The sequence below is a fragment of the Silurus meridionalis genome, chromosome 14 (assembly GCF_014805685.1).
Source record: "Silurus meridionalis isolate SWU-2019-XX chromosome 14, ASM1480568v1, whole genome shotgun sequence".
In the NCBI taxonomy this organism is placed as follows: domain Eukaryota; kingdom Metazoa; phylum Chordata; class Actinopteri; order Siluriformes; family Siluridae; genus Silurus; species Silurus meridionalis.
Window position 1 is genome coordinate 11464821 of NC_060897.1, and position 124323 is coordinate 11589143.

General features: G+C 37.0%; 9 protein-coding genes and 1 long non-coding RNA gene across 17 annotated transcripts; 6 read left to right on the forward strand and 4 right to left on the reverse strand.

Moving 5' to 3' along the window:
• Window positions 1-18424: 18424 nt before the first annotated feature.
• LOC124397168 lies at window positions 18425-24593 on the reverse strand. The gene is made up of 4 exons (XM_046866687.1): window positions 24571-24593; window positions 24265-24489; window positions 22637-22711; window positions 18425-19444 (listed from the first exon to the last, which is right to left on the reverse strand). Exons 1-4 carry the CDS (start codon window positions 24591-24593, stop codon window positions 19090-19092), a joined length of 678 nt encoding a protein of 225 aa, XP_046722643.1. The 3' UTR covers window positions 18425-19089.
• A 1480-nt stretch (window positions 24594-26073) lies between these two features.
• Window positions 26074-30328, forward strand: gcat (glycine C-acetyltransferase). Its single transcript, XM_046865502.1, has 9 exons — window positions 26074-26386; window positions 27170-27300; window positions 27395-27496; window positions 28208-28354; window positions 28454-28608; window positions 28832-28914; window positions 29329-29500; window positions 29750-29871; window positions 30010-30328. The coding sequence occupies exons 1-9, from the start codon at window positions 26167-26169 to the stop codon at window positions 30159-30161; spliced, it is 1284 nt and encodes a 427-aa protein (XP_046721458.1). The 5' UTR covers window positions 26074-26166; the 3' UTR covers window positions 30162-30328.
• Window positions 30329-31132: 804 nt separating this feature from the next.
• mcm5 (minichromosome maintenance complex component 5) lies at window positions 31133-37059 on the forward strand. Its single transcript, XM_046865451.1, has 16 exons — window positions 31133-31446; window positions 31705-31831; window positions 32012-32140; window positions 32931-33103; window positions 33221-33376; window positions 33500-33669; window positions 33978-34149; window positions 34229-34340; window positions 34460-34603; window positions 34706-34771; window positions 34863-35039; window positions 35146-35258; window positions 35467-35595; window positions 35763-35905; window positions 36069-36196; window positions 36577-37059. The coding sequence occupies exons 1-16, from the start codon at window positions 31277-31279 to the stop codon at window positions 36676-36678; spliced, it is 2211 nt and encodes a 736-aa protein (XP_046721407.1). The 5' UTR covers window positions 31133-31276; the 3' UTR covers window positions 36679-37059.
• Window positions 37060-37188: 129 nt separating this feature from the next.
• On the reverse strand, window positions 37189-40569 carry hmox1a (heme oxygenase 1a). The gene is made up of 6 exons (XM_046865839.1): window positions 40401-40569; window positions 39915-40026; window positions 39500-39715; window positions 38690-38962; window positions 37546-37591; window positions 37189-37459 (listed from the first exon to the last, which is right to left on the reverse strand). Exons 1-6 carry the CDS (start codon window positions 40424-40426, stop codon window positions 37329-37331), a joined length of 804 nt encoding a protein of 267 aa, XP_046721795.1. The 5' UTR covers window positions 40427-40569; the 3' UTR covers window positions 37189-37328.
• Window positions 40570-42481: 1912 nt separating this feature from the next.
• Window positions 42482-48616, forward strand: foxred2 (FAD-dependent oxidoreductase domain containing 2). 4 transcript variants are annotated; one of them, XM_046865835.1, is made up of 10 exons: window positions 42482-42596; window positions 44064-44283; window positions 44381-44692; window positions 45188-45439; window positions 45797-46123; window positions 46584-46750; window positions 46928-47093; window positions 47201-47427; window positions 47659-47829; window positions 48121-48616. In XM_046865835.1, exons 2-10 carry the CDS (start codon window positions 44069-44071, stop codon window positions 48351-48353), a joined length of 2070 nt encoding a protein of 689 aa, XP_046721791.1. In that variant the 5' UTR covers window positions 42482-42596; window positions 44064-44068; the 3' UTR covers window positions 48354-48616. The 4 variants fall into 4 exon arrangements, with proteins under 4 accessions (XP_046721791.1, XP_046721790.1, XP_046721792.1 ...); XM_046865834.1 differs by having other exon boundaries at window positions 42542-42684; XM_046865836.1 differs by having other exon boundaries at window positions 42542-42684; window positions 44125-44283.
• A 249-nt stretch (window positions 48617-48865) lies between these two features.
• ankrd54 (ankyrin repeat domain 54) lies at window positions 48866-54662 on the forward strand. Its single transcript, XM_046865838.1, has 8 exons — window positions 48866-49491; window positions 49721-49768; window positions 49864-49962; window positions 50076-50147; window positions 50798-50845; window positions 50938-51062; window positions 53711-53818; window positions 54298-54662. Exons 1-8 carry the CDS (start codon window positions 49158-49160, stop codon window positions 54370-54372), a joined length of 909 nt encoding a protein of 302 aa, XP_046721794.1. The 5' UTR covers window positions 48866-49157; the 3' UTR covers window positions 54373-54662.
• A 69-nt stretch (window positions 54663-54731) lies between these two features.
• Window positions 54732-62390, forward strand: hmgxb4a (HMG box domain containing 4a). Of its 4 annotated transcripts, none has more exons than XM_046865840.1 (13): window positions 54732-54892; window positions 56034-56094; window positions 56199-56338; window positions 56728-56806; window positions 56982-57614; window positions 57816-58049; window positions 58159-58340; window positions 59352-59433; window positions 59648-59712; window positions 59837-59936; window positions 60049-60206; window positions 60894-61016; window positions 61784-62390. In XM_046865840.1, the coding sequence occupies exons 2-13, from the start codon at window positions 56091-56093 to the stop codon at window positions 61826-61828; spliced, it is 1845 nt and encodes a 614-aa protein (XP_046721796.1). In that variant the 5' UTR covers window positions 54732-54892; window positions 56034-56090; the 3' UTR covers window positions 61829-62390. The 4 variants fall into 4 exon arrangements, with proteins under 4 accessions (XP_046721796.1, XP_046721798.1, XP_046721799.1 ...); XM_046865842.1 differs by having other exon boundaries at window positions 56199-56308; XM_046865843.1 differs by having other exon boundaries at window positions 56199-56221.
• A 429-nt stretch (window positions 62391-62819) lies between these two features.
• si:dkeyp-69e1.8 (uncharacterized protein LOC100001340 homolog) lies at window positions 62820-69004 on the forward strand. 2 transcript variants are annotated; one of them, XM_046865793.1, is made up of 4 exons: window positions 62820-63138; window positions 63594-63681; window positions 66157-66323; window positions 67211-69004. In XM_046865793.1, the coding sequence occupies exons 2-4, from the start codon at window positions 63603-63605 to the stop codon at window positions 68039-68041; spliced, it is 1077 nt and encodes a 358-aa protein (XP_046721749.1). In that variant the 5' UTR covers window positions 62820-63138; window positions 63594-63602; the 3' UTR covers window positions 68042-69004. The 2 variants fall into 2 exon arrangements, with proteins under 2 accessions (XP_046721749.1, XP_046721748.1); XM_046865792.1 differs by having other exon boundaries at window positions 63597-63681.
• Window positions 69005-69131: 127 nt separating this feature from the next.
• On the reverse strand, window positions 69132-121600 carry LOC124396633. Its single transcript, XR_006927815.1, has 3 exons — window positions 121579-121600; window positions 85503-85561; window positions 69132-70323 (listed from the first exon to the last, which is right to left on the reverse strand). It is a non-coding gene; the product is annotated as an uncharacterized LOC124396633 (long non-coding RNA).
• Window positions 89367-90981, reverse strand: foxd7 (forkhead box D7). Its single transcript, XM_046865794.1, has one exon. The coding sequence runs from the start codon at window positions 90632-90634 to the stop codon at window positions 89681-89683; it is 954 nt and encodes a 317-aa protein (XP_046721750.1). The 5' UTR covers window positions 90635-90981; the 3' UTR covers window positions 89367-89680.
• Window positions 121601-124323: the final 2723 nt, after the last annotated feature.

A 124323-nucleotide genomic window follows, 5' to 3' on the forward strand; every position in this document is an offset into this window, starting at 1 on the left:
GACTCTTATTTTAAAGCAAACAGTTCACTGTAAGGCCCAGTTCACTGTAAGGCTAGGTAGTGGAGATCTTAACAGACATTCTTGGTTTGAGTTAAACATGCTCCTGAAGTACCAGTGAGCAGTGTTCCTGCACCTCTCCTCTTTCCATTTCATCCCAGTCTGCCTCTGGATAGTGTTCATTTCAAATGGAGGCTACTCTGTGCAGCCAGGGATGTTTTTACATCTACAGCCTGACGATAACAGGAGCTTTGAGGATGGATTTACTGTACTGTACGTCATGTCAACAGTCTGCTACACTGACTCAAGACTACAGTTTGCATTTGATCATCATCACTGCACACAACATCATTTAGCTGTAATAAATGGACATTCGGTTCCACCTAGATAAGGAAGGGTTCACTCTTAAGTCTGATTCCTCTAAGGTTTCTTCCTTATGTCATCTCAGAGAGTTTTCCTTCACCACAGTCGCCACAGGCGTCCTGTTGAGACACAAACTTACACTTATAAAGAACATCCTTATTCGTTCTTTCTTATTACATGATCTGTGTGAAGCTGCTTTGAGACGATGTCCACTGTTAAAACTGCTATACAAGTAAAATGTAATTGAATTGACTTAAATTTCATGCTCATGCTACAAAAGAACCACATCTGTTCCAACTTTAAAAAAAACATCTGTCATCTGTGTGAATGACTACCAGCATTCCACATTCATACCACATTCATGCTGAGTCATCGTACCCAAGTTTGGCCAGGAGAAAATTCACCACACATTTTTTTTTTTTTTTTTTAGAAATTTCTTTTGCATTTGAGAAAATCTGAGGTTTTACAAAAAATGTTGGTGTTTTTCAGTGTTTAAAAGAAATTAGTTGAACAGCTGCTTTTAGGCTTCAATTAAAACCGATTTTGCACCAGCAGTACAATCTTTACATAACTAACACTGTATGTTATTTTTTTTGTCAAGGGAAATTATACAAAAATATTCCAGTTATACAGTACATTTGAATGCTTACAATTATTTTTAATTCCTTATATTTAAATATAAGAATATATTAGAATATAGTGTTAACTTTTGTTATTAATGATAAAGTGTTTTTAAGTGCTACTTCAGTGCACACTGGTCCTAGGTTCATGCTGTGTTTTGACTTTTTTGTTTGTTTGTTTGTTTTTTGCTATTCCACATAAAAAAACTAACAAATAGATAAATGAATGAATAATCAATTAAGCACTTTTAAACTCCACAGAAAGTACGCGAATGACAAAGCAGTCATTTTATATTGTATTTGTATATTCTATAAACTTCAGCTTTCATTTGCTGATAGCTACATCAGAATGCATTAAGACACGCCGAATATTTCAGCTTTTTGTTTAAACCCACAAATTTAAGCCATCAAAATTATTAAAATATGTTTACTGACAGGTGTTTCTTGCCCAGTTGTGTATTATTTTTTTTAATTATTTATTTATTTATTTATTTTTAAACAATTAATGGCTTGGAATGTCTGTTTATGGTTTGCATTTTTAAAGACTGCACTTATTGTAACAAACAAACAAACAAACAAACATATTCACCATTAAGACCAGAGTGTTATTTAAATTAAGCTCATATTGAATCTCGGAAAAGAGAAAAAATAAGTCATTGCACAAGCACTTGTAAATACCCAATACAACAATTTGGGATGTTCTTAAAAAAACAAATAATAATAAAAAACAAAAACAAGAGGCATATAACAGGTAAAAAAGAAACAAAATGGGTAGAGAAACCAGCAAAAGCTGCTAAACATTGGGAGAGCTGTAAAGAAGCAGGGCAGGAATCATGGCAAGGCAAAGGTGTAAAGGTGGATTAGGAGAAAACATTAAGCGCAAGCATACTGAGCTCACACCAAAGAATCTATACCTCCTATCAGTGATATAAATCAGAAGTGGAATAAGTTGAAGGTGTTAGTCATCAAAACCACCAAACTATAAATCAACTTAAATTAAGACTATCACCTCCCTTAAAGGAAACTGCAGGCAAATGACAGTACAAGACCTAGAAAGCATCGGATAGAAATAGGAAGTCACAGTTTGGTGAAGACAAAAGACCCTTCTGCAGCTCAGATATATCAGTTACATTCAATTGCTGTACCAGCCAAGCAAAAAGTAGACCACATAACAGTCATACCATGAGGTGGGGCAACGGTTAAAGCTGTTTACAGCACTCACGCTTGACTTACTAGCATTAACTAAGACTTAGAGATACCCACACGTTTACACTAAACGTGAATCCAGAGAAAGACAAGCTTGCAGACTCTTCTTTGTTCTTGCACCAAGTTGGTTCAAACTTTCACTTGATGTCAAAACAGTGACATTTAAAGACCTACCTCTTGCAAAGGTTTTTTTTTTTATTATTACAAAAACATCACTTGCATTCTAACCACTTTCTCTCCTGACAGAGTTTAGGATGGTATTCTTAGTCTGTGTCCTAATGAACTAGTATCAGAATTTATTTATGAGAGGGACATAAAAACACTTTGTAAGTCACACTGGACAAGTCACTGTAGTACATGTAAATGGTTATGACACTTTTACACCAAACGACTGGTTAACCATTATCCAGAATTTTATACTGCTCGACTATCACTATCAGTGTTAGATGACTGCAAGGAAACAAGTTCCAAGACTTTTTTTTTAAATGGATGTCCAAAAATTTTTTGTCCTTTGTGTACAGCGTATCAAAGGCAGTCTGTAGAAACATTTTTACCGACCTCAGCATAAAGAGATACCGTAAGTGGTATTTTTTTAATCGGATGCTCCTTTAAAATGCCACACTGTATCATATACAAAACAGCCTTTTTATTTAATTTTTTGGACCCAAATCTTTAGCATTCATTTTTATTAAAAAAAAATATTTTGGCCTACCTTTTCACGAAAGCATTTAGTGTTAATTGCGGTTTTAAATGTGCAAAATTTTTGTAAAGAATTTAAACAGCTATTTGGTCACACTCATTAACAGAATTGTATGATTAGGACTGGTGTTGACAGGTGAAGCAGAATTATTAAAAACACCTCAATATATTTGTATTCTTATATTATCTAATTCAGTGATTCCCTTAATTAACTAATTCAAATTTTATTACATTTAACACAGGCATATTATTATGCATATAATCAGCATATTATTACCTCATTAGAGTTTTATAGTGAACAGGAGAAACATGATCAAAACACACACACACACACACACACACACACACATATATATTATATAATGTATACCTACACTATATTGTCAAAAGTATTGGGTCACCTAGTCATAAGTACGGTATGAGATTTTTGAACATTGCATTCCACATTTAGTGACAAATTTGCTCTTATATTTCCCTCCACTCTTCTGGGAAGATGTTTTACTAGATTTTAGAGTGTGCTTCTGGATATATGGGTTCATCAGCCACAAGTGTATTACAAAGGGCAGGTACTGATGTAAGTGAGAAGACATTTAGTAGGGATGAGCTCTATAGCAGGCCACTCAAGATCTTCCTCTCCCAAGCATGTAAACCATATCTTCAAGGATCTCACTTTGTGCACGGGGGCATTGCCATGCCGGAACATGTTTGGGTTTCCAAGTTCACGTGAATGCAAATTTTATTATAGCACATCTAAATACCTCTTATACAATTGAGTGCCTCCAGCTTTGTGGTAACAGTTTGGAAAAAAACACATATAGAAGGAAAGGTCACCTGACCTTTGCTAATGTGAGGCCTGAGAATGCATCACATTAAGTCAGTGGATATGCTGGAATGATATCTCGTGCAACAAGTGTCTATATGGCTATAAGCGGATTTCGTCACCTCAGAATTCCAGGTTTTTAGTGTGAGAATTGACAAGATCTGAAATGAACATGATGTTAGTAAGGCGAGCTGAATCCAAATGGAAAATTTGGATTGAAAAAAAAGAAAAATTAATCATGGTGATGTTCTAAAGGTCCTGAATTGAGGGGAATCTCCAGGGCTAGCTTAAAAGGCTTTTTTTTTTTTTTTTTTTAAATACACCTATACTTATATAGATGTTGTATGTATCTTTTGGCTAGAATTAGCCACGGAGTATGGTTCTTGGTTTTGAGAGTTTAATAAATTGTGCACATTGGCATGTTCATTTGATTGTGCAATAAAGGCATTTAAGGTTATATTTATACAAAAAAGGGAGCTCTCAGAAATGTATACAAATTTGTGGACTACTCTGAGAATATATCTTACTCTCCAGTGACGGTAGCTGAAGCAGAGAAACTTTTCAATGCTGAAACTAATTAAATAATACCCGAAGCCCACCATGTCACAAGAGCGCCTCATCGGCCTTAAATCAAGACTATCACCTCCCTTAAAGGAAACTGCAGGAGAATGACAGTACAAGACCTAGAAAGCATCGGATAGAAATAGGAAGTCACAGTTTGGTGAAGACAAAAGACCCTTCTGCAGCTCAGATATATCAGTTACATTCAATTGCTGTACCAGCTAAGCAAAAAGTAGACCACATAACAGTCATACCATGAGGTGGGGCAACGGTTAAAGCTGTTTACAGCACTCACGCTTGACTTACTAGCATTAACTAAGACTTAGAGATACCCACACGTTTACACTAAACGTGAATCCAGAGAAAGACAAGCTTGCAGACACTTCTTTGTTCTTGCACCAAGTTGGTTCAAACTTTCACTTGATGTCAAAACAGTGACATTTAAAGACCTACCTCTTGCAAAGGTTTTTTTTTTTTATTATTACAAAAACATCACTTGCATTCTAACCACTTTCTCTCCTGACAGAGTTTAGGATGGTATTCTTAGTCTGTGTCCTAATGAACTAGTATCAGAATTTATTTATGAGAGGGACATAAAAACACTTTGTAAGTCACACTTACAAATATTTCAGCTTTTTGCTTAAACCCACAAATTTAAGCCATCAAAATTATTAAAATATGTTTACTGACAGGTGTTTCTTGCCCAGTTGTGTATTTTTTTTATTATTTTTATTTTTTATTTTTTTATTTTTAAACAATTAATGGCTTGGAATGTCTGTTTATGGTTTGCATTTTTAAAGACTGCACTTATTGTAACAAACAAACAAACAAACAAACATATTCACCATTAAGACCAGAGTGTTATTTAAATAAAGCTCATATTGAATCTCGGAAAAGAGAAAAAATAAGTCATTGCACAAGCACTTGTAAATAACCAATACAACAATTTGGGATGTTCTTAAAAAAAACAAATAATAATAAAAAACAAAAACAAGAGGCATATAACAGGTAAAAAAGAAACAAAATGGGTAGAGAAACCAGCAAAAGCTGCTAAACATTGGGAGAGCTGTAAAGAAGCAGGGCAGGAATCATGGCAAGGCAAAGGTGTAAAGGTGGATTAGGAGAAAACATTAAGCGCAAGCATACTGAGCTCACACCAAAGAATCTATACCTCCTATCAGTGATATAAATCAGAAGTGGAATAAGTTGAAGGTGTTAGTCATCAAAACCACCAAACTATAAATCAACTTAAATCAAGACTATCACCTCCCTTAAAGGAAACTGCAGGAGAATGACAGTACAAGACCGAGAAAGCATCGGATAAAAATAGGAAGTCACAGTTTGGTGAAGACAAAAGACCCTTCTGCAGCTCAGATATATCAGTTACATTTAATTGCTGTACCAGCTAAGCAAAAAGTAGATCATGTTTGATCATGTTTTAGGCAAGTTAATTTGTAGTGAAAATATATTTAGTTTGTTGTGTAAAGTGCTAATTTATTTGTGGTGTTCCTAATTTCTTATTAAAAAATTAAGTAAGTTTAGTCAAAGTATTTTTTTTTTTTTTTTGGTGGTGGCAGGTGGGTGTGGGTCATGGCGTGGTTTACCCAGAGCGCCATTCAAGCAAAAACTGCCACTGTTGAGTGGCTATAACGGCAATCTTGAGCACAAAAGTACGCAAAATGATTCAATTAGATATCCCCGAAAAAAATAGTAAACCTACTTAAACTGCTGAAAAAGGCCACCACTGTCCTTTCTGATGTAAATACTGCCTTTGGTTTCTTAGGTTTCAGCTATCTTAATTCAAAGGTCTTGTTAAAATTCTGTTTTATTTTCCAGTGACAGGCATATTTACCTGTTAATATACCCACAGAAGGCTCAGTTTAAACCTTAAAATGTTTTTAATTCTTTAAATTGTATGTACAATGAACTCTGCATTATAATCTGAGCTCAGGATTTAATAATGGACCCTGGAGCTGTGACTGCAGCCCAGCACTTGAAATGCAATTGAACACCAATTCCATAAAAAGATCTTTTGATAGTACTGTTGAATAGATTTTTGTTCCTACCCAGAAACGCTACCATTTTCTGCTTCATCCAAATATATGCAAATGTACCATTGATTAGTACATTATATTAAATTTGAAAATAGTCAATAATTCTAAGCATTGAATATTTTTATATAATACAAAAGAAACATTTTATGCACATTGTGTTGCAAAAAGTTGGTGAAAACTATAAAATTCAAATATGTTTAAAACTATGTTGACTAGACATTAGAATTTCCAGCCAGTTGAGGCCCATAGTCATAAAGACAATAGAACAAACAAGACAAAAATAAACAATTATTTAGTATAATTATTTATTACAAATATATAAACGCTTTATATTAAAAACATCAAATAAATTATTTATTAACAGTATTTGTGACAGGTCTAACTGGGTTGTTGAATGTGGGGCAAAGTCATTCTTCCATGGTTCATAAACCAGGGCTGCACAGAGCTTTGATGAGACCACGGCTCTGATTCTTCCACTGATAACAGCACGTTATCATCTGCTGACAAAAGTGATACACTACTGTAAACATTACTGAAACCATGACAAAAATAATAAATTATATATTATATATTATACATTTCATGAAGATGTAATACATAAATTACATACATAAAATACATACATTTCCTTAAGAAATATCCAGTAATAATAACCAACAATAAGTTGGAATCCTATAGATCTACCTGAGCGATGCGAGTTGCAGCACCTCAACACTCTGCAGGCAGCAGTAAGACATCGCGTTAGGCAATTTGTTGAAACATCTGTAGTGGCAAAGAAAGAGATCTGTATCTCATGATCACATTTTATTGGTTTACTGATTTAAGTTTAATGTTTATTTATTGTGTGTGCTAAATAAAAAAAAATACAACTGTACCTTTAACACATTTCAAGATTCTAAGTAGCATTTAAGACCACTTAATAACTCATGAATTACTTATACTTCAAGACATTATTTTTGTTAATTTTAATACTACTACTACTAATGAGTGTCAACTAAAAAAAAAATGGCACAGCCAACAATAAATGATGTTTGCTATGTCCTTTTGTGCATGATCAATATTTTATATTCTTTAACTGTGTGCGCTGCAATTGAAATCACGACTTTCTTCATGCACTTTCTGAAGAGCCTCACACCTTCTATTGGTCCCTTTCCTTCACGTGATCCGCAGGTCAGAGTTCATCAAAAGCTGCGGTTACAATTAACTTTCTGTTTAAATGACTTCATTTTAGCGCACAGTGATGTTGAAGCATCCCGCTGTTAAAGAATATAAAATCAACATCATAAAGCTGTCCGTTTTGCAGTGTCACTGTGTACATGAACAGACTGTATATTTTAACATTGTCATATCAAGTTGCCAACCCAGCCATTAAGGTTGCACAAGCCAGTGCTCTCTAGTGCCGGTTCCAAGCCCGGTTAAATAAGGAGGGTTGCGTTTGGAAGGGCATCCAGCGTAAAACATCTGCCAAGTCAAATATGCGGATCACGAAAGAGAATTTCATACCGGATCGGTTGAGGCCCCGGTTAGCCAACAGGGTACCGGAAATTGGGCTACTGTTGGCCAAAGGAGGAGAAGGAGAGGAGGAAGACATCTGCAGAGACAGCAGGGAAAGGAGAAGTGGAGGAGAGTGGAGGTTCGGGTTGGTACTTTAAATGTTGGTACTATGACTGGTAAAGGGATATGTTGCTGATATAATGGAGAGGAGAAAGGTGGATATGTTGTGTGTTCAGGAGACCAAGTGTAAATGGAGTAAAGCCAGGAACATTGGAGGTGGGTTTAAACTGTTCTTTCATGGTGTGGATGGAAAGAGAAATGGTGTTGGGGTGATTGTGAAGAAAGAGTTCAGTAAGTGTGTAGTGAAGGTAAAAAAGTTTCTGATAGGGTGATGAACGTTAAGCTGGAAGATGAAGAGGCGATGATAAGTGTCATCAGTGCCTATGCTCCTCAAGTGGGTTGTTAGATGGAGAAGAAGGACATATTCTGGAGTGAGTTAGAGGAAGTGGTAAAAGAGGGGGGTACCTAGGAAAGAAAGATTGTTGATTGGGGCAGATTTCAATGGGCATGTAGGTGAAGGGAACAGAGGTGATGAGGAAGTGATGGGTAGGTATGGTTTTGAGGAGAGGAATGTGGAAGGGCGCAGTAGGAACAACAGACTGGTTCAAGGTGGGGGTTGGACTGCCTTAAGTATCAGCTCTGAGCCCTTTTCTGTTAGCAGTGGTGAAGGACAGGGGGTCGCCCAATTTCACGCAGGTATCCGAAAAAGTTGCATGCAAATGTAGGACTGAGCTCGAACACTCGTGTGCCAATTGTCAGGAGGAAATTTTGTGCAATTAGGGCTTGCCAGTCTTAGACAAAATAAACAGTCCACCTACAAATAACTGTATGTGCTTAGCTTTGTGTTGGTTAAACAGAACATATCACTTAGTGTGGCTAGATTCTTCCAGTGAACAGTCATGGCAGACCAGCAGTTTGAAGAGTCTCTTGGATAGCTGGTAAATTAAAAAACATATATATACACTCCTTGTCTACCTAGAAATGTTGGGAAATTTTCACTTTCTCACCTATTGTTAACACATGGGGAATATAGTTAACAACACAAGAGCGGTAAACAAAATGTAGACTTATTAACATTTATTAAAAATGAATAACAAATATACATTAATCACAATGATACAGGCTATGACCAACAGTTTAATAGTTTAATATACTAGCCATAAGAACAATAAACTAAAATACTGGTATTGTTAGACACCTGCAAAAGTTTATTAAACTGGTAAAGACAAAGTTTTTTTACTGGGCCTACCTGAAGGACGTGGGCAGAACGTCCGCAGTCTCCAAATAGTACCTGTAGAGACACAAATATTTTGCAGGTTGAAATAAGTACATATTTCTTTCCATTTGAAAACAGAAAAACAGGTCCCTAATGCCATCACTGTATCTGCATGTTACCCCCTGATGCAATCATGAATGTACAGAATCTCACAAAAGTGAATCTGAAAATCTCAACATACAGCCATTATTGTCAAAACAGCTGGCAACAAAAGTAAGTACACCCTAAAGGAACATGTCAAAACTGTGTCCAAAGTGTCAATATTTTGTGTGAGCACCATTGTGATATAGCAATGCCTTAATCCTCCTGGGCATAGAATTCACCAGAGCTGCACAGGTTGTTGCTGGGATCCTCTTCCTCTCCTTTAAAATGACAGCACAGAGCTGCTGGGTGTTAGACACATGTCACTTCTCCACCTTAAGTTTGAGGATGCCCCACAGATGCTTAAGTAGGGTTTAGGTCTGGAGACATACTTGGCCACTCCATCACCTTTACCAACATCTTCCTCAGCAACGTAGTTGTCATCTTGGCGGTGTGTTTGGGGTCGTTATTATCTTGGAAAACTGTGGTTCAGCCCAGTTTCTGAAGGCAGAGCATCATGTTCTGCTTCAGAAAGTCACTACATTTTGGAATCCATGTTTTCCCTCAATGAACTGCAGCTCCCCAGTACCAGCAGCACTCATGCAGCCCCAGACCATGATGCCACCACCAACGTGCATGATTATATGCAAGACACAATTTTCTTGGTATTTCTTACCAGGGCATCGGCACACATTGCTATATAAGTCGAGACATGGCCTAGCCTTCCCAGTAGAATAGTAGTCAGTATGGGGCAGTAATGGGATGTTAATAATTTAACAAATTAAAGTACAAAATGATAAAAACAGAGCAATTTACAGTAATGTAATGTATAAACTTTACAGTATATATGTATGTGGTAGCAGGCAAGTGGACAAAGTGGATACACACACCACCGATACTGATACCAATACTGATATAATAATAATAAAAAGAAGGGAGGAAATAATAAGTGTCATGAAAAAAAAGGCACAGTCAGACAGAAATTGCATTTCCCTGACTGCTGTGTCTTTTTCTAATTATCATATTTTACATTCATTAACTGTATGTAAACACCACTTGACAGGTCCGAGTTCACCAAAAGCTGCAGTCACAAATAACTTTCATTTAAATTGACTTCCATCTACAGCTACACAAGAATATAAAATCAACATAAGATCGCTTCCTGTTGTGCGGAGTTGCTGCTTACATGAACAGACTGTAGATTTTAACATTGTCATACCGGGGTGCCACCCAATTTCACACGACCCCTGGAGCATACACATTTTGTAATCTTGCCCACATCCGTCAGACTAAAGAAACTGCTCAGATAATAAGTGAAATGTTTCAATCCAAAACATTTGACATGACTCAACTGTCATAACCACACGTGGATGAATGAGAATCATCACAAACACAACGAGTTTTAACATTCTGTATAAATTGTCAGGGGGGATTTTGTGTCATGGAGATGGCACAGTCTTGTAGAAGATAAGCAGTACACCTACAAAATACTGTATGTGCATTGCAGAACATTACTATTACAGTTAATAACAAAATATTGTAAAACAAAGTACTCGTGTACAAATTATGTACTAGAATTAATAAGGTGTACAAGAAACACTTAAACTCGAAGTAGGAAAGGACTTTAACTGATGCGTGATAAATTGTAATCTGGCAACACATTTGAAAACCGTGTTGCGGGGGGAGTTTCTTGAACCCCGTGTTGCCAGAACACTTTCTTAACTCGACTGAACTTCACCGGTGCTGTTGTCTATAGCTATCCTGAATACTTTCTACAGCCAAACCCGTTACTCTGACTACTACTTATGATAATTGGGCAGTGGAAAAAATATAAATAAAACAAGATATAAAGTCAGCCGGTCATGCTAGAAAGCAGACATGAATCGCATCATCAGAGTTTCTAAACAAATCCAGAAACGTGTTTCAGAATCACGCCTTCCCACTTTTACACCCGCAGCGGCTTTGAAGAAACTTAACCCCGACCGCAGATCGAAGTCATGTCGCCAAATGCTGATATTAATCCATCGATTGTAATTCAATACGCGGTAAATCCTAATGGATGCCAGTTAGATACTCATCTTCCATAACCAACGACAGACCACAAATGCAATGATATTGGAAAGAAATAAGAATGAATGCTCCGAATCAATCAGCAAATATAGAAATAAAAAGTCTTTGAAGTACACGTGTTTAATTATCTCACCTTGTAAATTAGACATCACCGCACCCACCCCACAGCGCGAGACCGCCGGGCTACAAGATGTGCAAGTTCCTGTTTACTCGTGCTCGCGCTCACGCTTACGCTCGTGCCCCGTGTGTGACGCGTGGGCTCTTGCGTGCTGAGCAGTTTTCCCCGCTCAATATTTGGGAGGGTTTTATTATCAAAGGGAGAAGGTATATCTAGATCTGTGTATACATCATTATCATTAGATGTTCCTTGCATGATTATTTGTTTATTTTATTAGGAAAATTCCATATTCAGAAGAAAAGTTCATAATAAAAAATATTTCTTGGGTTAAAGTTTTGACATTCAACAGCTCAGTGATGTCACGAAGAGGAACCTATCTAAGCAGTACTTTGGAAATGTTGTCATGTTCACTTTAGGGTGTACTTACTTTTGTTGCCAGTTATTTTGAAAATAATGGCTATATGTTGAGTTATTTTAAGAAGACAGTAAATCTGTACTGCTATACAAGCTGCACATTGATTACTATAAAATATATCCAAGTTTAATTTCTATATTATTGTCCCTTGAGAAGATTTACTGTGTGTGTGTGTGTGTGTGTGTGTGTGTGTGTGTGTGTGTGTGTGTGTGTGTGTATATATATATATATATATTTATATATATATATATATATATATATATATATATATATATATATATATATATATATATATTTATATATATATATATATTTTAAGTATTTAAACCCTCTTCACTTTTTATCAATGGTTCAGATTTTAGATTTTTTTTCTTCTCATTATCTACACTCAATATGCCATAATCTTAAAATGAAATCAGAATACTAGAAATGTCAGAAAAACCCTGACACATCAAATGTACATTTTATGTGGCAGTCATCTCATGCGGAATAGAGCGCTTTCTTACAGCTGACAACATCTTAACATTTGTGTTGTGGTTGGAAACAAAGGTGCAATTGCAAACTGTCTATTGAAGAATAGCAGTGACAGTGAAATTTCTTGGGTGTTGATTCCTATAAAAGATTTCTTAAGCATTAAGGGTAAGATTAAAGAAGTGCTTATGAAATACCAGGTTTCTCATTGTTATAGAAAAATCTTTTTTTAATGGAGAGTACTTGTACAGTGAGTTTTGTAGAATCTGGAGCTTTCTCTTCTTAAAGTATCTCATCATGAATCGGTTTTTAATCAGACATCAATATTGAATTCCACATTGTTTGAAATGTATACAGGAAAGGGTTTTTTATTTGAGATTATACATTTTTCAGCTTTTGTGCATGTGCTATACTTTAGTTTTCCATCTATGCAAAAAAAATCTATAGTCACACACAGTCCATTTAATCTGTAGAATTCAAAACAAAATGAAATAACCAAAATGTATTACACTAAACAAAAATAAGTTTACATATTTACATATGTCTAGATATTCATAAAACACTTCTGACTAATCAAGGCCAGAACTACATATCTGATTATATATCACATTTTATAAACAGAAGTTCAAGATATTTTTCAGTATAAGTGAATAAAGCAGAGCTGCAACAACGGTAATAATCCATAATAAAATTTGTCGTTAACGAATACCGATTAGTTGGGTTGCTCAGGTTTTGGGTTAGCATGAGGCAAGATAACAGCCGCCTGCGAAATTAGCAGAAACACGTGTGCATCTCAAGTCATCCAAAGCATAAGAGCATTTTATATTAAATGCAAAAAAGAAAACTGTACCTGAAGGTTATGCAAAGCGGCGCTTGTGTGGCATGGAAGTACCACAGTGATGCACGAGCACGTGAAAAAAGAAAACACTCTGGTGTCATGAATGAAGGCCAAACATAGCATGATATATAAAAACTGAGTAATGCTCATGTGGAAATTGTACTGCTTAATAAAGCGCTATTGTGTAAACTGTTTGATTTCTAACGAAAATAAAATAGGCCAAACAACTAGACAATTTAACTATCGTGATATATTAAAACATTGGCCTATCAGTCTAAGATGTACATGTGCTCCTAATAAAGTAAACAAAGATAATTCAAACATATATAAAAATTGCATTCATATGTATTAATATAAATTTTACAATGCCTGTCAAAAATTTGAAAACACAGTCTTTTATTGTTAGAAAAGTAAAGGATTGCACGGTGGATGACTGCAAGAAAGTTCTGTGGATAGAGGAGTCCAAATTTAATATGAACTTTGTTAGGTATGCTCTAATAGAAAAACAGGAGAGAAGATGCAACCAGACTCCCTCAAACCCACAGTCAAACATGGAGGTGGGAGCTTGATAGATTGAGGTTGTTTTGGAGCAGGGAATGTTGTAGGCGTATTTGGAGTGAAAGGAATAATGAACCAACATGGCTACAATCCCATACATTAACGATATGCAATTCCATCTGGACTGCGACTAATTAGAACTAAATTCACCATATGATAAGACAAGGACAGAAGCATATGTCAAAGCTCTGTAAGCATTACAGATTTAGAGAGCAAACAGTGAAGTGAAGTGTTATCTATCATGGAATGGCCTGCCCAGTCACCAGACCGAAATCCTTTTAAACTGCTCTGGGATGAACTGGATCCCAATGTCAGAAAACAATATACAATTAATACATTTTAAAGAGTTTAAAAGAGGTATGGCAAAGTATTGCAGCTGAATTTTTAAATATGGCACTGTCCAGATGCAAAGAATGTGCAAAGCTGTTTCATGCTAAGGGAGGGTTTTTCAATGAAAACCAAGTTTAACATTTGTGTATTTATATATTTATTCAGTACCTCATACTGTTAATTTACCTAGTTTGGATGTGTATTTGGATGTGTCTCAAAGACAACAAAATACTTTGTGTTTCCAAATTTTTGACAGACAACCTACATCATCTTCAACTCGTTTCTAATCCTGTCCATCTTCGTCACTCCCAATGAAAATCTCAACATCTTCAGCTCTGCAACCTGCAGCTCCATCTCCTGTCTTTTACCCAATGCCACTGTCCATACAACATCGCAGGTCTCACCACAGTCCTATAAACTTTCCCTTTTACTCTCGCAGATACTCTTCTATCACAAATCACTCCAGCCACTCTTCTCCACCCACTCTACCCTGCCTGCACTCTTTTCTTCACTTCTCTAACACACTCTGCATTACTTTGCACTGTTGACCCCAGGTATTTACCCATCCACCTTCTCCACCTCTTCTCCCTGCAACCACACCACTCCCTCTCATTCACACACATGTACTCTGTCTTACTCCTACTGACTTTCATTCCCCTTCTCTCCAGCGTGTACCTCCAGCTCTCCAAGCTCTTCTCAACCTGCTCCCTACTCTCACCACAAATCACAATATCATCCGCAAATATCACAGTCCATGGAGGGTCAGACAGGAGTCTCCATGGACTATGATGTTTGCGGATGATACTGTGATCATCGGCACCCTGTCGTACGCTTTCTCTAAATCCTCATACACAATGCAACTCCTTCTGACCTTCTCTATACTTCTCCATCAACATCCTCAAAGCAAATAAAGCATCTGTGGTGCTCTTCTTAGCATGAAACCATACTGTTGCTCACAGATGGTCACCTCTTCTCTCAGCCTGGTTTACACTACTCTTTCCCATAACTTCATGGTGTGACTGATCAACTTCATTCCCCTGTAGTTACTGCAGATCTCCCTTATTCTTAAAGACAGGCATCTTCTCACCTTCCAAAAGCCTGTTAAACAATCTTGTTAAACACCTCACTGCCATCTCTCCTAAACATCTCCATGTTTCTACCGGTATGTCATCTGGTCCAACCGACTTTCCACTCTTTATCCTCCTATTCGCTGCTCTCACTTCCTCCTTACTAATCCTATCCACTTTCTGCTTCACCATCTCCACATCATCCAACCTTCTCTCTCTCATTTTCCTCATTCGTCAGCTGCTCAAAATATTCCCTCCATTTTTTCAACACACTCTCCTCACTAGTCAACACATTTCCATCTCCATCCTTTATTGCTCTAACATGCAGCACATCCTTCCCAGCTCGGTTCCTCTGCCTGGCCAATGGGTATAAATCCTTTTCTCCCTCCTTGGTGTCCAACTTCTCATACAGCTCCTCATACACCTTTTCTTTGGCTTTCGCCACATCCCTCTTCACCTGGTGCCCAATCTCCTTGTACTTCTGCCTACTTTTCTTTTTTTACTTTACTTTTTTTTTTAATTTGGGCTTTGCCCATTTTTTCTTTTTTGGATCATTATCTCTGATTCTAACACACATCTAAGAGTCTAAAATGTGTTAAAACTTTATGGTATGTTAAACTTTGGACATGCAATTGTTTTACTAATATTTGAAAAGCGTTATGTCTCTACCATGTTAACATTCTGTTTACACTCTGATTGCTCTATGCCTAAATCAGCAGTCATGATCCCGGGTATGATCCGAGCAGTATAAAACTAGAAAACTCAACAAATGTAATGTACACTGCGTTCAAAATGAATTAAGATCAAGGGACCTACCTTTAATCAATTCATGTCACTTTTCATTTCATTTCAGTTTCACAAGCGTCTGTGTTTCATAAGACAAACGCCAGTGAAACGTTCCGGATGAACATCTCGAAAAAAAGTAGAAAGCAAAGATCTGTTGCCCACCCCAAGTATTGCAGTCCATTTAACTTTCTGTTCGGGAAAAACATGTGACTCAGTTTTCCCGCGAAAGTGAGGCAACAGGGTCGAAGGGCAAGTGCATGCCGTGACGGAATCCGGAAATGAGCCGTATGTCAAAAATAGCGCTACTTAATGTAAACAAAAGTAGCCCGTGGCTCTTATTTTTTTGTCCCCGCCATAACAATGTTTCAGACTTACAGATGCACAGAAGCCCTGTTGAAAGTCCATGCACTGACAGCAGTGCTATGAAATGAGCAAACTTACCAAACCTGGTGTTTACACATCACTCAGAATAAACACACAAGTGCATTACATTCTTACATCATGAAAATGTATACATGTTTATTTCATTCTACAAAGCTTTGTCTGATAAGTAAATCTAATTTGAGTATGACGGTTCAAATACAGTCATGGCTTTTGAAAAGTTTGAGTTGTTTTCATCTCTGTAGGAATGTCATATTATTAACAAAACCAAGATCAAGGTAACATTAAAATGGTGTCAACTTAATTAGTTCTAGGGTCAAGTGTAAATTCAATTACATTTCAACCATAGTTTGTGCTCACAGAAAATTTGCTGTTGTTGTATTCTTCATTTTGTACACGTCTTGATGTATCTGTGTTGTGACTGACACAAAATGACAATTTATAGTAACCTTTTATTTGTTACCTAGCTGGGGGGAAAAGCTCTACATCTAATCGTATACAATGTTAAAGTTATCTTATTGTAAATGTGTTATTACAAGTTATTGTGACAGATTAAAGAACTATAGATATATAGAGTATTTTATTTATTTAGTTAGTTAGTTTATTTTTTCTTCAGTCATTTAAACATAACAACATATACAAACAGAATTTTTATAGTACAGCAATGACTGAAGGGGTTTAGGCTGAAGTGAAACACTTATTGATGCCTAACCCTATTTACAACCAATTTTAAATACCCAACATGAGGCAACAGTAATCAGAAAGCAGCAAAGTGAAAACAGATATAAGAATATTACCAGCTATATATGAACAGCTCATACAGATAAGATATTAATAAAAATATTTTTAAATATAAGCCATTACTAATAACATTACACAAATCACCTTGTCTATTATCCTCTAAACATTCCATTACCCTAATACTGCCATATATCATTACATAATACACCGGCCTTCTACTAGTTTTAATGATCTTTAAACTAAACTGAACAATATCATTCTAATGCAATATAACTACCAGTCACATTTAATTTGAATTTTTTTTTAACACCCTTATTGATATAGATTGTTTTATTTGTCCTCCAGACTATTCCATAGATTGACTCCTCTAACTGAGAAACACCTTGCTTTAGTATTGGTCCTAACTTTATTTTTTTGATAGACCCCTATTCCTTTCAAATTATATCGAGTCTCTCTTGGCTTAAACCTCTCCTGAATACAGACTGGGAGCTTAAGATTGCGAACCTTATACATCATTACAGCTGTGCTTAGATCAACCAAATCCTGTAATTTCAATGCATTCATTTTAATAAACAATGGGTTATTTGTGGCGTAATAATTAACATTGTTAACAATTCTAATAGCCTTCTTCTGCAATATGAAGATAGGTTTGATAATAGATTTATAATTATTCCCCCATATTTCCACACAATAGTTTAAGTATGGAAGAATGAGCGAATTGTATAATAAATATAATGAATTTTGATTTATCAATGATTTAATTTTACACATTATATATATATATATATATATATATATATATATATATATATATATATATATATATATATATATATATATATATATTAGTAATCTAAAGGGGAAGGGTCATGTTATAGCAGCCAGTTTATAGACATGCAACAAAGTACAACCAACAAAGAGGAATAAATATATAATTAAAAAAAAGAAAAGAAAAAGCCCACTATGATTCAGAGCTTACAATAGTGCTGTCAAGTAGGAATCTGCACATTGATGTGCATAAACAAGGTAAACCATTGCAAAATAATAATTAGCTACTACAGTTAAACCCCAGAAGCATTGTAGAAGTATTATTATCAATGATAATATTATTAATATTGTTTTTAGAATGTAGAAATATAAGTGTAAGTTTATCAGTTCTCTGTACACAATAAAGTCATCATTTCCACCATTAAACACTTTGTCAGGAAAAAAAAAAGATTAAAAATATCTATTGAATAAAAATCGTAAAGACAATTGATGTGAGAATCACTCTGTTTGGATTATAATGTATATCTGTGGAACATTAGTTTTTATTTAATTCAACACATTGAGTCAGTAAGATTTTATAATGGTTTTATTTAAACAATTCTTTTATATTCTTTATATAACAATTGATTTATTTTTTATTATTACAGTACTTTAGATTTCCAAAATGCACATAAAAATTCTTTCATCAATCTATACAAAAAAATATTTAAGAAAATAGTTACAATTGTAAGTTTTAAAGAATGTAGCAATTACAATTTCCATTAAAAGTGCTGTACATATAAAAATTGGGAAAGTTTTATATGTATAGCACTTTTAATGTAAATTTGAGTTGCTGTATTCTTTAAAACTTAATTGTAACTTATTTTATAGCTATTAAATATACCACAAACACAACATACCAATTTAAAAACATAACCAGATAAATTTACCGTAATTTTTTTTATATAAAATAAAGTTACAAGCAAATGCTGTAGCTAAAAGTGCATTAATTACCTCAAAAAGTAATAATACTAAGTGTTTGAATTAAACAGATATATATAAAAAGTTTTAAAAAAAGCAAACAGTCAGAAAAAAGTCAAACACTGCTTAGCACAAATACATATGTACAGAAAAGGGATATGATACAGTCTATAAACATTATTTTATCATGATCTTCAGTGTTTACATACTCTAATGTATTAATTTAGCCAAATTACAACATAAGACAATTTCATGTTTTTTTTTCATATTCCATAATATCTACAGTTTGGCAATAATTTTGCAGATTTCACTCAATCTTTTGCAGATATCATGCACAAGATATTTGAACATACTATTATTGTAAAATCCACATGAAAATGTACACAGAGATACAAATGCCATTTAGATGCACCCAGATATGAGAGTTAAAATTATTGACCTGGGGGGAACCAATTCTACCATTTTTATTGGTTCTGGAAGGTGACTCAAGTTCTAACAGCAAGAAGGCACAATGATTCAGACCTGCCCTGACTTGCAAGTAGAACAAGGCAAGTTGCATCTGTGTCCCCATTCTGTGATGGTTCAGTTGTAAGCAGGATGATTCCTCAGTTATAATATCCTTTAAAACCATGGCAACACAGAACTCTGGTATAAAGGTGTTTCCAATGACAGTGTTGCTTCCTGGACAGGAAGAGTAAGCTGTTCTTCCCCTGTTAACACAAATGTAAGCATTGTAGAGATTAAAAATGACAACATTAAATTACATTTGAATTCTTTGAACAGACTTTGCTTAGTTGTTTATTGAGGCTAAACTGGATGGTCTCTGATGGTCCCTAATATATAAGTAGGGCTGGATGATACATAAATCTGACACACTATCAAGTTTTGATAGTCAATTTAAAAGCATTTTAATAAAAAAAAAATATTAATAAAAAAATGGTTAGCTCATATAAAACTATATAACTCAAATTATTTACAAACAAGCTCAGCCTGTGTTGAACACAGAAAAGGCCAGTGACTGTTCTGATTAGTGCTGAATTGTACAGAAAAATCACAAGAAGGCATTATAGCCATATGGTTTTACCCATCAGGACATAATCAGCTGGACCTTAGCAATCTTAAAATGAGAAATACAACCTTAGATGAACAACATGACATTACACAGTCATTGTTTTAATAAAAAAAGGCAGATTAAAGAAACCATGTGTGAAAAATTAAGTACAAATCATAATTCAATAGATTGCAGAAACACTTTTAGCAGCAATACTTTTTTTTACAATGTTGCTTTAGTTCAATGAGATTTGTGGGCAGTTGCTCTCAAAGTCCTGCCACAGCATTTCAGTCAGATTAAAGACCAGGCCATTGAAACAATGATTTGCTGGTGCCTTGGGATCATTGTCCTGTTGCATTACCCAATTTCGACCAAGCTTTATCTGTGGGATAGTCGGCCTCACATTTGATTCCAGAATTTTTTTTTGTATATTGTGAGCTCAATAACACAAGGCACTCAGATCCTGTGGCTACAAAACATATAACAAATAAATGATGACAGTGTAATATGTCATGTAATGTTCATCAGAGGTGGAGTTTTTAAACTAATAAGGACCAGATAATTATATGCTGATATGTAAAACTGTAGAAATTAAAGTGTATAAGAGGTATACTTTCTTTTTCACGCTTTTTTCTTTCTTATTTATTTTACCTTTGTGATGTCTTGTTAATGATATTTAGCACCTCCAAAACTGTTTAAGAAAAATTGAAGACTATTTCACACAGATGACCCTAAAACCTTTTAACTAATAAAAACCTTACACAAATTAACATTAACTTAGATACGCTCAACCGCCAATTAAGAGTTGTAACAATAAGAATCTCACTGAAGAATCTCACTAAAGCTGTTTTACTGATTAAAATTGTGGACACGAAAATGTTTACACATTCGTGCACTTAGTCTACTAGACTTTTATAACATTTGCACATGAGCTTCTCTTCACTTAAAAGAAACATTTTGTGTACAACTGTAAGCAGCGTATGTTTCGTGGTCTTTCTCGATTTGGACTCTTGCAATATCAATAAACATCGAGAGCAATACAGAGAGAGTGTCATTTCTGGTTTTCAGAGACAAATGTTTAGGTCTGTTAATTAGCATAACATAACCCAGCCATTAGGGTTGCACAAACCAGTGCACTCTTAGTGCCGGTCACAAGTCTGGATAAATGGGGAGGGTTGTGTTGTGAAGGAAATCCAGCGTAAAACATGTGCCAAATCAAATATGCGGCTCACAAATCAGAAATTCATACCAGATCGGTCGAGGCCCGGGTTACCAACGACCACCACAGGTATTGTTAGCCGACAGGGTACAGATGGAAATTGGGCTACTGTTGGCTGAAGGAGGAGAAGGAGAGGAGGAAGACGTCTACAGAGACACCAGGGAAAGGAGAAGTGGAGGAGAGTGAAGGTTAGAGTTGGTGCTTTAAATGTTGTTACTATGACTGGTAAAGGGGAGAGGTAGCTGATATGATGGAGAGGAGAAAGGTAGATATGTTGTGTGTTCAGGAGACCAAGTGGAAAGGGAATAAGTCCAGGAACATTGGAGGTGGGTTTAAACTGTTCTCTCATGGTGTGGATGGAAAGAGAAATGGTGTAGGGGTGATTCTGAAGGAAGAGTGTAGTAAGAGTGTAGTGGAGGTGAAGAGAGTTTCTGATAGAGTGATGAATGTGAAGCTGGAAGGTGAAGGCATGATGATAAATGTCATCAGTGCTTATGCTCCACAAGTGGGTTGTGAGATGGAGGAGAACAGGTGCACACAGGTGGACGTTTTGAAGACAAGATGAGGGAGCCAAGATTGAGATGGTTTGGACATGTGCAGAGGAGGGACATGGGGTACATCAGTAGGAGAATGCTGAGGATGGAGCCACCAGGAAGGAGGAAAAGAGGAAGACCAAGGAGGAGGTTTATGGATGTGGTGAGAGAAGACATGCAGGTAGTTGGCTTAAAAGAGGCAGATTTAGAGGACATGTATGGAGACAGATGATCAGCTGTGGATCCCCTAATGGGAGAAGCCGAAAAAAGAAGGAGAGGAAGAAGAAAAACAAGAAGAAGAATTAGCATAACATAATATGACTAAGGGCTGAGAAAATCAGCAAGGAATCAAGCAGCTACCCAATATCAGTATAGGTTGTATTGCCTTAATACACTTTAAAGACTGCTGTGCTTGAAAATTGCAGGAGATTAGCAGTTATAAAAACATTTAAGACATTTAAAAAACATTTAAAAACATTCAGCCAAGTATGGCATGATAAAAATCACTTTGGCCAGCAGTGCCCAACTTTTTTTTGCACCATGGGCCAGTTCCAGGGTGCAAACAGATTGTGTGTGTGTGTGTGTGTATCACATGCATAACTACATACAATAACATGCATATGACATTATTATACATATTATATTATTCGATTATTACATGTATAAAGAAAATGTAACAAAACTTGCCATAATGCAGAATCAGTGGAAGCTTAATTGATGATGCATAAAAAAAATTCAGTGTGGCCCAGTACCAAATAATCCACAGCCAGGTACTGGTCCATGGTACATTGGTTGAGGACCCCTGACTTAAAAAAAATATTTCCCCATTCTGATATTTGATGTGAACATTACTCAAAGCTGCAGGTTATATATACATGATTTTATAAATTGCACTGCAGCCCCGGGACTGGATGGTTAGATAATTGCATGAGTAGGTGTACAAGTGTGCTTTATAAAGTGTCCAGTAAGTTTATTTGTCAACCATAGAAGGCCAGTTTGTGCTTGCTACACGACAGCTACTTTCTACTGTTGTGTGTAATACAATTAATTGCTGTACAACAATATTGTGTACAATATGTGAAAAAAAAAAATTTTTTACCAGGTTCCCCACTGCAACACATAAGGAATCGAAGGGCCGCTTCTAGCTTGCACCGAATCCAAGAGGACCAGTGAACTAGATCAAAAAATAAGAATTAAGCACAGCACATTTAGGAAAATCTATTTCTCTAGAATGCAAAAAAAAAGCGGTAAACAATAGTTTGTCATTAATCATATTTGTATGATTCTTAAAACAAACAACCAGTCACATTATCTCTTGTAATCTTTAAGGTTATTAATCATATCTTAAAGACCATAAATCACAGGCCTTGTACCAGGTTAAATAGTACTTTTACTAAGGTTTAAAAGACACAATAATAAAGAGATTTAAAAAAGAACCACATTTATAATGGTGGGTAATTTCTACCACTGTAACCAAAGAAGACTTATCCCACTAAAATGAACTGATTTAAAAGCTTTTATGATACCAAAACTTGTTGGACTATGTACACCATAACTTTTTAATGTTTTTACCATGCAAAGTTAAAAAAAACAAAAACAAAAACACAGCACACAGACATCCCACAGACACCGCACACAGACATCGCACAGACATCATACAGACAGCACACAGACATCATACAGACAGCACACAGACATCATACAGACATCATACAGACAGCACACAGACTTCATACAGACAGCACACAGACTTCATACAGACAGCACACAGACATCATACAGACAGCACACAGACATCATACAGACAGCACACAGACATCATACAGACAGCACAGACATCATACAGACAGCACACAGACATCATACAGACAGCACAGACATCATACAGACAGCACACAGACATCATACAGACAGCACACAGACAGCACACAGACTTCATACAGACAGCACACAGACTTCATACAGACAGCACAGACTTCATACAGACAGCACACAGACATCATACAGACAGCACACAGACATCATACAGACACACAGACATCATACAGACAGCACAGACATCATACAGACAGCACACAGACATCATACAGACAGCACACAGACATCATACAGACAGCACACAGACATCATACAGACATCATACAGACAGCACACAGACAGCACACAGACTTCATACAGACAGCACACAGACTTCATACAGACAGCACACAGACTTCATACAGACAGCACACAGACTTCATACAGACAGCACACAGACCCAGCTGCAGTGAGAATCGAGATAGAGAGAAAAGGGGAGTAAGACTTCAGTCAGGGAGGTTGGGGAAAACCCATGGTTGGATGAACAGTGTGTTCCCAAAGGGTTCCCAAAAAATTAAACTACTTGGATAAGGCACAGGTATTAGAAACATGTACGTACGTACATTACTAAACACCTCTTCACTGCCCAACTTTGCAAAACCCAGGACATAATACACAGTTAAAGCGATCCGCTATGGGTGCAGCTAAAACTAACAATAACACACGACCACAATACCGATGTCTCGTCCTTACTTTTAGTAAAAACAGAAAATATTCCGTAATGAACAGCACTAAACTCGGTGTGTTTAAATCGGGGATTTCCTGGAAGTCGATCACAGCAAACGACGACCAAAAATCGGCGGAGATTGAGGACTTCAACGCGGCTCGAGTAAAAACACGCTGAAGCACGGCGTCGTTTTTACTACTTACCGCTGCGATCTGACGGCATAATAAGCTTTTAAACGGGATCGACCAGAGAGAAGTTTCTGATGTTGTGTTTCCTCCGATACTCCGCAGGTCTCAGATTTTCGCGCGATACATTGTAATTTGACGCAGATTGCAGCTATCCAATAGTATGACAGGAGGGCGGTTCCTACAGGTTGCCATGTCAGATCTGTCCAATGTGTGTAACTCTTAATAATTGCTTTATTTTGCCTTCACAATAAAGTTACTTACAAACTGTTGTTTTTGTAATTTGTCAGTTTAGATGGTTTAGATGAATGTTAATAATTGTACATATTGTTATGTTTGTTACCCATGTTGATAGTGTGGTGTCAGCCCTGGCCCACCCACTGGTGGAAGTGGTGTGTGTGTGTAGATGATTCTCAAAATGTTGACACAAGTAAAATTAAACAAAGTAAAATGATTTCTGTTTTTTTTTTATTATTATTATTTTAGATTTACGCCTAATACTGGTCACTAAATAATTTCTTGGTCAGCTGTTTACACGGAGTTATTAATTTACATTTTTATTTATCCAGTCTAACTGGTTACATTCCCGAGCATAAATTGATAAAAAATAAACCAATTGTGAAATGCGCGATAAATTAATAAGTTGGTCAGGTGGTATCTTTTATGCTCTCTCTCTCTCTCACACACACACACACACACACACACACACACACACACACACACACACACACACTGTTCTCTCTCCCTCTCTCTCCTCTCTCTCTCTCTCTCTCACACACACACACACACACACACACACAATTTTCTCTCTCTCTCTCTCTCTCTCTCTCTCTCTCTCTCACACACACACACACACACACACACACACACAGTTCTTTCTCTCTCTCTCTCTCTCTCTCTCTCTCTCTCTCTCTCTCACACACACACACAATGTTCTCTCTCTCTCTCTCTCTCTCTCTCTCTCTGACTACTGCAAGTGCTGCAAATCAAGTGACATGTGATGTTACTTACCTTCAATTAAATTATGTACCAGCATCGTGTCATCCATTTTGGCTCTTCAAATAAATTAAACACAAAGTGTAACATCCAAAATGCGCTGCATAAACTGCATTGCATAAACGCATCGTTAGCCACAGCAACAAACAAAACTAAATCAAAATAATAAAAAAAGGAATTTGCCAAAAGGTCCAATTCTCTTAGTAAGATGCTGCGGGTTCTCCGGCACTGGGGTACAGAAGCTACTCGCCGGCAGATTTCCCGCTCAAATGACGCAATACGTTCGCGTGCAGAACTCCCGCCAAAATGACGTAATACGTAAAGGAGCATCCACGCAGCGTCCGTCTGGTTTAGTGTACGGTTAAAGGTCTTTTAAAAAAGGAGTCCCCTACCAGAAAGTAGAAACACGTTGTATGGTTGTATGGTGATTTAATCACATATTTTCCCTATACATCAATAAATTAAACTCCTACTGATTCTGCATTATGGTGAATTGAGTTCTGTTATTATTATTTATGTGATCAAATAAAAAAAAGAAATACAATTAAATAATAATAATAATGATCATCATCATAATTATTATTATTATTATTATTATTATTATTATTATTATATACACGTTATTGTGTTCAGTTATGCGCGTGACACACAAAACAATCTTGGGTTATTCGTGGTGCAAACGCGGCTTGAAGAGAGTTCATTCAGACCACGCCCACGCTTCTTTTGATTGGTGGAATTTTGTTACACCCACAAGAATGTACACGCGTACTAACGCACTAAAGTAAAGAGTATGGAGTAATAGGTGGAAACAGAGAGATACACTGGTTATGTGTACTTATTAGTAGGTTAGTGTGCAATTGCGTCATCCAGCTCCACTGTTGATTTGTGGTACTCGTTCCTCTCGGCTTTGACAGCAGAAGCGTCATGGCACTGCGGGCGATTGTTGGTCAGCTTAAATCTCCTCTAAGAGACTACCTGAAGAGCCGGAATGTAGTATCGAGTCGAGGGTACGCCGCTATCGCGCATGCGAGGTCGGTGCTGGAGGGCGAGCTGGAGACGATCCGCGCTGCCGGGACGTGGAAGGGGGAAAGAGTGATCACATCCAGTCAGGGACCGCATATCAACGTGGAGGGAAGTCGTGGCGGTGAGCGGTGGCCATTTACTGGAAAACGACTTTAATCACGAAATTAAAGTTGGTCATTGCATCTGGAACATTTGCTTAACTTTCAACTTTGATAGAAGTCTTGAAGGCACACAAGCATATGCTTTTTATGTTGAAAAATACTTTATGATCTTAAAATGTTGAGAGAACCACACAAAAATATAATAACTCTTCATATGTACATAAGGGTGACCACCCTAAATTAAGACTTTAACACCACAGATAATGACAAAAGCTTCAAATGAAACATTTATTATTGATTAGACATTGTTACCCAATTGTGCAGGAAATTGCAGGAATGTCACAACACTACCATGGAAGGTCTTTCCATTTTTTTTTCTGCCATTGCATCAGACCTGTTTTTGTTACATAATCATTTAATTTCTGCAAATGAGTTACAAATCTTATCCAAATGTCAACGAGTTTTTTCACTGTATTTAAAGCAAAACTGTTTTGACCAAGAATATATGATGTTTAATACTGTATTCTCCTGAATCTCTCATTGTGCAAGAAAATATATACCATTTTGCCCATTAGCTACACGTGCTTGGTTTGCAGGTCTGTTGTTTTCTGTTCTTGTGTTGAAAGAGCCACAATGGCATTATAAAAAATGTCAACACAACAGCTTAGTTTTCTCATTTGTTCTGTAAACACAAACTCGTTGACCTTTTTTGTCCTAATGGCTGTCTGCAATTTACCCCTATTTTTTTAATGTGTACCCCTATTAATGTGATTGTTATTTTCTTATGTCTGTACACATTTCAGATATATTAAACTTCTGTGCTAATAACTACCTGGGCCTGTCCAGTCATCCAGAGGTCATTCAGGCTGGAATTGAAGCACTACAGAAATATGGAGCTGGGCTGAGCTCAGTCAGGTTCATTTGTGGGACACAGGTGAAGAAGGAGATCATTTGGAAAACAAACTAAGTATGACTTAAGAAACTGTAACTTGTGACTTGACAAATAATATTTATTTTTTTTACACCAGGATCTTCATAAGCAGTTGGAGCAGAAGCTAGCTCAATTCCATGAAAGAGAAGACTGCATCCTGTATGCAAGCTGCTTTGATGCCAATGCTGGCCTCTTTGAGGTACTTCAACTATCCAAACATATATTTATTATAAGAGATATGCTCTATGTCTCATTCTGTTGTTAATATAATCATCTCAAGGGCTTAGCTGGGCTGATTTTGTGTCTGGGCCTTTAGATTTTTTTTATTGATAGTTGCCCAGTAGTCATATGGCCTCAAAAACAGTTTACTATATATGTAAGTTTGTAAGTATGTTTAAATGCACTATATAGTAGTGCATCACACTTCCAGAGTGTGCACTCGTTCATCCGAAACAATCGACTGCTGCATCTCACACACAATATCGAGAGGCAAGAGCTTGCTAGAAGGAGAGCAATTTTAGAACTATTGCTTAGTATGGTAGCCACAGTAATGCAGTTATCATTTGTCAAGCCTTGTCCCTGGTGGTCTAGTGGTTAGGATGTGGCGCTCTCATCGCTGCAGCCTGGGTTCGATCACCGGTCAGGGAACCAACCCCAGCCACTCAGTGCCGGTCCCAAGCCCGGATAAATAGGGAGGGTTGCATTAGGAAGGGCATCCAGCGTAAAAACATGAGCCAAATCAAACATGCGGATGTTCTTCTGTTGCGACCCCTAACGGGAGAAGCCGAAAGAAAGTTTATTTGCCAAGCTTTGAGATTTTATAATATTGTGCTATATATGCATAACCAGGCTATCTATATGTGTCAAATATTCTTAAATGTAATATGTAAATCTTTTTTGTTTGTTCTAGGTTTTGCTGGGCCCGGATGATGCTGTGTTATCTGATGAACTGAACCATGCCTCAATCATTGATGGAATTAGACTGTGTCGGGCACAAAGGTTCCGTTACAAGCACATGAACCTGGATAATTTGGAGGAAAAGCTGAAGGAGTCCCAGGTAGAAACATGTTGTTGTATTTATATTCAGAAGCAGGCACTGATTTTCAAATAAGTTCACTGTTAAATCCCTTCATACTCCTTATTTTTCCATTTGTAGTCTTGCCGCCTGAGGCTGGTAGTAACTGATGGAGTGTTCTCTATGGATGGTGATGTAGCTCCTCTGGTAGGTATTTGCGATCTTGCTGAGCAGTATGGAGCATTGGTCTTTATCGATGAATGCCATGCAACTGGATTTTTGGGGCCTCGTGGCCGGTAAGTAGAAAAAGAAGATTTTGAGACACTTGTTAAATGTATAGTATTTATTTATCTTATCAAAGACAGTGTGTACTGCACAGCTAAATTTTAGATTTGTGATTCATCAGTGTCTTAGATAATCACCCTGCTATTAAAAACAACTCTCTCACTGAAGGTCGGACAATTACTTTACATGCTGTTTAGTGTAATAATCCTAAGAACGTTTTTTTTTTTTACTTAGTGGTACTGATGAGCTGCTGGGGGTAATGGACAGAGTGCACATAGTGAATTCTACTCTGGGAAAAGCTCTTGGTGGAGCAGCAGGTACGTTTTGCTACAACTTGGTTCATCTCCAGATTAAGTGGGTCTGGTGATGTTTTGGATATTGATTTATGTGTATGTGTGTTTTTTTCCCCCTACATCTCTTTGACTTTCATCATCGACATTCACACACATAAAATGTGAATAGTTAATGTTAATTACATTGCTGTATTTGTAATTTCAGAAGATAAATTGGATTTATCATTTTAATTAATCAGTAATGTTTTTATACATCTTGTAACTGCAATTTTGTATTTAGTAGCAGGTTTACGTATAAGAATGAGAGGGCTAATAAAGTTTGCTAATGGAATGCTACCATAGTTTTGTGAGGACCAGTATTGACTTTGCAGTGTGTTTTAATATTTGTTTTTGATGTGCTATATGCTTAGTCATAAAGAAGTCCTTTCAAATTTTCAGGTGGTTACACAGTGGGACCGAAACCATTAATTGACCTACTCCGGCAGCGTTCTCGTCCTTATCTCTTTTCCAATTCTCTTCCACCGCCGGTGGTGGGCTCTGCCACTCGTGCAGTGGAATTACTGCTGGCATCTAATGAAATTGCACAGAGCATGGCTTCCAAAACCATGAGGTAGGACAAAATTAAAGGAGCTCTAAAGGGAGACTTTTACAGGCTAGGGTTTATCTCATAGTGGCAGATAGATAAGCTTTCTGTTGTTGGGCAACCAGTAAAAAATTGTCACAGAATGATCCCTATGCTAAATAAACATTTTTTTAGAATGCTCTTGTGTCAAAGTACTTAATCCAGATTTGTATGTTTTATAACACCTTGGCCAAAATAAAAACTGAATGAAAACATGTTTCCAATTACATTCACCAGGTTTAGAAACAGCATGACACAGGCAGGGTTCACCATCGCAGGCACGGCTCATCCCATTTGTCCTGTGATGCTTGGAGATGCTCGCCTGGCTTCCATCATATCTGATGACATGCTTAAACTTGGTAAGACCTCTGGTTTAACAGCATTATTAGTATTTTTTTGTAATAATAATGTCCAAGGTGATGATGATAAAAAAAGGGAATATATACAGAATGTGCCTATTTCAGCTAATATATTTCTATCATGTTTCTTTAACTCAGGAGTGTATGTAATTGGATTCTCCTATCCCGTGGTTCCCAAAGGAAAAGCTCGTATCCGAGTCCAGATCTCAGCTGCACACACTGAATCAGACATCGATCGTGCCGTAGAGGCCTTCATACAGACTGGCCGAAAGCATGGAGTTATATCATAGATTTCTACTACATTCTCTAAAATATTAGTAGAACTGGATCCCTTTACCTGCATTACTTGACAAGAAAAGTTGGGTAAACTAACTGTTACAATGAGGGACTTAATATTAGTTTGACAATTCTGCTGAGGGTGAAAACAAGTTTGCACTAATAAACGCTTTTCTCAATATTTTATTTGCAGTTTTTGCCTTTTTGTTTGTTTGTTTTAATATATGTATATAAAACACTCAAAGTAATCTGATTATTGTCCATGTCTTCTGAAACACATTCATAATTCTGTCACGTTTTACTCATTGTGTATTTGTTTAAAAAGGATGTCATTTAAATAGTTTTTGTTAACTTCTCCATACATGAAGTAAATTGCTGAATAATAAAGCATAACATTTAGCCTAATTTTTATAATAAAAATGATTTCTAGAATAATATGATGCTGACAGATAGTTACAGGGGATTTCTCAAACTCTTTTAAAACCAAGAACTCTATATGATTTTTGGCAAAATAATAATAAAAAAAAGTTTTATGGCCAATATAGTGAATTTTGATCTTAAATTGATATCACTTAAATAACATATAGAGAGGGAAAGTATGATCTATATTCGAAATTAAGCAAAAAATATTCTGTAAAGATCAGTCTCTGATGACTGCACTTGATATAGCTAAGCTTTCTACAAGCCAAAATCAAAATAAAGTCATTAAAACGTTAAAATATATATATTCAACATATGTTTCTGATTTTTAACGCCAAAAGTAATAATCCTGAGGTAAAAACATATAGTCACATTAACTCCTATAGCCACCCAGGAGGAAGCCATTTTACACATAACCCCTTTTGGCAAACGCCATTATTGTTCATAGAGCAGACTTTTTCGCGCCACGAGAGTCGCTTAGCCACGCCTTCGTTGACGCGCTCGAGTGGGCGAACCAATGAGACAATCGGTTTGTGAGCAGTGGGTGGAGTCAGGCTGCAAACCCGAGGCGGGCGCAAAAGTTTTGCCGGGAAAAATAGCAGCGTGGCAGTCATTTTGTGAGTGTGCTGGAGTTTTGTGTTATATCGTGCAACCAGCAAATAGTTGCTTAGTTATTATATTTTCAAGTTTGTGATTTAAAGAGAAGAAGATGTCTGGATTTGACGATCCCGGAGTTTACTACAGTGACAGTTTCGGTGGAGGAGAAGGCATCGGGGATGAAGGGACTGTAAAACGCAGTCAGATCAAAAAGCGCTTTCGGGAGTTTCTGAGACAGTTCAGAGTCGGTACCGATCGAACCGGCTTTACCTACAAATACAGGTACAAGAAAGAAAATAATCCGAATAAAATAAATCTTCATTTGTTGTTACTGTAAAGCATGAGATCTATCTATCTCTCCTTTGTTCCTTCCTTCTTTTTTTTTTTTTTTTTTTTTTTAAACTGTTCACCTAAGTCCCATTATACATTGTTTTTATTTATCAACACTCATTGAAAGTTTGTTTTTGTTGATTATCTGTGTTTTATATTCAATTGTGTAGTGTGCTATCCCTTTGTTTATTGTTCGGCCATTTTCTGCAGAGATGAACTCAAGAGACGTTATACTCTTGGAGAGTATTGGATCGAGGTGGAAATGGAGGATTTGGCCAGTTTTGAGGAGGATCTCTCGGATTGCCTGTACAAGCTCCCCACGGAGAACCTGCCTCTGGTGAGATCAGCCTTCACACACATGAGGGAAAACTCACACACTCGCACATGAATCTGCAACCAGCCAATGAAATGTTGCATGTTTTATAAGTTAAAAATGACATTGTTTGCAAACCTTTTCTGAATTTGGTCAGGTTTTTGTTTTAATTGAGATAAAAAATGTTTTAAAATGCTGTGATAGCTCGAAGAGGCAGCACAAGAAGTCGCTGATGAGGTCACACGCCCAAGGCCATTAGGGGAAGAGACTGTGCAGGACATACAGGTGATGCTGAAGAGCGATGCCCATCCTGCGTCTATTCGCAGCCTCAAGGTGAGAAATGTTTTACACCACTATGCAACGTAACAAAAATTTATATGTATGGAATAAAATATATATCAGGGAATATTTATATAGAAAAATGAATGACCACTTGCTACAATGCAAGTAATGACACATTTCAAAATACTTCATTCTTCTTATACAAAAGTTGTTTGCGCCAGCGCTTTAACATTATGTATAAAACGCTATTGTTCCTGCGGAAAACACGAAGCTCTGAATTTTTTTCTGTATTGAGAAAAGTTACTTCTGACAGTTACAAAGCATTGACATTTAATTCTTAATAAAAGTCTCAACTTATCGAATATAATATTTGTTTGAGAGCAATTGTGCGTGATGCTACCATAGAAAAACAGTATATTAGGACATGCAAATTTAAATAGTTTTTAAATGTTTATTAGCCATAAATGTGGTCAGGTTCCCTGGTGGTCTAGTGGTTAGGATGTGGCGCTCTCACCGCTGCGGCCCGGGTTTGATACCTGGTCAGGGAACCAACCCCAGCCATTAGGGTTGAACAAGCCCTAGTGCTGGTCCCAAGCCCGGATAAATGGGGAGGGTTGCGTTAGAAAGGGCATTCAACATGTGCCAAATCAAACATGCAGATGGTCCGCTGTGGCGACCCCCGATGGGAAAAGCCGAAGAAAGTATTAGCCATAACTGTGGTCAGAGCTGCTATTATATAAAAATTAGTCAAAGCCTTCTCATGCATCAGATTTAAGCATTGCTGTGTGTGTATACCAGTATTGTGTTTTAACTGTGGTTTTATGATTCTTCTGTCCTGCAGTCGGAACAGGTGTCCCGTCTGGTAAAGATCCCTGGTATCATCATCTCCTCCTCAGCTGTGAGGGCAAAAGCCACGAGAGTGTGCCTGCAGTGCCGGGGCTGCCGTGCTGTCATCAGTAACATTCCTCTCCCACCTGGCCTACAGGGTTACGCTTTGCCTCGCAAGTGCAACACGTGAGTCTCTTCGCGTTTCTCAATCATAAGACTTGTTTAATTTTTGTAGATGCACGTAATACATGTTTGCTGTAAGAGAATAATTCATGTGAGGTTCTACTTTCTCTTCTTCCGTAGTGAGCAAGCAGGTCGTGTGAAGTGTCCCGTCGATCCCTACTTCATCATCCCAGACCGGTGCGTGTGTGTGGACTTTCAGACCCTCCGTCTGCAGGAGTCACCCGATGCTGTGCCTCATGGAGAAATGCCACGACATATGCAGCTCTACTGTGACCGGTATGCATGTGCAGCTTCATTTGATGTATATGCTGTTACAGTCTCTTTCCAAATTTCTTCTGTGGATGTTGCAATAAATACATCTTTTTAACTTCTAAATAGTCAATCCTGATCTTTTTTTAGGTACCTGTGTGATCGTGTAGTTCCTGGGAACCGAGTGACCATCATGGGCATCTACTCCATTAAGAAAGTGGCTCAGCCCAAGGGCAAAGGTCGGGATAAAGGGGCTGGTGTGGGCATTCGCGCTGCGTACCTGCGTGTAGTGGGTATTCAAGTGGACACAGAAGGAGCAGGTGTGTACAAATAGTTCATGTTTAATCCGGTCTGCATTGTGTGCCTTTTAAAATGTAATTTTTTTTTTTTTTTAAATAGCAGGTTGCACTCGATGCACTTTATGTAGCTTGTGTTGTGTTGTAGCTTTATGTTATTGTTTAGTGTAGCACCAGGGTTCCGGAGGAACGTTGTCTCGTTTTTACTGTGTACCACTGTGTATAGTAGAAACGACAATAAAAGCCTCTTGACTTGACTTGAGCATACCTTGTTGTTTTGCGAACCATTTTTTTTTATTTATTCTTGTTTCCTATTTCCACCATTTGTCTAGGTCGTGGAGCCACAGGATCAGTATCTCCTCAGGAAGAGGAGGAGTTGCGTGCACTGGCTTCTTCCCCCTCTGTCTATGAATCCATTGCTCGCTCTCTGGCGCCCTCTATATATGGCAGTGATGATCTTAAAAAGGCCATTGCTTGCCTCCTGTTTGGAGGCTCCAGAAAGAGGTATTTATTTATTTGACTAGAACAAATACATATAGATGAACACACAAATCACAAATATACATTTTTTGTTTTTGATTAGGTTGCCAGATGGTCTTACTCGCAGAGGTGATATTAATCTGCTGATGCTTGGAGACCCGGGCACAGCTAAGTCTCAGCTGCTAAAGTTTGTGGAGAGATGTTCTCCTATTGGGGTATGCTGAATGCCAAATTAGTTTTAACTACACTTGCATTGCCCCTGAATACTCCTTATTTTTAGTACTGTTTTAAAGGTTGTGCTTTAGTTTTTAAAATCAATGCTCTTGTGTCTTAGGTTTATACTTCAGGAAAGGGCAGCAGTGCAGCTGGTCTAACAGCATCTGTGCTCAGAGACCCAAACACACGTGGCTTTATCATGGAGGGTGGCGCTATGGTGCTGGCTGATGGGGGTGTTGTGTGCATTGATGAGTTTGACAAGGTAAAGCTCAAGTGGTGCATATTTCCTATACCTATGGACTGTTAAGTTTGCTAGTGTCTTCCTGTGTTGTTTGGATTCTTACATTTTCAAGTGTTTTTCTAGATGAGGGAAGATGACAGAGTAGCTATTCATGAAGCGATGGAGCAGCAGACAATTTCTATTGCCAAGGTACATAGAGACACTTCTGTTTTGCTTTTTCTTTTGCCGTGTGACTTCTTGCATTTGATGTGTTACTGATGTTCTGTCACGCTGTCTCTAGGCGGGCATCACTACCACTCTGAACTCTCGATGTTCTGTTCTGGCGGCTGCCAACTCGGTGTTTGGCAGATGGGATGACACAAAGGGCGAGGACAATATCGATTTCATGCCCACAATCTTGTCTCGTTTTGACATGATCTTCATCATCAAAGATCAGCATGATCAGCAGAGAGACATGGTGGGTGGAAATACTGGTGCTACTAATTTAAGTAGAACTTGTGAACGGATATGCTAATTAGCCTTAACCAAATAATTTTTTTATTATACATGTTTTGTGTTCTTAGACACTGGCACGCCACGTGATGAACGTCCATCTCAGCGCTCAGACTCAGACAGAGGGGGTGGAAGGAGAGATTCCTTTGGCCTTGTTGAAGAAATACATTGCTTATGCCAGATCGTAAGTGTACTTCCCTTCCGGCTATACAGCATTAAAGATTAATGGGTGCATTTAAACATTTGTACTATAACATTCTCATCTCTGGTCTGAAGTGTAGATTATAGTTTTGATCAATTTAAATTGTGGCTAAATTATTATCTTTGAAAGATCTTTAACTTCTTACAGCACTGTATCACTTAAAATGTGTTAAATGATTGTATTTTAACAGAAAATGCGGTCCTCGTTTGTCTGCGGCTGCAGCAGAGAAGCTGAAGAATCGATATGTGGTGATGCGTAGCGGTGCGAGGGAGCATGAACGTGAGAGCGTTCGCAGAGCCTCTATCCCAATCACTGTCAGGTAACAGCATAAAGTCTCATTTGTGCATTTTAGCACAATAAGCTTGCTATGAGTCTCTGCTGTAAAATTTGACCGCAATGCTTTCCATTAAGTTAATCTGATACAATTTCTATGCTTTAAATACTTCGTAAGATGACTGTATTGTTTTTTTGCTTGCTTGCTTACAGGCAGTTGGAAGCAGTTGTACGCATTGCTGAGTCCCTGGCAAAGATGAAACTACAAGCGATAGCTGGAGAAGAGGAGGTGGATGAGTCTCTCCGACTTTTCCAGGTGTCTACACTGGATGCTGCACTGTCTGGTAGCCTTTCGGGTAAGTCTTTTTCACATGGGGTGGACTGTGGTATTGATTAAAGTAAAATATTGGAGATCACAATCTAATATTCATGAGATGTAGTGTTTGGATTAAGTATATAGTATGTGTGTGTGTACATGATATTTTCACTAATACTGTGTAATGACACTCCTGTTTTCAGGTGTGGAGGGTTTTACCACTCAGGAGGATCAGGAAATGATCTCCCGCATTGAGAAGCAGTTAAAGAGGCGTTTTGCCATTGGTTCTCAGGTTTCTGAGCACAGCATTGTACAGGACTTTGCCAAACAGGTGAGAAAACACTGAGGTTTACAAATGTTTTACCCTGGGGTATTTCTTTCTCTGTTGTTATTTTTTGTTGTAATATATAGTGGGAGCCATGTTACATTATTTGTTAGTGGACTTTAATATCAACTGAGAATGTAAAATTAATACTTTTTTAAAAAAGTTTATTCTACCTGCTTTGGTTCTTTTCCTTTGTTACTACAGAGCCCCAATTCATTATGGTAAATGTTTTATTTTACATGTCTTACTGTAAAATGCCTGTCTGTACTGAAAGATGCCACTAGGAAACTTTTCCTTGTGTGAAATGGTGGCATTTTTCATCAGCATTACTACAGCTTCAAAAGCAATACCACTCTAACAATCTTCTCTTTCTTGTCTTTGAACAGAAATACCCTGAGCATGCCATTTATAAGGTCCTTCATCTGATGCTAAGGAGAGGAGAACTGCAGCACCGCATGCAGAGGAAGGTGCTGTATAGGGTCAAGTAGATGGGGACTGTATGTTTGCTAAAAAGGCAATAAACAGATAAATATCATAAAAAAATAAGTTAAAGTCTTTGTGAATCCTTTTTCAATAGAAAGTGTGCCATCTTTTGTAAATAGTTCAGTGTCTGATGTGCACTTTTCACAATATCAGACTGTTGGATATTTTCATGCGTAAATGTTAAGACTGTTTCATTCTATCTGTAGCACATATGCACTATGTGGTTTAAAGATTGTGCTTTTTACCATCATCAGACTCATAATTATGCTATTAAACTCCATGATTGTGATGAGCTCTCAATTTGAGGGCTTTTCCACTGAGAATATTCTCATGTTTTTTTTGTTTTGTTTTGTTTAAGAAGTGTTAATAAAGCAATGTTAAATGTTCATGACCTTTGTGTGCTGTTACTTCCCCTTGTTTTTTTTGCACTCTTTGTTCATAGTAGAGACATTCATGTAAATGTTTATTTTATTATTAACATATTTAAAAAAAGTCACAATTCTGTCACAAACAAATTTAAATGGATCATTGAATGATTTTACTTTTTTAATTTAACAATTGGTCAGAAATATGCTATTTAAAGCAGTTTTAGTTTGTAATCAATGACTTATTCCAAATGCAAAGTAAAACTGTTTCTTATATTCTGTATAAATATTCAAAAAGCAGCATAGACTCCCATCGCAACAGTTGCCAGTACAACACCAAGTCCTAATGTAAACTGAATGACTGGAGAGCCTGAAATGGCTGTTAATGGTGTGGTTTGTCCATTTTGATTTCCACTGCCACCTAAACAAAAAAGGGAATTATTATTTTCCTATAGGTGATTAAATTTATATAGAAGTACATTTTAATAAGACTAATTTAATACTTACCCGAAGCCTCTGTGATGCTTAACATTTTTTGAAGGTCATCAAAAACCTAACATTAAGAGAACATGGTTAATGTTTTTTTTTTATTATTGTTCATTAGAAAAGTACAGCAAGACTACATATCAGCAAAAAATGACTGTTTTTGCTACCCCTCTGTTCAATTCAGTAGTACAGGAATGGGAAGACACTCAATGATTTTTTTTGAGGAACAGATCCCCCAAATTTTGACTTTAGTTGACTATGTTCAATGTATTTCTGTGTTTGCATCTAAATCTGGTGAATCGAATTGCTAGATCTGACTGTTGAAATCTGTGCTACCATTGATTTGTGAATGATGAAGCAAAGGAGTATTTAAAGTATTAGTTTTACATGTCCTTTGTCAGTATTCATTGATAATCACGTTTAATTGTTTATCAAGATAAGATTGTATCCTGTTTGTTTATTTCATTAGTTGTAAAATTTGTAAATCTGTCCATTGATCCAAATGATTGCTACTCTATAAATAATATACTATAAATAATAAATCAATGCTATTAGTAGGCGAATGCTGAGGAAGGAAAAGGAGGAGGTTATGGATGTGGTGAGGGAAGACATGCAGGTAGTTGGTGTGAAAGAGGCAGATGTAGAGGACAGAGGGGTATGGAGACAGATGATCCGCGGTGGCGACCCCTAACGGGAGAAGCCGAAAGAAGAAGACGACAAGTACTGTATACATTTGATCATTATGTGTTTATCCTAATAAACAAACCAGTGGTGGATATGACAAAAAGAACTCCCTCAAGAATCTAATTCAGCTTTAGATTACTACAGTATGTAAAAAGTTTTCAAAACTTATCAGATGCTTTGGCAAATAAAAACAAATTATAAACTGGTGTTTATCATGCAGAAAATCACTGTCTATGATGTGGCGACCCCTAACGGGAGAATGCTGCAACAACATTAAGTTAACATTGTTGTATGATAACTGATATCAAATTGTTTGTTTTTTTACCCTTGGGGTTTGTCATATTGTAAACGTACACCAAAAAAAGACATTATTTATGTGATATATCTTTCTGTAACTCTTTCAAGTGCATTCTACTTATATTTTACACAAATCTTAAGCCATTACAAAATCTCATGCCTGAGTTTCTCAAGTTAAGCATACCTCAATGTTAAACTCGAAGGCCCTGACAGCTTCATCCAGAACCTTCCTGTGCTCCTCCTCACTCAACTCAATGCTGTTCATTCTGCTCCTGTAAAGCTGCTTAAAGCGATGAGGACTTGTCACTCCAGGAAATGAGAAGAATGCCACACCCTCGTTGCTATTTAGTCCCAAAGTTTTCTGCGTAATTTTTCCCAGGACCTGGCCTCCTGACAAGTCTCCCAGATATCGGGTGTAAGCATGAGCGACGAGGAGATTTGGATTGCTTTTGCCAATCTGAATTACAGGAAGAATAATGAGATTAGAAAGACATGACTGTACAAGCATGATACATATTTTACAAAAGAAGGGTTTCTTGCAAGTTAAAGGGCTTGTCTAAGAAAATACGTAAAGACCGTAAAAGTATTATAACAAGGTGTATTCTATTTCGAAAAAGGCAACAAGTTCTGCTTTAGAAAGCTAAATCTGTGAGAAACCCCTATTTTCTAGTGTACTGTAGTTATGATTCATGTGGCACTTTCATATCCTTATTCACTGGAATCAGATTTTGGGTAAAAAAAAGAAATGGGAATTTCACATTGATGAACATTGTGTACTGGAGGTGGTAGTATTTTAAGTCTTTGTTAGAAAAATGCTAGGCCCTTAGTTTAGATCATTGGATTTGTGATAGAGTGACTGTTTTTTCCCCAATTTGACTTTGTCTTTTATATGTTTAGGTACAGGCACATCTCCTAAATCAGACAATAGCACCAGTCAAATGAAAACAGTTTTTTAAAATGTACTGTTTAATTTGGTAACTAATTAAAGCCATACCTCTCTGAGCCTCTCTGCGTATTTGTGTGTTGCTGCAGGTACTATAACTTGTTTTCTCCACTGTGGCCCAAAGAAATACTCAAGATCCCTTTCAAGGGGTTCCAATCTGGCCAACTCCTGAGGGAAGTAGATGGGCTCCACAGCTGGGTGACTTGAGTTCCTGTCTAGCTCCGACTCTAGTGCTCGGTAGATCTCATACAGGGAGCACAGAAGAATCTGTAAACAATACAAAAAAGGAAATCTGTGACAAATAAATATGTGAATTACAGAACTGGTTTTACTACTGATGAGTGTGAGATTTAGTGTTCACTTCTTTTGGAATTGTTAGTATATAAAAAATATTGATGATCATGTCCAATAAAGTTTACTGAACTATTTAACTGGGTAAGGTGAAGTTCTTGCTGATCATGTTCACCTTATACTGCGGCAGAGTGATCTGTCCTTTTTGGTAGTTGAGCATTAGCTGGGTGTTCTCAGCACGCACATGGTTATCTTTGGTCACCTCTTTTATCTGCTCTGACAGATCGCTGTGGACAAGCAGCAAATACAAACTTTACTGTGCTTGTTGTATTCACATCAAGTAACAACTTTAAATACATTTACAGCTATACAAAGAATTTACAAAATATCGATGGTCAATTCAATAAATAATCATTCCAATAGTTGAACATCATACATTTTTATGCACACAACAAATCTGCACAATTTTTATTATTCCTCAATGATATATAAGAGGAACAAATTGCACATAAATAGTTTAAATATTGCACTTCTTTATATGCCGAGCGTTCTTCTAAAGTTTCCTCTTTTTTAGTAATCCAACAGAATTTTTCTGTTTCCTTTATGTATTAATGAAGCATATTGTGGAACAATTTGTTAATAAAAATGATCATCTGCTTACCTTCCAATCCTGTTTGCTCCTTTCATCTTTGTGGTATTGGATTTAGAACCTGGTAATTTTTGATAATTTGATGCAACAAGGTCTTCTGCTGCTAGAGGATTGATAATTGTTGGCAAATAAACGTGCAGCCACTTCTTCCAGTCTGAGATTAACTATGATTTGTTCACCACCTCTGTCTTTTTATATCCACTTCCCTCTCGTTGGATTGTTAAATAGGAACTGAGTATGCTGACTCATATCTCACATGGTAAAATTTATCATGAGTGGACACAATGTAGATATGAATAAGCGTAGTGGCCCTGGGGTAGTACATGCTACAAGACAATTCCATAAAATGTCAATTTAGACTGTGTTTTAATCTAATAATTATTCAATTCAATTTAATTTAATACATTTTTATTTGTATAGCGCTTTGAACAATGAACATTGTCTCAAAGCAGCTTTACACAGATAATGTGGTGATAAAATTAATAAGATGTTCTTTATAAGTGTAAGTTTGTCCACAGTTTTTTTTTATACACTAACAGCACCACTTTAAACCATTGTTTATCAAATTCTGATGACTGTAGTTGGATCTGTCATTGTTCAGTTTGATGTTGTGGGAAAAAAATCAGCGTCTTAACGTGACTCAACAATGAGGAACATGAAACCATGACAATGAAAAAAAAAAAAAAGCATGCATGCTGATAAGGCAAATTTCTGTAAGATTAAGTTGGAGGATCTCCTTAACTACATTTAAACAAAAATGAGTGGTTTGCAAGAGGTATGAATAATTTTATATTAGGATTTACTGAACTGTAGTCACATAGGATTGAATGCATTTATAGAATTGTGAATGATTAGTATTTTAGATTTTGAGCATTAAAACCATTTAACATCCTGATTAGTGCAGGGGCACAAGAAAATTGTTTCCATTCATTGTTTTTGTAAACACTTTTTATTCCTAGGGTTTTCTCTGATCCCCTACATACATTGGAATCATCTTGCAGTCACATCCATCAGTGATACCCCTGTAATTCAGTGTAGGTATAAGGGAACCAGCTACCTTTGTGATTTCAATTCTGGCAGTGTGATAGTACAGTGACTGTGTGTGACTGTCTTGAGCCTCTAAAGTCCATTGTTTTATTCTGAGTGCAGGGTACAGGATTGATCTTCTGAGTAAATTTGTGTAATTTGTGTGTGCTAGATGACTTAGGTGCATGGTGGAACACACTCTAAATTCATTAAAAGTAATAATCAGCTATTGCACTTTACTAGATTACTTAAATTCAGTGAATGAAAATGTTTCGAATAATTTTGGTGATGTTGAACGCTTCATAATATTAAACATTCATAAAATGTTATGTGTATAGACTGACTATCCAACCTCACTGAGCTCGAGCTGTTTTGCAAGGAGGAATGGGCAAAAATTTCAGTCTCTCGATGTGCAAAACTGATAGAGACATACCCCAAGTGACTTACAGCTGATTGTGTCCCACTTGTTGATTCTTCACAAAAAATTACAGTTTCATATCTTTATGTCTGGAGCCTGAAATGTGGCAAAAGGTCGCAAAGTTCAAGGGGGCCGATTACTTTCGCAAGGCACTGTATCTATGAATGTAAATGTATATATATCATATTTCTCTACATATATTGCACCTTACACATCTAGGTTTAGGGTTGCCACTTTTGGATTACACAAGTCTCTCAAAAGCAAGCTATCTTCCACATACTGTAAATTCATAACCCTATCATTTAAAGTGGAACTAATGTTTTGTCAGTGTTTCTAAAAGATCAGGGACACCATGTATTATAGTATTCATAGCCTAATTCACCAGATGATGGCGCTAGAATTCGAGCATCAACTGCAGTGACTTTTTATTAATATACTTCCCATATACTGTATATATATATATATATATATATATATATATATATATATATATATATATATATATATTTTTTTACAGTATATAATTTTATATAGGTTAAACAAATCTGTAATACATATGTATTTTATAGAACGCAAAACTTAACCACTGCCAATGGCTTTTCATACTATGTAGTAGAGAAGTACAGTATCTAGTATCTAGTAAGGATAAAAAAAAACTAGTCACGCCTTTCTCTCTCCTCATTGGCTCAGAAACAAGGGCCGTGATTTAGTGACGTAATCAGTGCAGCTCTGTGTTACGGCGTGCAGGAAATATGTTGTGAAAGGTATGTGAGAAGATGCTGCTCCAATTCAGGTCGTTTCAATCCTCGTTCACAGACATTTGAGGGAAAAAGTGGTCGGTTTTGTTAAAAGGTATGTCGGTGAAAAAACGATGACATGTAGTATTTTCTGATTAATGAGATTACAGACATCCCCGGGAATTTGAACTGTGCTGTTGGATGAGAGGGTTTAGGATCAGAGCGGAAAAATAGCATTCAGGACTCTTTTGTAAAAAAAAAAAAAAAAAAAGTAGTTTGTAATTATACACAGTGTGGAAATGTCGTGGAAATTCGCGCCTGCTGTAACGAGCCATGTGAGGAACACGGAGAAGCCACATAGTAGCTGTGGTTTGTGATGGAGCTCATTAGCTTCCTTTAGCTTCACAATGTGGGTTCAGGGTGTAAATACTTTCAGGAGTCCTAGTTTCAGCTAAAAATGTTTCCTAATATTGGGAAGCCAGTAACGTGAGCCCTAAGTATTTAAGTATTCGTGTTTGTATGTTTGCTTGTAAAGTGTTTAAACGGTATAAAATAATAATTGTTATAGTATGAATATCTAGTAATTAGTACATTATTATTTATTTTTCAACGTTTGACCTCTTCAATAGACCCTAGTGTGCAGTTCTCACATTCCCATCTGACTGCACTAATGTAAACAGTGTCTCAACGGTTATCTATCTATCTATCTGTCTGTCTGTCTGTCTGTCTGTCTGGAGTACCTTTGAGACACTGTTAACATTAGTGCAGTCAGGTGGGAATCTGAGAACTGCACACTAAGGTCCATTGAAGAGGTAAAACGTTGAAAAATAAACAATAATGTACTAATATGCTGTGTATATGATGATTAGTGTCAGGTGGGAATTTAAATTGTGTGAATTTATTTAATAATATAATGATGCATCAATTGGATTTTAATAGATTAACATTATGGTTAAATACTAAATAAAAAAAGAATGAATGTGTCCCTGTTTATTAGTGATCTCAGAGGAGATTTGTTGTTTAGTCAAATTGCAGTTGGAAGGAAAGGCTTTCTATAGTGTTCTTTATAACAAGAGAGCTGAAGTAATCTGATGAAAGTTCTCCGATTAGTTAGTAGGATGTAGAAGGGATGTGAGGTGTTCTTCATGATGGTTAACAGTTTGTGTATCATCCTTCTCTGCACTACTATTAAGTAAAGCTGAAAGCAGCATTTTTGTGGGCCAAGCACCCAGATTTGTTGACTTGGCGCATTCATAGATATCTAACATTTTTGTGCAGTATGATTGGCTGCATAATGGCATTACTGTTGCTTTCAAATTCGCTTTCTTCATACTAACAGCATTCGGTCGACTTACAATTCCACAGTAACGACTGAAATCAAGCCACACACAACACTGTTATTATGGTTTTGTTATTTATTTAGTTTTTGGCAGAATACATTTATTTAGACTTAATGGTGTAATGTAGTCTGTTGTATATATTTTTTTAATCTAGTGCTCATGGGGCTGAGCCTGTCAGTCAGCTGCCTCCTGTCACTCATTTCTCTGGTTCTAAGTGTCCTTGGTGAACGCAGTGATTCCAGTATCCATCACCATGACTACTGTGTGCTTGGGGCAGGGCCTGCAGGCCTGCAGATGGGTTACTTCTTATCTCGGAGTCAGAGAGATTACATAATACTGGAGCGCAACTCTGGACCAGGAAGTTTCTTTCGGAAGTGAGCAAAATGAATTCAAGTGCACAAAAGTGTTTTATATTTTTTCTATACTAAGATTAATTATTATTAAGAAATATATCTGCATTCTTTTTCTTAGGTTTCCACGTCATCGGAAACTCATCAGCATCAATAAAATTTTCACAGGGAGGCAGAACAGGGAGTTTAACCTGCGCCATGATTGGAACTCCCTGCTGAGTCACAGGCCAGACCTGCTGTTTCAGAGATTCAGCCAGGACCTGTACCCTAAAGCTGATGTTTATCCTCACTACCTCTCTGTGTTTGCACAAGAACTGGGGCTGCAGGTTAAATATAACACAGATATAGGAAACATACAAGCTTTGCAGTTTGAAGGAAGTGGACATAAAGGCTACATGCTAACTGATCAGCATGGGGTAGATTATAAATGCAGGTATTGTGGCAGTATTTCTGTTTTATATTACCAATTATATTATTCCCTAATCAGGCTTACATTTCCTGTTGAATTTTATCCTAATTCTGTTGGTCACTGGGATACTGCTTAATAGCTTTTGGGTCATTCCAGGTCTTTTATAGGATTTTACTATATTTTCTTACCTGTTTTATTTAACTATATTAATATTAAGTTGTCAAGTAAGATATAAAACATAATGGGGCTTTAATTTGTGGGAAGCCACATTATTTACAAAAGGCAATACATTTCTTTATGGTGTTTGACACACAATTTCTATGTGAATGATCTATTAAAGATACAGTACTTTATCAAAATGAGCACATTAAAATATAATTAAGCCCCATGCATTTCTGTAAGAGCTGTACTATTAGATAATTAATTAATACCGTCTCACTAATCAGAACCGAAAATGCTGTAAAACGGTTGTAAAGGCCATACTTTCCTTCTGCCTTACATTTTTTCTATTCTTTGTAGAGTTCTGTTAGTGGCCACTGGGCTCTGGGTTCCAGAGGAGGTCAATTTTGTGGGCTCTAATTTAGTAGAAGGATATGAGTCCATCTCCACTGATCCTGAAGACTATAAAGATCAGGCTGTTCTGATCCTAGGCAAGGGAAACTCTGCTTTTGAAACAGCACAGAGCATTCTGGGAAGAGCGAGCCGGATCCACTTGTATAGCCCAAGCCCTGTACGACTAGCATGGCAGACACACTATGTCGGAGACCTAAGGTTCAGCATTTTTTTCCCCTGTAAATGGAACTTGCTTCATTATTGGTTTTAAGTGATTTTTTTTCTTGATTGTAAATAATTCATTATTGTTTTTCAAACATGATATTTTGACCAATCATCATAGCCCCTTTGTGTTACGATTTACTTGGGAATTGTGTTTTTGAGAAATGCAAAAAAAAAAGGCTATAACTATTAATATATTGGTCTTGTATATGTGCAAAATATTAGTTTGAAAATACTATACTAAAAAAAAAGAAATGTTATTGTCTAAATAGTGTATATTGGCATTGTATGAATGTCAGAATTAATGCAAGCCTGTTTTTGGAATGTCAACTTTTGCTTTTGTTTATATTGTAGGGCTGTGAACAACGAGTTATTAGACACGTACCAGCTAAAGTCTTTGGATGGTTTAGTAGAAGGAAGACTGGAGGACATCGCTATTGTTCGTGGGGTAGGAATGAAAAGGAGAGCTGGAAAAAAGACAAGGAGGAAATTTTCGGAGAAGAAGGAGCAGCTCTATCTTACTCTCTCAGAACTTTTGGACAGTCGCAATGTCAGCCAGGGCACTAATATTTCTGTCGAAAACCTGCCTGGGTACCATGATGACAACTTCTCACTAAGACAGCCGTATGACCGTGTAATCCGTTGCCTGGGATTTCGCTTCAACTTCACCATATTTAATGTGTAGGAGCTTTTTTTTTTTAAAAAAAAAAAACCCACCTTTCCAAATCAAGTTGTACTATTGTAGGGGTCTCTAGTATCTTCTGTAGTAGGTCCTATAGTTACAGGTACACAGCAACGAAATGCAGTTTAGCATTTAGCAGAACTGCAAATAGTAGCAATTGTGCAGATAAATATTTAAATGTGTACAGCATGTAATATATATGTAAATATATGTACAGCAAATAAATATAAAGACTAGCAGTGAGAAATGTATGTACATCACATACAATATAGCATGTCATTTGCAGAGCAATTATAGGAGTACAATTAACACTGTATTGCAAACCCTGTATCAGTAGTGAGCATCATTTGTAATAAGTATATTATACTGTATAATATTTGTTCCACTTATACATGTTTGGTAAGATGTTGGTCTAGATTCTGTTAGATGTGTGATATTTTTTTTCCATTGTTCCTTCAGCTCTGCCTGTCCACCACGCAGCAGTGTTGCTCGTGGCCGTATGCCAACAGTGACAGCATGGTATGAGGGCAGGGGCACACCCAATCTGTTCATCCTAGGAACTGCAGCCCACTCCAGAGACTACCGAATGTCTGCTGGAGGATTTATTCATGGATTCCGCTACACGGGTTTGCTTTTCATGTTGCTTTTCACATTCTTACTTGTATGACTTGTTATACTTGTGATAGAAAATCACATTAACCATGGCAAATTTTCACTACAAATATTTTGAACTTGACTTTATAAAGGATGAGTGACTTTTACGTGTTAATAATAGTAATAACTTTGTCACTTTGATATTGCAGTGCGTGCTGTGCATAAGGTCTTGGATCAGCGTTACCATAACAATGCTTGGCCAGTAACCAAACTGCACACCAGTCACCTGCTGCCATGGATTTTAAATAGAGTGAATGAAGCATCTGGACCTTACCAAATGTTTGGAGTTTTAGGGGACATTGTTTTACTGCAAGGGTAAGAAACAATTCTGTTTCCTTGTCAGGAATGGAATCTGTAGGAGCTTCGATCTCGTTAGTGTGTTAAAATCAAAATGATCTCTAACAGATGTCTCTGTCTGTCAGAGCTCACTGCGAGTATCTGGAGGAGTTTCCTGTGCAGGCGCTACCTCATTTTGCTGCTTTGTCTGGTCGTCATGTCTCTCAGTACGGAATTCTGGTCGTGATCATGCAATATGGAATGAATCACACAGACACTCTTGGGCCAGGCCGTGCTGAATCAGAATGGACCAATGCCTGGAAGTCTAATTTTCTCCACCCAGTTATTTACTACTACAGAAGACTGCCTACAGGTTAGTGTAAAATCGCTGAAGATAATGCTAAAAGTTTATGATGATATGTGTGATGTAATTAAGACAGGTGACAATGTACAAACCAGCATAAAGTGTAAGGTATTGGGCTACTATAAACCACTGCCCACTGCCACAGCTTCTTAGCACAGATTTGTCCACTTAACATGGATAGAAGGATAGAATTGTGCATATGCTTGTGTTTGATACTGCCTTTACCGTAAATTACCACAGAGAGAGATATGAAGCAGCGTCCAGCTGGATGGCTTCTGCCACGTCCTGATGCTGTGCATCATATGGTTGAAGACTTCCTGACTGAGTGGGACCAGCCTGTGTCTCACAGTCAGCCCTTGCGTCGCTTCCTTGAACACTGCCTTCAGACAGACCTCAGGGCATTTTATGCAGGTGTGTATATGGTCTAGAACTTTTTTTTAGTGCTTTCAGGTCATTTTGGAATAACTAGATGTAGGGCAGCTTATAGCTGGAATTATTGTTGTCTTATCTTGAAAGTGTTAAAAGAAAGGAATTGAGAGAGCTGTCCTTTATAATTAACCAAAAGTAATTAATATTTTTATATAGAACATTTGCAGTCAGATGTACAGCAAAATATGTGGATAGTTAATTTTCATCACTATGTCTAATTGTGTGTAAATCTTTACAATAAACTTGTATGATATATTTTTCTTTCCTTTTAAGAATCCTGCTTCCAGCTTTCCCTCACCAATCTCAAGCCTCCCATCTTCTGCCTTCAAGGTTACTTAAACAAAGGAGGCATTGTGGGTAACAGGCATCTGTGGCAGCATGCCCATGAGGCAGGACTCATGCCAAAACATCATAGATTAGATCTTCCTGCTAATGATGGGTCATTTTCTGAAAACCTGTCCAATGCTGGAGCTACAGTGACTTCAACAATCAACTCTGAGCTCTAAAGCAGGGCAAAAGACTTCAACATTTACCAGTACCTCTTAGTGATATTTACTTAACTAGATGCTGGATATTTTCCCAAACTTGTTACTACACTATAATATATCAAATGTTGAGATAGGAGGGTGTTGTGTTATGAGCTTGTGATGAATATTTAAGTTATTCTTCAGACTTTTACTTTTATATGTTTAACATTCACAAATATGTACTATTATTAAGTGAAACCCTGTACAAAGATGCTGGTAAAAACTGGAATTTTACCAAAATGTGTGGGGTTTTTTTGTTTTGGTTTTTACCCTTATGATTATACATATCGTTTTCCGTTGTGGTTTATGCCTGAAAACACATCGCTGCAGCTGAGAAATATGTGCGTGTGTGTGTGTGTGGTAAATATTCAAACAAGTCATAACTGTAGCGCTTCCTCAAAGACTACAGCATTGTGATTGGCTAAAATAAAACCAACGACCAATCGGATTAGTTGTTCGAACTCTGGTCTTCAACCAATCCGCTTATTTCTTACTAGAGCGAAGCACTAACACGAAACGGACGACATTTTGGCTCTGTAATACACAGACGATCGGTTGATTAATATAAGCGTTTTAAAGCACAGTTTAAATTAAGCTGATTTATCAATCTATTGACAACCTAAACAAGTAATGTAGCTCTTACGCAGGTTGTTACGGACCGAAGCCGTAATTTAATCTGCTTCACCACCAAACTAACAGCCCTGTGTGCAGACGTGCATGCGCTAATGTTAGTTTCCGTAATGCTGAAAAACAGACTTGTGTGCGGTCTATGACTCGGTAAGTATGGAGGGGTCCGACGACGAGCGGTCCGGTTGTGAAGGCGAGTACACGCTGAGTAACTCGCCACGGAAAGAAGTCAAGGGAGAAAACAGGGAGGGCGCGGCAGCCCTTGGAGCGACTTCTTCGTTTGGCTTCTCGGGTATTGACACCTTGAGCGCGCTGAAGCTCCACAGAAGCAACCAGGCGACAGAGAAAAGCATCCGCTATCTACACACTTTATGGAGTCCGGGTGCGTTATTTCAGGCCCAACCGGCTGGAGGCAAAATGACGGCGAGCAGAGTGAGGAGGCTGGGTAGAGCCCGGAGAAACATGGGACCTATAGGCAAAGACATCTACGGTAAAAATGTGGGGAGGAATTGGCTTGCATTTGTAATTTGGATTTGATCCAGATCACATTTTTGTACGTCAGGATTTTTCAGCGGAAACAGCCATAACTGTTATAACATGCAGTCCTATTAGAGAAGCCATGTTGCTTATGCAAAACCTCTTACTTCAACTTCTGATGTGTATCTCCTGCACAATAGTCCTCTTATTGTTTCCTTTAACCTCCTCTGCTCTCCTTTCAGCTGTGAAGAGGCTCAGAGAAGCAGCCAATGGCAGCGACATAGACACTGGTAAGAAGCCAGACAATGAACAGAGTCCCCTCTAATAACCTTAAAAATAAGGTTTAAAAAATACAAAGCACTATTGAATTTGGGTTTCTTTCTAGTTCGAAGGTTATTGCAGGATGGTGTTGACCCCTGCGCTGCAGACGATAAGGGAAGAACTGCTTTACATTTCTCCTCCTGCAATGGCAATGAGAGTATTGGTAAGCCACTGGTGAATCTAAACTGGTTCTTTTCTGCTGTCATTACAGCTTTCACTATGCTATTGTTTTAACGCCTTTGACTTTTTCCTGCTCCAAATTCTGCATCGATGTAGTTCAGCTGTTGCTAAGCCATGGGGCCGATCCAAACCAGCGAGACAGCCTTGGGAACACGCCTCTCCATCTTGGTAAGGAGGTGCCACATCGATGAACTGATGGGAAATCAGAAACGCACACCATATATTCTTTTCAATCATACATTTGACTGCATTTATCCGTTTGCAAAAAGAGGCCCTTTCCAATTACACATTATTGATCCTTTTGCCAGTGCTCTTTATTCGAAGTTTCAGTTTGAAATATGAACTTTGAAGCACATAAACTTTCCATCAGGGTCAATGTGGAATTTATTCATGTGAAATAAATTCTATAAATGTATGTTTGACTTGGTGAGATTTTACATCATTGAGGCTGGACTAAATTTTCATACACCAAACATGTTTGTCAGCAGTTTTTACAGCCATAAGGCTGCAGACTTTCATTTTGAATGCAAGTGTCAAAGTTTTACATCTGCAAGGTTCCTGTGAGCAGCTTGAAAATATTTAAAACTGAATTTATATGGAGAGAAAAAATCACTGAGATCAAGGAAGTTGTGATTTGGATCCAATTAAACCAAACACAAACATGACTGCCTTAGGAAAACCTTTCTTTAAAAAAAACAAAACACAAAAGATTTCAAAGTCATTAAAGTTTAATTTTAAGGTGATTCTGTAAACTTTGCATGCTGCAACAATGTATTGTATTTATTTTAAATATACTCTGGTTCAAATTGTCTTTATAGCTGCCTGTACCAACCATGTGCCTGTCATCACTACCTTGTTAAGAGGAGGTAAGATAGAATTACAATAATAAAGATTATTACAGCATAGAAAAATGATCAGCAACAATTTTCATGTACTAAACTCAAACTATTTTCCATAGGTGCTCGTGTAGACGCATTGGATCGTGCAGGAAGAACTCCTTTACATCTTGCCCGCTCGAAACTCAACATATTGCAGGAGGGAGAGTCCCGAAGCTTGGAAACCCTACGAGGGGAAGTAACTCAGGTTAATACGTTTTAATAAGATAACATACTGTTTCAGACCTCACATTTAGTTAGTCATGCCTAAGGATGAGTACTGAGAAACTGGTTTTTTTTGGACGTAATTGTGTCAATACCAGACTAGCGACAAGCTTCAGGACAAACGATACTGATACTTGTGTAGTTCTATCTCTGTGTACTTCTGTTAATAGTGAATTAGAAGCTGCTGCTTGTGATTTTCCATTCCTGAATTATGTCATCACATGGCCAATGTTTGCGGGACAAACATGTGATATCCATGTGCATGTACGATGTGTGCACACAATCAGTCATGGCAGCAATGTTGAAACGTTCGAACGTGTGGCCGTCAGATGCAAAATATATAAAGTAGTGTAATAGTGAACAAAGGAGGCAACCCTGTTGATATAATAACATTTACAAATAAAACACACAATCTTCCTCAAGCACTGCACTGTATTTACTATGTCTCCTTCATCTCCTGGTTCCAACTGTAACTCCGCTGCCTCGGCCTCAAGTGATGGTAACATTCATTATAATCAAAGTTTTTAGTTAGTAGTCTTTTGCGACACCACATTGGTTGTAAAATGTTAATCTAAATATGAATAACACCACAGGAAACACTAGGCTAGAAAAGGTTTCTCTGTCAGTGAGTAATAAGACACGGCCTCGGACACCCAGGAGCAGCCCATACACCATAGCGATGTTTGGGAAGATGACCCTGAAAAAAAGGCAGTGTGTCATAGGGCTGTCTGTAAATTTATAGTTCAGGTAGAGTAGGCCATAGAAACGCCTAATTGATAGATACACTGTTATTCTGTTGTGCTCTTTCCGAGCTGGAAAGGATGTGCTGCAAGTTATAGATAAAGGATGGACATGAAAATGTGTTGACAAGTGAGGAGAGTGTGTTGAGAAGATGGAGGGAGTACTTTGAACGAGGAAAATGAGAGCAAGAGAAGGTTGGATGGTGTGTAGATGGTGAAGCAGGAAGTGGATAGGATTAGTAAGGAAGAAGTGAGCAGCGATTAGAAGGATGAAAAGTGGAAAGTCAGTTGGACCAGATGACATACAATAGGAAACATGTATGACATGGATGACCTACAATAAGAAGCATGGAGCTGTTTAGGAGAGATGGCAGTGGAGTTTTTGATTGTTTAACAGGATTTTGGAAGGTAAGAAGATGCCTGAGGAATGGAGGAGGAGTGTGCTCATACCGATCTTTAGGCATAAGAGAGATGTGCAGACCTGCAGTAACTACAGGAAAATGAAGTTGATCAGTCACACCATGAAGTTATGGGAAAGAGTAGTGGAAGCCAGGCTGAGAGAAGAGGTGACCATCTGTGAGCAACAGTATGGTTTCATGCCGAGAAAGAGCACCACAGACGCATTATTTGCTTTGAGAATGTTGATGAAGTATAAAGAAGGTCAGAAGGAGTTGCATTGTGTGTTTGTGGATTTAGAGAAAGCGTACGACAGGGTGCCGAGAGAGGAGTTGTGGTATTGTATGAGGAAGTCAGGTGTGTCAGCGAATTATGTGAGGGTGACAGTGTAACAGCAGTGAAGTGTGCAGTAGGAATGACAGACTGGTTCAAGGTGAAGGTTGAAGGTGAAACTGCATCAAGGATCGGCTCTGAGCCCTTTCCTGTTTGCAGTGGTGATGGACAGGTTGATGGACGAGGTCAGACGAGTCTCCGTGGACTATGATGTTTGTGGATGATATCGTGATTTGTGGTGAGAGTAGGAAACAGTTTGAGAAGGGGAATGAAAGTCAGGAGTAAGACAGGGTAGATGTGTGTGAATGAGAGGGAGGGCAGTGGAGTGGTGCGGTTGCAGGGAGAAGAGATGGAGAAGGTGGAGGAGTTCAGGTACCTGGGATCAACAGTGCACAGTAATGGAGAGTGTGTTAGAGAAGTGAAGAAAAGAGTGCAGGCAGGGTGGAGTGGGTGAAGAAGAGTGACAGGAGTGATTTGTGATCGAAGAGTATCTGCAAAAGTGACAGGGAAAGTTTATAGGACTGTGGTGAGACCTGAGATGTTGTATGGTTTACAGACAGTGGCATTGGGTAAAAGACAGGAGGTGGCGCTGGAGGTAGCAGAGCCGAAGATGTTGAGGTTTTCGTTGGGAGTGACGAGGATTTACAAGATTAGAAATTAGTTTATTAGAGGGACAGTGCATGTAGGACGTTATGGAGACAAGGTGAGGGAGTCACAATTGAGATGGTTTGGAATTGTGTAGGGGAGGGACATGGGGTATATTGGGAGGAGAATTGTACGGATAGAGCCCCCAGGAAGGAAGAAAAGAGGAAGGCCAAGGAGGAAGTTTATGGATGTGGTGAGGGAAGACATGCAGGTAGTTGGGTTGAAAGAGGCAGATGTACAGGACAGAGGGGTATGGAGACGGATGATCCGCTGTGGTGACCCCTAATGGGAGAAGCCGGAAGAAGTAGTAGTAGTATCAGTAGTAGTATCATAATACCCATTCATAAACCATACCACCGAGCTAGCAACACACCCATTTGTTATGTGTACGTCACACATGATGAAATTGTGATAATGTGGAGTCAAATTTTATATAAAATTTCATTTTATAATTTTTATATTTTATTTATACTCCCACAACATCCCTTTTCACTTTTTGCTGAAATTCTCTTTTTAGATTATTCAGATGCTGCGTGAATACCTGAACGTGATGGGAGACAGTGAGGAACGAGAGAGGCTGGAACATATTTCTACCCAACTGCAACACACCCGCACTAAAGAACAGGTACTAACTACTGCTAAATATTAGAAGTATGGCACACACTTAACAGAAAATTGTGAGAAGATTTAATCTAACATGCCTTCAAGGTAATAAAAAAAAAGTCTGAAAAATATATTTGAAGAATTTAAGTTTTGTAATTGTTTAATCATGTCAGCAATGCTCATGTGCACATTTCTTAATATCATCTTCAGATTTATTGACACATTGATCACAGAAGAATGATAAAAAAAAATACAGGCTTTGAAATTGCTCATACTTATACCGCACTGGACACCTTTTAGATAGCTTCCTCATTTTCATGAAGACGGTGACTGATTTCTTTTGCATTTTTGTAGGAAATAGTTGTACATAATACATGTACTTGCAAGCAAATACACTGCATGCCAACTGGTCTCATGTGAACAATTTTTTCCCTAATCCTGTGTCCATTCCAATCTATTATTTAAATGTACAGTTTGGCCGTCTCTCTCTGTTACACACAGGTGGATGAGGTGACTGACTTACTGGCCAGCTTCACATCTCTAAGTCTACAAATGCAGAATATGGGAGACAGGTAGAGGAGAACATGGAGGCTTACAGAAAACCGAACGAGGGCTGGATGCGTGGAAAAGTACCTGAGATATTTATTTACGTGACACACAATGTATAATTTTAATGATCTGGTCAATTGTGCAAAATGTATGACAAAAATCAATGGCCTCTAAACACATCATTGAGATTTCTTTTTTAAAAGAAAGTTCTGTTTTGCATTGTCTGTATATCTGTTAATTCATTGTACATTGTGTAAACCTTTGTTTGATGTTGAACATGTATCGGACAACGACAATAAAAAAAAATGATGTCCAAATATTTGTTCCTGTTTATTTATTTATTTTATTAGAGTATTGTACAAACAGTTACAGTTTTATTGTTTAATAATAGTATAGCCTGGAGGTGAGCATGTGTGAGGCTGAGGGCTTGTTTTCCTGTCAGACTGGAGCCGCTGTACTCTGTAGACCCTCCTCTCAGCTCCCGCTTTGTTGTGGCGTCAAATCAAAGATGGCGGCTGGCACCGTGTAAATCCGAGCATCAGCGAAGGTAATTTTATCATTTATTTTCACTCGGGTCACGTTTCTGCTTCTCATAAAACGCTTGCGCTCTGCATGTTTCTTCTGGTGATGCGGTAAAGCGGTAAGATACAGCGCGCAGTTGGCGCTAATCAATCTTAACGTTTGCGCGGCCTGCACGAAGTGGAGACCGCGGACTGTCGTTGGTAAAACAAGCCGCCTGTCTGCAGCTCATCCCGGGATGTCGGATTCCGTACTCCTCAAGCAGGGGAAAGTCGGACCCCGGCGGCGCTAAGGGGGTGTGTTTGTGTATCCTTTCGAAAGGAGGCGGGAAATGGCCACTTGATTAACGACGAATATCAGCTCGCCTTTGCATTTCTTTGAGCGGAAACAGTTTCCTTGTGATCCAGGTGATTTCCACATAAATATAAACACCAAACAGCAGCATTATTACCAACCTCTCCCTCTCCCTCTCCGCCATGTCCACATCCCCCTGACAGATACAGTGGCAGCACTCTGAGTAATAATCTCGTTAATTGACCAAGTTAGAATGAAGTACAGTTAATGTACATCAGATATAAACTGGAGACATGCCGTCTTTAAATTAATAAATTATGATTTTTTCCCCGAACTTCCCTACACTCCACAAATATTGAAGATGCAAGGACTTCTGAAAACAAGTAGCAGTTATTAAAACGTCAATACCTATGTTATAACATGTTATAACATAAATTCCCACTTTTTTGTTTTTAGGTAAGAAAAGCACCTCGTGGGCACCAGCTGGCTCTCCTGCCTAGAACAAGTTTGTTCTCTGGGGCAGTTTTTATTCGTTTATTTGTTTTTTCGGCCCCCATATTTGCTTCAAGCCCTCGAAATAATTCCCAACTTTCTCATCTTTATAATATCGCAGAAAAAACCCTTGTTATTTATTGGTTATTATGGTGGGTTATGTCTGGGTCAGGGCTGAATGTTTTGTCCTTTTTCTGAATTCTCGAACGAATCGTTACTATATCTCAGTGCGATCAGCTGCAAAAATCTTAAAATAGTGCATTGAAAGAGTAATCCTGGATCCATCTTACAGTTATCGATACCCAATAAGCATAAAAAGCAGACATTAAGCTGCTTGATTGACACATGGTTGAGATCCTAACGGCACTTTTCTGTCCAAACAGACTGATTGAACCTGGTCTGTGAGTGAAGAATTTGAGGAGATAAAACGGAAAGGTGTAATGGGTAAGAAACGCTTTTTATTATCTCACCCCAGTCCTTACCATTAAAACTGATGAGACATAAATGTTTTAAAAAATTAAATTTTTTTATTTGTCTCATATTTTCAGAGATGTCCGGTATAGAGGGAGAGGTAGGTCTGGTGGCTGGTCGCAGTCAGAGGGAGAAAAGGCGCTCATACAAAGATTTATTGAGAGAAGAGGAAGAAATAGCCGCACAGGTGTGCAAAACCTCTGAGAAAAACAGTGAGGTAACAGCAGGGAGACAGAGAAAGGAACAGCATATGTTTGAATGAGGACTATTTACAGTTCTGTCAAGCAGCAGTAGTTTGAATAGGTCTCTAAAATAATCAACATTGCCTGTGATTCATTTCATTATATAAGTACATTTACAATTACAAGCTATGAATATGAGGTTCAAGCAGGGTTTTAGAAAAAAACTCTTCAATTTACATGCACCTTCATGTAAGGCTGTTTAGGTAGATATTATATTTAAAATTACTCAATCTCGGTTTCATCTTGACTTTTTCCCCTTATTCCATTTGGCATTAACAAAGTAGTGTAAATGTAGTTTGCAACTGAAGTAAAAAATTGTGTCTGTGTTATTCTATTTATTTCTGTTTATTCTGTCAATAATTAGGACTCAGAGTTAATAGTGATGGGTGGGGACTTACACAAAAAGAAGAAGAAGCACTTAAGTGACGAGTACCATTATCGAGGTAAGTGTAATAGAGTAGAGACTGAATTATAGAGATGAGTAGCCTCTAAATATGCACAGCATTTCTACTTGGTTTTTAATTTTTTTACATTTTAATAAGTGAAAAAGGGGGTTTGATAATTTAATGCAATGCTTGTATTATTGACAGTCACAATGTTTATTTTGACTTTCCTCAGAACACCATGGCTCAGGCCCTCCTCACAAGAAGAAGCGCAAGTCCTCTGAACGCTCACCCTCACGCTCATCTTCATGCTCCTCTCAGCCAGCCCACTCTACAGACACTGCTATGGGCCTCTTGCAGGCAATCACCTCCCCAACAGCCACAGGCTCTGAACCTGGCCCTAACTTTCATAAAAAACCCTCTTACCCTCCTCACTCCTCACATTCCTCCTCCAAAGATCGCAAACGTGAAGGCAGCTCCAAGAGTGGCCACTCTTTTTCTAATTCCCGTCATCCGAGTTCTTTGTTGAAGAAGCATTCTTCCTCCTCGTCTTCCTCTAAGTCATCCTTGTTTCATGCCGGAGCCGGCAGGGGTGAGCCACTTACACTGCGAGATGGTGAGGGCCTGAAAATGAAGCTAATCCTGTCACCCAAGGAAAAGAGTGATGGAGGAGAATCGACTGAAAGATTCCCTTTCCCTGCACATCCATCTTCAGGGAACAAAGGACATCATTCCTTCTCTGGCAGCAAAAAAATTGGGACGAAGAAGGAGAAGGACAGGGACCGATTGATGCCATCTAAGCTACAAAAGAAGAAACAACACAGCCGAGAACCTCTGCCCATGGTGGGCAAAGAAGTTGAAGTGGAGGGTAAGGAAAGTGTATCACATCTTAGAAATCTCTTACTGTTGTAACTACCTTCTGTCATCATTATTGTACTGACCATGGAATACATTTCTTATGATTTTTCTTCTGAAAAAGAAAAACTTCAATTATTTCAACATAATCTTTATTCACTGCATATGTAGAGTTCTGTTTTCTCAAGTCTTATTGCAACAATTTGTCTTTTAGGACTGTACGGTGGAACTAGGGCAAAGGGAGCAGATTGTTCATCCTCTGGAGGGGAGCTAGAAGCAGGTGAACTGATCATTGATGACTCCTACACACAACTTTCATCTAAAAAGAAGAAAAAAAGCAAAAAAAGCAAAAAGAAAAAGGACAAAGAGAAGGACAGAGACAAAGATAAAAGTTCAAAGGAGAAAAAGCACAACAAAGGAGGAAATGCAGAAAAGAAAGGATTTAAAGGTAACAGTTAATATCAAACAGTTACACCTTTTTTAATTATCTGGATTGTTAAATGTATAAATTCAACAAAGCTACATTTATTTTATTTACTTGTTTTTTGTTTCTATAGGGGATTCATCAAGAAGCCACTCCCATTCCCACAGCTCGTCAAATCATAGTACCTCAGTAGGAAGTTTCTCTATGGTGCCAACAATCACCTTGCATCCTCAACATCATCAGGGTGCTGACTTGATGACGGTAAAGAAGAAGAAGAAGGAGGAGAAGGAGAGAGAAAAGCATGACAAAGAAAAGGTGATGGTTCCCTACACATAAATCTCAATTAAAGAAGCATTGTGTAACTTGTGGTGGACATTGTCCAAAAGCATCTTTACAGGGATTACAAGACGGTGGCATTGACTTAAAGACAGGAGGTTAAGCTGGAGGTAGCATAGCTGAAGATGTTGAGATTTTCATTGGGAGTGACGAAAATGGAAAGGATTAGAAGCGAGTTTATTAGAGGGACAGCGCATGTAGGACGTTTTGGGGACAAGTGAGAGAGGCCCAATTGAGATGGTTTGGATATGTGCAGAGGAGGGACATGGGGTATGTCGGTAGGAGAATGCTGAGGATGAAACCACCAGGAAGGAGGAAAAGAGGAAGACCAAGGAGGAGGTTCATGGATGTGGTGAGAGAAGACATGCAGGTAGTTGGTTTGAAAGAGGCAGATGTAGAGGACAGGGGGGTATGAAGACGCTGTGGCGACCCCTAATGGGAGCAGCCGGAAGAAGAAGAAGAAGAAGAAGACAAGTACTGTATACATTTTATAATTATGTGTTTATCCATATGGCAAGGCGGATCTCCCTGACAAGCCAGTTCAGCTTCCAATTACTTCAATATCTAAAAAAGAATCCAAAAACTTTTATTTTGCTTTGGCAAATAAAAACAAATTATAAACTGGCATCTATCATGCAGAAAAATCACACCAAACTCTAGATTTCTCTAAATGTTTGTGTATATATATTTTCAGCTTGATGAATAAATCCTATTTTCAACCTTTTTGAAGGTAGCCAGACCTGTGATGATATTGTGATGATATTTGAGACCAGAAATCATGTCTTATTGTTTAAGCTTTGAAGGAAAACTCAACACAATTATTTTCTTCTGTTTCAATAGTCTTATTTAAGAATTCTTTAACCATAATTTACATTTTGTCACTGTAATTTTACTGATTGAACACCTCTTCCAGAGTGTCATATTCAAATGCAAGCAGCCATCAGTGATCCTGATCACATTGTTTAACAGCTATGTCCTTGAATCTTTTAGAAAAAGAAGAAAAGTACGACAGCTTATCAGGTGTTCTGTAAAGAGTACAGGGTCAATATAAATGCAGAACAGCCTGGACTAGGTGGGTGCTTTGTTATATCAAATACAAGCTTTTCATTACACAATTGCTAGTGTTTGTTGTAATTAATGTAATGATATAGTTAAATTGTGCCTATTATTGATATATTTTGTATACATGCTTAGTTGTGTGCATTGATGCATTATGTTACTACCACCACTTGTTACAAAATAATTACATAATGTAATCACTAATCACTATGTCCATGGTTTTGTAGTGTTTGGGGAGCTGAGTAAGAAGCTTGCAGAGGTTTGGAAGCATCTACCTGAAAAAGACAAGCAGGTCAGTAATATTTTTCTACTTTATGGTGCTAATTAAGTGTGCTTAATCATATAATTATTTCTTTAGAACTGCAATTGTAATAATGAGTGATAGTATTGGAATGATTGCTTACCTCTGCCTGCAGGTTTGGAAGCAAAAAGCTCAGTATCTGCAGCATAAACAGATTAAAGCTGAGGCTACTACAGTCAAACAGAAGACTTTATCATCAGAGAACAAAATCAAGAGTAAAATTTTCTTTTAACTGTTTCTCTTATAACCTTTTCTCAATAATGGTAAAGCAAAACGTATTTTTGTTTTATTCTGCCTTTTAAAAAGGACTATGTATTCTTTTTCAAGGCTCCAATAAAGTTGTGGGTATGGGGACAGGGTTGACCACTCCAAGTCGTGCTCTGACCATCCGGGTACCAGAGGTTGACCCCATAGATGCTGCTGCACATTTGCAGCTCCTTGGGGAGTCTCTCTCTCTCATTGGACACAGGCTGCAAGAGACAGAGGTGAGTGCCTAACAACATTAGTCATTAAGAAGCTTCTTAAACATTATTATATTTGTTGCAAAATTATGATTAAATTGTGGGGAAAATCTTTGTTCTGACAAAAATAAATTTTGATAAATGGATTCCTCATAAATATATGAGAAAATGTACACTCTATGGTCAAAGGTACGTGGACATCAGACCATCACACTCCCATATGGGTCTTTCTCATACTTTTTCCACAAAGTTGGAGAAAACACATTTGTATAAGATGTCTTTCTTTGCTGTAGCATTAAGATTTCTCGGGAACAAACCGTTACGGGAACACCAAGCAAATCAATAGTCTGCATATTTAATTTGGCACTGCATGACAATGTGAACAAAGACATGGTTTCCCAAGGTTAGAGTGAAAAAAATTGGATGCCTGTGAGGATGCAACCCTCCCGTTTTATCCAGGCTTGGGACCAACAAGGTTAATATAGCATAAAAAACACATATGAATGTGATGGTCATGTGATGGACGTGAAGCTCAAAGCAATATAGTGTTTATATATAAATTGTAAGGATTTGCTAAGTTTGAAGCCAGTATTTGTAAAACAAATGTGAAAATAAAGCTATTAATTTCCTCAATTCCTTGTATGTTTTAACTTATGGTCTACTCTTTGCCATATCCCTAAATAAACTAAGGCTTGTCAATTTATTTTGCAGGGAATGGTAGCAGTGTCTGGCAGTCTCTCTGTTCTGCTAGACTCCATTTTGTGTGCTCTTGGTCCATTAACCTGTCTCACTGCTCAGGTCCCTCAGCTTAATGGCTGTCCACGCAGTGTCTTGGTGGGACACACATACACACACACACACGTACATAAACATATCCTTAATATGGGGAATAAGGAATTATTTTAATGACTTTAACGATGCTATAGTTCTTGTTTCCAGAGGGGTTGGTTTGACTCATTTATAAATGATCTGGGATTTTCATACACAAACAATTCAACAATGCACCCAAAATAGAGTAAAAAACAAAAAGCATCCTGCAGCTTGCAGACACCTTGTTGATGAGAGATATCAGAAGATATAAGACTTGTTTAGCTATTGTAGCCCACTCACCTCAAGCTTTGATGTTTTGTGCATTCTGAGATGTGTTTTTCTTTTATCATGGTTTTAAAGATTGATTATATGAATTACTATATCCTTCGTGGCAGCTTAAAACATTCTGGCCATTTTTCTTTAACCTCTGTCATCAAAAAGTTGTTTTCATGACAGAACTGTCTCTCAGTCAAATCTTATTCTATTGTAAAATCTTGTGTAAACTATAGAGACTGTTTATGTGTGAAAATCAACAGTTTCTGAAATGCTCAAACAATCCATCCTAATTTAAAGTCACGTAGGTCATAATTTCTCTTCATTCTAATATGCACATTACTGGAATCACCTGTCTTGCATCTACATGATTTGATTTGCATCGCACTGCTTTCACATGAATGCCTGATTATACAGTTGCATGAATGTACAGCAATTATCCTCATTTACAATTAAGTTAGTGATAAGCTTTATGGCACTGGATATGAAATCTAAATATTTCTTATTTTATCTTTCAGTCGAGCACGTTGGACAACATAGCATACATCATGCCAGGACTATGAGACTGGAGAACAAATGACTTCAATTGCACTTCATTTGAAACAGGACACATTAAAAACAACATAATTTTTTTTAAAAGCATGAAAAAAAAGTGAACATTTTTGACCGTTTATTTTTGTTAGCAATGCACCAATCAGGTCTGGGACATTTGGACATCTGTAGACTTAGAACTGTTTTTAAAATGTTTAATATTTTTTAAATTGTAATTCTTTCATATTTTTTAAAAAGGGATTCAAAATCTCATTCTAGGAAACACATCTATGTCAGGTTATTAGATTTGATTGTTTGATTGTTTTAGTGAGTGTGTGCATGTGTGTATGTTTGTGAGCGTGTTGTGTGAAAATTGGCATACTTTTATTATGTAAAGAGCAATTTATTTTTTTGCAGAAGTGTACAGTTTTATGTCTGAGACCAAGGCTGTTATTGTTTTGTTTTCTTCTTATTTAAGATTAAGTTAATAGAAGCAAACATTAGTAACTGCAGTAGTAATTACTGCCAATCTGTTTTTATACTTGCAAAATGTAATATGCTATAATTTGTTTATAGTAAAATTGTATACACAAATTCTGGAAGTGTGACCAATCTTTTTGTAATGCATAATATACTTAAAAGCACAAATCTGTAAATATTATTATTACTAATATATTTTCATAAACTGGTGCATTTATTATAATAGAATTATAACAATCATAATATAACTTTTCCCCACCTGGAATAGATGTTTTATGTTTTTATGCCTGTGCAAACATTTTGTTGTTCATTAAAGGGATATAAAGGATACAGTTGCACAGCAGGTACCTGCATTAATGAATGCACAAAATGATAGATATTTAATAATGACAATAACACAATGACGCTGCTTGTGCACTTGTATTTTTTATGAGTTAGTCTGGCAGTCGAAGTCTAGCACTTCAGCTCCTGTTCACCCAAAACACTGTGCCTTATACGGAAATGAACTCTATAACAGCATAGGCAACGTGATTCAGCATTGTGTGCGGACTTCCTCTCTTCCTCCCTCCCTCTGTATGTGAGTGAGAGAGAAAGCGTGCACGCGTCCTTCCAAACTAAAGCTATTTTTCAGCCGTCTGATTGGAAACACACCAGAGAGAAAAAGGATACCAGAAGACAGAAAGGGCGTGTAAAGGGAAAACAAGACTCAAATGTCTAGGGAGAGAATCAGTGGCCTCCCTCTTGTGTGTTTGTTTTCTTTTTTTTCCGCAAAGCAGCCTTCAAGTTGCAGGAAAAGGAGGAAGTGCTGAGAGACGAAGGTCTGACTGGCACACTTCAACACAGGGGCACTGAAAGATCAAAGGTAAGCTCTAAAATATTATATAATAATAAAAAAATATGTTTACATTAGTACATTCTTTATGTAGAGTTTACTGGATGGGTAAACTGGATGGCTGTTAGCAGGAAAAATTATAATGAGGGTGAAACAAACTACATGATATGAGTACTTTGTTTCTCAGATCCCAGACCAGACAGAAAGAGCAGAAAGATGGAAGGGCTTAAACATCTAGAAACACTGTGGTTGAAGTGTTATGAATGTGACTTTTGTGTACAAATTCTCTTGTGCTGACTCATTTGAGTCATGTGAGTCAGTCCTCTATCTCCAGCTCCTCCCTTTCTCTTGCAAACACACATTCTCTCCACTCATCCCTCACCAGAAGGCTCTAGCAGTGACAGTAACAGATGATGACTAAAACAATAAAAGACTTTACTACACGATTAATAGTTCTATAATAAGCTATAGCATTTTTGTTTCAGCAGCAGATAATGGACGAGAAAACAATACAAGGGCCAACTCATGACATGGACGGAGAGCAGAAGGAATTGAGAGGCTCTGCCAAACCAGGTTGGAGTTTGTGGTTCCATACTGGGATTTAATCCACATATTTGATCAGATTTAATACTGTGGAGCAACTATCATATATGTAATGTTCAGTTAAATATATTTCTATGTTTGATAATATGGTATGAAAAGACTACATTGCCTGATATACATAGAATCCACATTATACAATGCTCTTCAAGGCACCTATTGATATTTAATTTTGTTTGCTTGTTTGGCCCTGGTTTTTGCTTTGCACAAAGAGCAGTGTAAAGGTCGCAAACATCCTTCAATACTGTAGAAGCTAAAGTAACCACTCTGCATTTTTAAACACGCCCATAAAAACCTTGAACAATTTGATTCACATTGTGCTTTTAGCCCAGAGCTAAAACCTGTCTTGTTACTTATGAGAAACTCGTGAGAATAGGTTTCATTTGGCCAGCTTTTCTTTACTTTTAAACAAACTAGGGCCTACATAACTGGGAAATTGGCCAATAAGTCTAATTTGGCAAATATTTATCTTTTAATGGTTTTAACAATAAATATTGTTAAAAGAAATGTTATTTTATAGTCGTCTTGTAAGCAAAGGTGTAGTATATTCATGAAATGATGAAAATGTTTGATGGTAAAATCTAAACTATTTGAAGCCTTTAATACTGAATGGAACTTTATAGTCATTTCTTTCTCCTCAAGGTCAAGTGAACTGAGTTATTTTTCATTTTTGCATAAATTCTGCAAATTTCCTGACCAGGGATTTAGGCCATTAGAATATTTTTTCCTAGGATTGTATTATGCAAGAGTTTTTAAAAGTGTAAAATATGTAAACAAAGCTGTCTTTAAATGACATTTGCTTGAGTTACATTTTTTAAAGTGCTTTTATTATTTAGCGATGTGCTACGTATGAGTTGCCAGTAGATGGAGCTGTTGCTTCATCATTCTCTGCTTCAAAGCCTGCGCCTAACTACGCTAAGCTGTGACAAAAATCAGTTTTTGCCTCCGTCTTATCAGTCTTTTTGTGACTTATTTGTATGTAGGTATTAGTGATATTTGTAGGCAAAACTAATCTGCATTTACAAGACTAAAACAAGTATAACTTCTTCAATGTACTTATTTTATGTCTACATACTAGCATTCTGTATGCTCATTTAGAGAAATCTGTTTCTTTAATTTTATATCCTGCAATATTTGATTAAAGAAACAAAGCAGTTTTTAAGGCAGATGAATTTTATGTTCATTATGTTGATGATTTTATATAATTCTGCTTGTAATGTTGTGAATAAAATCCTCTAAAATAAATATTCTCTCAGTTTAGCTAATTGAATGAAGAGAAGAGGGGATAACCCAAATGAGTTTATTATTTTATTTTATTATTATTGTTAGGATGATGCACGTGAATGTGAATGTATTAAATTGGGTGGTATGGGTATTATACTTTTAATTGGTTGAAAAAAATGTAAACCAGCAATGTAGATGGCTATATCTCTCAACAGCTTCACCCTTCTTTATATTGTAAAGATTGTCTATTATCAGCATATTTTAGTTTATGAGATGGATTTGATAAATCTATGTAGCATAGGGTAAATCTCAGTTGCAACAATTATTATAATATTAAATAGATACTAGTCTTTACTTTCAAATTAAGACATGCGTTGAGACCTAAAAGTAAAAACAAAAAATTAATTACAATAGACGTAGACTGGAATAACACGTTATTAAGTATTATTTTCAGCTAAAGCCCTAATTGCACACTTTACACAGTAAAAACAAAATGCACAAAACCCAAAATGACTCAATATAAAGCTTTCAATGGTCTTAACAACAAATCAAAGCTATTAAATATTATTAAACAAACAGATAAACAGATTTTCCATTTGATTTCTTATAAGTATTGTTGGTAAACTTGGGACAGCTTTTTCAGAAAGAAGGGTCGATGTTTAATTTAAAGTTGATTAGTTGAAATATTTTGTGAATTATATATCAAACAGTTTCATCTGTCATAATTATAACTATGCGTAGATGAACGCTATTCACTGCAAAAAAGTAAACAAGCAAGGAGTACATACTTTTCTGACCAATGATTTGATGTTCACCATTAAAAGCTAAATATTTTGCCTTTTTTGCTCTGGAGTTTAGTATAATACTACAAGTGTGTGTTGGTTCACACCAGTGTGATGTTTCTTTCTGTTTTTGCAGCAGTAAGAGAAAAAAGTATATAAAAAGAATGTTAGTAAAAAGCTAAAATATCAGTATATTTTTATACAGTATAATATACATGTAATGTACATGTAATATTGCTTAAAATTTAACAATAAAAATATGGTAATTTAGTACATAAACCACTAAAGGAAGTCAAATGAACAAAAGCAGTAATAATTTTAAAGTACATTTCAACTAGTTACACATACACTGCAAGTCTTAAATTTTGTTGCACAAATGAACCCAGAAAATACATAAAATACAAAATGCTTCCAAGCTCATTCTGTTTATATGCATTTACAGAGTGTGAGCTGAGGCTGGTGTTGCTGGGATGGACAGGAACGGGAAAAAGCAGCGTGGGTAACGCCATCCTCGGCAGTCCTGTGTTTGAAACTCGCTGTGGTTCTAACTCTCAGAAGCCAGTCACTATAAAGTGCGAGAAGGGGTGTGCAAGTGTGGCTGGAAGGCAGGTTCGTCTTATCTGAGATATTTTATGTTTGCAGAATTGAATGCATGTATTTTGAATGCATGTATTTTGAATAAAGTTTTAATATCATCAGCTACAGGCAGAGCTGAATCTACATAACACTACTATTAAGCTGCGAGTGTGTTAAAATGTATGAAGAAACAACCCATGTGTAATTTTTGCTGTGTTGTAGTGCATTTTTCATAGTTTTTCTTTCATTGTTTATATTCTTGTGTTATATAATTAAGATATTGTGTGTTCTGTTTACTTGCTCTTTCATGTACTTATCCAATCAGTTTTATCAAAGACTCCAAAACAGCAAGAGTGGTTAAAAAAACAAAAAAAAAAAACCCAGATGTATTCCCAGTCCAGTTTCGGTGAGCCTGTGCCCATTTCAGCCCATATTCCTGTTTTTGGCTGAGAGGATTAGAACCCATTGTGGTCTTCAGCTGTTTTAGTCTTTCCACTTCAAGGATGAAATGTTGTTCTTTGAGCTTTTTTCTTATGGTGGTTGTAAAGGGTAGTTATTTATGTAACCAATAGCTCAATTGTCTGACCATTATTTTCACCAACAAGGTATTTCCATCCACAGAACAGGTATTCACTGGACATTGTATCCACCATGGTTATAAACCTTAAAGACGGTGCTGCTAAAATCAGTTTCACAAATACTCAAGCCAGCCAGCTTAGTTTTAGCAGCCATTCTTTCCCATTCAGATGTAGGAAGCTCTTGACCTGTAATTAAATAATTATATGCACTGGACTGCAGCCACATGACCGTCTGATTGGATAATGGCATGAATGGCAGAAGTGTCTCTTCTAATGTGACCTATTTGTGTATGAATAACATGACAATAAAATTAGACATCACTAATATTGTGTTCGTTTCAGGTGGTTGTGGTGGACACTCCAGACTGGTTTTACTCAGAGAGGCCCCCAGAGGAAGTCCATCGCCAGCTGACTCTCTGCGAATCACTGGCCACTCCAGGACCCCATGCCTTCCTGCTCTGCATCTCTATCCATCGCCAACATGAAAACCTCCAGGCTTTGGATGCTTTAGAGACAGCGTTCGGTCTCGAAGCCATCACCAAACACACTATTGTGCTGTTTACTGATACAGACCAGCCGTCAGAAGATAAAACACTAAAGGCGTTTCTTAGCACTGAGCATAAGGATTTGCTAGAATTGGTGTGGAGGTGTGGAGACCGTTATCATGTCATAAGTGTAGACGGAGAAAAGGAGGTGGAGCAAGACCACAATTGTGTGCAGGAGTTGCTGAAGAAGGTGGAACAGATGGTAAAGGAGAGTGGGAAGGAATTCTACACCTGTCCTCCTCTCCTTCAAGTAGACAAGGAAGAAACAAGGATGGAAGTGAGTCATGAGGAAAGTTCCTTTAGTGAAAAAAAGAGCGAGTATAAAGACGAGGCCGACGAAGACTCGAACGTGGAGCCAGACGCAAGAGAAGAGAAAATGGAGGAGAGTGCGGATGGTCTGGATGCGGAGGAGGACATCGCTTTATCACCTCATGCACCCCCTCCCTCGTTCTTGCGCTGGATTTGGGACACGGTAGTTGGGTGGGTGTTGTGGCTGCCCGGTCTGGTGAGGGGTACCACTTTACTTGGCTCTATTGTGGGGCTGTTTTTTGGGGGTACCTTAGGGGCAACTGTAGGCTCCGTTGCCATTGAGGTGGGCAGAAGAAAAAACAAAGTCAAAACAAAATAACACTTTTAGTATGCATCAGAGCACTGCATGAAAATAAAAATGTATAGAGTTTGCTATAAAACAAATTTACTCGGGTGAGCAAAATATAAACGTCAAATAATTGCCTTTAAGCTGGTTTAAAATGAGAAATATTAATTTAGGATTAAGTTTATTAAAAAGGTTTTAAGAACAGCACAATATAAGCACCTTAAACCAAACACTGAATTGATACTTTAAAGCCTTTTTGGTTCTCGATGTTAAATTACCTCATTAGTGTGTGTTAATAATACAGTTGAATAAGAAAACATTTTTTTATAATAACAAAATGTAATAATTTATGTCATAGTCATCAGAGATTGAAGGTATTTTTACCAAAGGTAGGAAACACTGTGGTGTATCTCCATTGATAGAGAGTCAAATTACTAAGTGGAATTGTTTCCAAATGAAAGTTGTTTACCACATGGGTTTTACTCTGCTCATTTATTTACACAGCTTTGAAGCTGTACAAACATCGGAGACTTTCAGAGTCTGTTACTTTGCCTTGCCGAAAGTTTTAAGAATGATTTAATTGATCATTCATTTATCAGTTATTTGCTTGTACACTGTACCATTACACATTAAAGTTACACTAATGAATTAATTTTAGTTTTTAATTGCTAACATCATACACGTTCACAGGACAACGTTTTTTTTTTAAATCTAATTAAAGAAAATCCACGTTTGTAGGGCTCTTATTTTACATTTATATGGGTTACATGGTTTTTGTAAAGCTGTTACCAATTGCAGATAACAGTATATTATTAGGCACAGCACAAGAGCTACATTACTCATCCAACACATGCTGTTTAGACAGCTTTTTGATTCACTGAGAAGAAAAAAAAAAAACTGCTTTATTGCAAACTTGGCAGGAGATCTTTGCTGTGTAGCCTGTGCATTTTGTGTGACTGAAATGTTGAACTAAAAGTAAATAATCTGAATATGTTGTCCAAGTGATTAATGAGTCTTTTGTCCACTTTTTGGTGAACTGGATTTGAGGTGATTAAGAATAAATTGGTGATACAACACTTGAAAGGGTGGGGGGTGTGGGGGTGCAAGCGTCATAGTTGGAAAACTTGCAATCCATTTAGTAAAAAATAAAATAATAATAATTTTTTTTTTTTTTTTTTAACAAACTAATATAATAGTGGTTTTATCTACAAATGCATGAGAACTGTAGATAAGCATGTATAAGGCCTTAATGCAGTTGGAAAAAATGACAGCAGGCAGATAGAGATGTAGATTTACGTACTCCTCTTCTCACCCTTCTGCCCTCACACTTGATCATTTTTGTAAGGGTGGGTTGATGGTATGTAAGGCATAAATGATAGTCTGCAAAACCCATCAGTCAAAAGACTCATCTCTTTATTTCTGCCTTCATTACAACAAGGCATGTCCGTATGTGGGTGGTCCAGAGTGGGAAAGAGGGAGGCTTGCTCTTTTTTGAAGGGAGAGTGGAAGTGCGAGGAGAGCGAGAGGGAGAGGGAGGGAGGGGAAGAAGGCAGCTTGCTCTTGGACACACATCTGTCTTGCAGATGTGCCCTCTGCCGTTGCTTGAATCAGGAAAAAAAAAACATTTTTTCTTAAAAAAAAAAAAAAAAAAAAAAGGAAAATTGGTGCTAAACAGATCTTTATTGTCTGGGATTTCGGATGCATTACAATACGGATTATAGTCAGTCTGAAACTAGAGCCATGTTTCTCTGGATGCTCCGTTTTGAAAGAAAAGGGTTTGGGAATGATGTAGTGTGGTCCCCTACGTGTTTAAAATGGAACACCTGTCCAAATATTATTCTGTCCTTTTGGGGAGGACGTAGAGAAAGGGAGAGATGACAGAATGAAGGAGAGACATTGGATTGGGTGCAAGAGACGCTATGGAAAGTATGAAAAGAAGATTGTGTATTAATCTGGGGAAAAATTCTGAGTTGAGAAAGGAGGACAATCAAACAAAACTGAATCCAGAATTTGAAAAATGTCTATGCAGTTTCATTTTTACATACAAATCAAATCCTTACACCACAATCATTTTTAACACTGATATGTAGTGCTCATATAAAAGGTGATAAAAATGGACATGTCCAGCCAGCCTCATGGGCTAACATGGAACTGATTTGTGCTCCCATGCTCATCAGTACGCCGTCATTAAATTACAGATGCTGATTTTGCTGCTTTGGCCATCAGCTGAAATGTGGCGAAGGCCTTGTGGTGCTCATGCTGGTGAAGAACAGTCCAAGTGTGCATTCCACATATTTCTGTTATCATCACTGTCCCTGTGGGTTATAAAAAAAATGCTGAAAAGCCAAAAGGAAATAAACAGAATGACACACACTTTCCCCCTGAAGCTTCCATCCATGTTTATTTACATCCACATCCTGCATACCTTTACAAACCCCAAAAGCTCTGACACACACACAAAAGACTCATAATCATATATGTGAATCATAACACATCACAGTATTCAAATTGGACAATAAAAATTCCTTCTTTAGCAAGAAAATGGTGTCATCATAAAACTAATTTATATGTGGAAGCAAGAGTTAAGTAACTGCAAGCACTTTTGGAGCAGAAGAAAAATAACTTGGCTGAACCTATTAAGTGATGATAGATATGAAGGTAACGATCACCTGTAAATTGTAATCTACACCCGGGGAGTTTGAGGCCTCCACATGGAAAATGATTTGCATAATGTCAGGTCTGTTGGTCTCTAAGTTATATATTAAAGTGTAACCTGTCTGTGTTTTATCCACGCAACATAAATCAGTGAGTTGCTGTTACTGGCCTGTGCAACTACACATGCTCAAGCCAAAACATACTGCTGGTGATTCACTATAAACCATGTTATTCTTTTTAAACACACCAGTGTCCAGTGGCCAACTCAGTAAGAGCGAGTGAAAGTCAGAGAGAGAGAGAAAAGGAGGGAGGGATGGGTAATGCACCACCCATCTGGAGTTATGCTCCATTATTTAACTAATAATCTGCCTTTATGAAAGAGAAAAATCAGCAGCTCCGTCTCTTTTCACATAATTAATGACCAGATTTTAAACTGAAAGTAGTACATTTCAAGGAATCTAAATTATTCAATACATCAGTAACCAATTATCTCTATCTAATGTTGTCTTAATTGGTATGCGCAAGCCACAAGTTACAGTTGAGTGCAAAATGTTGTACCCCCATGATTTCTGGGTGAAGAATGGAAACTGTGGCTGTACAAACAAATTCCACATGATATCCTACAACACGACAACAATCCAAAACAGAAAGACGGGGAAAAAAAAACCAACAAAAAAAATTGTTTGGAAAGTTTTGTTACAAATCTTTCGGTCTTCAGACATGACTTGGAGAAGAAAATGTCTGGCAGGGTTGCAACAGATGTGCCAAGAAGAATAGACAAATGGTGGCCAAGCAATATGAGTTCTAACTGATATTTCCAGTTAAATGAACAATGATGGGGCAAATAAATATCTGGCACGGTTTTAATGCGTACATCAGGAAGGATTGTGGGTAAATATGACAACAGAAAGGATCCAAGAAGAACATGAAAGGGAACGGAGGCGGATATAAATGCAAAGGTCAGATGTTCACTTTACTCGTGAATATTAATCACACTGAGGAAAAAAAAATTGGAAACACTTGATAGTGACTTTTTTCACCTTGAATAACTTGACATACAGTCTTTGACACTGTAAACAAAAACCTTGTTATTATCAATTTCTTTGTCCTTTATTTTGTCCTTAAAGTTGTTTTTAAAACTTTTACCTTTCAGCTAAATATTGAAAATTTTTTGGGATAACACAACACTGAATTTATATTTGTTTAGAATTAATTTATTAATGATCAATAATCATGTTCATTCATTTATTTATTTATTTTTGCAATTGACCAATTTTCCCAAACTATAGTATTTGTCCATGTCTCACTAAACGTTTGTAATAAAATTCACGTCCATGTGTATGTGCATGTGTGTGTCTTTTAAATACTCAATAAACTGTGAATACAAGAAATGTAAATCCTAGGGAACACCAAAAAAATGATCCCTGTGGCACACTGAGCGCTTATTTATGTACACACACCTGCCGTTAGCTAACATTTATGAGACTAAAGCTCGCTGAGGAAAATGGCGATGTTCATTTATTGCTTTTCGGTTTTGCCAAGTACAAGAATCCCTGCCAAGCCTATGAGGTGTGCTGTTGAAACAATATGCTGTTGATTTTTAAAAGAGTTGCATTGTAACCCGATTTGGTAATCGGTGGCAATTAAATTCTTGTTTACCCAGGCAGTAAAATAAACAGTTATAAAGGCTGAGAGCAGCAGAAACATCGACCAACTCATGAAGTGTTTTGAATAAAAAAAATGGCTGCATGTAATCTCACCTGAAATAACAGAGAGGTTTACAACTATTGTGAGAAACAAAGCAAAAAGCTTAGTAATTAAAACTCACAACTTCCACAATCAAGGCTGGGTTGAATATAATAGGTGAAAAGGTCCAAAGCTTTCCAGAAGAAAACCACAACAGTCAACAACTTCTTACAGACACATTCAACTGCCATGGAATTTGTGATACTTCCGTGATTCATCACACGACATAGACTTTATGCAAAAGCAGTTGTACTGACACTTAGGATATAACTGGTACACAGGGAAATAACTTGTTCAGTTAGCCAAGAAGACTATCTCTTTTTATGGGTTGCCATTTGGAAGATGAGCCAGATGCGTTCTTCCAGATGTCAGCAAGCCTCAGGAAAAAAGCCCAAGGATATTTATACCGGTATCAACTGATGAACGCATTCCAGACAAGAAGACCATTGATGGACAAAAAGCAATTACATGTAAAGAGTTTCCCTGATCGTACAGAAAAGCACATCAAGAGACCAGTCAGTGAAAGTTCTTGTGGGGATCATGTCTGCAGTGCAGCAACATTTTAAAAAACAGAAGACAAAGTAAAAAAAAAAAGCTGTGCACACTCTAGTTTTAAAGACTGTTGCGGTTCTACCACACACACATCCCCTGAATCTGGCCTTGAGAGATCTTAAAGAGAGACTAATGTGAGGACTAACAAGCCTTTCCTCTAAATCACTACAGGACGGGAGCTTAGCCCTGCTCTGAGTAGAGCTTTGCCTGATTAATCATGCGGGCCTTGCAAACTGACAAGTGCAGCTTGTGTGGTGAGACTCTCGTTTGAAGTCAGGGGCCATACACTATGTTTGAACATACAGCAGAGAGACCCCCGCTCTTTTGTAACGGACCCTGTCTTGCGGTTTAAGAATGGCTAAGGGTCAGGCCAAAGTAAGCACACTTTTCTCCACATTGGGAGAAGGTTCTTTATCTAACTATAACACTAAAATAATACGGCATGGCTCTAGCCAGGATCAGAGCTTCATCTTACACCCAGCCACATTAATTGGAGACAGAAGTGAAAAGTGACAAGTCGTACTTTTTAACATTCAATGTCAGCTTGTTCAGAGTGTAGTCATACAGTTCATGGTCTGTATCATCTGGGTCAAAAAAAGTTGCTCGATCAGGACTTTCCAGTCAATCAAAAGACAATAAAGTAACCACATCAAAGACAAGTAGAATTCTAAGTGGGGAAATATATTAGGGATAAACCAGGAAGACATTTTGTCCCACACCTACTACATAAGTATGAATAAGCTGCCAAAATAAGTGACTAAGCCATAAGGCTGGATCTGAAAAATCTGTAAGCACACTAAAAGACAAATCAGGCATTGTCTGATGTTTCATCATTTGCGTGGGGGTATTATCTTGTCACATCACTTCAAAAAGGGAAACGCAAAACATGTGCTCACGGAGCCTTGAGCTAATGAGTGCCGCAGGGTTGAAGGAGGCTATGCGGTACCACCCCACAGCACTCAGCAACAGTTCCACTTAAATCCTGTTTCAGTCTGACACGCTCCAGCTCCGGCACAGTAGAAACAGAGGCCCTGAGCACTGCTCCAGCGCACAAAATAAGAGACAGTGAGAGACAATCTAAAGACAGTATTCAGTCCCAAACACCAAACCTCTGATTTGCAGTGTGGTCCCTTTGAAGGCAAAAATTCAACACGGGAGGGATGGAGGGAGTGCAAAATAAGTGCATTTAAAGAGTGAAGATTTACAAAGCAGCAGGGTTTCGGTTTTCCACTAATACTATACCAATAGATGTACAGTATCTCAAGGCTAGTGTTTTTTCTCATTTATAAAAAAAAAGAAAATGGATCTATGATCTTTAAAAATCTTTTACATACATTGCCTGATCTTGAGATGCATATCTAGATTAATGCTATGCCTAGAGAGAACGATAAACATTACTGAATACAATATGAAAGGATTATTATCTACTTAATCATTTTACATATGCATCATGCAGATGTTCATGGTTTTGGGTTGTGGTCTCCAGGCCATCACTGTGGGACTGGGGAAAATTGTGTGTATGTGTATGTGTGTGTGTCTGTACATATGCGTGAGACAAATGAGGAAGAAACAGACATACTGTGGCCACTTTGAAGTGCTTTGAGTTGGGTGCTTAGAATAGACATTGGGCAAAAAATGAAAAATAATTGAAGAGGGTGAACGTCTGTCTAGCAACCACCAGTTTGCATGTGTGTGTGTGTGTGTGTGTGTGTGTGTGTGTGTGTGTGTGTATGTATGTGTGTGCATATTGTCCTGCCAATCCCCCAGACTCAAAATGATTCATGTGTGCTGACTATCAAGCTGTCGATCAAGGCCTGTAAAGGAATTGAAAAAGAGAGCTGCAAAAAAGCACAAAAATAATACTCTTTATATGTCACACAGCCCTTTTTTGTGGGAACAAGACACGCTTTACCACAGTAAGGTTATAGTAGGGTTAGGTTACAATATCCCCATATATATAGCTATATATAACATTTATAAAATTTAGAAAAGTGAAGAAAATATGTAGAAAATAATTTTATGAGAAAAAACCTCTAATATGTTGATCACAAGTCCTGTGTCTGCTGCTGTCTTTCAACCCAGCTTACATCTTTGTTTTTTTTTTTACAGCTTTGGCTTTTCTCCATTTATCTATCTTTCCAAGCTTCCTGGCCTCTTCCCCTATCTCTCTTGCGATATAATTTATTTATCCTCAACATTAATAGCTGTATAGGTTAATAATGACAGAACTTCACATTAGCAGCCGGGATTCTAATGATTTAATTTATTTATAGTCCACACAGCCCAGAGAAGAGAAAGGTATTAGTGAATCTAAAGGGGAAATTGAAGGCTGTAAACCTCATGGAGGGACCTACTGTAGTATGAGTCTGTGAAATTAGTAGCAGATTGTAGTGAATGCAAATCCCTAATGTCTGAAACAAAAATTAAAATATAGGAACATGCAAAGCTTTACTGTGTGTTACTAAATGCGGTTGTGTTTCACAATCATAAATTTGTACACATTTAAAAAGGCCATCAATGAAAAGGCAAAGTTAGTTTAGAAGAGTGTTTGGGTTATTTTTGTATAATTGTGTTCATATGGAATTTGAATAAATTATACTTGGTCAATATAATTTTGAAATGTATTTTAAACATGACATGAGGTACTAATTTTAACACAGTTCTGGAAACGTATGTACTAATATACCCATAAGAAACTTGGCATTAAGTTATAAAATCTGCAAATTGGACATAAACTTGGACATGGAAGTTTAATTTATGTCAAGATTTGTTTTCACAGATGCTCAAAGATCTACTCAGTAATATTCAACCCCTTGTCCTCTTAATAACTTTATTGTAACACTGTCAGATTGTTTCTCATCTCTTGCCTCTTTTTTTCTTTTTTTTAATTAATTAAAATATATATATATTTTATTTTATTTTATTTGTTATAATGCCATACATTACCTGTTTTAGATCAGATGTAAGAGGGAGTGTTATTATTGCCTTATGTTTCAAATTATTGACTTTTGGAATAAACACACATTTTATTTTTTAGTTCTTGAAAAAAAAGAAAAATTTAATATAAATAGCACAAATAACTATTTTTACACAAACGTATGCTTACATTATATACAACTATATTATTAATTTAATAATGAACCCACATGGTCCCACACTTGTACCAATCCCACCCTTATTCAGACACAGGTACAGTGACAAAACATTTCTTTAAACATGAAGTACATTTCACTTTCAAGTAAATCCCCCCACCACCACCAAACGAAAATCTACAAGAAAACTAAATATATAAAACAACATGAATATTAGAAGCATCAGTGTCTACTGATTTAAGCATCAAGGACCTTCAAGCCAAACATGGACTTAAGACCTAAACTGGAAAAGAAAACTGAACCACATTCCTTTTTTCAAAAGCAAAATTCAGAATTGTCAAATTAAAGCCACAGATTCCAACAAGCTATCTGAACCTAAAAGCAGAGAAATTGATTTACTACAATAATCACACATCCATCTGGGAAAAGCACTCAAGCACATAATTAATAAATCTCTAGATTTTTCCATTTCAGTCTCTAGACAACATTTCCTCATCAGTCCACCTATTTCCAAGAAGTGTCTTCCTATTTAAACAAAACAAACAAAAAAACAGACACCATATCCCAACATATTTTATGAGAAGAATTTCCCGTTCTTTTTTTAATGCCTGACAACAGATGACCAGAGAAGCACATTGCCAAATCATATAAAGAGCTCTGATGTCACTACACTTATTCTGTAACCAAATAAGGCAAGTCCATTTTGAGACCCTGCTCAGGTTTCACTACAGTTATGTATCATTAATCAGCTTGATTATAAAAATAATAAGCAAAGCTTACTAGGTTAGAATTTGTAATCACAGCACTCAAAAATGGAGACATTCCTCAGTAAATATCAAACACAGACTATTTAAACTGATCCACTGTTACAACAACCTCTTTCCAAAAAAGACATTGGGTAGAACAGAATGGTGTTATCATGTTCTTATTATTTAAACACATTTAATTAAACATTACATGACCAATTCGATGCAATTAATATATCACCCATTTTGTCTGTTTTTAACAATTAACATGATCAGAAACATTTAACTCAGCAAGCACCAAATTCATACATCGCATCAAATCAGTGTATGGTATGTCGCTACATACATTAACAATCCCTGTTTGAATCCTCAATCCATTTTATAACAACTGTACTTTCACTGAACAAAATCTGAAACAAAGTTTCTGTCTTAGATCAAATTCATTTGATGCCTAAGTTAGACGTTAACCTTTAAAGAATAAAATATCCAGGAATTCACATTTTTAACAAATGAAATGACTTAACTTGCTTACGTACACATGCTGAACAAAATAGCAGACATTTGAAAAGATGGAAAGACTGAACAAATTACCATTATTTTATTTACCTACAAATATCTACAATCTATCTACAAACATAATAAATATTATTTTAAAATATTATATTTTTTTTCTCCTTACCTTTTTCTTCTTACCAGACTTTACTAGAAAAAATATATAAAAGAAACCCCTCAAATGTCATAATTTACTCTCCAAAAGCATAAGCATCTCTAATTTTATTATTATTATATTTACTCTACATTCAGAACTGGACAAAATGTACAAACTTTTCCAGTTTAGGCAACAAAAGACTCTCTGAATCATACTGTATAAAATAAGACATATATGCTTCTTATGTAAACTCGTATTAGAATAGAACTTGCATTATACTTTTAATTGCATTTATAAGTCATAAAAATAAAAAGACATTTTGTAATTTTGTATTTATGAAGCACTGAATGGTCAATATTTACAAAAGTAATAATAATATTAAGAGGTCCAACTGTCAACTGAATGAATTTTACAGTGTATCCTACAGTATATTATAAGTTATAATTATAAGTTGTATCTAACTATAAGGTTTTTCTGTCTCTCCTGCAAGCAAAAAAGTCATAAACTCTTTGTCACTTTGTGAAATTCTGATAACTGGCCTCTGAATGTCTACTGTAGTTATATTTCAAATAAACTATTAATTTTGTTTATACTGTTTATAATGTTAAACAAAAACAATCTATTGGACATAAAATATTTTCTTATATTTAATTTGGTATTTGCAATTTTTTATTATATATATATATTATCACTGTAACAGTATACATTACATCCCCCAGAAAGATTATCATGGGTGGGTAGCTGCCATTTAGGGTAATAGGCTCATACTGATTATTATTTCAGGCTGTATGACTTCACTGAGAGCAATCTTGATCGTTTAAATTATGGCAAGTTGTAGCATGATGCCCATCTGCTCCTAGCTTTAGAAACATGACAGCAGTGCCGATGACACGTTTTTACATTTCATACTGACAAGCGTAGCTGTGTTTGTGTGACAGACAGGGTGGTCCTGCTCTGACGATTACGTGGGACTGTCACGACGACTAAGTCCCTAACACCCCGTTCCATGTGTGGCATTAAAAAACATTAACAAAGGCAGCATTGACAGTGACCCTAACTCTCCTCTGACCTTTACACACGTGCTCACACCTCACACATACATGGGGACATATGTACACACATAACTATTACTTTCTCTCACTGTCTTAGATCACACACACACACACACACACACACACACACACACACACACACACACACACACACTTGTACTCTCTAACACACTTTACACATAATTGCAAATATGCACACATAGAATGAGAGACTAAGAGAGAGTCAGAGATCCTTCTTCTCTTCTTCAACCTCCCACGTTTAAGCTTGGTGGAATGCGTCTCAGGTGCAAGGGGTGTGCTGGTTCAAATTAGTGGAATATAAATTAGCGTGGCTTTCCCCCTCTTCTGTCCAAACATTCGCTGTCTCCCATTCCATGCAGCTTAAACCCCCTTTTTCCTCAGCAGTAAAACTCTCCATCGCTCTTTTTGCAGTTGACCTCCCTCTTTCTTCACTTTCGCTCTTCTCTCTTCGCCACATAAATTTCTGTTCTTTACAGCTTTGTGTATATATGAACTCACCAGGCGTGCTCCACAACGTCTCTTTAAGCATTACCTGCATTTTTCCATTCCCACCCAGGTGAATAAATACGTTATTTAAAATCGGCAATTAAACAAAGTCTCAGTTTCATTGTAAAGCATTACCAACAATAATATGTACATGTTTTTTTCATCTGAAATATTGGTTCAGTACAAATGGACATAGTGTGAATGTGAGGTTGACATCATCAAGGCTGTGAGAGATTTTACTTGCAAAGTCAGAAGCATGTGGGAACCAAATTATGCAGAAGCGCTAGTTTGAAGTTCTCCAAGTTGCTGGAAACAATCAACTAGTCAACCAATTTCCCAATAAAACTGCATGACAATGTATCTGAGGGAACTGGGTGGTCACATCGAATATTAATTGGTTTTAGTTTTTCTTTTTTTTTTTTTTTACTGTTTTCATTTTTTTTCTCCTTTAAAAGATTTCCTTTTTACTGTTTCTAAAATAATTTATTTTTACTATTTAAAGAAATAACTGTTGTTTTTTTTTGTCGATTCTGGACTGCCATTTATTTTTATTTATTTTTTTAATAATTGAGTGGGATGCCATGACTCCAATTGTCTTTGCTACGTTTTTGAAAACTGAACAAAAACTAGAAATCCCTCTGACATAAACTAACGTCTATTTTCATGCATTCTGAATTTTTTTGTGCTTTCACTAAGTTACCTCATAGTATACATTATTATAAATTGACACCGTTCAAATAAATGTCTTCCTACATATCCATCACCAATATATTATAACACACACACACACACACACACATACACTCACTAATATTTCATCATGTTTTTTTTCCTTAGTCCAAGTCTTGGCACCTGTCATCCTTGTGTGCACCATGCCTGTGTTCATTGTTTATAACTTCGGATTGCAGCTTAACCGAGAACATAGTGCACCAGAGCGAGGAAATATACTGAGCATGTCCTCCTGGAACAGCACACGTCCACCAGGATCAAATGCTCCTTAGGTGTTTCCACGTGCAGAAGTCTTTATTTTCCTATCACTGTTCTGCTCTCACTTTTACAGCGAGCAAGACCTTGGCATGCCCTCAGAGCAGTCCCTTTACACTTGTCATGAGGCATGCTGAGATAACACGAGGCAGGCCACTTTATGGAGGTCCGGAGGTCGAGCTGTGAGACAGGCCCCCACTTATATTAGAAGAAAAGTATGGTTCAGGTGCAGGCTGGGGCTCACTAAGTGTCACAGAGAAAGATAAAGAGCAGAAGGGAGGATTGTACTAGAAGGAACAGGAGAGTTAAAATATGGAGGAAGTGGTTACTCTGTAACCTACACACAGCCTGGAAGGAGTTGAAAACTTTAATACCTCTTGTGACTTCGAGCAACTTGTTCAGTTTCCCTGAGACTTACGAAATGGGCATTGCAAGATGTACAGTAGTCCAAAGTAAGCATACTAGATGTGAATTTCAAACAAGCAAAAGAATTGTAAATTAGGATGGTTATGTTTATAAACTGCTGTAAATGTTCATTGTGTTAAACAAAATAGTAATTTTTATCAAGGTGCCAAATAATACAGGATAATGCAACTGCAAATATAGCATATTTCCAGAGTAAAATGTATACCTCAGCTCCAAATTCCTAGATCCTAGAACACTATTTTCACAACACTGAAAAAAGTGATATATTAACTCTTCCACTTTCTACACATATTTGACCTTGCTCCGGTGTCCACCCCTTCAGGTGACCTCTAGACCTATTCGATGATACTGACAATCAGATAAGAGGTGCACTTTCACCCCTGTGTAGATCTCTCCAGCTGGGCAGGTTAGCAGTCTGGTCCAGTGTTACGGCCGATATGCACAGCCTTTAGCTTGCTCGCTTTCATGTGAACTTGCGGAATGTTCATCTCCATCCATCTCATTGAGGGAAGAACAACACTGGCTTGACTTGGCATGTGATAGTGTTTGGCCTGTGCAACACCTGCAATGTCCTCCAGGGGTCCCATCAATCACCAGAGCTTTGGAGTTAGCCAAGACCTGCCCCCCACCTAGCGCAACACTGCTGTGTCCATAAAAGAGACTGACTAAAGCGGTGTCACTGTTTGTGTTGTGGGTTTATCTGAGGGCCACTTTGGCCCAGGGGTCTAAATTTGATAGCGCTCTAGCTTTACTGTATAGTTGTTATCCTACAGCAGATGTTTGAAGGGCTATAACATACAACAAAGAGTTTCTTATCAGTGGTGCAAGCAAAATGTATGGAAAATGTATTCATGCGCTTGAATGATTGTGCAGTTAATACACTGGCAATAGTTTTCATTTCCTAATTTATGACTCAATAGCTGTTTTCCATTCCTCATAAGCTCCAGCACACTTGGAGACCACCAGTGGAAGTGGGCACAGAGACCAACACAATCTGTGATGGTGTTCCCATTTCAAATAGCAACTGTATTGTGTCATTCAGCGAAATGGCTTATTAAAACTCAAACACTCTGCTACTTTTGGCTCTAGCTGCAGCACACCCTACTGTCATTAGTTACTGGCACATAACAACTGCTCGAATGTCTCCGAGTCCTGCAGCAGACACCCTCCCAGCTAAGTTGTGCTAATTTCAACACAGTGGCTTTCCCTGTTGTTCACATCCTCTAAAGCTGTTCCAGACATCTGACAAGGCCTCATTTTATTTATTGACTTCATTTCACTCTGAGGGTAGTTTTTACATTGCCCTCGGGTGATGCGAACTTAATGTATTACCGATCCTTAAACCTTCCTTAAGTGTTTAAACACCCGAGGTACTGACGCAGCATCATGGAAGCGAAAAACCACGCTGCAGTTAGAGAAACCAAAACACTTCAGCAATATCCTGAGCAAGGAGAAAAAAGATTAATGCATGGGAAGGAAATCGAGTGATACATGGGAATTACATTGATAGAAAAATAGATTGTAAAAAATAGAGAAGAGATACAGAAATAAAATCTAGGGATCAGCTAGAGAAAGAAAATACAGAATGTTACAAATCGTATAGCTTTCGTGTAACTTTCAAAACAGACAGATTTGTGATTACATTAGGTTTGTCTGTAGTCTGTTAACATTTGTTTGTCCAAATCTCTTTTGCACTCTGTTCTCTATTTACACTCTACCTAAGCTAGAATCAATTTAGCCAGCAATTCTGTCTGGTCAGTTTCAAATTTTCTTTCAACTCAAATACATTTTAAGAGATAGCAGATAAAGGATTGCTATAGAACCTGTGTTCTGGAGCTGCATGCAGAACATCAGAGTTAACTGTGTTAGACAAGTATTTCATCATCTCTACTGTTGATATTCAAGTGCTTCCTCTCCTTAATTGTATTTTTTCCCCTTGATGCATTAAAGTGATTGGATTTTGTCTGTCCTGCTGTCGAAACCCATGGTGCACACCCATAAAAAACAACTTCCCCACAACAGCTTTTTCAAATTTGGGGCTTACAATGCTCTGCCAAAAGCCGCAAATTACCCCCCTCTAGCAGCAGCGAATTAGGAACAATTTTCTGTTTGCTATAAAAAAAAAGAAAGAAATGGGAAAGAGAAAGATGAGGGAAAAATATAGCTTGCACTAGAGACCACCAAGGCAGGCAGCAGTGAGATGACGAGCATGTTCGCCTGCCGTCGGTTTGGGTGGCAGGGTGGTGCTACAAACACTCACTGATCCACACAGTAATCAATGCATTTAAAGACAGGGAAGGTTTTGGCTCTTCGCGGCTCAGCCATACCATGGCTAGGCACAGGCACTGTAGTGTTTATGTTCTCCCAAATGGGCCTTTATCCCTCCCCCCCTCATTGATAGGCCCACCGCATAGAGAACCAAAGAAAGGCTGGCATATTAATATCACAGCTGAATGGGTGGCAAGCATTTTATTGAGCAGATTTGAGGTCATGACTGAACTGAGATGTGGGCCAGCACTATTTGAGGTTGGTCTATTGGATTAAGCAGCAGAAAGAATTAAATAGGATAATTTTTTTTTTTTGCTGCAAAGACTGAAGGTTGGCTGTGATGTATGCCAATCGAGTCCAGCTCATGATTTTTTCCTCTCTGGTGTTCTTTCCAATGCCCTTTAAAAATGTAGTTCCAAATTTTTATTCACCATTGCAAATGTGCAGGAAAATGTAGATAGGAAAAATCATACCAGTGTATTGGGTTATTTAAAGCAGGAAAAATTAACAATCTTGTTCTCTGTTGCATTTTTTTACTATTGCTGCTTCAAGCCCCAGCCCATTATCATGGCAATGCCCAATAGATGAGAAAAAGCACTTCATCTTATCCCAAGATCTGTTAGAGGTAGCATGACTATAGGCATGTCAGTGTAACCAAGCTAGACCCATTAAGCATACCGTAGCTCTAATCAAAGACCAGGACACAATGACCTAGCTATGACACCTTCCTGCCTTTTTGTTAATTACGGTTCCTGTTTGCTTTCTGATCAAATGACAGCCGGTTTTTAGTCATGACAGGACTTGTTTAATGGAACTCATTTAGGGTTGACATGGCCTGGGCCTGAGGTAAAGGGAGGGGGGCTGCTATGGGTCACGTCATCTGTTTTTGTCACTTTGATTAAATTGTTAAAAAATTAGTCAGGAAACAAGCTTTTTGAAATTTTATTTTGTTTTTTATTTTGTTTCAGATATGCATTGAAAGTTTATCTGCATTAGCTCAGAAAAATATCTTGACTTTTAAAACTTCTTTTGTCAATTATTAAAAATAAGAAGGAACGCGAGGGAGCAACAGCATGGGCATCAGGGCACCATCTGCAAGAGAGCAGCAGGGTACCATAGAGGTTGGGGGGAGACTTTGTTGGGGCCAAGATTGTGGAGGGGCAAGGTTGGGGGGGTTCAGAACCACACTCCACTCTTTGGAATACATCATATCCGGACATGCTGTAAAATACAGCTTGCCTTTTTGGTCTCGCAGATGTTATAATGAGGCTGATTGGATTGGAATTAAACCCAAATGGAACAAAGGAGGTATATTTTGATGTTTGCTAGGCCTCTCTCCTCCGGGAGGCTGGGAACAGGTGGCAGAAATTGGGGCCTTTCTCTGCACCAGAAGTCAATTCAACTCCCTTGCAATGACTGACTAAATAGAACAAGAAAATGGGCTGTTCTGGAAAAGCAAACAAAAAATTTTCTTAATAGGCGTAATCTTAGGCACAATTGTTCTTTCCTTATCTTAGACCCTTCTGTAATGTTGATTGCTGTGACTGCTCTATTTATTTATTTATTTATTTATTCCTCTCCTGTAGCTGTTGGCGGCAACTGTAACTGAGGTGTGAGCTCATGTTCCTTCTGGGTGGCTTTCCTGCTGTATGTCATTGTCATGTGCTGGCACACACGGCTTTGTGGAAGATTGAGGGCTGCAAGTGGTAATAAGGGATGTGGGTGATCCCCGTTTCACACACACACACACACACACACACACACACACACACACACACACACACACACACACATGTGGATAGAAAATGTTTAAGTATTTTAGTGTAATTGAACCTCTGAACTATATGCTGATCACAGGTCCTGTGTCTGCTGCTGTCGTTCAACCCAGCTTACATCTTGATTTTTTACAGCTTTGGCTTTTCTCCACTCATCTATCTTTCCTTGTGATTTAATTTATTTATCATTAATTCCTTCCCTTTTGCTTTAATGGCATTGTGCACTCAAACTCCTATGGATTCCACAAGTTTGTGTAGAACCGTATGATAAATTTTAGATCAAATAAATTAGTGTCATCTGAAGATATGATTACATAGAAGCTTATATGCACAGCTTATACACACAGCTTAGATGCAAAGCTGTTAACATGGTCAATATCACAAAATGTATTACATTTAAACAAAGACCAGGAGTATACATATATAAGATGTTTTATTATTTTTTTATTTTTTTATTTTTTCATTCTGATTAAACATTGGCTGTATTTATTTTAACAACTAAACCTTTCAGTTTATTTCCAAGTTTAAATTTAAAACAGATGGTGGATGGTTGACTAATATTATGTCCCACTCGTTAGGCTATAACAACTGATTGAATCTGATGAATCTGATATTACAGTCTCACATGCACAGACCTACTACACAACCGGACGTCTAAATAATGAGAGGAAAAACACCTGGTCTGATGAAATCAAATTTGTCAGAATGTGTCACCTGGATAAGCAGCTGACAGTTATTTTTTTCGTGATTATGTGATAGTCAGGTAAACATTTACCAGAATCTAGAAGGAATTTTTCCAACATCTTGTGGAATCCATTCCATGAATAACTGAGGCTGTTTTCAGAGCAAAAAAGAGGGGTCTTACTCAGTATTGGAAAAAAGTGAACAGAAAAGAGCATGCTGAAAAGCACTTACACTAATTTTCTAGTGTGTTCACATATTATGCACATGCAATACGTGTTTTTTTCTGTAATAGACACACATATGAATGTACACTTAAATGTTAAATCAGTTTTAACATCCATACATGTCGGGTACATACCTATAAATTGAGGTACTAAACACCATAGGTGGAATGGAGTCATCTTGTCTTTACTGGTGCTGGCATAAAAAAAAAGCAATGAAATTAGCAATGAAAATAAAGATAAAAGTAACAGTGTTGATTTATAATTGAACAGAGTTCAGTTGGAACTGGGAAAGAGAAAAGACAGAGATAACTGCCAGAAAAAGCAAAAGTCAACTCCATGTGTAGTGTGTATGAAAGCTAGCCATTAGACTTTGTGCCAGAAATACATATTTAGAGACTGGATAAACTGGGAATATGAACACAGTGTGAGTGTGTATGTGCTAGTGTGTCTAAGTTAGTAATTAAAGAGCTGGGCGAGAGTTATGCGCTTTTGATGTTTTGTGCCCTATTGGCAGCTGCTGAAGTGATGACACCATCCTCCCTCATCGCTCTTCAATCACCCCTGCTTTCACTATTTTCAAAGATTCCTTCACATTACTATTTTTTTTAACATAATAGATGTATAAAAATTATACTTTAATCCTATCCTTGTAGAACATCACATACATGTCACATTTGATATATATATATATATATATATATATATATATATATATATATATATATATATATATATATATATATATACTGTGAAATTAAACACGTGACATTTTGTGATTAGTTGTGGAAAAAAAATAACATATTTTACATTTATAGGAAAATAAAACCCAAATACAATTATTTACGCATGAAGGTACACATATGACATTTCTTCGAAACATGTTTTTGTAATCATTATTCCTCAACCGATTATAATTAACTATATGCACAATAAATTAGTTATAACATCTGTTTCATATTACAAAAATGCATGGCTGTGACAAACTGAGCAGCCAAATAAGAATGCATATTACTGGAGCTTAATCATTAAATGCATATTACTGGGCCTTAAGCTTCTGAATTACTCTGTTTATGTCGTCTATGACTCAAACAGTTCCAACTCAAACACACAAAAACATCCTGTGGTGCAGAGTTTGTCCTTTCAGCAAGCAACCATGGCAGGAGTACAACATCCCATGGAGCACCTCCTCTCTCTCTCTCTCTCTCTCTCTCTCTCTCTCTCTCAGCTCTTTGATTTAGGCTGTTGTCTGGAGGAGGAGATTCACCACAGTGTCTGAGGGATACTTTACTTTAACTGTTTAGCTTGGCATCACCAAACAGGAACGAGTGGTCACTTCTTCAAGTCAGGCATGTATGGACTTTGAAACCCAAACCTGGCCGGCCTGCATCAGAGCGAAGATATGAGTTATGATAAGTCATAGCTGATAAACCATGGGGAACCACAAAGAGATGTGCAGCGTTTTTACTGGCAACCCCGCTGTTAAGGTGTCACACAAATAGCTATACATCATATTCATAACGTCATTAACATGCCTAATGTGACTTTGATTGAGCATACAGTGGGGTTTTAAGGGATGACATATTCAATTTGAGACTACATATTTTGGCCTTATTATGATAACTGCCTTTTTTACAAGAATTGACTGATTTCCTGTGGAGTTATGGGTCTTCCTAGACATTCCTTTACACATCATTTGAGAGTGTGCATATGAGTTACTTGAGAGCTTTGATGGTGGAGATGTGAAGTTCATATAAGGCAGCGCGTAGAGCGGAGTGGTTTTAGAGGTCAGAGATAGCCTGGATTTTATTATTCTGTTGAGACCAGGTTAAATACAGGGAGTCATTCCGAGCAAATGACAGAGAAATCTTTCCATTACTATTCCATGCAGTAGGAGTGAAAAGCTGTGTGTGATCCAAAGACAGCTGCAACCTTCCAGCAGATCACTCCATTCTCTTTTCTGCTGTAATACTTCTTTTATTTTGTCAGGTGCAAAAGTTTTGCTTCTCCGTAACCTCCATAACCAAAGTCTTTGACTATCTAAAAAAACTGCTTTACTGACTCTCTCTGACTGGCTGACTTTGTCTTTGCTTATTTTTTAAGAATTAAACCTCATGCAGAAATGTAGGCAAATCATGATTAATCAGCTGAAAAGTTTATCAAATAGAAAATAAGGATGAGTTTCGATGAGTTTCCAAGTTGAGGCATACCAGATTCCAGAAACTCTGAAGAAGTGCAATTACTGTTACCATCAAGATGAAGTTTTTGAGCTTTTATATCATTATTTGTAAAATAATCAAGAATAAAGAGATTGCATTTATATATATATATATAGTGCTTAAAATTGAAACCTAAGGAATTATCCCTGCACCCTGCATTTGTATCCCAAATTTTGTCTGAAAGCTGTTCAATATATTCACAGGCAAATATAGTTTACTTTATACATTATTCTTTTGCTTTGTTTACTAAGTGTAGTTAAGATTACTTAAGTAAGTCTGAGTATCACATTCACATTTCACTGATCTCGATATTGAAAAGTTTCACCGACATAGAGAAAGGCAACGCAGGAAAAATGCGTAAAAGGCATTTGTTTTCTGAAAAAAAAATTAATAGTCTCAATATTATTCAGCCGAATTTCCTGTTGTTTCGTATCAGTTTTTAATATTTATTTGACTCGAGAAAGCTGTGGTTGCCAGCGCGCGTTGTCCATATAATCAATCAAGCAGGGGTTAAAAAGGTTTTAAAAACTCGATGAGAGAGAGAGAGAGAGAGAGAGAGAGAGAGAGAGAGAGATAGATAGATAGATAGATAGATAGATAGATAGATAGATCTAATAAAGTTGTCTGATAATATTGTGCCGATCAAAAATAAATTGTAAAACTAATAATAATAAAAAAAACGTTACAAACATTCCGCATAAAGTCAAATAAAACAAACACAGTCGTCTCTTTTGTGAAACTTAAAAAAATTCCTATGAAAAATGCACACATCAGTCGTAATCAGTAAAATAAACGCTTTTCGGTTGCCTTTTATTTACTAATCAGCAAAAATAACAATTCAAAAAAGCATGCGTTCATTATTATTATTATTATCATCAGTGTTATTATATTATTATTATCCTCCCTCCCATTTTTCTTGCCCTTTAAACTCTTTGCTTTAATGCAGATTAGGTGCTTCAGACTCTGCATGTGTGCCGGAGGCCTAACACGAGACAATCAAGTGATTTTAAACTCTTAAAGTGTGTTCTGGGCGTCCAGCTGCGCACGCACACACACACACACACACACACACACACACACACACACACACACACACACAAAGTTCCGCCGGGGCTTGAAATGATTATTCATAATGTGCGCTTTGCGAAAAATATGGTCCTGGTTATGTGTGATACGTGTCATATTGTATATTTTTAAAGACCGTTCATAGAGGGCCATTTCCAAGAGTCCACGGATCACACTCACATATATAAACACATAGACTCCAGTGTCTAATAAACTAGATTTCACATTGGTATAAGTGTCTATTGCGTTTCTGCAAAGAAATAAACAAAAATCATCAGTCTGTTCGCATTGTGTTCACGTGTGATATATGTCGTACTCATTTTAATTGAGTTTGATGGATCCCACAAAATATCAAACGGGGAGTTTTTCCTGCGTTGCCTTTCTCAATTCGGATGAAACTAATTATTTTTTTTTTCATTTTGTAAATGAAACTTGTTTATTATTATTATTATTATTATTATTATTATTATTATTATTATTATTATTAAGCGTTTAGTTCACAGAGCTAATGAAAATGAGTCAAGCGCAGTGTAACGCGTGTTTAAAGATAATTCAGAATAAGAGGGAAAAAAGTAAAAAAAAAAAAAATCAGTAAATCAGTACAGCTAGTCAGAGAGATAAACTTAATTAATAAAACGCCAAATTTCTGACAAAATATTTTATTTTATGCTTCAGTTTAAAATATAATTAAATGAGGCATAAAAAGTTTGTCATAAACAAAAAAATCATGATTCTTTTAAACAAATGGTTAAAAAGAAATTCCCAAAAAGCCAAGAGGAAATTCGTCAGTTAAATATTTTTTTTAATTCGCAGTTTTGTAGTATGAAATGAATATAAGAAAATATTTCAAGCAAAACGAGTCTTTCTTCAACAACAACAACAAAATAAAATCCAATTAATTCAAAAGGGAATAAATGTCCAAAGTTCAATCTCCATGAAATGCCACCAGAGATATTCGGATTTCTCCCTCTGTAAGCACATCAACATGCCAAAATTTCCTGAGAGAAATAGAATAATGAAACCAAACGCTGCTAATCAACTACACTGCTCATGTACGCGTGTTTATTGAGCGCCTCTGAGCTGCCTGTCAGGTTCTGCAGTTTCTGATACTCATACTGCAGGCTGAGAAACGGAGGAAAGGCGATGGGATGGAGAAGAGCTGAGGGCGCATACGGGGAACTGTGGGGAAGCGGGGCTGAGCTTAAAGACTCCACACTGAGCGTCTGGGATGGAGGGAAAGCTTTATGTATTGAACTCCGCGAGAAGAAGGTCGACAGCGCCGGAAGGACGGTACCCGGTGGAGCGCCTGGGACGCAGGTCGCCTGACCGGCATGGCGGAATCCAAACGGATAGACGTCCATGCTTGGTAAAGGCACACAGGACGCTCCAAGGCCGTACGCGCCGTACGACAGGTTGGGAAAAGCGGACGGCTCTAACGTGTGATCCTTCAACAAACCGAATCGGAAATGCTGCCGCTTGAAGCGTTTCCTCCGCCGCAGGAAGCTGCCATTCTCGAACATGTCCGCCGAGTTTGGGTCCAGGGTCCAGTAGTTGCCCTTGCCCGGGTTGCCCGGCTCCCGCGGCATCTTCACGAAACAGTCATTGAGCGACAGGTTGTGGCGAATGGAGTTCTGCCACGCCGGGAACTTCTCGCGATAGTAAGCGAAGCGGTGGCTGATGAAGTCGCAGATCTCGCTGAGGGTGAGACGCTTCTTCGGGCTCTGCAGGATGGCCATCGTGATCAGGGCGATGTATGAATACGGTGGCTTTACTGAGGCGCCTTTGCCTGCAGCTGGAAGGCATCTGGAAGACGCAATGTCTTTCCCATCGCTTTCATAATGTCTGGAAGAGAGAGACTCGGAGTTGAATTCAGCCTCGGATACAGCTGGAGGTGAGGTGGAGCAGCTCTCTTCTGCCGAATCCTTGCTCCCTTCTCCTACCACGTCGATAACCAGGTCGTCCATTAAATCCGTATCCAAAGTCATAGTCGCAAATCCACAAATGTGGTCCGATTTCACCTGCCTCACGAGGTGGGAGAAGTTCTGAATCGAAACTTTGCTCACCAAATAGAAACCAATATAATACCTCAGATTGATGAGTACTGATCAGACTGGGCACAAAAAGTTTTACAGAAACTTGCAGATCCACTTCAAAACAAAGCTGTTCCACAACATTGGAGCCAGAAGAGGGAAAAAAAGCTGGTGACGCTACGAGCTACGTTCCTCTACGTTCCTCTGCAGTGTCCAGCATCCTCTCCAAAGCAGCAGGATTTCCTCTGCGCTCAGATCAGGTGACCATGATGTCATGATAAAGTGTGGGCAAAGGAGATCAACTTCAGCGGAGCGGAAGCACAACAATCCTCAACAACCTCGACAGTCTTTACAAAATCATAACCATAAACATACCGCAAGGAATAAACTGTGTAGCGCACATTGTGCTGTAAGATCAAACCTTTCATTATATTATAACACCAGAGAGAAATACTCAGATGCAATGCAAGCCTTTTAAAGTTATTATATAATATAATTGTGCGGAACAACTTGCGAATATGCGTGCGTAATAATCTTAATAAATATGATCGCATTTAAATAAATTACAGTCATGAATTTATTCGGTATTAAGCTTCTTCTTTTTTTTTAAATGACCACTCGGTTTTACCGTAATATTGACTTGTTTCCATTTAAGAACACATCACGTAGCTGTAATAGCCTTTACGCAGGTTTATAACACATGCAATGTCAAAAAATAGACTATTACAAATGTATTAATAAATAGCAAAGACAAGAATAACAATATAATATAACAATATATAAAAATATACGCGTGGTATAATGTGTTTTTTTGTTTTGTTTTTTTTTGCTTTGCTTTTTTTTTTGCCTATAATTCATCCATACAGATTTTTTTATTATCTTCAACACCATATTGAACTGGTTCAAACACTGCAAACTGACTGATTATCTGTTCTTTGTAAAGACTCTCAATGACGTGAACCTCCAGGACTCCTGAAAACTGGAAAACTGGAGGCAAATCGATCTGATTTAAAGGACACATGATGAGTTCAACTGTGTTGGTATTTAGCCGAATTTAATGAGTGTTAATAATTATTTAGGCTTTGTTATTACTATTATAATTATAATTATTATTAAAATAATAAGAACAAAAAGAACAAAAAAAAAAGAAGCAAGAAAGTAAGAAAGAAACAAGCCTGGAAGCATCAAAAGTGTTATCATATGTTCACAGTATACATTTTTTTTTCATAAAATCTGGCATTGATATAACCAATTTAATGCGCAATAAAGATCATTTACAGTGAGGTAACTCTGGAGAGTTTTCACCTGATCCCATGGTTTTTTTTCCCTATTTCTTTCTCACTCTCTTAATACAGAATTTGATGACTCGGCAAAAAAAAAAAAAACAAGTCCATCATGTAGACTAATCCCGTCGGCAGGTGGGATGAAAGAGAAAAGATCATTTCGGCGATAAAAACCAGCCGGAGTGTGTGTGTGTGTGTGTGTGTGTGTGTGTGTGTGTGTGTGTGTGTGTGTTACCAATTGAAAAGGCCTCTGCTTGGTTGTGTTTAATTCTGCTAAGTTTTCCCCCCTCTTTTGTTTGGGATGCTCACATTTCCTGCTCGTAATCGTTATCGGTCCCGGACATTGGCCCGGGTGGGCTGCAATATTGCAAAAAAAAGCTGCACTGGATTTTCCCAAATCTATCACGCATGTGCTGATATTAGAAACAGGTCCGACGCGGCGGAAATGCGCGCGAGGTTTGGTTTCAATCACCGCCAGAGACGGAAAATACACAGAACACATACAGAGCTACATTTCTATCTGTTGCAGGCAAGAAGGAGATATTAATGTTTAGTCCTTCAGCTGGGAATCCTACTTATTTAACACGACACAAAATAATGTACTCGAGAATGAATACAGGCAGATTTGCAGTGATCGGAGTGAAATCATTACAACTCAAATACATTCAAACCCGAGCTGCAATTAAGTCGGATTTTATCAGATGCTACATTCAGTATAATTAGGGATCAAATATACCAAATAAACTCGAAAAGCTTATATACAGATTTTGATGTCCCTTCAACCATTTACTGAAATGAAAACAATACGTTTGTTAATAACATTTATAATGAGTGGAAGCATTAAATTAGAAACTTTTTTTTTTTTTTATAAAAAATATAACTAAATAACTAACTAACTAACAACAACAATAATAATAAGTGTCACCGGGAAGCATTATACAGAGTAATATAGTAGGTTAGTATATTATACATATTACAATGTACAATTTTTATGGCAACACAAAATCTAAAAGAAATTACAAAAAATGATGCAAACGCACATATAATTCTTTTTTTTTTTTTTTTTTTTTTTAGAAGTGTGCTATTTTATTATTTCTGACTTCTTCTCTCAGCTGTCTTACTGGGGCTTTTTTTAATGCATCCTTCAAGCCACAACATTTTACAAGACACTCGACCTTCCTAAATATATAATTTTTGTGGCATTCTGTGTGTATGTTGTCCATCACGTCCAGTGATTTGTGGCCTCGATGCTTATTCTCATGCCGGACATGAATACTTCCTGCAGTATTACTAACTGAGCCGAATGAACAGTAGAGACAAACTGCAGCATGTTAACTCATACAGACCATCCGCACACTTGTGCAATATGGGAACTATAAATCTTTCCAACAACACCACCCTGTAGCATGCAACAACAAAAAAGCCCATTTCTCTGGCTGTTTTGTGGAGGCATATGAACGAACCCTGGCCAGGAAACACTGAAAAATCTGCTTGTCCCGATCTCTATATCTTTACAGCTTGGAACCTTAAAATAAACATGCATCGAAAACCAAAACAAAAATCCCATTCGGACAGATATAATAATCATAATTAGAATGATGATTTGAATCAGAAATTAATAGGCATGCATTTCCTTTGATCATTTAATAGATTTTTCTTTTATTTTTCTTTAAAAAAAATAATAAATACTATAAAGCATTTCTACCTCCTTAACTGGTCCGAAAAAAAAAAATACTAACTAAGAAGGCAAAGAGATTTTTGGTGTAAGAAGCGTGTGATAAATTATAATTCGTAACTCTTCCATCGTATTCAGTGATTCGTTTTTATCGGTAATAAAATATATTAGCAAGGTGAAGTGAGGCAAAATGGGGCAAATAAGGATACAGCAGTGGGCGTGTCAATGTTTTTTTTTAATAGAAAAAGGCATGACGAGCGTCCTGAAAAAGAACTTTTACTTTTTGTTTTTCATAAAAATCGATTGGATCAATATTGGATCTATTGAATACAAAATAAACAGACACTAAAAAGAAATGATAGAAATAATATGATATAATACATTATAGCCATGCATTCTCTGAACTGTTCATTATTTAGAAATATGATGGTGTATATTTGAAACAATATATTTTACAACATCAATTTTCTAAAGACTGGAAATGAATAATGTTTTAATAATGGTGTACTGTCTCTTGTAGCCCTGTGTTGTATCAGTTGTATGTAGCACATGAATCCTGTGTTTTCTAATGCAGCTGTATATTATGGTTGAAATGACAATTAAGACACGTGACCTGAAGTCTGGATTTAAAATATTCGTATGTAGAAACGTTCGTTTAACTAAATCTTGCAAATAGACTTATTAACGCAGATTATTCAATTATACATGTTTATAACTCTGTACTACTTTAAGCAAATATACACATTTTGTCTATTTAAAAAGCTTGTTTTTTCTTTTTGGACATTCATAACCTTGTGTTGTGCATTTATTTGGTTATTTATCCGATCATTGTATGCTTATCCTGAAAGGGAAACATTGACACTGAAAATATCAATCAATCTATCTATCTATCTATCTATCTATCTATCTATCTATCTATCTATCTATCTATCTATCTATCTATCTATCTATCTATCTATCTATCTATCTATCTCTCTCTCTCTCTCTCTCTCTTTCGCTCTCTCTCTCTCTCTCTCTCTCTCTCTCTCTCTCTCTCTCTCTCTCTCTCTCTCTCTGAAACTTGTCCTGAAAGCAGGACTTCACACTTAAAATGATACACGTATTTCGCATGCATTATGTATGTATGTATGTATGTATGTATGTATGTATGTATGTATGTATATGTATGTATCTATCTATCTATCTATCTATCTATCTATCTATCTATCTATCTATCTATCTATCTATCTATCTATCTATCGACATAAAATAACTATCTGGCCAGATAGATACATATAGATACGTTGAATTTTAACTACTTTTGGTGTTAAACTTAATAACACTACATAAAAGAGGTTAGTTATGACGGATTAGTTTTTGCTGATGCTGTTGTACGTATGTTTTTCAGTGGAGGGCGCAAGTGCATAATGACTTTTTTGAGCGTCAATTTCAGTCAGGTGCGCCGCCTGCCGGTGATGAGCCTGCATGTCTTCCCTCACCACATCCATCCTCAGCATTCTCCTAAAGATATACCCCATGTCCCTCCTCTGCACATGTCCAAACTATCTCAATCTCACCTCCCTCACCTTGTCTCCAAAACGTCCTACATGCACTGTCCCTCTATTAAACTAATGTCTAATCCTGTCCATCTCGTCACTCTCAACGAAAACCTAAACATCTCCAGCCTATAAATACTATATAAAACATAATTGCTTAACTCCATACTTGACACCAGAGAAATATTATTTTTGGTGCTCGGTGTTATAAAGCATACTATAAAAATTAGTAAACAATACTCTGTATATCCTATGGGTATTCACCTACGGTCAGTTATACAGTTCAAATGAACGTATTTTAAGAGCAATAATTCAAATACTTTCTGTCAGGTTAGAGATTACACCTGACATTTCAGTGGCTTTAAGAAACAACATCTTTTAGATTTGATAACAAATTAAGCAGAGGTGGGAAGTAATGTATATTTTTCTGGTATTAGTATTTTACTTCACTATTTATTTTTTGGACAACTTTTTACCTTCACTCATTAGATTTCTTTTACACAAATATCTGTATTTTCCACCTCTTACATTTTCAACACAGGCTTGTTACTTTAGGTTTATTCTATGTGGTAAATTGTCAATATTTTTTCTTCTAATTGTGCAGTTTCTGCCCATCAACCCATTTCCTGTCAATGCGTGGCTTTTTTTTATCTATCACTGGTGTATCATTTCCTGGCTCACACACCACAGCGTAAATTACTCTGTCTTTTTCTGATCGTACAGATTAGAGCAATACACCATTTGAATCTGTAAAGGGTCTACTTTTTTTTGTATTCACTTATAACAACAACAAAACACTGTGCTTTTGTAATATAAAGAAAACAGATGCTCTCTGCCCTCTCTGTCTCTGTCACCTCTCTTCACAGACACATAAACAAAACAACCCTAAATCTCAGTGGATACTTGCCTTACAGAAATAATAAATATATAAATAGAAAGCTCTAAATGTCACCAAAAACAAATATTTTTTGATTATGTAACCTATATGAAAGGTAGATGTAGTTTCTGTGGTATCACCTCATAAGCCATCTGTTTGGAAACAGCAAAGGTTCTGATTGTTGTCTTGATGATTTAGATCATTTAAAACTCAATAATTACTTTAAAACATTCACATTATTTTGTTTTCATGCTCTAGGTTGAGTATTGTTTCACAAATAATAAACATACATTTGCATTAAACATTCATTTTTGTCCATGCCTATGTTGATTAGAGTATTAAAAACTTGAAAATAATTAATTTATGGTACATTTAGAACAGATAAAAATGTGCGATTAAGCTGTGATTAACCGTGAGTTAACTCATGACAATCGTGCGATTGATAGCGATTAAATATTCTTTAATATTTTTTTGCGATTGATAGCCCTAATATTAATATGACTTGAAGTCCAGTTACCAGTGTGACACTAAAACAGGAAGTAGTAATGGCTACTTTTTCTTAAGCACATGTCAGAGCCCAAACCTCTTTACTTTAACTTTTTAAAACATGAGTATTTGTACTTCTACTTAAGTGATGGATGTGTGTACTTTTGCCACCTATGTTATTAAGAATCCTTTTTTGTTGTTCTTCTTCTTCCTCTTGTTTAGGCTTCTCCCATTAGGGGTCGCCACAGCAGATCATCCGTCTCCATACCCCTCTGTCCTCTACATCTGCCTCTTTCAACCCAACTACCTGCATGTCTTCCCTCACCACATCCATAAACCGCCTCCTTGGTCTTCCTCTTTTCCTCCTTCCTGGTGGCTCCATCCTCAGCATTCTCCTACCAATATACCCCAATGTCCCTCCACTGCACATGTCCGAATTATCTCAATCTCGCCTCCCTTACCTTGTCTCCAAAACGTCCTACATGCGTTGTCCCTCTAATAAACATATTTCTAATCTTCCATCCTCATAACTCCCAACGAAAACCTCAGCATCTTCAGCTCTGCTACCTCCAGCTCCACCTCCTGTCTTTTACTCAATGCCACTGTCTCTAAACCATACAACATTGCAGGTCTCACCACAATCCTATAAACTTTCCCTTATACTCTTGCAGATACCCTTCTATCACCAATCACTCCTGTCATCATACATGTCCTGCACCACCCTCACATACTTCTCTGACACACCTGATTTCCTTATACAATACCACAACTCCTCTCTCAGCACCCTGTCGTATGCTTTCTCTAAATCCACAAACACACAATGCAACTCCTTCTGACCTTCTCTATATTTCTTCATCAACATCCTCAAAGCAAATAATGCATCTGTAGTGCTCTTCCTCGGCTTGAAACCATGCTGTTGCTCACAGATGGTCACTTCTTCTCTCAGCCTGGCTTCCACTACTCTTTCCCAAAACTTCATGGTGTGACTAATCAACTTCATTCCCCTGTAGTTACTGCAGGTCTGCACATCTCCCTTATTCTTAAAGATCAGCACACCCCTTCTCCATTGCTCAGGCATCTTCTCACCTTCCAAAATCATGTTAAACAATCTTGTTAAAAACTCCACTGCCATCTTTCCTAAACATCTTTATGCTTCTACCGGTATGTCATCTGGTCCAACCGACTTTCCACTCTTCATCCTCTTAATTGCTGATCTCACTTTCTCCTAACTAATCCTATCCATTTCCTGCTTCACCATCTCCACACCATCCAACCTTCTCTCTTACCTCATTCATCAGCTGCTCAAAATACTGCCTTCATCTTCTCAACACACTCTCCTCACTAGTCAACACATTTCCATCTTCATCCTTTATTGCTCTAACTTGAAGCACATCCTTCCCAGCTCAGTCCCTCTGCCTGGCCAATTGGTACAAATCCTTTTCTCCTTCCTTAGTGTCCAAGTCCCATACAGCTCCTCATATGCCTTTTTCTTGGCTTTCGCCACGTCCCTCTTTACCTGCTGCCGCATCTCCTTGTACTCCTGCCAACTTTTCTCATCTCTCTGTCGATCCCAATTCTGTTTTGCCAACCTCTTTCTCCTTATGCTCATCCGCACTTCCTCATTCTACCACCACGTTTCTTTGTCTTTCTTTTTATTTCCAGATGTCACACCAAGTACCTTTCTATTTGTTTCCCTTATCACTTCTGCAGTAGTTGCCCAATCATCCAGCACCTCTTCACCACCACCGAGTATGGATCTCACATTACAGTCTTCCTCCTTCAGTTTCCACCATCTTATTCTTCTTTCAGTCCTCACCCTCCTTCTCTTCTTCTTTACCTCCAAAACATCCTACAGACCACCATCTGATGCTGTCTAGCTACACTGCCCCCTGCCAACACCTTACAGTCCAATCTCCTTCAGGTTGCATCTCCTACATAGAATATATTCCACCTGTGTGTACCTTCCTCCACTTTTATAGGTCACCCTATAATCCTAATTCTTCTTAAAATAAGTTTTCACCACTGCCATTGCCATCCTTTTAGCAAAATCTATCACCATCTGCCCTTCCACATTCCTCTCCTTAAGGCCATACCTACCCATAACCTTCTCATCACCTCCGTTCCCTTCACCTACATGCCCATTAAAATCTGCCCCAATCAACAATCTTTCATTCCTAGGTACACCTTCTACCACTTCATCTAACTCACTTCAACTTCCAGCTTCACATTCATCACTCTATCAGAAACTTTCTTCACCTCCACTACACTCTTATTAAACTCTTTCTTCAGGATCACCAGTACACCATTTTTCTTTCCATCCATACCATGATAGAACAGTTTAAACCCACCTCCAATGTTCCTGGCCTTACTCCCTTTCCACTTGGTCTCCTGAACACACAACATATCTACCTTTCTCATTTTCATCATATCAGCTACCTCTCTCCCTTTACCAGTCATAGTACCAACATTTAAAGTACCAACCCGAACCTCTACTGTCCTACACTTCTCCTTTTCCTGCTGTATCTGTAGACGTCTTCCTCCTCTCCTTCTCCTCCTTTGGCCAACAGTAGCCCAATTTCCACAGGTACCCTGTTGGCTAACGGATACCTGTGGCGGTCGTTGGTAACCCAGGCCTTGAATTTCTCTTTCGTGATCCGCGTATTTGATTTGGCATGTTTCACGCTGGATATCCTTCCTAATGCAATCCTCCTTATTTATTCGGGCTTGGGACCGGCACTAAGAGTGCACTGGCTTGTGCAACCCTAATGGCTGGGTTATTAAGATTGCATTTGTCGGCGATTAAATAAAGATGTGCGGCCAAATTAGTGACTGCACACAAACTGAAAGTAAAATATTGAATTCAGGTTCTTCTTATTTGTATGAAATGTTTTCACCAAAGTCGTAATGCTGCTGACGACTTTGATAAATAAAATTTGGTGAGGTTTATGGAAGGAATGAAACACAACAGTGTGTGCAGTGATAGTAAAACAATAAAATATAGAGTTATAAACATTCTCTTTTTACACTCACCTTTTGAAGGTAAAAAAAAAGCAAAAAATGCAGCAAATTCGCTACTCCAAGCTTTCTCATATTAATAACAAGCTGCCAGGTTCTTCACCTGTAAGAATTTTTTGTTTTGTGTTTGTAACATGCTTAGTGCAGTACACACATACTGCACTTTGCTCATGCATCAATAGGTGGCGCTCTAGTGCAACAAAATTATTTTGATACACTATTAATATGCAGCAGTTTTTCAATATTAGTAAAAATTAATTACACATTTATTTTTTCCCCAACACAAAAATCAATAGTTGTGTCTATGCGTACGTGCGTGTGTGTGTGTGTGTGTGTGTGTGTGTGTGTGTGTGTGTGTGTGTGTGTGTGTGTACCTTTCTGTGCATGCAAATGTTTGCTATTGTGATGAATGACTAATTAGCTGTGGCTCTTTATGTTCTTGCTACAACCATCTAATTTTGGTTTCTGCCAACAGACAAAAAACTTCAGCCCTTGTTTGGTTTGCAAAGATAATGTTAGCAACCTTTTTTCCTACTAGAGTTTATATAAACATTAAATGTTTAATTTATTCATATAAACTATGCAAGAACTCTGACTATTCATAGTTATGTCAAATCTTTGAAACAGCTCAGTTCTGTGTTCTTATTTTACAAATGATTGAAGTTGTTCCCCAAACCACCCTTTATTCTTTCTGTTTAAGTTAATAAGAGAGCAATTACATGTTATTGAGAAAATATAAAGCAGAATCCTTTCCCATGGCTGAAATTATAAATGCAAAATGGGTGCCTTTTTCAGAAAACCTCACTATTATTTTTATTTTATTATTCATTTGTCCTTGTTTAATAAAGCTAATAAAAAAGCATTTATTTACCAATTTATTTTCATCATTTAGGTACCTGTTCATTTATTATAACAAGATTATAATATAACTGTGATTTGAAATCTACTGCCCTTAGTTATGCTGTTACAGACAAGTAATCAGAATTTTCTGAACAATCAGAAACAAGAATTCAACAGTGCCTAAGCATGAAACCCTGACCACATGCCTTGTTGTTCTTTTAAAAGAATTGTATAGCTGTAATGCTAAGTATTTGCTTCAACTGAATCAACATTCAGTCTTATTTCCTTTTTAAATCTATTACACTTATGATACAGTTCACTTTTTTTTTTTTTTTTTTGCGGTTGGGGGCTACATCTCTCATTACAGATAGCTGTCTGGCTTGTTAAAAGCAAAAGACAAACCACAGAGGAGACTGTGTTTTTATTTCATAGTTTTAGAAAAATATTTCCAACTTTGCAACTTTGAAGACCCCTGGATATGTACTCAGATGATGCATATGCTTATGACAAATCTTTTGCTTTCACATGTTTCCTGCTAGAGCATCTGATCCCATGCAAAAAATCTGTTCCCTGATCAGTTTAAGGTCATGACCTTGGAGAAGTGTGGGTGTGTAGAGGTCATGTCCAGCTGCCACAGTGTGAATAAAACCCTCTCATGGACTCTTTCCTGCCCTTTGCCATTTTACTCGGCTGCATTCCCAAATCTATTCCGATCATCCACATGTGTTTAGGAAAAGGCTAGAGAAATGCCATTCAGCAAAATTCCACACATCCACCTGGGTATCAGTCCATATTTCCTTTGAGCCTTCTGTTCACCCACCTGCAGAGTCAATTGTGCTGAGTCAGGGTACTCTATATGGCTCAAACAGTTGGCTGAGTCTTGCATTGGGTGGGGTGCGGAAGCATTAATCATGATCAGGCTGCTCCCAGAAGACTCCATAATTAGCCAATGAATGAGTGTGGGAGTGTGGGAGAAGGGAAAAAGCTTTGCTTTGTGTGTTCTCACAAGCTTTATCCAAAAACATTGATTTTACATAATAAAATAAGGATTTATTTTATTCAATCATTGGGAGGGGATCACTCTGTGAACAAACAGTGAGTATAAGCCAAACCATAGTCAATAAGGTACGATTACATTGTGAAAATAAGTGAACCGTTTTGTGGTTATGTGCTCCTTTTCCACTGAATAAGGCCTGACTCACAAGAAATCCCCCAATGAACCCACTCACATATATGTACTTAAAAAGAAAACTTTAAAAAACATCTATGAAATGGTTATTACATGGTCTTTTACTAATTATCATATGGTAGAATGGTGGATAAATACAACAAAATAAAATGATATGATCGGCATAAAAACAGGTATTTTCTAAATCTAATAATAAACGTGAATCCACTGTGTTGACTTTTGTTCATTTTGCTAGCTTGGGGGTTTGAATTTAGCAGTAATGTATTATGTGTTAGCGGCCGGAGCAGCCCCTTTAAGAAGGTAGCCGATGTAGGTGAGACTTATGACCGAGGCATCTTGACATGCATCAAGAGTGAGTCATAGACAGATGTGGCGGAGAGAATCTGATAATTTTCCAAAACAAAACATTGTTTAGAATCAGATAATAAATAAAACGGAAATAATGCAAGTTATGTATTCTTTCTTTCGGTGCCGGGCCGCAGCCCGGGGGTTGGGGACCACTGAGCTAGAGGGCTTATGTATTTTATTACAGCACATGACACCACACACAACTTGGACTACATGACACTGATGGGTGAACAGTGCTTGTTTTTAATGCTGGCCATTTATTCATATATAGATAGATTAAAGGATTTTCCATAGCTCACTGAATTTTCACTGTCCTGCATGCAATGTTGGAACAGGTGGATAAGTGAATTGTATTTGCATGGGAAAGGCATCACCAATGAAATGGCTGTACAATGTCCCTATAGAGCACAAAGGCTCATTTCATCTTGCATTCGTACCTTTATGGTTTAATCATGAGTGACATACAAGACTGTAGTATGGGTACAAGGAAAACCAAGTGGAAAAAAAAAACAGTAGCGGGCTATATATATATATATATATATATATATATATATATAGATAGATAGATAGATAGATAGAGAGAGAGAGAGAGAGAGAGAGAGAGAGAGAGAGAAAGAGAGAGAGAGAGAGAGAGAGAGAGGTCAGTAATTATCTAAGACATTAAGGCAGGAGACAGGTATAGACTATAATTTCATGATGCTTGGATATAGCTTGCCTAACAAGTCTTGGCATTTACAGTTTTTTTTAATGATGAAAAGATAGGGAAAGAGAGTGATAGCTGTAGTGTGAAAAATCCCAAGATTTAGCCCAAGCATTTAGAAAAGGTTCATTCAAGGTTTGTTCAACCATAGCAGCTCACTTCACGTCCCTTCACATTCCTAAGAACTTTCTGTGCTGACTACCAAGATGACTGTGCTCGCTTCTACCCCTGGTCATAGTATTCTGAGAACTCGTTCTGTCACTCTGCCAGTCAGGAAACCCTGTTCCACTGTGTAATTGGTTACTCCCGTTCCCATAAAAAGCTACCCCACTGACTATCTGCAGTGGTCATCTGTTTATGTCCTGATCAAGTTTACACCCCCCAACACCTTGAACAGGTAAAAACATTACAGCAGGTGAGTATGACTGTCTAGCATGGGCATGAGAAGCTCAGCCACAAAACCCAAATCCCACTATATAAGCTATAACACAAACACCACACTATCACACAAAAAAACATCATTGACTGTTTTACCAAGCCTTTGTTTACTGCTCATGAGAATTCTGGTTTCTGGCATTGTTTCTGTTTTTCACAAGTTTGGATTTGTCGAGTTAAAGCTGTTTGTTGTTCACCTGATCCCCTGCCTATTCTTGCATAACATTTTGAAGAAACCTCACCTACTAATGCAACAGTCTCTGCTACTTGACAGATCACAATAAGCTTGCAATGACTTTTTGTCTCTTAAAGAAAATACACTCTCATTTATTTCTGTCATATAAGTCTATTTTATCCCAATGTGATAATAAAAATATCATATATAACATACTAAAATAGCAAACATAATATACTAAAACTAAAATGTACCTGCACCCATGAGAAAAAGCTTCTAGTGTTATTTCAGGGCTAACAGGGTAAAACATCTTCGCATTTTATTATTAATGACACACGTCACATTTTTCTCTGTCATTTCTGGGATCTTTTGTAAAGATGCCTTATGATAGGTTTAGTCTATCATCAGTTGGAAAAAGAAACAACAAATAGACAAGCCATAACAGGCTACCAGATTGAGAGTCTTTTTTTTTACCAGCTTGGCCCACAGAAACTTTCATAACACTCCAGCCGCAAGTTTGCTTATGACACAGCCCGCCTCCTCACTGCAGGTCGAGCTTGCAAATTGAAAGCAGGCTGTGAAGCAGTGAGTGTGAGAAACTGGCAACACACGTATGAACAGAGATGCGTTTTATCTGTGCCTTTGAGAGAAGCATATTTTCATCACAGCTTCCTCTGAGGGTTTAGCACAACCAATTTTTGGCGAGATGCGTAGAAATGAAACAAACGGTTTGATCTGTATCACCATGTAAGCCGATGCCTTCCATCTGTGATGGAATCTGGCAACTTTTGGTGTTTCATTTCAGATCAGAACAAAAGCTTATCTCTACACTGCATGTGGGTGCTAATCAAAACAAACAAACAAATAAATCTAAAATGCACATTGTGGGTGCACATATTCTTCCTTCTTTAATTTTGAACAGAGACGCACAGGAGTTGCCAGTGTCTTTGTAAAAGTTTTAATTAAAAAAACATGGCTTGTTGACAACGCCAGAATTTCCCATGAGTAATCAGTGCTTTCTCTATGCTGCATTTTCTCAGCATAGACAGCTTCATAGACAGCACACTTAAATTAGCACTTTCCAAATTCGTATAATTCAAGAGTTATATTTATATTAAGTTTGTAATCTTGCGTACCAGTGTAGATTTATTCATTACTAGAGACTCAAAGCACTTTTGTACGTCGCTCTGGATAAGGGCGTCTGCTAAACGCCGCAAATGTATATGTAAATGTAAGCTTTAGATTTACCTCATATTTGGGGATCCTAAGCATCCGTAGAATATAAAAGTGCTAAAATGTCTGAAAGAGCCAACCAGCCATACAGACACAGAGAGAGAGAGAGAGAGAGAGAGAGAGAGAGAGAGAGAGAGAGAGAGATTAAAGACAGAGACAGTGTTGGATGTTAAGGCTTGCTCAGCAATATAAATGGTCCACAATAACCATGTGTTGAAACAGAAGACAGATTTAACGCAGTGCAGGGGAAGTGGGACTCAATGTCTTCATTGTTCTGTTTCTAGGTGTCATGTTTTTGGGGTGATACTTTCACAGAAGTCATTGGAGGAAATTGTTTATGTAGTCCAAAGGAACACACACAGCCATGTAAACTTAAAACTTGCCTGTCCATATAAAAACATGCACTGTTCTCATTGCTTTCACACACTGATCTCCAACACTTAAATATTTCTAAAGTGTCTTAAAAGAAAAGCAAACTATGAGATAAATAATTCTCCAAAGGACAAAAAGAATGCAGAAAGGACCAAACCCTGGACTTTCTCCAGCCTGAATATATCTTCATCTCCAAGAAATCCTCCCCTTCAAAACATACTATTGACTTTGTAATATATATAGATCTATCTTCACTGGTTTGCCTAGAAGTGGAGTTTATTGTCAGCAGAAACAAAGGATAAAGTTGAAAGTCAGTACAAAATTCTAGATACATTCTAGTTCATATGAAAATAAGTTGCTCAAAAAGATCAGTGATTATTTAGAACTGTGCGACTAGGTTTGGCATATTAAGACAGTTCACACCGCACTCGAAATCTTTAACATGCTATTAAGCATGGGAGCTGTAAATTCATTTGATATCTTTTTGTGATTACTTAAACCTGATTGTTGATGTTGGCCAAAAACTACATAGCACAATTATTTATTGTGAAGAAGATATATTTTTCTGAATAATTCCTCTAGGGGAAAAGGAACTTTAAATAAATGGTGGTCAAAACTGATGTTGTTTTAATTGAGCAACAATCCATTTGATTGATTAGTAAACCTTTTGTTCTGTACTCATAAGGCTTTAGTTGCACAACTTAAAAAATGTTTTCAAAAGTTCACAGGGTGTGAGGGCAATTTGTCAAATGAGTATTATCCATTGCCAAAAGACAGAAGCTACACACCCATCAGCAATGAAACACCACTTTATTCAAACACCCCCAAGAAACGCATTAACATATCACGGACATTACAATCTTCACCCAGAGGACATTATTCAAAATGTTATTCCCTGTGTTGGGTCTGAGCTTGGAATAATGTTTTTGAATTACATGTCACTGCAATGTGGAACACTTAAACCTAGATGAGGTCCTGAATGTCTTCGAATTCACGGCACTTATAAATAACTGAGTAAAATTGTATTGGAAGTTGCTTCTGTTAGCCATAACTTTTCATTTAATCATTGTTGTGTTGATTGCTGTTGTGTTTAAATTGTATCTGTCACATATAGAGTACAGAGAACGACATGCAGTGAAATGCTTTTTGTTGTGTCTATTGTTGCCTTCTTGGCTTGGTCACTTTAAAAACGAGATTTTATGTGATTTTTTTTTTCTGTTTAAATAATCGCTACTAACTACTAACTATCACTATTTCCTCTCTTTTACAGTGTTCGCACCCATTGACTTCTTCCAATGACCTCTGTATGGTCAAAGCAGAGAATATATTGCTTATATATAAGATAACAGGACCAATATATAGTATTATATTTATTTATATAGACCACCTTAGAGTTTTTTATTTATGGTTTTATGCAAACTCCTTTTTATTTTAAGTAAAAAGCCTATTGCAAGTATAATAAATAAATAATATACATAACAATATCAACAAACCCCAGTATCATGTGAGTAAAAAAAAAAAACAATGCATGCATAAATCTCAAGCACCACTGGAGGTCCTTATCTCACACTTGCCAACCATGTCTCCAAAATTTGCTTAGAAAACTGAATTTACTGCAATACCAGCCAAATTCATACCCATAGTGCAATACAGCACAAATAAGCATCAATGTACCACTTCAACACCTTTACTTATAAAACTCTACCACCTAGTAGTGTAAGAGCAAAAGATCTCCTCATAGAGCTAGTGCCTGCGATGATTTGCATATTATTGACAGTTCTTCCCCTTTCAGGTCTGACTCATGGAGATCTGGTCTTATTTACTAAAACCTGGAAATAATGGATGAATTACAGGAAAACCACTAAAAATAAGCCATAGGGAAAACACAGAGGTATGAGTGGGTTTTTGAGCTTTATCCTTCTCTTTCCACTTACTCTCTAGGTATTAGTGAAATGCTTACATTTTAAACCAAACAGCTCAAAGCTCTGCTTGTTGGACAGCAATCATGGTGAACAACAGAAACTGAAATAACAAACAAGGATCTACCTCAGATACCTTTATGTGGATAGTGTCATGCTGAAAGTTTGATGTTCAGGACCATTTCAAGTAAAGGGTTGCATTAATACTGGTAAGCTAGGAGGGACTTTACACTAAGTCAGGATATGGAAACCACACTGCAGACCAAATATCTGATGTGAGAGGAGCAACTAAAGGAACCATACGTTCTAACACTGTTTAGGTAAAAAAAAATAATAATAATAATAATTAAGAAGACCTAGAACTGAGAGTCAGAAAAATACAGTAAGTAATGTTTATCTGCCATTAAACTGCTTGATGGCTACACAGAGTGACAGCTGATTAAAATATTGTATGTGAGGACTGCAAAATTATACCCTCATCAGATTCTTTAAACTATTACGTGCACTTAGTTTAAAAAGCTCGGTTTTAAAGTTTCCTGTTTCCATTCAGTTGTGCTGTGACTTTTCCAAATACCATATGGGATATCAAAAATCTAGTGCTAGGTGTTGGCCAGATCTTTGACTTAAACTATGCAAAAATAATTTTCTGTCATTTGTTCCTTTTGTAAACTGTTAAACTTGACAGTGACTGCTTAATCAAATTTTTCCAAAACCATTTTGAAAAAATCGATCGAAAAATAATACACTACATTGATGTATGTTAAACCTGCTATTCAACGCTTAATTAGTAAAGCTCTGGGTACCAAAGCACCAAAGGTTATGAAATATATACATGCATTACTGTTACAATTCCATGACAGATGGCAACATGATGTCATGGCAGGCCTGGAGGAGAAAACTACATTTCTGCTCCATCATTCCAATATTTGAACAAACTTCAAAATAATCTACTACAGGTGATATACAATAAATGAGGATTATATTTAATGTGTTATTCTCTGAAAGGTAGAGATTAGTTCTGTTAGCACACATCACCACGCGCACACAATTCTTTTACGACTTTCTTAGTAGTCAGCATTTCTACAGCGGCTCTAGAAACACTGTCAACAAAACACACACAAAGCCATATTTTTGTATGGTGGTGTACAACTGTTTCCCTCTTTATTTGGTCAGCACAATCACGGGAGCAATAAGCTAACTCAGTAAGTATCTTTCCAAATTGCATTGAATTACCAGCTTTGTGCCATGAAGCTAAAGCTTTTGTGTTCTCCCCCTAAAAAACTATTAGACACTAAATGGTTTTCCCCTGTTTACATTAGTGAGGTCAAGGCACTGATGTTTAAAGAGGAGGCCTCAGGCACAGACATCATTCCAAATCATCCAAAAGGTGTTCAGTTGGAGTTTGTAGTCAGTGGTCTGTGCAGACCACCCGATTTCTTCCACATCAACCCTGACAAACCATGTCTTCATAGACATCTCTATGAGCTCAGGGGCATTGTTATGCTGGAAAATGTTTAGGCTAGACCTCTTCCTGTGAAGGGAAATTGTAATGCTATAGCATGTTATGACATTCTATACAACTCTATACTACCAACGTAGCAGAAGTTACAGAAAGGCAGAAAGAAAGTATGGGTGCAATGGTCAGATGTCCACAAAAACTGAGCCACATTTTTTTTAACTAACATACCTGCATAATCAGGAACTTATTTGAACCTCAGAATGGACATTGTCACAGTAAATGGCCTCTAAATATATTAATTTCAAAAAGCACAGTTAGAACCATACAGTTATTCATTATATTTCAAGCTCAATTTTGTGTAGCAAAAAGAAAGTGTCCATCAACCAAAGATATGGAAATGGAACCTGTTAGGTATTATTAGATCAGACATTATTTAAATGATTTGTTGTCTTACATTTTGAAGAACTGAGATATTGGGCCTCCTCTGAAAGAGGCCGTGAATGTGTGGCATGAAACAAAACAGACCTACAGGGCACCAGGTCTTATAAATACTATGATAACAAGGAAAACCTGGCATTTAAAATCAATCAATCAAATACAAAAATGTGTGTTTTTAGAACATGCAACCAGATAAAATATATATAATATGTACAATTTTTTTTTTTATCAATAGTGATAGGTATAATTAATTTAAAAATATATTTTTTATGTGCAAGAATGGTTATCAGAAATGTTGACTTTGATAAATAAGCCTCCTTCAGTTACTGCTAAAAAGACAATATAAGATTTTAAGAAAGAAAGAAAAATCTGGTTGTCTTCTTAAGATTAAGCACTCAGAGAATTACTGGAACTGTATAAATATCAAGTGTAAGAGCCAAGAGTACAATTGTGATTTCAAAATGTGAACAGTAATTTATTTTATAATCAAGTCTTTTTTATTCCACATTATAATGATATTCAATATTTCATTAGCAAGACATTTCAGACATGTGCCATATTCAGTCTGTTTGGGTGCTAAATATGCTAAAGCACACAGATGCCACCTGAACCCGAGATTACTAAACACATTCAAGCATGAGTTAAGGGGTTACTGGTCTAATCATTTTTGGACTGTTTTTTGCTATGTATAATGTTGCATGTTACTTAACTTGACCTTGACACTCCTACTCTACCCCCTTAAGAAAAAAAGGTTCTTTGAGTGCATTGTTTACCAAAGGGATTCTACCTGAAACCCTCTGTAAATAAGGGAAATCTCCACATCTAAATATAATTTTATAACACATATTTAGAATAAAACTGTACGCTGCTTCCTTATTTAGAGCTTTAATCATTTAAATAATTTGTGACATAGAGGCAGCATTGTAAAATGGAGCTGATGTAAATAAATTCTATAAAGTATCATTTTATTCAAAATAATATAATAACCTTTACTTTTTATGATAAAACCTTTTCATGGCTACAGTGCTCCTGGTGTGACCAGGTACATATCTCCAAAGACAAGAAACACTCTGCAAGTCATAAAGACAATAGCACCTCAAAAAGCTGGGATGAAAGCTTTACCAGTCCCAGGTGTGTGGATTGGGTATTAATTCAGGGTAGTTGACTCTAAACATTAATGAAATAAAACTGATTTGAGAATTATTCTAGTGTTTGCTAAAGTGTTTTCATTAAGCTGGTTTATTAGATTTACACCATGTGCTGAAATCTTACAGTTTACATGACAGCAATCAAACTAAAGATTTTACATTTGTACATTGTATTTTAATGCCATGTTTATGCTTATATTTTTAAGGTAACAAACAGGTTAATGTAAAACACACATAAAACGTGTGCATGCAAATAATTATATATTAAAAAAAAAAAGTATAAATTGGTATACATTGTGAATATGCAATATCTTTTTAAAACAACCATACAAGGTAATCAGTGTACTGCGTGAAACCCTGGTCTACCATGTGGTACTGTGGGACATTTCCAGGACTGTGAACAGCTGTGGACAAATGCTCCAATCTAACTGCTGAACTGCACGTTCCACTATGCTGGCACCATGCCTACCCAAACACCCCCCACACCTTCCCTTTAACCCCATGACCTCTGAATCTGTGACCTATACACAGTTTAGTTGCATTGCTTTGCTAGACTCAGCTGCCTCCCAATAAGCAGTAAGATATCGTAATGATGCAGAATTGCAGTAATAACCTTCAACCTTCATCCCTTTCGATGGGAAAATTATTAAGGACACGGAGTACACAAAGAAATGAGGAAATAAACTTTCTTAAATCTGTATAAATTAAAAAAAATGCTTATACAGCAATCGGCCTTTTTAACCTTACCCTTGGTCTGGATGAAAAGGAAAAGAAAAAACTAGTGGGGTGGATTTCATTTAGATCTCCAGCTGGGAGGTCAGCTCTCCTTGGGGACAATGTGAGGATATGACTGTTTAATGACAAGGTCTGATAAGACACATGGCAGAAAGAGGGGGAAGGGGGACAGAGGAAAAGAAGGAAGCCTAGCGTCCAACAAGGACCCATTTTCTCACTAAGAGTCATTTCTTCCATAACAACATGACAAAAAGTACACATAAAAAATGAGTGGCCTTGACTGTTAAGACCGTGGGTCATTTTCATCAGTATAAGTCTTTAAATCATGATATGTTCCATAATACCAGGGTCTATCGGAATATTTTGATTCTACCTCTTTCTTTTTCTTTCCCTCTAACAATGATTTATTATAACTAAGTCAAATGTAGTTATCACACTACTTTATCTCTCTGTCTGATTTTAATCAGGCAGGATTCTGGATTTACTGACCCATATATAAAATAACTAATGTAAAAAGTAAAATCTTTAGTCACATTTTTTCCTGCAATCCTTGCCAGCATTAACTCGTCAGTGCTCGCAAGTGACCATAGTATAAGTGGGATAATTCACAGCTAGATGTGCATTACAAAAATGTAATACACTCATCAGGTGATTATTTGCCGTTATGTAGAGCCATTAAAAAAATGTAATGCATGCAGAGCTATGGATTATTTACTTAACATATCCATTTCTTCTGCCCTCCAGCGCTGATATAGAAAAGTACACTTTTGTAAAGATTTTAAAAAGAAATGTTCTGCCAGATTTTACGCAATTAATAAAATCTAAAGCAAATTTATTCGCGCTTTTAATTTTTGTCATCTCATTTGAAAGTCGATACGTCTATAACGGGTTTATTCAAGCATTATAATAAGCAAAATAAAGATTTCTGGTTGTAATTTTATACTATAAGCAACTACATAGTGACTTGTTATCAGGAAACCTTTATGTAACATAGTTTTGTTGATTATCAGGATAGATTGATGAGGTAATAGACATTTAATGGAAGCTTAAGGCCAGTGAAAAACAATCATCTGTCCATTGCGCTCTGTTTCCCGAAACAGTGCAAGCGAAGAGCAAACACCCTGCATGTATCCCTGACAATTTTATCAGTTCTTGAAGGCCTCATCAATGTTTTTATCTGTCCTACCGGACAATAGGCTCTGGAATCCTGCTTTGTCTATAGAGGATTAGCAAACAATTTAGATAACCATATCTCAGTGTCTAGACACACAAGCAAACCTGATGGCCTGACAATGCTGCATTCTGCAACAGTGCCGTCCTATCAGGCTTTTGATTCCTGTCGCTTTGAGGTAAGTAAGAAGAACTGCAGCTCATGGTGAAATTTTGGTTTATTTATGAAGAAGCTTTGAAAACAGGTTTGAAGGTATTTGAAGACAGAATGGTGTATATACACTAGTGCAAATATTAAGCTGAGAAAATATGCAATTGAGGCAAGGCATGACTAACAGACCCACCATCTGGAGAGCTGATGAGCTGGATCTCAGATGTTGCGGTAAAAGCAGCTCAATCTGCTATGGAGACATGGAAAGAATTTGGTGGGACAGAGGAGAAAGAGAGAATAGATTCCCAGAAGGGGTAGTTGGTGTTAGTAGAACGGAATTGAATTAATGCTTATGTGGTCTTCTTGGCTGGCTTTTACTGAAAATGACTGTGGCTTTTGATTGAACTTTATAAAAATCTCTGAAAATACAAAAGGGTACAATGGAAAAAATTTGCTTGAAAGAGTAAAGCTAAAATGTAAAAATTACACTTTTCTTAATACTTTTGCTGGGTTTTCCCTCTTTTCAAGAATGCCTTTCAGGGCTCCCCCAGCATTACAGACTTAGCAGGGGAGCATTTTTTTTAGTGTCCTATAATGACAGGTCTCACCCTCCAACACCCAAACCCACAGGGCAGGAGCAAAATGCGAGAAAAGGCAAAAAGTCCCCCTAAAATGTGTGTTAAAATGTATATACGGGATCTAATATCAGGCTACAGCTGATTCCAAGTCTGTACTGGGCAATTTCTCAAGGGTATGAACCCATTTTTACCTCCTTTGTTTAGTAGAGATGATGCATAACATTGTCAATGCTATAACCTGACAATGAACTATATCTTCTCCAACTTATGAAATGCATTGAGACTGATAACATTGTAAAGAAGTCAGCATGTTTATGAGAACTGCAACTTTCCCCTGCAGAGGTGTGAAAACCAGCAGCAAAAAAAAATAGCATTCTTAAAGATGTGCATAGAACCTCAGTAACCAAACAAACCAAACCATGGTCTGCTCATTACTCAAGCTCTTTGCTATATTCTAAGTTCAGTTTCTTTTCCTGTTGAGTAAAAAACTTTGATTAAACCAATTACAGCAAAAATATCAAGGCATTCTCTTGCATGCCTCGACGTAAGATGTTACAGTGTAAGAGATATCATTGAGGGAAGAGTGAAGTTTGGAAAGAAATTAGTGTTCATTTTTTTATGAGAAATTGATGATGCATCTGAAGGTGAGGTTGTGTCTTTCCACCGATTTGCATTTTTAAAGTGATACTAAATTAGATGCTAATTTCTTAAAAAACTAATAAGAAATGCTATGGTGCAATGTATGCCTATACATTATTTTTCAATAATCGTTTATCTCCTTGTATTAAATATTTGAACACGAATGATATAATATGGATCATTGTAATTCCTGTTGAAATGCATATTAACTTTAATTATGATTTTTTAAAGAAAAACACTGTGTATAGTATGTAGTTTTCCCATCTCACATGATTGAATGATGAATATCTATATTAGATATAAACATTGTAATTTATTATTTATAATGTTCATGATCATTGGGGACAAAACAAAGAATCAACAGAATCTTCAGGAAGTGTGGAGGAGTTCATATACTGAGACTCCCAAATCCCAAATTATAAAATTAAGTGAAAAGGGGGAAAGGGAAAAGTGCAAATAAGATGAATAAAAGGAAATCTGATACTGAAGCTCCTGCCTTCCCATTTTCCTTTTCTAAAAAAGGTGTATTTTACTGTCCTGTGTCAAAATCTTCCTAAACAGCAGAAAATATGAAAGCATTGGTAGTAAATGAACTGATGCTAATATGCATAAAGGGAACATAAAAAATAATTTTTATATTCCAATCATTCATTTAATTATCAGATCAGCTAATCATCGTCAGCAGAGTCGCATACTCTGTACTCTTCATATTTAAACTTCACAGATATTCTATTACTGTCAAAAGCATTCACAGTTGCTCCACCCTCATAACCAGAGAGTAGATGAAATACACTTTGTCTTTTCACCACATTCAGCAGAATAAACCGCTTAACATTATAAGGAAATGATGCTACTGCCTGGTAGCGCCTTCTGCTACATTTGAAATGACATAATCTCACAAAGTACAAGAGGTTGTATTCTGGTTGTAAAAAACAAAAACAAAACAAAATAAAACAATAAAAACATAACCCTCCACTCACATAATTGTGACTTAGATGTGTGTATAATTTTACTGCAAGAACACGGTTGGTGGACCAGCCTGGCTTAATTTCTTTTTGTTATCTTTTAAAGATTTTGGTGAACACTGAGACAGCCACCAGATCCAGGAAAGACAATACTGTGAGATGCTTTTATGCATTTATGAGATGCTGAAGGGTTTATAATGTAGCACTGCACTTCTGGTTTATTTTTCCAGCAGATTTGAAATAAGTCCAAACATTTATAAACAATAATTTCATCATATTGCATTTAGTTGTATATGTGCTTGTATGCTATGCAATAAAAAGAAATGTATTCCATATCCATACCATAAAATGGATAAGTATGACCTTATAAGTCAGCCTGTAAAATTGTTTCACACAAGCTATTCCATTTCATAACTATATCATGTAATTTCAGCATGTTATCTTCTGACATGTCTCTCTATGCACAATCTTTGCACAGTACATTGCATCTATATTCAGTGGTCCCTCGGAACCCGGAATTTTTTATTACATTTTTTTGTGAAAACGTGTTTTTCCTAACATTTCTAAACATCCAGTCCTGCTGCGGATTCCCACGAATTTTAAGGTTGTGTCTTTCCAACGATTTGCATTTTTAAAGTGATATTAAATTAGATGCTAATTTCTTAAAAAACTAATAAGAAATGCTATGGTGCAATGTATGCCTATACATTATTTTTCAATAATCGTTTATCTCCTTGTATTAAATATTTGAACACGAATGATATAATATGGATCATTGTAATTCCTGTTGAAATGCATATTAACTTTAATTATGATTTTTTTTTTTTTTAAAACACTGTGTATAGTATGTAGTTTTTTCCCTCTCACATGATTGAATGATGAATATCTATATTAAATATAAACATTGTAATTTATTATTTATAATGTTCATGATCATTGGGGACAAAACAAAGAATCAACAGAATCTTCAGGAAGTGTGGAGGAGTTCATATACTGAGACTCCCAAATCCCAAATTATAAAATTAAGTGAAAAGGGGGAAAAGGAAAAGTGCAAATAAGATGAATAACAGGAAATCTGATACTGAAGCTCCTGCCTTCCCATTTTCCTTTTCTAAAAAAGGTGTATTTTATTGTCCTGTGTCAAAATCTTCAGCAGAGAGAAAATATGAAAGCATTGGTAAGATAAAATACACTTGGTCTTTTCACCACATTCAGCAGAATCAACCACTTAGCATTAAAAGGAAATGATGCTACTGCCTGGTAGCGCCTTCTGCTACATTTGAAATGACATAATCTCACAAAGTACAAGAGGTTGTATACTGGTTGTAAAAAACAAAACCAAAACAAAATTTTTATTACATTTTTTCGTGAAAACATTTTTTTTAAATGTTTTTCATAACATTTCTGAACATCCGGTGTTGCGGATTCCCACGAATTTTACAATAATCCGCAACTTGCTGTTAGTTAGGTTCCAAATGAGAACCCGCAGATTTGTACCTTATGTACATTAATCACCCTCTTCTCTGTATATATGGATCTCATAACGGTATTTATCATACTGCTATTTATTCTAAATTCGCCACATATGCACTTCTGGTTAGATGCTTATTGCATTTCATTGGCTCTATACATGTACCTTGCACAATGACAAAGTTGAATCGAATCGAATCTAATCTAATCTAATCTAATCTAATCCTTTTTACTACAACTAGTTTACAATTTTAGTTCTCGTGTAAATTAAATAGGTTTAGTATAAAGGCTGTGGTTTTTAGTATAAGGAATGTAAAAGCCATTAAAAAGTGTGCATGTGGGTGAGACAAACTCAGTAAATATATCAGTGAGTCATATCCCACAGTGACTATCACAGTACTGCATATTTTCAGAAATATTAGTGTGGGAGAGAATTATAGCGTAATACGAAGTAACCACAGAATCAACTAATATGGGTTCTATGGAAAGATTAAGTAAAACACCAATCTTAGAAAAAAGAAGAAAGCAATCAGTAAACTAACATTTTGTACACCGAAAGCAACTTTTAAGTCATTGATCTGTCATCATTTTGCTTCCTTCCAAAAGCTGCCAAAGGCTAAAAGATACAAACAAAGTCTCTATCTCACTATATTTCCTCAGGAAGCCTGACAAGGTCAAAAATTTGAGTCAGTGCTTTCAAAACCAAATAGGCTCCAGAAATGGTAACGGATATGAGTGTTTTTTTTATAAAATTACTAATATGATAAGATTTCTAAGCACAATATGGTAAATGCTTTTAAACAACATCCAAAAAATGCATCAGGTTCTCATATATGAATGTAATAATCTTGTCAGATCTTGATTGTAGTATTATGAGGTTCTATATGAATTGAGATCAAATGGTACCATTTTGCTTCTATTGTAATTTAAGTGTCCGTTTCTGTGTTTTATGTAATGCAGTATTTGAATGCACATGATTTTTTGCGAGGATTATTTTAATGCATGACCTTGGATACTATAATGGTACTGAATGTGCAGGAAAGGAATGTGCAATAAAGTATAGGTTTCAGGAAAAACCCCAATCTATGTAGAATGGCAATGCATCAGTGTTAAAACTCTCTTTAAATATATTTGTTATTAAGAAACTCCAAGAAATGAAGTCTGGACACGTCACAAGCTCTAGTGTAAATAAATCAGAGCAGGTGAAGGCGTTTGTTTTTAAAAAACATACAATATGTGTCAGCCTCCCTCAGTAAGATGTATATCTGCTATAGCCACAACCACAGAGCTCATGAATTAGACTGGAGTTCAGAACTTCAGAAACAAATCAGAAACAAATGTCGTGACAAGATCGGTAAAATGTTTTCTTGAGAAAATCAGTGGGCGTCTCTGTACATGCCTCAACCTCTGTACATGCCTCAACCTTTTGACATATTACACAGGGACATGGGATTCTCTTTATAGAATAGGCTTTACCATGCAAGATCAGCCAAGACAGTTTGGCAAGAATATAGACTTTTTCTCTTAAGGATATTTTACAATTAAATGCTTTACATAACTTTGTGTCACATAGTTTCTGTACTAAAATGAGAGTAGAGGTGCTTTCCTGGCCATGTGCTGGAGTCTGTCAGCATCACTGGGTTCAGATTTACAAGACAGACCCTTACCGGCTGCTAAAAAACTGGGCCCCAGCAGCTGTTTCTCATCTTTGAAGCTTGCTTGTGTTGAGCTTTTGTGTCTCATGACACCTTATATGATTGAGTGATGGCAGCCCTTTGCTGCCAGCGGAGACATGGCCATACAGATGTGGGTTGGCATTTAAACCTGGCTCGTCTAGTCCCTTTAAAGTGCAAATTTAAGAAGTGAAAGAGGTTCACAAATTAAATGATTGAAAGAATACAATTGGAAACGTCATTTTTTATTTTTAAATATGTGTGATACCAAAAAATCTCTACGTTAAAAATAAGTTGTGGGTTGACTTTAAATTAGATACTATATGGTCTTAATATGCTAAACATACAGTATATGGCTAATTTAGCTGGACAAGTTATCAAAGTGCATCATTGTGTTTATCCACCTGGAATAAAAAGCCTGCCTCAAGAGAAAAGAGAAAAAAGACTGTCTCCATAAAATCTAATTACTGTACTACATAAAACAATTAACAAATGGATAGTGTGCTCTTACTTACATCAACAGCCAGTAAATTTGAGTCAATTATGTTTTAAATCAACCAATAAAAAGTATAATAAATTAACAACAATTTTCAAATTTGATTGAATAATAACTTTGACAGTCTTTCATGATAATGATGATTAAATTAATAGTTAAAGATAATCTGTATATAGCAATATGACACGAATTAAAAAATAGGTGGCAAAAGTACACACATCCTTTACTTAAGCAGAAGTACAGATATTCATGTTTTAAAATACTAAAGTTGTAGTACTGACTATACTTTTTACTCAAGTTAAAGGGTTCTGACATGTACTTAAGTAAAACATAGCCATTACTACTACCTGTTTTTGTGTCACACTGGTAACAGGACCTCGTGTCATATTAATATTAGGGCTGTCAATTGATTAACATATTTAATCGCGATTAATCGCACAATCAACTCAAGTTAACTCAAGATTAATCGCAACTTAATCACACCTTTGAATCTGTTCTAAATGTACCTTAAATGAGTACTTGATCATCAATAAAACAAATGTCTAATTTTTTTTTATATCTGAGTAAAGAAAAGACGTTGTGAATAAACGTGTTGTGCTGAAGGTTTTAATTTTGCCTCTTTTATATTTATATATACTTTTAATAAAAATTGTCAAATGGAAATGCATGCTGCATTAATCACACGTTCATAAAAATTTCGCTTGAAAAGTTTGACAGCCCTAAATGATATATAGAATAATACATAATGAATATCAAATGTTGTTATCTAATGAATGTATCCAGGCTGAACATCCACTATATAGAACACATGCAGAGAAAAGATGATGATCAAGTGATCAGGAATGTCTCTGTTCCTCTGTCTCTGTCTCATTCACGTCAGCCCCATACTTCTATTGCCTTCTGCCTTGCTCATTGTTTGCTTCGTAAAGTAGCCTACGTCTGTGGTGTGTGGAAGACAGGAAATGATACACCACTGGTAGATTAAAACTAGATAGATAGATAGATAGATAGATAGATAGATAGATAGATAGATAGATAGATAGATAGATAGATAGATAGATAGGCAGACAGACAGACAGACAGACAGACAGACAGACAGACAGACAGAAAACTAAACTGAGGTTTTTCTGGCACCACAGTGTAACTTTTGTCACTTGAAGATACCAAAAAAGGCCAACAAATCAAGCTATATCTGTATGTGTATTCTGATCCGACCCCACAGCACCCTGTGTGATTGCTGTTGTGTTCACAATCTCCCTTTTGTGCAGCAATGTTATGCAGCACAGGACCAAAAGTTGGCAACTAGGTGGCTGATATTATACTAGCCAAAAACACACACAGAGTGCACAGCATGCCTATTTTTTGCTTTTTGACAATTCTATTATCGGAGCCAATGTTTAACTACTTGCTGGCATCCAAACAATATAGTTTGAATTCTCTACACCAAGAGAATGCAACCAAAACCTGCAACATTTGACCTGAACTACTCTGACAGCAAGTTGCTGCCACAGGCCTGAAAAATCTCACCAGCTCATAACACAACATTGTAAAATTCTCTGATACAAATGTATCGTATAAAGGTGTATCCTCACCCACTGGTCTTGGTAAAGACAAATATTGGAGATGAATGTATGAATGTATGTTGGAGGTTTTAACCTTTTAGATAAAACAGTCAGGATCCTTGTTAAATATCCTGGTACTTGGTGAAGCTAGAATGACTAGTTTTGCACACGTTTTACGAAGAAAAAAAAACTGATTTCTTCAACAAGTGAACATTTATTTATTTATGAATTTATTTATTTATTACAAAATACTGCATCACTAAGAAGCTAAGAACATTTTAGGAGCTTAGGAGCTACCAACATTTAACTTATGTTGTTCATGGTTTTTCTCGTCAAGTTAACACAAAAAATGTTGTATGACAGGAATAATTGTCGAACTGGTGTTACACTTAAAAAGATGTCTATAGATGCAAATGCGTGTCTCTCTGGTCAACCACTAAGCTAAACCATTCTATTCGTGGATGTGAAAGTTTAATGCTAAAGCTCTAGACTGCAACAGCTTTAATGAGTTCCAGATATGCAAGACTGGACCTACAAGCCTGCCAACAAAAACAAAACCACAAAAGGCAAAAAGTAGTGCAGTTCCTGTTAAGCTGTCTGCTGTAACCACAATCAGCTCTCATGTCAGGTTTTGCCCCTTACAGCATGGCCCAAACATATAGTTATTTTCAGCTGGGCAAATATATATATATATATATATATATATATATATATATATATATATATATATATATATATATATATAACATAATGTTCGTGCAAATTAGTGAAATTAATGATAAGTATTTGTGTATATCATTTACAGAGAAACATGCAACACTAGGGCAGATGCTTAGCATCACAACCCAGTGAAAAAAATTTGAAAGAAAAACATTCATGCAAGTATGAAGGGGAAAAAAGAAAATATCTTGGCTCTTTAAATCCAAACAAAGCCACTTTCCAGTTTTGAGTGTGGATGGCCAAAAGTAATCTTTTATATGTGACAGTCTTCAGGAAAGCAGCAGAACGGAGAACAATTCTTAAAATTTTAGTACCTACATAAACAGCAGTTTCTACGTGCCAGAAACCCACACTGGTACCAGAAAGGAATGAACAAAGCTAGCAGCTAAAAGAGCATGTTTGTGATTTGGGGATAATGTGCTTAAGCCTCAACACATAACTAATGCATGTTAAAGGAAGAAGAAAAAACAGGCAAAAGAAACATGTATTTATGAATAAAGAAATTCCAACGTTTCCTTCCCCTCAAAACTAAACTTTACTTCTGCAATATATCCAGCATAATAATCTGACCTAAGTGTACATGAGAAAATTAAGGAAATGCCTTGTGTGGAAAAGTTCACATTTGTCATGCAGCATTAGCCTCAGCTGGCCAAATTTAATCCTCTGGATTGCTTGAAACAACTATGTCCATAAGAAAATAGAGTGAGTGCCAAAAAGAACACTGGACTGACCTGTTTGATCTTTTTTTTTTTTTTTTATGTCATTAGTTCTAACAATAAGCAAAACTTTCACATATGGTACAGAGGATTTGTGACCTGGGTAAAAGTTTTAGCATACAATCAACTCCAGAACTATTGGCGCCATGAACATTAGGAAAAATGTAAATACATACAATAATGGCTAAGCAGCCGTTTCTATGCAGATCTCAATGTGTGCTAATTGTGTTGATGTCAGTGTGGTATTTCACTTCATGTCCCTGTGGGTGTCCTGTAGGCTTTGTGGTTTCCAGTTCTGAAAAATATGCTAGTAGGTGGAATTGCTACACGAACACCTAAAAGTGTGTTTGTCTGCATGCATGGTGTCCTATGCTGGATAGTGTATTGTATGAGGGGTGTAGGTGCTGGGTTACTGATCAAAAAGTCAGGGATTTAAGCCCCGGTATCACCAAGCTGCCACTCTTGGGCCCTTGAGCAAGGCCCTTAACCCTTTGTTCTCCAGGGGGCTCTGACCCTAGCTTCTGAGCAAGCTGGGATATGCCAAGAATGAATTTCAACGTGTTGTAATGTTTATGTGAAAAATAAAGGCTATTCTATTCTATTCCTGACTCATATTCAGTGTTCTTTATATAGGCTGTTCACAACTGGGTTTTTTTAAATGGCTTTTTTAAAATAATTAATTTATTTAATTTTGTTGGTTTTTTTACATTTTTTGTTGTAGGTAGCAACATATTCTCACATTCTCTTAAAGAGCTTTAATGTAATCTCTATACACTGCATGTTTCTATAAACATGTACTGATAACGGATTTCATTAACAAAAAAGAACAGCTGCGTAGTAGAACAGAATCTACTCTACATATACACAACCCACTGTAATTGAATTTCGACATCTTACCTGGATTGCTTATACTTAAACATCTCAGACAGAGAAATTTCCCCCACATCTGTTCGTTTTTGACGAGCAGGTTCTCGTTCTGAAAACGTGCACACATCACCACCATCCTGTCCACTGCCACCATAAAAGACGATGGAGTGTGTGTCAGAGCGCAGACATATGAGGAACTTTTTCAGCATGAATATTCAGATTGAGTAAAACTTTTTCTTCTCGTGATTCATGAACAGTGTGAACTTTTTCTGCGACTCAATGTGGGAAAAGAACATTTCTCGTTGTTTATCATCCAAAAGGAGAAATCCATCTTCAAAGCCTAATAGCAAAATGATTTGGTGTATCTGGATGTCATCTTTTGTAATTTATTGAGGGAAGGTGGGAAAATATATGGCTTTCACCAAACCACACCACAAGAGGAGCTGACTTCATGCACTATGGGAGTGAGCAATAAGCGATGGTAATGAGATGGAATACATGAAATGAGACGTGTAGGCGGTTTAGTAGTATAACCAAAACTCTAGAAAGGAATTTCTTTTTACAGAGACCAATCTCCAAAAGCCTGAGGGCTTATCAGAGGGTATGTGGGTGGAGAGATAAACGAAGAGACTGCGGGAGCGGGAAAGCATAACTGAGTCAAGGGGGAAGGGGTTAACTGTTGGAGCGTGAGACTTGAATTTAGTGGGGGGAAATGTTTGCAAAACGGTTGAGAAGGATGAGACGAGCTGCAGAGAAATTCATGACATATACAATGACTATATTTTTAAACAATTCTAAATGACACCATACGATTCTGTTAAATTTGGTTTATCATAAAAACCCTCCCACAGTTCTTGAACACACTTTTTTTTTTATATTTAAAAGGTCTAAGCTTCCTAAACAGAGGTCTGATAAGGAATCACACCCACACATTCACAGGAAATTCATGTTGCATTCAGGTGGACAGCTGGTTGCAAACTTTATGAAACAGACAAGGATAATTAGAATACTATATATAGTATGTCTTCATATTTTTTCATACTTAACATTTTATTTATAATACAGTTGTCCCAAAAGGCAGTCTTTTCCTGTGTTTATTTTTTTAATAAATCCCTACTGACTACATCAAATAGACATAGCACTATGCCTCCCACACACCACACCCACCAACCTACCCAGCCACACACACACACACACAAAAAGGGGGAAAAAAAGGAAATACCGATTTAGAGAGAGATTAAAACAGCTACAGTGTTTTGTCTGGATCATGAACATATTGATCTATGCATTTTGTTGCTTGCCTTCTTTTTTAATAAATGCTGTCTGGCCTTTAATAAACCTCGTATAACGATCTGGAGCTGAATCAAAAAGTGATGTTAGTCTGAATGAATTAATTTTTATAAATACAAAAGATGCTATTATTATTAATTATAATTAATATTAATGGTTAATTATTTTAATAGATTGATCACGAAAAGGGTGGTCGAGTGTGTCAGTGAGTGCTTGTCAGGATAACAGTGTATTTATCCGTCAGCTTTGTTGCGGTGATTATAGGTGTATTTATTTAAATGACAATCTTCCAAAAGTGTGTACACAAATGCTAGGACACTTTTTGGGACAGGAAACAGATATAAAATAAATTACAGATACATAAATGAATGAGTGAAGCAAGACCGATTTCAGAAGTTCATTTCACTTAAATACGCACCAAAATCATTTCCAGATGTCGAATACGTCAGAACACTTCATGCAAGCCTCTTAACATACAGTGCCATAAAGCAATTTAACCCCTACATATGAAACTTACACACAATGCATCTGCACTGTCGCATCTAATCGTTACCTAGTCTGTTTCCTTTCACAGCCTCTGTTCATCTATAAGGTCACACTGTGTAGAAATTGACTCACAGGAATGAGTGAAAATGTCACCTGAGAGTCAAATGGATGTGTGAATGGTATTATTACTTTCAGAAGCTGAGGGCTTGTGAGAGCCAGGGTCATGACCAACCACCCCATATGAGGGAGGAAATCTCATGACCTCAGGGTCCATGCTTTCCACACAGATGAAGAAAAACAGCCAGGAATATAAGGGTAATTGCTCCTTTAATCCATGGCTACATGAACTTCAGACTGGACACCTAAAATAACACACCAGCATGTCTGGAAAAATCGGCATCATTATAACAGCGACAAAATAAATGGTGGGAAATTGAGAGGAAATATAGATCGTAGTTGATTTTTCCCACAAAGTGGTTTTATAGCAAGGCTGGTATACTGTAATCTTGGAATGTCAGTGGGGGAAAAAGGATAAAGGAAGAAAGAAGGAATGCTTCTTTTTACAATTTGTAGAATTCCAGTCGTCAATTATAATTGTATTTCTTTGTACACATACAACTACTACTAACTGTGTTATAGCTGTAATTTTAAAACCTTTGTTTCATTCATAATTCAATAAAAAAAATATTTGTGAGATTAGATTTTTGAATGCTATTCAAAAAATATGTAAATAAAAAAACTGCTGTACATCACCATGACAAGGCAAGACAATGAATAAACAAGAACCTGGATTAATATTATTTTCTCCATTCTATGCAAAGCAAATGAAGTGTTGTTTGGGTTAATGATGTTAGAGCTTGCGATCACATGCTGTGTCTTTGAGTCAAGCATAATTAACTCAATACAGACAAAGTGAAGAGCCGTTCAGGGAGCTCTTGCAGTAAAGGGGCTGTACTATTGTGCATGACAATGAATAGGTGATCAATAAAACAAAAGAAA

Coding starts and splice junctions, on each gene's coding strand:
- LOC124397168 (XM_046866687.1), bottom strand. CDS start 24,593: ATGGGTAACAAACATAACAATAT. Junction 24,490..24,570: donor GGTAACAAACATAACAATAT/GTACAATTATTA, acceptor TTTATTGTGAAG/GCAAAATAAAGCAATTATTA. Junction 22,712..24,264: donor TATGCCGTCAGATCGCAGCG/GTAAGTAGTAAA, acceptor TTTTTGATCTAG/TTCACTGGTCCTCTTGGATT.
- gcat (XM_046865502.1), top strand. CDS start 26,167: ATGGCACTGCGGGCGATTGTTGGTCAGCTTAAATCTCCTCTAAGAGAC. Junction 28,915..29,328: donor AGCTCTTGGTGGAGCAGCAG/GTACGTTTTGCT, acceptor TCAAATTTTCAG/GTGGTTACACAGTGGGACCG. Junction 29,501..29,749: donor ATGGCTTCCAAAACCATGAG/GTAGGACAAAAT, acceptor TACATTCACCAG/GTTTAGAAACAGCATGACAC.
- mcm5 (XM_046865451.1), top strand. CDS start 31,277: ATGTCTGGATTTGACGATCCCGGAGTTTACTACAGTGACAGTTTCGGT. Junction 34,341..34,459: donor AGAGATGTTCTCCTATTGGG/GTATGCTGAATG, acceptor CTTGTGTCTTAG/GTTTATACTTCAGGAAAGGG. Junction 35,596..35,762: donor TCTATCCCAATCACTGTCAG/GTAACAGCATAA, acceptor GCTTGCTTACAG/GCAGTTGGAAGCAGTTGTAC.
- hmox1a (XM_046865839.1), bottom strand. CDS start 40,426: ATGAAAGGAGCAAACAGGATTGGAAG. Junction 40,027..40,400: donor GGAGCAAACAGGATTGGAAG/GTAAGCAGATGA, acceptor GCTTGTCCACAG/CGATCTGTCAGAGCAGATAA. Junction 39,716..39,914: donor TCACTCTGCCGCAGTATAAG/GTGAACATGATC, acceptor TATTGTTTACAG/ATTCTTCTGTGCTCCCTGTA.
- foxred2 (XM_046865835.1), top strand. CDS start 44,069: ATGGGGCTGAGCCTGTCAGTCAGCTGCCTCCTGTCACTCATTTCTCTG. Junction 44,284..44,380: donor CCAGGAAGTTTCTTTCGGAA/GTGAGCAAAATG, acceptor TCTTTTTCTTAG/GTTTCCACGTCATCGGAAAC. Junction 47,094..47,200: donor GACATTGTTTTACTGCAAGG/GTAAGAAACAAT, acceptor TCTGTCTGTCAG/AGCTCACTGCGAGTATCTGG.
- ankrd54 (XM_046865838.1), top strand. CDS start 49,158: ATGGAGGGGTCCGACGACGAGCGGTCCGGTTGTGAAGGCGAGTACACG. Junction 49,769..49,863: donor TGGCAGCGACATAGACACTG/GTAAGAAGCCAG, acceptor GTTTCTTTCTAG/TTCGAAGGTTATTGCAGGAT. Junction 49,963..50,075: donor CAATGGCAATGAGAGTATTG/GTAAGCCACTGG, acceptor GCATCGATGTAG/TTCAGCTGTTGCTAAGCCAT.
- hmgxb4a (XM_046865840.1), top strand. Junction 59,434..59,647: donor TGCAGAACAGCCTGGACTAG/GTGGGTGCTTTG, acceptor ATGGTTTTGTAG/TGTTTGGGGAGCTGAGTAAG. Junction 61,017..61,783: donor GCTGTCCACGCAGTGTCTTG/GTGGGACACACA, acceptor TTTATCTTTCAG/TCGAGCACGTTGGACAACAT.
- si:dkeyp-69e1.8 (XM_046865793.1), top strand. CDS start 63,603: ATGGACGAGAAAACAATACAAGGGCCAACTCATGACATGGACGGAGAG. Junction 63,682..66,156: donor GAGAGGCTCTGCCAAACCAG/GTTGGAGTTTGT, acceptor ATGCATTTACAG/AGTGTGAGCTGAGGCTGGTG. Junction 66,324..67,210: donor CAAGTGTGGCTGGAAGGCAG/GTTCGTCTTATC, acceptor TGTTCGTTTCAG/GTGGTTGTGGTGGACACTCC.
- foxd7 (XM_046865794.1), bottom strand. CDS start 90,634: ATGACTTTGGATACGGATTTAATGGACGACCTGGTTATCGACGTGGTA.